The sequence below is a fragment of the Coregonus clupeaformis genome, chromosome 24 (assembly GCF_020615455.1).
Source record: "Coregonus clupeaformis isolate EN_2021a chromosome 24, ASM2061545v1, whole genome shotgun sequence".
NCBI lineage: Eukaryota > Metazoa > Chordata > Actinopteri > Salmoniformes > Salmonidae > Coregonus > Coregonus clupeaformis.
Genome location: NC_059215.1, coordinates 9,963,410 through 10,104,595, shown reverse-complemented (window position 1 = coordinate 10,104,595; position 141,186 = coordinate 9,963,410). Strand labels below are relative to the sequence as shown.

Genomic DNA, 141,186 nt, shown 5'->3' with positions numbered 1-141,186 from the left:
ATGCCGGAAGACGTGAGTAAATAGAGCCTCAGCGGTCTGTAGGGCAGTAGGAAGACCCGGCATGGGAAGGAGACGACAGGCCTTCGAGAACCGATCCACAACGACCAGGATGGTGGTATTCCCTTGTGAGGAGGGGAAGGTCGGTAACAAAATCCACCGAGAGGTGAGACCAGGGTCGCTGTGGAACGGGCAGGGGTTGTAATTTACCCCTGGGCAAGTGTCTGGGCGCCTTACACTGGGCACACACTGAGCAGGAGGAGACATAAACCCTCACATCCCTGGCTAACGTTGGCCACCAGTACTTCGTACTAAGGCAGTGCACTGTCCGGCCAATACCTGGATGTCCAGAGGAGGGTGACGTGTGAGCCCAATAAATCAGCCGATCCCGGACCTCGAGCGGGACGTACGTCCGACCCACCGGACACTGTGGAGGGCTAGGGGTCGGTGCGTAATGCCCGCTCGATCTCGCATCGACTTCCCACACCACCGGTGCCACCAGACAAGACTCCGGTAGTATGGGAATGGGCTCCACGCACCTCTTCTCCGTGTCATACCGCCGGGACAGGGCATCTGCCTTCCCGTTCTGGGACCCAGGGATGTAAGTGATCTTGAACACAAACCGGGCGAAACATAGTCCATCGAGCCTGGCGAGGATTCAGTCTCCTAGCTGCCCGAATGTATTCCAGGTTACGGTGGTCGGTCAGAATGAGGAAAGGGTGTTGAGCCCCCCTCAAGCCAATGCCTCCACACCTTTAGGGCCTGTACTACGGCTAACAGCTCCCTGTCCCCTACGTCATAATTCCGCTCCGCTGGACTGAGCTTCTTAGAATAAAAAGCACAGGGGCGGAGCTTAGGTGGTGTGCCGGACCGTTGTGAAAGAACTGCCCCGATACCGGCCTCAGACGCGTCCACCTCTACTTGGAAGGGTAAGCGGGATCCGGGTGCGCCAGCACCGAAGCCGAGGTAAACAGGTCCTTCAGTCTCCCAAAGGCCCTGTCCGCCTCAGCCGACCACTGCAAGCGCACGGACCCCCCTTCAGAAGAGAGCGTTATGGGAGCTGCCACCTGTCCAAAACCCCGGATAAACCTCCGGTAGTAATTGCAAAAACCCAAGAACCGCTGCACCTCTTTAACTGTAGTTGGGGTTTGCCAATTACGCTACGGCAGACACTCGGTCCACCTCCATTCTCACCCCTAACGCAGACAACTGGTAACCCAAAAAGGAAACTGACTCCTGAAAGAACAGACATTTCTCGGCTTTGACATACAGGTCATGCTCCAACAGTCTCCTCAATACCCTGCGCACCAGGGCTACATGCTCGGCCCGAGTAGAACTGTACACAAGAATATCATCTATGTACACCACTACTCCCTGCGCCTGCATGTCCCGGAAAATCTCATCTACAAACGATTGGAAGACTGATGGAGCATTCATTAACCCATATGGCATGACGAGATACTCGTAATGGCCGGAGGTAGTACTAAATGCTGTCTTCCACTCATCGCCCTCCCTAATGCACACCAAGTTATATGCGCTCCTGAGGTCCAATTTTGTGAAGAACCGTGCCCCGTGTAATGACTCCGTCATGGTCGCAATCAGCGGGAGTGGATAACTATATTTCACAGTCACCTGATTGAGACCGCGGTAATCAATACACGGACGCAAACCTCCATCCTTTTTCTTCACAAAAAAGAAGCTCGAGGGCGGGAGAAGTGGAAGGCCGTATGTATCCCTGTCTCAGAGACTCGGCAATGTAAGTCTCCATTGCCCTTTTCTCCTCCTGTGACAAAGGATACACATGGCTCAGCGGGAGCGCAGCTCCTATCTGGAGGTCTATCGCACAATCCCCCTGTCTATGAGCGGCAACCGTGCCGCTCTGGTCTTACTAAACACGAGTGCCAAATCCTCATACTCAGGCGGAATGTGCAGTGCTGGCATCTGGTTCGGGCTCTCCACCGAGGTCGCCCCTACGGAAACACCCAGACATAGCTCCTCACACTGAGCAGACCACCCTTTAAGAGCCTTCTCTCGCCACGAAATCGTAGGATCATGGGTAATCAACCAGGGAAGCCCCAGTACCACCGGATACGCAGGAGAGTCGATCAGATAGAGTTGAATCGTCTCCTCATGACCCCCTGCGTCATCATCCTAAGTGGCGCTGTGACCTCCCCAATCAACCCAGATCCTAGCGGACGACTATCTAAGGCATGTACAGGGAAGGGCTTATCGACTGGAAGGAGGGGAATCCCTAACTTAACACAGAATTTACGATCTACAAAATTCCCAGCTGCGCCTGAATCGACTAGCGCCTTATGCTGGGAACGAGGTGCAACCTGTGGGAAACAAACAGGTAATGTAATGTGTACGACAGAAAGCTCTGGGTAAGTAGGGCGCCTACTCACCTGGGAGGACTCCCCAATGTGTGACCTGCCATCTCCCTCACCAGGGGACCCTCCCCAGCACCTAGCCGCGGTGTGCCCTCCGCGGCCACAGTTGGTGCAGGAGACTGCCCCCCTCGGGCTCCTTCCTCTCCTCCCTCTAGCGCCAGCACCTCCAAGCTCCATCGGGCTCGCCTCGGGAGGCGCTGGAGGGTGGAATGGGAGGCCCCCACCTGGGACGTCCGCGGGTCGCGAGCAGGGTGTCCAGCCCGAATGGCCATGTCCACCAACTGGTCAAATGTTAGTGTAGTATCCCTGCACGCTAACTCTCTCTGCGGACGTCCTCCCGAAGGCTACATCTAAAGTGGTCTATGAGGGCCCTCTCATTCCACCCTGCATCTGCCGCCAGAGTCCGGAACTCCAGCGCAAACTCTTGGCGCTCCTCATCCCCCTGTCGGAGGTGGAATAGACGCTCCCCCCGCCTTCCCCTCTGGTGGATGGTCGAAGACAGCACGGAAGCGGCGGGAGAACTCTGCATAGGTGACTGTGGCGGCGTCTATTCCCCTCCATTCGGCGTTGGCCCACTCCAACGCCTTGCCGGTGAGACAGGAGATGAGGGCGGAAACGCTCTCGTATCCCGAGGGCGCCGGGTGTATGGTGGAAAAGGTAGAGCTCCACTTGTAATAGGAACCCCTGACACCCGGCAGCGGTGCCGTCGTACGCCCTCGGGAGCGAGAGCCGAATCCCACTGGGTTCCGGTAGTTGGACGGGCGGGCTGTCCGATGGTGATGGTGCGATAGGTGGGGGTGTGGGTGCCCGCTTGTCTCCCATCGATGGAGGGTGTTCATGACGCGGTCCAAGGCGTGCCCGATCTGGTTGATTCGATCCTCTTGACCACGACAGCGCTCCTCCATGACGTCGGTGGGTGCTCCTGCTGATTCCATATGTGGTGTGTAATTCTGTCAAGAGTTGCTGTAGGTAGGTGTGGTGTGGAATCAGGCGCAGGACGCAGAAGTTAAGTCCAAACAAAGTCTTTAGTAGATCAACACAAAATAATCCAAGAACAGCCCGGAGGCGGAAAAGCGAGCACAGGCGTAACCAAACGGCGCACTAAACATGTGCGTAAATCTCTCCCTAAAACAACAAGGAGGCAAACTACTAAATAGCGCACCAAAAATAGGTAGCGCAGCAACACGGCAAGAAAACAATTACACACAACACCTAACTAACAACAAGGAACTAAATAGGGTGCTTAATGAGACATAACACAAAACAGGTGTGACAAACAGACAAAACCAATCAAACAAGAAACATAGAACGGTGGCAGCTAGTACTCCGGAGACGACGACCGCCGAAACCTGCCCGAACAAGGAGGAGGGGCCGCCTCGGCCGAAACCGTGACACGCTGTCTGTGTCTTCCTCTCTCCTCTCTTCCTCTCTCCTGTCTTCCTCTCTCCTGTCTTCCTCTCTCCTCTCTTCCTCTCTTCCTCTCTCCTGTCTTCCTCTCTCCTCTCTTCTTCTCTCCGCTCTTCCTCTCTTCTTCTCTCCGCTCTTCCTCTCTCCTCTCTTCCTCTCTCCTGTCTTCCTGTCTTCCTCTCTCCTCTCTTCCTATCTCCTGTCTTCCTCTCTCCTGTCTTCCTCTCTCCTGTCTTCCTCTCTCCTCTCATCCTCTCTCCTGTCTTCCTCTCTCCTGTCTTCCTCTCTCCCCCTCTCCTATTTTCCTCTCTCCTCTCTTCCTCTCTCCTGTCTTCCTATCTTCCTCTCTCCTCTCTTCCTCTCTCCTGTCTTCCTCTCTTCTGTCTTCCTCTCTCCTGTCTTCCTCTCTCCTCTCTTCCTCTCTCCTGTCTTCATCTTTCCTGTCTTCCTCTCTCCTCTCTTCCTCTCTTCCTCTCTCATATCTTCCTCTCTCCTGTCTTCCTCTCTCCTGTCTTCCTCTCTCCTGTCTTCCTCTCTTCTCTCTTCCTCTCTCCTCTATTCCTCTCTCCTGTCTTTCTCTCTCCTGTCTTCCTCTCTCCTGTCTTCCTCTCTCCTCTCTTCCTCTCTCCTGTCTTCCTGTCTTCCTCTCTCATCTCTTCCTCTCTCCTGTCTTCCTCTCTCCTGTCTTCCTCTCTCCTGTCTTCCTCTCTCCTCTCCTCCTCTCTCCTGTCTTCCTCTCTCCTGTCTTCCTCTCTTCCTCTCTCCTGTCTTCCTCTCTCCTGTCTTCCTCTCTCCTGTCTTCCTCTATCCTCTCTTCCTCTCTCCTGTCTTCCTCTCTCCTGTCTTTCTCTCTCCTGTCTTCCTCTCTCATGTCTTCCTCTCTCCTCTCTTCCTCTCTCCTGTCTTCCTATCTTCCTCTCTCCTCTCTTCCTCTCTCCTCTCTTCCTCTATCCTGTCTTCCTCTCTTCTGTCTTCCTCTCTCCTGTCTTCCTCTCTCCTGTCTTCCTCTCCTGTCTTCCTCTCTCCTCTCTTCCTCTCTTCCTCTCTTCCTCTATCCTCTCTCCTCTCTTCCTCTCTCCTCTCTTACTCTCTCCTCTCTTACTCTCTCCTCTCTTCCTCTCTCCTGTCTTCCTCGCTCCTGTCTTCCTCTCTCCTGTCTTACTCTCTCCTCTCTTCCTCTCTCATCTCTTCCTCTCTTCCTCTCTCATCTCTTCCTCTCTCCTGTCTTCCTCTCTCCTGTCTTCCTCTCTCCTGTCTTCCTCTCCCCTCTCTTCCTATCTCCTGTCTTCCTCTCTCCTGTCTTCCTCTCTCCTCTCTTCCTCTCTCCTGTCTTCCTCTCTTCTCTCTTCCTCTCTCCTGTCTTCCTCTCTCCTGTCTTCCTCTCTCCTCTCTTCCTCTCTCCTGTCTTCCTGTCTTCCTCTCTCATCTCTTCCTCTCTCCTGTCTTCCTCTCTCGCCTTCCTCTCTCCTGTCTTTCTCTCTCCTCTCCTCCTCTCTCCTGTCTTCCTCTCTCATGTCTTCCTCTATCCTCTCTTCCTCTCTCCTGTCTTCCTCTATCCTCTCTTCCTCTCTCATGTCTTCCTCTCTCCCTCTCTCCTGTCTTCCTCTCTCCTCTCTTCCTCTCTCCTGTCTTCCTCTCTCCTGTCTTCCACTCTCCTGTCTTCCTCTCTCCTCTCTTCCTCTCTCCTCTCTTCCTCTCTCCTGTCTTCATCTTTCCTGTCTTCCTCTCTCCTGTCTTCCTCTATCCTCTCTTCCTCTCTCCTGTCTTCCTCTCTCCTGTTTTCCTCTCTCCTGTCTTCCTCTCTCCTCTCTTCTTATCTCCCCTCTTCCTCTCACATGGCTTCCTCTCTCCTGTCTTCCTCTCTCCTGTCTTCCTCTCTCCTCTCTCTTGTATTCCTCTCTCCTCTCTTCCTCTCTCCTGTCTTCCTCTCTCCTCTTTTCTTATCTCCTCTCTTCCTCTCACATGGCTTCCTCTCTCCTGTCTTCCTCTCTCCTGTCTTCCTCTCTCCTCTCTTCCTCTCTCTTGTATTCCTCTCTCATCTCTTCCTCTCTCCTGTCTTCCTCTCTCCTGTCTTCGTCTCTCCACTCTTCCTCTCTCCTGTCTTCCTCTCTTCTCTCTTCCTCTCTCCTGTCTTCTCTCTCCTGTCTTCCTCTCTCCTGTCTTCCTCTCTCCTGTCTTCCTCTCTCCTGTCTTCCTCTCTCCTCTCTTCCTCTCTCCTGTCTTCCTCTCTCCTGTCTTCCTCTCTCCAGTCCTCCTCTCTCCTCTCTTCCTCTCTCCTCTCTTCATTTCTCCTGTCTTCCTCTCTCTTCTCTTCCTCTCTCCTGTTTTCCTCTCTCTCTTTTTGCCCCTCTCTCACCAGAGTGAGTTATTTGACCAACGTCAGCACACTGTCAATATTCAGGACACTCTGTGTTAATCTTACACACAAACACGCACACACACACACACGCACACACACACACCTCAGTACTCTTACTCTTATAAAAATGCATATATCAAAGCACATATTTGTCCATAACAATGCAACACCGTCACAAACCATTGCTCTATACAGACCACACATAGAAATATTCTCAGTGACTGGCTATGTATTTGGTATATGGAGCTATAGACCCTCTCTGTCTGTCTGAGCCAGTTGGAAACAGGATTTCACGCTGTCTGTGTCTTCCTCTCTCCTCTCTTCCTCTCTCCTGTCTTCCTCTCTCCTGTCTTCCTCTCTCCTGTCTTCCTCTCTCCTCTCTTCCTCTCTCCTGTCTTCCTCTCTCCTACCTTCTTCTCTCCGCTCTTCCTCTCTCATCTCTTCCTCTCCCCTGCCTTCCTCTCTCCTGTCTTCCTCTCTCCTCTCTTCCTCTCTCCTCTCTTCCTATCTCATGTCTTCCTCTCTCCTGTCTTCCTCTCTCCTGTCTTCCTCTCTCCTGTCTTCCTCTCTCCTCTCTTCCTCTCTCCTGTCTTCCTGTCTTCCTCTCTCATCTCTTCCTCTCTCCTGTCTTCCTCTCTCCTGTCTTCCTCTCTCCTGTCTTCCTCTCTCCTCTCCTCCTCTCTCCTGTCTTCCTCTCTCATGTCTTCCTCTATCCTCTCTTCCTCTCTCCTGTCTTCCTCTATCCTCTCTTCCTCTCTCCTGTCTTCCTCTCTTCCTCTCTCCTGTCTTCCTCTCTCCTGTCTTCCTCTCTCCTGTCTTCCTCGATCCTGTCTTCCTCTCTCATGTCTTCCTCTCTCCTCTCTTCCTCTCTCCTGTCTTCCTATCTTCCTCTCTCCTCTCTTCCTCTCTCCTCTCTTCCTCTCTCCTGTCTTCCTGTCTTCCTCTCTCCTGTCTTCCTCTCTCCTGTCTTCCTCTCTCCTGTCTTCCTCTCCTGTCTTCATCTCTCCTCTCTTCCTCTCTCCTCTCTTCCTCTCTTCCTCTCTCCTCTCTTCCTCTCTCCTCTCTTCCTCTCTCCTGTCTTCCTCTCTCCTGTCTTCCTCTCTCCTGTCTTCCTCTCTCCTGTCTTCCTCTCTCCTCTCTTCCTCTCTCCTGTCTTCCTGTCTTCCTCTCTCATCTCTTCCTCTCTCCTGTCTTCCTCTCTCCTGTCTTCCTCTCTCCTCTCCTCCTCTCTCCTGTCTTCCTCTCTCATGTCTTCCTCTATCCTCTCTTCCTCTCTCCTGTCTTCCTCTATCCTCTCTTCCTCTCTCCTGTCTTCCTCTCTCCTGTCTTCCTCTCTCCTGTCTTCCTCTCTCCTGTCTTCCTCTATCCTCTCTTCCTCTCTCCTGTCTTCCTCTCTTCCTCTCTCCTGTCTTCCTCTCTCATGTCTTCCTCTCTCCTCTCTTCCTCTCTCCTGTCTTCCTATCTTCCTCTCTCCTCTCTTCCTCTCTCCTCTCTTCCTCTCTCCTGTCTTCCTCTCTTCCTCTCTCCTGTCTTCCTCTCTCCTGTCTTCCTCTCTCCTGTCTTCCTCTCCTGTCTTCATCTCTCCTCTCTTCCTCTCTCCTCTCTTCCTCTCTTCCTCTCTCCTCTCTTCCTCTCTCCTCTCTTACTCTCTCCTCTCTTACTCTCTCCTGTCTTCCTCTCTCCTGTCTTCCTCGCTCCTGTCTTCCTCTCTCCTGTCTTCCTCTCTCCATCTCTTCCTCTCTCCTCTCTTCCTCTCTCCTCTCTTACTCTCTCCTCTCTTACTCTCTCCTCTCTTACTCTCTCCCTCTTCCTATCTCCTGTCTTCCTCTCTCCTGTCTTCCTCTCTCCTGTCTTCCTCTCCCCTCTCTTCCTATCTCCTGTCTTCCTCTCTCCTGTCTTCCTCTCTCCTGTCTTCCTCTCTTCTCTCTTCCTCTCTCTCCTGTCTTCCTCTCTCCTGTCTTCCTCTCTCCTCTCTTCCTCTCTCCTGTCTTCCTGTCTTCCTCTCTCATCTCTTCCTCTCTCCTGTCTTCCTCTCTCGTCTTCCTCTCTCCTGTCTTTCTCTCTCCTCTCCTCCTCTCTCCTGTCTTCCTCTCTCATGTCTTCCTCTATCCTCTCTTCCTCTCTCCTGTCTTCCTCTATCCTCTCTTCCTCTCTCCTGTCTTCCTCTCTCCTGTCTTCCTCTCTCCTGTCTTCCTCTCTCCTGTCTTCCTCTCTCCTCTCTTCCTCTCTCCTGTCTTCCTCTCTCCTGTCTTCCTCTCTCCTGTCTTCCTCTCTCCTCTCTTCCTCTCTCCTCTCTTCCTCTCTCCTGTCTTCATCTTTCCTGTCTTCCTCTCTCCTCTCTTCCTCTCTCCTGTCTTCCTCGCTCATGTCTTCCTATCTCCTCTCTTCCTCTCTCCTGTCTTCCTCTCTCCTCTCTTCATCTCTCCTGTCTTCCTCTCTCCTGTCTTCTTCTCTCTTCTCTTCCTCTCTCCTGTCTTCCTCTCTCTCTTTTTGCCCCTCTCTCACCAGAGTGAGTTATTTGACCAACGTCAGCACACTGTCAATATTCAGGACACTCTGTGTTAATCTTACACACAAACACGCACACACACACACGCACACACACACACCTCAGTACTCTTACTCTTATAAAAATGCATATATCAAAGCACATATTTGTCCATAACAATGCAACACCGTCACAAACCATTGCCCTATACAGACCACACATAGAAATATTCTCATTGACTGGCTATGTATTTGGTATATGGAGCTATAGAACCTCTCTGTCTGTCTGAGCCAGTTTGAAACAGGATTTCATGCTGTCTGTGTCTTCCTCTCTCCTCTCTTCCTCTCTCCTGTCTTCCTCTCTCCTGTCTTCCTCATCCTGTCTTCCTCTCTCCTGTCTTCCTCTCTCCCCCTCTCCTATTTTCCTCTCTCCTCTCTTCCTCTCTCCTGTCTTCCTATCTTCCTCTCTCCTCTCTTCCTCTCTCCTCTCTTCCTCTCTCCTGTCTTCCTCTCCTGTCTTCCTCTCGCATCTCTTCCTCTCTCCTCTCTTCCTCTCTTCCTCTCTCTCTCCTCTCTTCCTCTCTCCTGTCTTCCTCTCTCCTCTCTTTCTCTCTCCTCTCTTCCTCTCTCCTGTCTTCCTCGCTCCTGTCTTCCTCTTTTCTGTCTTCCTCTCTCCTCTCTTCCTCTCTCCTGTCTTCCCTCTCTCCTCTCTTCCTCTCTCCTCTCTTCCTCTCTCTGTCTTCCTCTCTTATCTCTTCCTCTCTCCTCTCTTCCTCTCTCCTGTCTTCCTTTCTCCTGTCTTCCTCTCTCCTCTCTTCCTCTCTCCTGTCTTCCTGTCTTCCTCTCTCATCTCTTCCTCTCTCCTGTCTTCCTCTCTCCTGTCATCCTCTCTCCTGTCTTCCTCTCTCCTGTCTTCCTCTCTCCTCTCCTCCTCTCTCCTGTCTTCCTCTCTAATGTCTTCCTCTATCCTCTCTTCCTCTCTCCTGTCTTCCTCTATCCTCTCTTCCTCTCTCCTGTCTTCCTCTCTCCTATCTTCCTCTCTCCTCTCTTCCTCTCTCCTGTCTTCCTATCTTCCTCTCTCCTCTCTTCCTCTCTTCCTCTCTCCTGTCTTCCTCTCTCCTGTCTTCCTCTCTCCTCTCTTCCTCTCCTCTCTTCCTCTCTCTGTCTTCCTCTCTCTTTCTTTCTCTCTCTCTCTTCTCTCTCCTGTCTTCCTCACTCCTGTCTTCCTCTCTCTGTCTTCCTCTCTCTCTCTTCCTCCCTCCTGTCTTCCTCTCTTCCTCTCTCATCTCTTCCTCTCTCCTCTCTTACTCTCTCCTCTCTTACCTCTCTCCTCTCTTACTCTCTCTCTCTTCCTATCTCCTGTCTTCCCTCTCTCTGTCTTCCTCTCTCCTGTCTTCCTCTCTCCTGTCTTCCTCTCCCCTCTCTTCCTTTCTCCTGTCTTCCTCTCTCCTGTCTTCCTCTCTCTCTCTTCCTCTCTTCTCTCTTCCTCTCTCCTGTCTTCCTCTCTCCTGTCTTCCTCTCTCCTCTCTTCCTCTCTCCTGTCTTCCTGTCTTCCTCTCTCATCTCTTCCTCTCTCCTGTCTTCCTCTCTTGTCTTCCTCTCTCCTGTCTTTCTCTCTCCTCTCCTCCTCTCTCCTGTCTTCCTCTCTCATGTCTTCCTCTATCCTCTCTTCCTCTCTCCTGTCTTCCTCTATCCTCTCTTCCTCTCTCCTGTCTTCCTCTCTCCTGTCTTCCTCTCTCCTGTCTTCCTCTCTCCTGTCTTCCTCTCTCCTCTCTTCCTCTCTCCTCTCTTCCTCTCTCCTGTCTTCCTCTCTCCTCTCTTCCTCTCTCCTGTCTTCATCTTTCCTGTCTTCCTCTCTCCTCTCTCCTGTCTTCCTCGCTCATGTCTTCTTATCTCCTCTCTTCCTCTCTCCTGTCTTCCTCTCTCCTCTCTTCATCTCTCCTGTCTTCCTCTCTCCTGTCTTCCTCTCTCCTCTCTTCCTCTCTCCTGTCTTCCTCTCTTCCTCTCTCCTGTCTTCCTCTCTCCTGTCTTCCTCTCTCCTGTCTTCCTCGATCCTCTCTTCCTCTCTCCTGTCTTCCTCTCTTCCTCTCTCCTGTCTTCCTCTCTCATGTCTTCCTCTCTCCTCTCTTCCTCTCTCCTGTCTTCCTATCTTCCTCTCTCCTCTCTTCCTCTCTCCTCTCTTCCTCTCTCCTGTCTTCCTGTCTTCCTCTCTCCTGTCTTCCTCTCTCCTGTCTTCCTCTCTCCTGTCTTCCTCTCCTGTCTTCATCTCTCCTCTCTTCCTCTCTCCTCTCTTCCTCTCTTCCTCTCTCCCTCTCTTCCTCTCTCCTCTCTTCCTCTCTCCTGTCTTCCTCTCTCCTGTCTTCCTCTCTCCTGTCTTCCTCTCTCCTGTCTTCCTCTCTCCTCTCTTCCTCTCTCCTGTCTTCCTGTCTTCCTCTCTCATCTCTTCCTCTCTCCTGTCTTCCTCTCTCCTGTCTTCCTCTCTCCTGTCTTCCTCTCTCCTCTCCTCCTCTCTCCTGTCTTCCTCTCTCATGTCTTCCTCTATCCTCTCTTCCTCTCTCCTGTCTTCCTCTATCCTCTCTTCCTCTCTCCTGTCTTCCTCTCTTCCTCTCTCCTGTCTTCCTCTCTCCTGTCTTCCTCTCTCCTGTCTTCCTCTCTCCTGTCTTCCTCTCTCCGTCTTCCTCTCTTCCCTCTCTCCTGTCTTCCTCTCTCAGTCTTCCTCTCTCCTCTCTTCCTCTCTCTGTCTTCCTATCTTCCTCTCTCCTCTCTTCCTCTCTCCTCTCTTCCTCTCTCCTGTCTTCTCTCTTCCTCTCTCCTGTCTTCCTCTCTCCTGTCTTCCTCTCTCCTGTCTTCCTCCTTCTTCATCTCTCCTCTCTTCCTCTCTCCTCTCTTCCTCTCTTCCTCTCTCCTCTCTTCCTCTCTCCTCTCTTACTCTCTCCTCTCTTACTCTCTCCTGTCTTCCTCTCTCCTGTCTTCCTCGCTCCTGTCTTCCTCTCTCCTGTCTTCCTCTCTCCATCTCTTCCTCTCTCCTCTCTTACTCTCTCCTCTCTTACTCTCTCCTCTCTTACTCTCTCCTCTCTTACTCTCTCCCTCTTCCTATCTCCTGTCTTCCTCTCTCCTGTCTTCCTCTCTCCTGTCTTCCTCTCCCCTCTCTTCCTATCTCCTGTCTTCCTCTCTCCTGTCTTCCTCTCTCCTGTCTTCCTCTCTTCTCTCTTCCTCTCTCCTCTCTTCCTCTCTCCTGTCTTCCTCTCTCCTTCTTTTCCTCTCTCCTCTCTTCCTCTCTCCTGTCTTCCTGTCTTCCTCTCTCATCTCTTCCTCTCTCCTGTCTTCCTCTCTCGTCTTCCCTCTCTCTGTCTTTCTCTCTCCTCTCCTCCTCTCTCCTGTCTTCCTCTCTCATGTCTTCCTCTATCCTCTCTTCCTCTCTCCTGTCTTCCTCTATCCTCTCTTCCTCTCTCCTGTCTTCCTCTCTCCTGTCTTCCTCTCTCCTGTCTTCCTCTCTCCTCTCTTCCTCTCTCCTGTCTTCCTCTCTCCTGTCTTCCTCTCTCCTGTCTTCCTCTCTCCTCTCTTCCTCTCTCCTCTCTTCCTCTCTCCTGTCTTCATCTTTCCTGTCTTCCTCTCTCCTCTCTCCTGTCTTCCTCGCTCATGTCTTCCTATCTCCTCTCTTCCTCTCTCCTGTCTTCCTCTCTCCTCTCTTCATCTCTCCTGTCTTCCTCTCTCCTGTCTTCCTCTCTCCTCTCTTCCTCTCTCCTGTCTGCATCTCTCCTGTCTTCTTCTCTCTTCTCTTCCTCTCTCCTGTCTTCCTCTCTCTCTTTTTGCCCCTCTCTCACCAGAGTGAGTTATTTGACCAACGTCAGCACACTGTCAATATTCAGGACACTCTGTGTTAATCTTACACACAAACACGCCACACACACACACGCACACACACACCTCAGTACTCTTACTCTTATAAAATGCATATATCAAAGCACATATTTGTCCATAACAATGCAACACCGTCTACAAACCATTTGCCCTATACAGACCACACATAGAAATATTCTCATTGACTGGCTATGTATTTGGTATATGGAGCTATAGAACCTCTCTGTCTGTCTGAGCCAGTTTGAAACAGGATTTCATGCTGTCTGTGTCTTCCTCTCTCCTGTCTTCCTCTCTCCTGTCTTCCTCTCTCCTGTCTTCCTCATCCTGTCTTCCTCTCTCCTGTCTTCCTCTCTCCCCCTCTCCTATTTTCCTCTCTCCTCTCTTCCTCTCTCCTGTCTTCCTATCTTCCTCTCTCCTCTCTTCCTCTCTCCTCTCTTCCTCTCTCCTGTCTTCCTCTCCTGTCTTCCTCTCGCATCTCTTCCTCTCTCCTCTCTTCCTCTCTTCCTCTCTCTCTCCTCTCTTCCTCTCTCCTGTCTTCCTCTCTCCTCTCTTTCTCTCTCCTCTCTTCCTCTCTCCTGTCTTCCTCGCTCCTGTCTTCCTCTTTTCTGTCTTCCTCTCTCCTCTCTTCCTCTCTCCTGTCTTCCTCTCTCCTCTCTTCCTCTCTCCTCTCTTCCTCTCTCCTGTCTTCCTCTCTTATCTCTTCCTCTCTCCTCTCTTCCTCTCTCCTGTCTTCCTTTCTCCTGTCTTCCTCTCTCCTCTCTTCCTCTCTCCTGTCTTCCTGTCTTCCTCTCTCATCTCTTCCTCTCTCCTGTCTTCCTCTCTCCTGTCATCCTCTCTCCTGTCTTCCTCTCTCCTGTCTTCCTCTCTCCTCTCCTCCTCTCTCCTGTCTTCCTCTCTAATGTCTTCCTCTATCCTCTCTTCCTCTCTCCTGTCTTCCTCTATCCTCTCTTCCTCTCTCCTGTCTTCCTCTCTCCTATCTTCCTCTCTCCTCTCTTCCTCTCTCCTGTCTTCCTATCTTCCTCTCTCCTCTCTTCCTCTCTTCCTCTCTCCTGTCTTCCTCTCTCCTGTCTTCCTCTCTCCTCTCTTCCTCTCTCCTCTCTTCCTCTCCTCTCTTCCTCTCTCCTGTCTTCCTCTCTCCTTTCTTTCTCTCTCCTCTCTTCCTCTCTCCTGTCTTCCTCACTCCTGTCTTCCTCTCTCCTGTCTTCCTCTCTCCTCTCTTCCTCCCTCCTGTCTTCCTCTCTTCCTCTCTCATCTCTTCCTCTCTCCTCTCTTACTCTCTCCTCTCTTACTCTCTCCTCTCTTACTCTCTCCTCTCTTCCTATCTCCTGTCTTCCTCTCTCCTGTCTTCCTCTCTCCTGTCTTCCTCTCTCCTGTCTTCCTCTCCCCTCTCTTCCTTTCTCCTGTCTTCCTCTCTCCTGTCTTCCTCTCTCCTGTCTTCCTCTCTTCTCTCTTCCTCTCTCCTCTCTTCCTCTCTCCTGTCTTCCTCTCTCCTGTCTTCCTCTCTCCTCTCTTCCTCTCTCCTGTCTTCCTGTCTTCCTCTCTCATCTCTTCCTCTCTCCTGTCTTCCTCTCTTGTCTTCCTCTCTCCTGTCTTTCTCTCTCCTCTCCTCCTCTCTCCTGTCTTCCTCTCTCATGTCTTCCTCTCTCATCTCTTCCTCTCTCCTGTCTTCTCTATCTCTCTCTTCCTCTCTCCTGTCTTCCTCTCTCCTGTCTTCCTCTCTCCTGTCTTCCTCTCTCCTGTCTTCCTCTCTCCTCTCTTCCTCTCTCCTCTCTTCCTCTCTCCTGTCTTCCTCTCTCCTCTCTTCCTCTCTCCTGTCTTCATCTTTCCTGTCTTCCTCTCTCCTCTCTCCTGTCTTCCTCGCTCATGTCTTCCTATCTCCTCTCTTCCTCTCTCCTGTCTTCCTCTCTCCTCTCTTCATCTCTCCTGTCTTCCTCTCTCCTGTCTTCCTCTCTCCTCTCTTCCTCTCTCCTGTCTGCATCTCTCCTGTCTTCTTCTCTCTTCTCTTCCTCTCTCCTGTCTTCCTCTCTCTCTTTTTGCCCCTCTCTCACCAGAGTGAGTTATTTGACCAACGTCAGCACACTGTCAATATTCAGGACACTCTGTGTTAATCTTACACACAAACACGCACACACACACACGCACACACACACACCTCAGTACTCTTACTCTTATAAAAATGCATATATCAAAGCACATATTTGTCCATAACAATGCAACACCGTCTACAAACCATTTGCCTATACGGACCACACATGAAATATTCTCATTGACTGGCTGTGTATTTGGTATATGGAGCTATAGAACACTCTCTGTCTGTCTGAGCCAGTTTGAAACAGGTTTCATGCTGTCTGTGTCTTCCTCTCTCCTTCTTCCTCTCTCTGTCTTCCTCTCTCCTGTCTTCCTCATCCTGTCTTCCTCTCTCCTGTCTTCCTCTCTCCCCCTCTCATATTTTCCTCTCTCCTCTCTCTTCCTCTCTCCTGTCTTCCTATCTTCCTCTCTCCTCTCTTCCTCTCTCCTCTCTTCCTCTCTCCTGTCTTCCTCTCCTGTCTTCCTCTCCCTCTCTTCCTCTCTCTCTCTTCCTCTCTTCCTCTCTCTCTCCTCTCTTCCTCTCTCCTGTCTTCCTCTCTCCTCTCTTTCTCTCTCCTCTCTTCCTCTCTCCTGTCTTCCTCGCTCCTGTCTTCCTCTTTTCTGTCTTCCTCTCTACTCTCTTCCTCTCTCCTGTCTTCCTCTCTTCCTCTCTCATCTCTTCCTCTCTCCTGTCTTCCTCTCTCCTGTCTTCCTCTCTCCTGTCTTCCTCTCTCCTGTCTTCCTCTCTTATCTCTTCCTCTCTCCTCTCTTCCTCTCTCCTGTCTTCCTTTCTCCTGTCTTCCTCTCTCCTCTCTTCCTCTCTCCTGTCTTCCTGTCTTCGTTTCTCATCTCTTCCTCTCTCCTGTCTTCCTCTCTCCTGTCATTCTCTCTCCTGTCTTCCTCTCTCCTGTCTTCCTCTCTCCTCTCCTCCTCTCTCCTGTCTTCCTCTCTAATGTCTTCCTCTATCCTCTCTTCCTCTCTCTGTCTTCCTCTCTCCCGTCTTCCCTCTCTCCTGTCTTCCTCTCTCCTGTCTTCCTCTCTCCTATCTTCCTCTCTCCTCTCTTCCTCTCTCCTGTCTTCCTATCTTCCTCTCTCCTCTCTTCCTCTCTCCTCTCTTCCTCTCTTCCTCTCTCCTGTCTTCCTCTCTCCTGTCTTCCTCTCTCCTGTCTTCCTCTCTCCTCTCTTCCTCTCCTCTCTTCCTCTCTCCTGTCTTCCTCTCTCCTTTCTTTCTCTCTCCTCTCTTCCTCTCTCCTGTCTTCCTCTCTCCTGTCTTCCTCTCTCCTCTCTTCCTCCCTCCTGTCTTCCTCTCTTCCTCTCTCATCTCTTCCTCTCTCCTGTCTTCCTCTCTTCCTCTCCCCTCTCTTCCGATATCCTGTCTTCCTCTCTCCTGTCTTCCTCTCTCCTCTTTTCCTCTCTCCTGTCTTCCTCTCTCCTCTCTTCCTCTCTTCCTCTCTCCTATCTTCCTCTCTCCTGTCTTCCTCTCTCATGTCTTCCTCTCTCCTCTCTTCCTGTCTCCTGTCTTCCTCTCTCCTGTCTTCCTCTCTCCTGTCTTCCTCTCTCCTGTCTTCCTCTCTCCTCTCTCCTCTCTTCCTCTCTCCTGTCTTCATCTTTCCTGTCTTCCTCTCTCCTCTCTTCCTCTCTCCTGTCTTCCTCTCTCCAGTCTTCCTCTCTCCTCTCTTCCTCTCTCCTGTCTTCATCTCTCCTGTCTTCTTCTCTCTTCTCTTCCTCTCTCCTGTCTTCCTCTCTCTCTTTTTGCCCGTCTCTCACCAGAGTGAGTTATTTGACCAACGTCAGCACACTGTCAATATTCAGGACACTCTGTGTTAATCTTACACACAAACACGCACACACACACACACGCACACACACACACCTCAGTACTCTTACTCTTATAAAAATGCATATATCAAAGCACATATTTGTCCATAACAATGCAACACCGTCACAAACCATTGCCCTATACAGACCACACAGAAATATTCTCATTGACTGGCTATGTATTTGGTATATGGAGCTATAGAACCTCTCTGTCTGTCTGAGCCAGTTTGAAACAGGATTTCACGCTGTCTGTGTCTTCCTCTCTCCTCTCTTCCTCTCTCCTCTCTTCCGCTCTCCTGTCTTCCTCTCTCCTCTCTTCCTCTCTTCCTCTCTTCCTCTCTCCTGTCTTCCTCTCTCCTCTCTTCCTCTCTCCTCTCTTCCTCTCTCCTGTCTTCCTCGCTCCTGTCTTCCTCTCTCCTCTCTTCCTCTCTCCTCTCTTCCTCTCTCCTGTCTTCCTGTCTTCCTCTCTCATGTCTTCCTCTCTCCTGTCTTCCTCTCTCCTGTCTTCCTCTCTCCCCCTCTCCTATTTTCCTCTCTCCTCTCTTCCTCTCTCCTGTCTTCCTATCTTCCTCTCTCCTCTCTTCCTCTCTCCTCTCTTCCTCTCTCCTGTCTTCCTCTCTTCCTCTCTCCTGTATTCCTCTCTCCTGTCTTCCTCTCCTGTCTTCCTCTCTCCCCTCTTCCTCTCTCCTCTCTCCCTCTCTTCCTCTCTCCTCTCTCCCTCTCTTCCTCTCTCTCTCCTCTCTTCCTCTCTCCTGTCTTCCTTTCTTCCTCTCTCATCTCTTCCTCTCTCCTGTCTTCCTCTCTCCTGTCTTCCTCTCTCCTCTCTTCCTCTCTCCTCTCTTCCTATCTCCTGTCTTCCTCTCTCCTGTCTTCCTCTCTCCTCTCTTCCTCTCTCCTGTCTTCCTCTCTCCTGTCTTCCTCTCTCCTCTCTTCCTCTCTCCTGTCTTCATCTTTCCTATCTTCCTCTCTCCTCTCTTCCTCTCTCCTCTCTTCCTCTCTTCTGTCTTCCTCTCTCCTGTCTTCATCTCTCCTCTCTTCCTCTCTCCTGTCTTCATCTTTCCTGTCTTCCTCTCTCCTCTCTTCCTCTCTCCTGTCTTCCTCTCTTCCTCTCTCATCTCTTCCTCTCTCCTGTCTTCCTCTCTCCTGTCTTCCTCTCTCCTCTCTTCCTCTCTCCTCTCTTCCTATCTCATGTCTTCCTCTCTCCTGTCTTCCTCTCTCCTCTCTTCCTCTCTCCTGTCTTCCTCTCTCCTGTCTTCCTCTCCTGTCTTCCTCTCTCCCCTCTTCCTCTCTCCTCTCTCCCTCTCTTCCTCTCTCCTCTCTCCCTCTCTTCCTCTCTCTCTCCTCTCTCCTCTCTCTGTCTTCCTTTCTTCCTCTCTCATCTCTTCCTCTCTCTGTCTTCCTCTCTCCTGTCTTCCTCTCTCCTCTCTTCCTCTCTCCTCTCTTCTATCTCTGTCTTCCTCTCTCCTGTCTTCCTCTCTCCTCTCTTCCTCTCTCCTGTCTTCCTCTCTCCTGTCTTCCTCTCTCCTCTCTTCCTCTCTCCTGTCTTCATCTTTCCTATCTTCCTCTCTCCTCTCTTCCTCTCTCCTCTCTTCCTCTCTTCTGTCTTCCTCTCTCCTGTCTTCATCTCTCCTCTCTTCCTCTCTCCTGTCTTCATCTTTCCTGTCTTCCTCTCTCCTCTCTTCCTCTCTCCTGTCTTCCTCTCTTCCTCTCTCATCTCTTCCTCTCTCCTGTCTTCCTCTCTCCTGTCTTCCTCTTTCCTCTCTTCCTCTCTCCTCTCTTCCTATCTCATGTCTTCCTCTCTCCTGTCTTCCTCTCTCCTCTCTTCCTCTCTCATGTCTTCCTCTCTTCTCTCTTCCTCTCTCCTCTCTTCCTCTCTCCTGTCTTCCTCTCTCCTGTCTTCCTCTCTCCTGTCTTCCTCTCTTCTCTCTTCCTCTCTCCTCTCTTCCTCTCTCCTGTCTTCCTCTCTCCTGTCTTCCTCTTTCCTCTCTTCCTCTCTCCTCTCTTCCTATCTCATGTCTTCCTCTCTCCTGTCTTCCTCTCTCCTCTCTTCCTCTCTCATGTCTTCCTCTCTTCTCTCTTCCTCTCTCCTCTCTTCCTCTCTCCTGTCTTCCTCTCTCCTGTCTTCCTCTCTCCTGTCTTCCTCTCTCCTGTCTTCCTCTCTCCTCTCTTCCTCTCTCCTGTCTTCCTGTCTTCCTCTCTCATCTCTTCCTCTCTCCTGTCTTCCTCTCTCGTCTTCCTCTCTCCTGTCTTTCTCTCTCCTCTCCTCCTCTCTCCTGTCTTCCTCTCTCATGTCTTCCTCTATCCTCTCTTCCTCTCTCCTGTCTTCCTCTATCCTCTCTTCCTCTCTCCTGTCTTCCTCTCTTCCTCTCTCATCTCTTCCTCTCTCCTTTCTTCCTCTCTCCTGTCTTCCTCTCTCCTCTCTTCCTCTCTCCTGTCTTCCTCTCTTATCTCTTCCTCTCTCCCTCTCCTCTCTCTGTCTTCCTCTCTCTGTCTTCCCTCTCTCCTGTCTTCCTCTCTTCCTCTCTCTGTCTTCCTCTCTCCTGTCTTCTCTCTCCTATCTTCCTCTCTCCTCTCTTCCTCTCTCCTGTCTTCCTATCTTCCTCTCTCCTCTCTTCCTCTCTTCCTCTCTCCTGTCTTCCTCTCTCCTGTCTTCCTCTCTCCTCTCTTCCTCTCCTCTCTTCCTCTCTCCTGTCTTCCTCTCTCCTTTCTTTCTCTCTCCTCTCTTCCTCTCTCCTGTCTTCCTCGCTCCTGTCTTCCTCTCTCCTGTCTTCCTCTCTCCTCTCTTCCTCCCTCCTGTCTTCCTCTCTTTCCTCTCTCTATCTCTTCCCTCTCTCCTGTCTTCTCTCTTCCTCTCCCCTCTCTTCCTATATCCTGTCTTCCTCTCTCCTGTCTTCCTCTCTCCTCTCTTCCTCTCTCCTGTCTTCCTCTCTCCTCTCTTCCTCTCTCCTATCTTCCTCTCTCCTGTCTTCCTCTCTCATGTCTTCCTCTCTCCTCTCTTCCTGTCTCCTGTCTTCCTCTCTCCTGTCTTCCTCTCTCCTGTCTTCCTCTCTCCTCTCTCCTCTCTTCCTCTCTCCTGTCTTCATCTTTCCTGTCTTCCTCTCTCCTCTCTTCCTCTCTCCTGTCTTCCTCTCTCCAGTCTTCCTCTCTCCTCTCTTCCTCTCTCCTGTCTTCCTCTCTCATGTCTTCCTATCTCCTCTCTTCCTCTCTCCTGTCTTCCTCTCTCCTCTCTTCCTCTCTCCTCTCTTCTGTCTTCCTCTCTCATGTCTTCCTATCTCCTCTCTTCCTCTCTCCTGTCTTCCTCTCTCCTCTCTTCATCTCTCCTGTCTTCCTCTCTCCTGTCTTCCTCTCTCCTCTCTTCCTCTCTCCTGTCTTCATCTCTCCTGTCTTCTTCTCTCTTCTCTTCCTCTCTCCTGTCTTCCTCTCTCTCTTTTTGCCCGTCTCTCACCAGAGTGAGTTATTTGACCAACGTCAGCACACTGTCAATATTCAGGACACTCTGTGTTAATCTTACACACAAACACGCACACACACACACGCACACACACACCTCAGTACTCTTACTCTTATAAAATGCATATATCAAAGCACATATTTGTCCATAATAATGCAACACCGTTCACAAACCATTGCCCTATACAGACCACACAGAAATATTCTCATTGACTGGCTATGTATTTGGTATATGGAGCTATAGAACCTCTCTGTCTGTCTGAGCCAGTTTGAAACAGGATTTCACGCTGTCTGTGTCTTCCTCTCTCCTCTCTTCCTCTCTCCTCTCTTCCTCTCTCCTCTCTTCCTCTCTTCCTCTCTTCTGTCTTCCTCTCTCCTCTCTTCCTCTCTCCTCTCTTCCTCTCTCTGTCTTCCTCGCTCCTGTCTTCCTCTCTCCTCTTCCTCTCTCTCTCTCTCTCTTCCTCTCTCCTGTCTTCCCTCTCTTCCTCTCTCATGTCTTCCTCTCTCCTGTCTTCCTCTCTCTGTCTTCCTCTCTCTCCCCTCTCCTATTTTCCTCTCTCCTCTCTTCCTCTCTCCTGTCTTCCTATCTTCCTCTCTCCTCTCTTCCTCTCTCCTCTCTCCTGTCTTCCTCTCTTCCTCTCTCCTGTCTTACTCTCTCCTGTCTTCCTCTCTCCTGTCTTCCTCTCCTGTCTTCCTCTCTCCTCTCTTCCTCTCTCCTCTCTCCCTCTCTTCCTCTCTCTCTCCTCTCTTCCTCTCTCCTCTCTCCTGTCTTCCTTTCTTCCTCTCTCATCTCTTCCTCTCTCCTGTCTTCCTCTCTCCTCTCTTCCTCTCTCCTCTCTTCCTCTCTCCTCTCTTCCTATCTCCTGTCTTCCTCTCTCCTGTCTTCCTCTTTCCTCTCTTCCTCTCTCCTGTCTTCCTCTCTCCTGTCTTCCTCTCTCCTCTCTTCCTCTCTCCTGTCTTCATCTTTCCTGTCTTCCTCTCTCCTCTCTTCCTCTCTCCTGTCTTCCTATCTTCCTCTCTCCTCTCTTCCTCTCTCCTCTCTTCCTCTCTTCTGTCTTCATCTCTCCTCTCTTCCTCTCTCCTGTCTTCATATTTCCTGTCTTCCTCTCTCCTCTCTTCCTCTCTCCTGTCTTCCTCTCTTCCTCTCTCATCTCTTCCTCTCTCCTGTCTTCCTCTCTCCTGTCTTCCTCTCTCCTCTCTTCCTCTCTCCTCTCTTCCTATCTCATGTCTTCCTCTCTCCTCTCTTCCTCTCTCCTGTCTTCCTCTCTTCTCTCTTCCTCTCTCCTCTCTTCCTCTCTCCTGTCTTCCTCTCTCCTGTCTTCCTCTCTCCTGTCTTCCTCTCTCCTGTCTTCCTCTCTCCTCTCTTCCTCTCTCCTGTCTTCCTGTCTTCCTCTCTCATCTCTTCCTCTCTCCTGTCTTCCTCTCTCCTGTCTTCCTCTATCCTGTCTTCCTCTCTCCTCTCTTCCTCTCTCCTGTCTTCCTCTCTTCTCTCTTCCTCTCTCCTCTCTTCCTCTCTCATGTCTTCCTCTCTCCTGTCTTCCTCTCTCCTCTCTTCCTCTCTCCTGTCTTCCTCTCTTCTCTCTTCCTCTCTCCTCTCTTCCTCTCTCCTGTCTTCCTCTCTCCTGTCTTCCTCTCTCCTGTCTTCCTCTCTCCTGTCTTCCTCTCTCCTCTCTTCCTCTCTCCTGTCTTCCTGTCTTCCTCTCTCATCTCTTCCTCTCTCTGTCTTCCTCTCTCCTGTCTTCCTCTCTCCCCTCTCCTATTTTCCTCTCTCCTCTCTTCCTCTCTCCTGTCTTCCTATCTTCCTCTCTCCTCTCTTCCTCTCTCCTGTCTTCCTCTCTTCCTCTCTCCTCTTCTCTCTCCTGTCTTCCTCTCTCCTGTCTTCCTCTCCTGTCTTCCTCTCTCCTCTTTCTCTCTCCTCTCTCCCTCTCTTCCTCTCTCTCTCTCCTCTCTTGCCTCTCTCCTCTCTCCTGTCTTCCTCTCTCCTGTCTTCTCTCTTCCTCTCTCCTGTCTTCCTCTCTCTGTCTTCCTCTCTCCTGTCTTCCTCTCTCCTGTCTTCCTCTCTCATCTCTTCCTCTCTCATCTCTTCCTCTCTCCTGTCTTCCTCTCTCCGTCTTCCTCCTCTTCTCTCCTCTCTCTGTCTTCCTCTCTCATGTCTTCCTCTATCCTCTCTTCTCTCTCATGTCTTCCTCTCCTGTCTTCCTCTCTCCTGTCTTCCTCTCTCCTCTCTTCCTCTCTCCTCTCTTCCTCTCTTCCTCTCTCATGTCTTACTCTCTCCTGTCTTCCTCTCTTCCTCTCTCATCTCTTCCTCTCTCCTTTCTTCCTCTCTCCTGTCTTCCTCTCTCCTCTCTTCCTCTCTCCTGTCTTCCTCTCTTATCTCTTCCTCTCTCCTCTCTTCCTCTCTCCTGTCTTCCTCTCTCCTGTCTTCCTCTCTCCTGTCTTCCTCTCTTCCTCTCTCCTGTCTTCCTCTCTCCTGTCTTCCTCTCTCCTATCTTCCTCTCTCCTCTCTTCCTCTCTCCTGTCTTCCTATCTTCCTCTCTCCTCTCTTCCTCTCTTCCTCTCTCCTGTCTTCCTCTCTCCTGTCTTCCTCTCTCCTCTCTTCCTCTCCTCTCTTCCTCTCTCCTGTCTTCCTCTCTCCTTTCTTTCTCTCTCCTCTCTTCCTCTCTCCTGTCTTCCTCGCTCCTGTCTTCCTCTCTCCTGTCTTCCTCTCTCCTCTCTTCCTCCCTCCTGTCTTCCTCTCTTCCTCTCTCATCTCTTCCTCTCTCCTGTCTTCCTCTCTTCCTCTCCCCTCTCTTCCTATATCCTGTCTTCCTCTCTCCTGTCTTCCTCTCTCCTCTCTTCCTCTCTCCTGTCTTCCTCTCTCCTCTCTCCCTCTCTCCTATCTTCCTCTCTCCTGTCTTCCTCTCTCATGTCTTCCTCTCTCCTCTCTTCCTGTCTCCTGTCTTCCTCTCTCCTGTCTTCCTCTCTCCTGTCTTCCTCTCTCCTCTCTCCTCTCTTCCTCTCTCCTGTCTTCATCTTTCCTGTCTTCCTCTCTCCTCTCTTCCTCTCTCCTGTCTTCCTCTCTCCAGTCTTCCTCTCTCCTCTCCTCCTCTCTCTGTCTTCCTCTCTCATGTCTTCCTATCTCCTCTCTTTCCTCTCTCTGTCTTCCTCTCTCCTCTCTTCCTCTCTCCTCTCTTCTGTCTTCCTCTCTCATGTCTTCCTATCTCCTCTCTTCCTCTCTCTGTCTTCCTCTCTCTCTCTCTTCATCTCTCCTGTCTTCCTCTCTCCTGTCTTCCTCTCTCTCTCTCTTCCTCTCTCCTGTCTTCATCTCTCCTGTCTTCTTCTCTCTTCTCTTCCTCTCTCCTGTCTTCCTCTCTCTCTTTTTGCCCGTCTCTCACCAGAGTGAGTTATTTGACCAACGTCAGCACACTGTCAATATTCAGGACACTCTGTGTTAATCTTACACACAAACACGCACACACACACACGCACACACACACCTCAGTACTCTTACTCTTATAAAAATGCATATATCAAAGCACATATTTGTCCATAACAATGCAACACCGTCACAAACCATTGCCCTATACAGACCACACAGAAATATTCTCATTGACTGGCTATGTATTTGGTATATGGAGCTATAGAACCTCTCTGTCTGTCTGAGCCAGTTTGAAACAGGATTTCACGCTGTCTGTGTCTTCCTCTCTCCTCTCTTCCTCTCTCCTCTCTTCCTCTCTCCTCTCTTCCTCTCTTCCTCTCTTCTGTCTTCCTCTCTCCTCTCTTCCTCTCTCCTCTCTTCCTCTCTCCTGTCTTCCTCGCTCCTGTCTTCCTCTCTCCTCTCTTCCTCTCTCCTCTCTTCCTCTCTCCTGTCTTCCTCTCTTCCTCTCTCATGTCTTCCTCTCTCCTGTCTTCCTCTCTCCTGTCTTCCTCTCTCCCCCTCTCCTATTTTCCTCTCTCCTCTCTTCCTCTCTCCTGTCTTCCTATCTTCCTCTCTCCTCTCTTCCTCTCTCCCTCTCTCCTGTCTTCCTCTCTTCCTCTCTCCTGTCTTACTCTCTCCTGTCTTCCTCTCTCCTGTCTTCCTCTCCTGTCTTCCTCTCTCCCCTCTTCCTCTCTCCTCTCTCCCTCTCTTCCTCTCTCTCTCCTCTCTTCCTCTCTCCTCTCTCCTGTCTTCCTTTCTTCCTCTCTCATCTCTTCCTCTCTCCTGTCTTCCTCTCTCCTCTCTTCCTCTCTCCTCTCTTCCTCTCTCCTCTCTTCCTATCTCCTGTCTTCCTCTCTCCTGTCTTCCTCTTTCCTCTCTTCCTCTCTCCTGTCTTCCTCTCTCCTGTCTTCCTCTCTCCTCTCTTCCTCTCTCCTGTCTTCATCTTTCCTGTCTTCCTCTCTCCTCTCTTCCTCTCTCCTGTCTTCCTATCTTCCTCTCTCCTCTCTTCCTCTCTCCTCTCTTCCTCTCTTCTGTCTTCATCTCTCCTCTCTTCCTCTCTCCTGTCTTCATATTTCCTGTCTTCCTCTCTCCTCTCTTCCTCTCTCCTGTCTTCCTCTCTTCCTCTCTCATCTCTTCCTCTCTCCTGTCTTCCTCTCTCCTGTCTTCCTCTCTCCTCTCTTCCTCTCTCCTCTCTTCCTATCTCATGTCTTCCTCTCTCCTCTCTTCCTCTCTCCTGTCTTCCTCTCTTCTCTCTTCCTCTCTCCTCTCTTCCTCTCTCCTGTCTTCCTCTCTCCTGTCTTCCTCTCTCCTGTCTTCCTCTCTCCTGTCTTCCTCTCTCCTCTCTTCCTCTCTCCTGTCTTCCTGTCTTCCTCTCTCATCTCTTCCTCTCTCCTGTCTTCCTCTCTCCTGTCTTCCTCTATCCTGTCTTCCTCTCTCCTCTCTTCCTCTCTCCTGTCTTCCTCTCTTCTCTCTTCCTCTCTCCTCTCTTCCTCTCTCATGTCTTCCTCTCTCCTGTCTTCCTCTCTCCTCTCTTCCTCTCTCCTGTCTTCCTCTCTTCTCTCTTCCTCTCTCCTCTCTTCCTCTCTCCTGTCTTCCTCTCTCCTGTCTTCCTCTCTCCTGTCTTCCTCTCTCCTGTCTTCCTCTCTCCTCTCTTCCTCTCTCCTGTCTTCCTGTCTTCCTCTCTCATCTCTTCCTCTCTCCTGTCTTCCTCTCTCCTGTCTTCCTCTCTCCCCCTCTCCTATTTTCCTCTCTCCTCTCTTCCTCTCTCCTGTCTTCCTATCTTCCTCTCTCCTCTCTTCCTCTCTCCTGTCTTCCTCTCTTCCTCTCTCCTCTTACTCTCTCCTGTCTTCCTCTCTCCTGTCTTCCTCTCCTGTCTTCCTCTCTCCCCTCTTTCTCTCTCCTCTCTCCCTCTCTTCCTCTCTCTCTCCTCTCTTCCTCTCTCCTCTCTCCTGTCTTCCTCTCTCCTGTCTTCTCTCTTCCTCTCTCCTGTCTTCCTCTCTCCTGTCTTCCTCTCTCCTGTCTTCCTCTCTCCTGTCTTCCTCTCTCATCTCTTCCTCTCTCATCTCTTCCTCTCTCCTGTCTTCCTCTCTCCTGTCTTCCTCTCTCCTCTCCTCCTCTCTCCTGTCTTCCTCTCTCATGTCTTCCTCTATCCTCTCTTCCTCTCTCATGTCTTCCTCTCTCCTGTCTTCCTCTCTCCTGTCTTCCTCTCTCCTCTCTTCCTCTCTCCTCTCTTCCTCTCTTCCTCTCTCATGTCTTACTCTCTCCTGTCTTCCTCTCTCCTCTCTTCCTCTCTCCTGTCTTCCTATCTTCTCTCTTCCTCTCTCCTCTCTTCCTCTCTCCTGTCTTCCTCTCTCCTGTCTTCCTCTCTCCTTTCTTCCTCTCTCCTGTCTTCCTCTCTCCTCTCTTCCTCTCTCCTGTCTTCATCTTTCCTGTCTTCATCTTTCCTCTCTTCCTCTCTCCTGTCTTCCTGTCTTCCTCTGTCCTGTCTTCCTCTCTCCTGTCTTCCTCTCTCCTCTCTTCCTCTCTCCTCTCTTCCTATCTCCTGTCTTCCTCTCTCCTGTCTTCCTCTCTCCTCTCTTCCTCTCTCCTCTCTCCTGTCTTCATCTTTCCTGTCTTCCTCTCTCCTCTCTTCCTCTCTCCTGTCTTCCTCTCTCCTGTCTTCCTCTCTCCTGTCTTCATCTTTCCTGTCTTCCTCTCTCCTCTCTTCCTCTCTCCTGTCTTCCTCTCTCCTGTCTTCCTCTCTCCTCTCTTCCTCTCTCCTGTCTTCCTCTCTCATGTCTTCCTATCTCCTCTCTTCCTCTCTCCTGTCTTCCTCTCTCCTGTCTTCCTCTCTCCTCTCTTCCTCTCTCCTGTCTTCCTCTCTCATGTCTTCCTATCTCCTCTCTTCCTCTCTCCTGTCTTCCTCTCTCCTCTCTTCATCTCTCCTGTCTTCCTCTCTCCTGTCTTCCTCTCTCCTCTCTTCCTCTCTCCTGTCTTCATCTCTCCTGTCTTCTTCTCTCTTCTCTTCCTCTCTCCTGTCTTCCTCTCTCTCTTTTTGCCCCTCTCTCACCAGAGTGAGTTATTTGACCAACGTCAGCACACTGTCAATATTCAGGACACTCTGTGTTAATCTTACACACAAACACGCACACACACACACGCACACACACACCTCAGTACTCTTACTCTTATAAAAATGCATATATCAAAGCACATATTTGTCCATAACAATGCAACACCGTCACAAACCATTGCCCTATACAGACCACACATAGAAATATTCTCATTGACTGGCTATGTATTTGGTATATGGAGCTATAGACCCTCTCTGTCTGTCTGAGCCAGTTTGAAACAGGATTTCACGCTGTCTGTGTCTGTCTGACTGACCCAACAGGCTTACAGACAGTTCAGTTCAGCGTGTCTGAGTAAGCTGCAGAGCTCCCCACATTTTACTGAGCACACACACACACACACACACTTACACTCAGACCTCAGTCAGACTTGGTTATCCTCATGCGTCACCCTCTCCAAAATGAGAGGCTGCTGAAGATTTCTATCTTGACAGAAAATGTCAAAATAACAGCAGACAAAAATGTCTAAAATATCAACTGCCTATTCTGCAAAACAGAAAAAATAGAGGGGTTCTATATCATCATAGTGCGTCCTTGGACTTCGATGGTCCCTCGTCTATCTGAAGGGCAGGTGTAGAAAATGGGACCTTGTTTGTTCTGCAGCTCTGACCTCTGTCTGTGGTTCATCTCTTTCTCTATTCTGACTGGATGTATTCATGAATTCAGTTCTTCTGCTCTGGCGATGCTCACACTGTGTTTTTGTTCAGTCTGTATGTCTACAGTTTGTCTGTTGGTACCATATCTGCATTTTGTCAACATTATCTCTGTGTTCTGTATATCTGTCAGCATTCTGTCTACCGGTATGTTATGATCCATATGGGGGCACTTTACCAGTCCTGTATGTGTGTCTGCATTCTATTGCTCTCCAGTGGAGTGCAATTTTAGTGTGGTGTCTCGACATTGCTGTGCATTGTGCCTTACACTCTGCAAATATGCACATAATGAAACCAACTATAATGGAAGCATTTCTGAATTTGTACATGCAGTACTTGTGTACATATACAGACCAAATATAGTGTGTACATACAGACCAGACGTCTCAATGTTGAATAGGTAATATAACACAAATGCTAATATGCATATATCTCAACCTTCTTCTAACACTCTTTAAAAGGGAAATCTTCAGTTGCTACATCCCTTTTTGGACTTATAAACTAATTATATGTACCCATTGTACCTTGAACAATATAACGTATAAATGCCTCATGAGGTTAGTTCAACTGACGTACCCCATCATAACCCAAATTGTACTCTTATTTTACTGAAATGTTTGTAAACAAAATAAATATAAACATACACTGCATAGCCTCAAAACATGGTTAAAACTATAATGTTGATGTCATGGATGGTCAGTCCTTGCTTCCATAGCTCTGTCTATGAATTTGAGAGCGGTTACATTTCTCCAGCCCCATCCCTCAGCTTTTTAACGAAACAGTGTCAGGGAGTATGCTTTGTTATTTTTTCAACTGCGGATTTCCCCTTTAAATTTACACTGACAATATGAGGTTTGTCCTGACTGAAATCCAGAATGAGAATTGTACTCTTGCCCATTACTGTAACGCATTATTGGAGGAAGAAAGGACTAATAAGCTCTTGTCTTTGAAAATGCTAATTGAAATCATTATGTATGCATGAGTGGTAAATGAAAAGCTGAGAGAGAACAGTACTTGAGAGAGATTCAAACAGAGAGAGTTTCTGTGTTGTTGGGTGAGTGAGGGATAAAAGGTCTGAGAAGCATGAATGGGTGGATGTAGTAAAGGAGGAGAGATTAGAGAAGGGGAGGGAGGGAGAGGAATATGTTAAGGAGATTTTTCTACCTTTCTAGTAAAGCCTGCTCTTGCTTTTTTGAGAGGAGCAAAGGAGATGGTTGGGATGTAGAGCGCGATGGAATCCCAGCAGAATTTTAACAATGTTCTCATTACTTATTTACTACTTGGAGGATAGGGCTGCCAGTAAATAATACACTTTACTGGGAACCATGAGGTGTGTGTGTAATAATACAAACTGATTATAGGGACTAAAGGGAATACAAAAAGTAGAGGTCAGATGTTATTGTGTCTCTAAGGATGTGATTGTGTCTAGGTGCAATTTGTGTCTGAGTGTGTTTTTGAGGTGGGCATGTGCGCGTGTGTGTGTGCCAGTGTGTGTGTGTGCGTGCCCGGCCTGTGAGTGCACGTGCCGGTGTGTGCGTCTGTGTCTGCATGTGTGTGGTGTGTGTGAGAAGTGACCTGTCATCTGAGATCCCAGCACAGGAGGCTGCTGAGGGGAGAGCGGCTCATAATAATGGCTGGAACGGTGCAAATGGAATGGCATCAAACACATGGAAACCATGTGTTTGATGTATTTAATACCATTCCACTTATTCCACTCCAGCCATTACCACGAGCCCGTTCTCCCCAATTAAGGAGCCACCAACCTCCTGTGTATCCCAGTCATAGTGTCTAGTTGAGGGGGGTGAGAGTAGCGAGGTGTGCCGGAGCTTCTGTCCCCCTGAAACTGAATCAGTTACATTCTGGGGGAGTCATTTATAGAGAGAGATTTCACAGAGGAAAAAGGAGATGTGGGGCAGAGAGCTCTGTGACAGCCAGGGACAGAAAGAGAGAGGCGGAGAGATAGATCGAGAGAAAGACAGAGAGAGAAAAAGAAAGAGAGGAATGGTGAAGTGAGAGACTCATGAGGAATGGTGATGTGAGAGACTCATGATGAATGGTGAAGTGCAAAGGAGAGGAAATCTACCTTTTAGATGGGGGCCCAGAGTGTATGGGTTTAATCCACCTTGAATAGAGGAAGCTTTGGTCAGAAGATGGGAGGATTCACAGTAATTAATTGGCTAGAAAAAGAGGGAAATAGGATCTATTATTGATTAATAGTTTAAGAGAGAAGAGCAGGCCAAAGCCCCAGTCAGTCAGTAAATATGGGAAGTGGGGAAAGGAGGACAATGTGATATATTCATGCCAGGCAAGGGACACATTTTCAAAAAAGTTTCAGTATGAGAGCAGTGCAAAAATGCTAAGTTATTCAATCGGATTCAGTTCAATGGTTACAGTTTTTACGATGTCATTAATTTCTAAGAGGGCCTAGCAAAGGTCTAAGAACAGCTACTTCCCTGAGACAGAGATAGTGATCTTTTTCAGAGTCACGCTGTTGATATAGAGGGGGAGATGAGAGGGGGAAAGAGGACAGATGATACTATAGAGATAGTGTGTGAGAGAGAGCACAGTAGAGTGGCATCAAACAGAGAGAAATGGGATTATTTGTGTGTATCACTGCAGAATGAAGAGACTGTTGTTTGGGTCATGTAAATGCTTTTGCTCCACTTAATAGCTTTGCATGCCCATCAAGTCAATTGAATTAGTCTGAGAGACAAAACAGAGGGGGAGACTATTCCCTGTTGCCAACACAACACTATCCTCCATTCCTTGTTCATCACTACTCTACCCTATCCCCTATTCCCATCTCATTTGAATAATCGCGTCACAACAGATGTAACATGGTTACAGGACACAGGAGGGAGGAGGGAGGAGGGGGAGGAGGGGGAGGGTAGACAGGAAAAATGAGGGAAGAGGGATGGATGGGCCTTTTACGACTTCATCAAGATTCTGACAGAGAGATAGAAAGAGAGAGATAAAGAGAGTGAGAGAGAGAGAGAGAGAGGTGAGAGAAATATGGTTTTCAGAGTTTTTAAATGAGTAATATCCAATATGTAGTACATATGACTACATTTCCTTGAATTAGAACCCAGCTGCGAACACTGCTGGTGGCATCTTAGCACAGAGAGGAAAAATAACTGTGAGAAGACATGAGAGAGGGGAATTCAGAGAGCGGAGAGAGAGACCATGAGAGAGGGGAAGAGAGGTGGGTGGACAAGAGCTGGGAGAGACGGAAGTAGCGGGGTGAGAGAATGATTGTGGAGGGCAAAGACAGCACAGCATGAAAAAACTAAGAGACGGAGAGAGGAAAGTGGAAAGTAGAAAGTAGGGGGGTGGCAGCTTTAGAGTTGTCCTTCCGGTGGGGATAGAGATTACTAGTAGCAGGCAAAAGGAAGAGGGCTTAAAGAGAATTTACTAATTAATTCAAGTGCTAAAATGGACCACAACATGCAAGAGTCTTTAACTCCTACGCTTGGATTAATCCCTACTCTGACCCCTGTCCACAGTGTCCAGAACCACATAGACCCTAAGAAACAGCCACAGGTACAACCACGTCAGGTTCTATAGACTGTAGAGGCCTGGACCCAATGGGAGGATAGGAGGGGATCATTTTATGAAATGAACTACAGCTATTATCTCGGAGGGGGTACATCCATTTCATTTTACAACAAAGACACAAGACACCTCTATTTAAATTGATAGCTCATTAGATTTCCAAGGGAGACGAATACTAAAACCCTGTGACCCCAGACTCTTCTAAGTGCATAAACATGTCTAAGACTCCAGGAACTCCCCAGACATCTTCTCTTAAAGAGTCTCTCTCTTCATCACGTCTGTAGATTGATGTATTTTTCCAATCTGTTTGTTTCATTTGTATTTCAGCAAAGTGTTCCAGAATCAATACTCTGATGGCAACACCTCTGCTGGTGAATACATTTGCTGTTCTCTCTCTCTCGCTCTCTCGCACGCACGCACGCTCGCACGCACACGTGTACACACACCTCGACACATGAAGAGGGAACCTTGAGAAAACACCATTAATCCCCTCTCCCCCTCCCTCTCTCCCTCTCTCCCTCCTCAGTGATCTCACCTTAATGTGCTCCCCAGAGGCTCTTCCCCTACTAAATGCCTGATCTCCAGCTCTTGCAGGGAGTTGCTCTGATATTAATGATACTGAACACAGATCTGGACCCTGAACTCATTTCAATTCACTGCAACATAGGCCTAGACCAAACACACACGTACTTCATACACAATGTGATCTTCTCAGTCATTTTCAATGAACACATGCCTCAGACAACATTTCACTGTTATTTGAAAAGCTCTACTATCAGCTTGAGCCAAATGCATGGTGGGGGTGGAGACTGAGGAGCTGTCAAACTGAGGGTCCATATTATTAGTATAGATTGCTAGTGTAACATAAGAGCTGGAGCTCTTGACAGCATGACAACAGAACACCAGAGTAATTCAGCTCTCAGTCAAACAGCAGGCTGTTATTAACCCAATGGGTGTTTGAATGTTTGACAGGGTAAAAGGTTTAGCTCTATTATCTTCATACAGGTAACTGCCAAAATAAAGGAAACACCAACATAAAGTGTCTTAATAGGGCGTTGGGCCACCACAAGCCGTCAGAACCGCGTCAATGCACCTTGACATAGATTCTACAAGTGTCTGGAACTCTATTGGAGGGATGTGACAACATTCTTCCACGAGAAATTCCATAATTTGGTGTTTTGTTGATGGTGGTGGAAAACGCTGTTTCAGGCATCGCTCCAGAATCTCCCATAAGTGTTCAATTGGGTTGAGATCTGGTGACTGAGACGCACACAAACACACACACACACACACACACACTCTTTAAACCCTCTATGCTCCTTTGAGACCCCTTTTTCAAAGTCACAGATCTCTTCTTCTAGCCATGGTAACCAAAATAACAGACACCTGGGCATTTTTATACATGACCCAAAGCATGATAATAATAATAATAATATGCCATTTAGCAGACGCTTTTATCCAAAGCGACTTACAGTCATGCGTGCATACATTTTTTGTGTATGGGTGGTCCCGGGGATCGAACCCACTACCTTGGCATTACAAGCGCCGTGCTCTACCAGCTGAGCTACAGAGGACCACATGATGGGATGTTAATTGCAGTGTTGGGGTGTAGTGAACTACATGTACTTCAACTAGTAATTTAACTACATTTTGCAGTAGCTTGGTGGTTGTTGAACTAAATTAAAATCTTTGTAGTGTTTTCAGTAGTTAATTACTTTTTTTCCATGTAGCGGTACAAAAATAAAATAAAATATGGGTGAAGTAGGCAAGAATTTCATTTCATTTTCGGCATCAGACCTGCCTAATTATCACTTGAAATATAGTTTTTTTTTGTTTAATAGGCTAAATGACACATTCTGTTTTTCTTAAGGGTAGCTTTACTTCTCTCTCTCTCTCGATTCAATTCAATTCAATTTAAGGGCTTTATTGGCATGGGAAACATATGTTTATATTGCCAAAGCAAGTGAAAGAGATAATAAACAAAAGTGAAATAAACAATAAAAAATTACAGTAAACATTAAACTCACAAAAGTTCCAAAAGAATAAAGACATTTCAAATGTCATATTATGTGCAAATAGTTAAAGTACAAAAGGAATAAACATCTCTCTCTCTCTCAGCCAGTCCCACAATCAGAGTTATGTGACCCCAGGCTGTGTCAGATCAATATATCATTAGCGCCAGTCTCTGCTTCACCCTTCATTCCTCATTTAGGGGACCACAGATAGCTCAGCAATATCAAACCCCTTCTTTTCCTCGCTCGTTCCTCTCCAAGTCTTTCCTCCCCTCGCAGTTTATGTTTATTCAGGGTCCTTTCTTTCTATTGCCCCCCCTCTCCTTTGATATCCTCTCTATTCCTCTTTGCATGCTCTACCTCTCCTTTCCTCTGTTGGCCTTTGTGCTGCATTAAGTGGATTTCTCTGAACCTACAGTTGACAGGGGGACAGGGTAACAAGAAAGAAAGAGGGAAAATGAGAGACGAGGGAGCAGAGGGGAAGAGGATGAGAGGGCAGAAAGAGAGGGAGAGAATATGGAGAGGATTTCTGTGTGCAGTGGAGGAAGACAGGGGGTGCCAGAGGAGGTAGGGAGGGAGATGGAGGAGAGTGATGGAGAGGTGGAGGGGGAGGGAAGACTGCCTGCCTTTCCTGGGTGAAATTAATTGTAATTGTATTGTAGTGGCTCAACCCTTCAGCACACGGCTGACTGATGGCGTGGCAGACATGGCTGAGGCTGAGCCTGTGGGCTGTGTGGGACTGCCTCTGTAAACACAACAGCCTGTCAACATACCTTAATATAACAAGGTAACAACATATCCAGACTGGATGTCAGATAGGTAATGGGAGAATAAGCACAAAGGTCATTGATGGCTAATAGGCAGAGGTGTAATATAAATTGGGGTCCTTTCGGTCAATGACTGAAAAGAGTAAGGTTGATGTAATTAACCGTAAAGCACAAGAGAGAAGGGAAATATTGACTTAATCAGCCAGGCGAGTGGGGACTGTGGCGGCAATGAGGGAACAATAACATGGAGAGGATGATCGTCCTCCCTCATCTTTACCTTACACATTACCACACACACACACACACACACACACACACACACACACACACACACACACACACACACACACACACACATACACTCCACAAAGCAAGTCCTGCAGGCTCTAGTTTGATCTTATCTTGACTACTGTCCAGTCATATGGTCAAGTGCTGCAAAGATAGACCTAGCTAAGCTGCAGCTGGCCCAGAACAGAGCGGCACGTCTTGCTCTTCATTGTAATCAGAGGGCTAAAATTAATACTATGCATGCTAGTCTGTCTTGAGTGAGTCAATTCTTGTTTTTATACGAAACATGAATGTGTTGGAAATTCCAAATTGTTTGCATAGTCAAATTACACACACACTTACCCCACCAGACATGCCACCAGGGGTCTTTTCACAGTCCCCAGGTCCAGAACAAATTCAAGGAAACATACAGTATTATACAGAGCCGTGAATGCATGGACTCCCTTCCATCTTATATAGCGCAAGTTAACAGCAATCTTGGTTTCAAAAAACAAATAAAGCAACCCCTCACTGCACAATGCCTCTCCCCCATGTGACCTACTTGTTGTGTGTATGTACTGACATGTACAGTACCAGTCAAAAGTTTGGACACACCTACTCATTCAAGGGTTTTTCTTAATTTTTACTTTTTTCTACATTGTAGAATAATAGTGAAGACATCAAAACTATGAAATAACACATTTGGAATCATGTAGTAACCAAAATAGTGTTAAACATATTTTATATTTGAGATTCTTCAAATAGCCACCCTTTGCCTTTATGACAGCTTTGCACACGCTTGGCATTCTCTCAACCAGCTTCACCTGGAATGCTTTTCCAACAGTCTTGAAGGAGTTCCCACATATGCTGAGCACTTGTTGGCTGCTTTTCCTTCCCTCTGCCGTCCGACTCATCCCAAACCATCTCAATTGGTTTGAGGTCGGGGGATTGTGGAGGCCAGGTCATTTGATGCAGCCCTCCTTCACTCTCCTTCTTGGTAAAATAGCCCTTACACAGCCTGGAGGTGTGTTGGGTCATTGTCCTGTTGAAAAACAAATGATAGTCCCACTAAGCCCAAACCAGATGGGATGGCGTATCACTGTAGAATGCTGTGGTAGCCATGCTGGTTAAGTATGCCTTGAATTCTAAATAAATCACAGACAGAGTCACCAGCAAAGCACCCCCACACCATAACACCTCCTCCTCCATGCTTTACGGTGGGTTCTACACATGCGGAGATCATCCGTTCACCCACACCGCGTCTCACAAATCTCCAATTTGGACTCCAGACCAAAGGCCCAAGCAGGTCTCTTCATCTTATTGGTGTCCTTTAGTAGTGTTTTCTTTGCAGCAATTCGACCATGAAGGCCTGATTCACAGGGTCCCCTCTGAACAGTTGATGTTGAGATGTGTCTTGTGACTTGAACTCTGTGAAGCATTTATTTGGCCTGTAATTTCTGAGACTGGTAACTCTAATGAACTTATCCTCTGCAGCAGAGGTAACTCTGGGTCTTCCATTCCTTTGGCGGTCCTCATGAGAGCCAGTTTCATCATAGCGCTGGATGGTTTTTGCAACTACACTAGAAGAAACTTTCAAAGTTCTTGAAATGTTTAATTGACTGACCTTCATGTCTTAACGTAATGATGGACTGTCGTTTCTCTTTGCTTATTTGAGCTGGTCTTGCCATAATATGGACTTGGTCTTTTACCAAATAGGGCTATATTTTGTATACCCCCCCCCTACCTTGTCACAACACAACTGATTTGGCTCAAACGCAAGAAGGAAAGAAATTCCTCAAATTCACTTTTAAGAAGGCACACCTTGTCACGATCGTTTACGGATGAGACGGACCAAGGCGCAGCGTGATAAGCGTACATATTTATTAACGTACTGAACACGAACAAAACAACAAACAAACGATACGTGAAGTCCAAGGTAGACTAATAACATACCTATACGGAACAAGATCCCACAACTAACTTGTGCCAACAGGCTGCCTAAGTATGGCCCCAATCAGAGACAACGAGCTACAGCTGCCTCTGATTGGGAACCACCCTGGCCAACATAGATCTAAACTAACAGACACCCAACACAGAAAATACACACCCTGACTCAACAAATACAAGTCCCTAGAGTCAGGGCGTGACAGTACCCCCAAAGGTGCGGACTCTGACCGCGCCACATAAACCTAACAGGGTAGGGGCCGGGTGGGCATTCCGCCTCGGAGGCGGATCCGGCTCCGGGTGTGACCACCACTTACTCTCCACCTCCCCGTTGCGCCCCTGGTCTGGTCTGGACCTCGGCGCGCTGACTGGAGCTGGACCCGACGACGGTGGATCGAACTGCTCTGGCTCCGGGGTGGAGCCGCTGACCGGAGCTGGATCAGGCACCGGTGGAGCGGACTGCTCTGGCTCCGGAGTGGAGCCGCTGACCGGGGATGGACTGGACCCCGGTGGAGCGGATTGCTCTGGCTCCGGAGTGGAGCAGCTGACCGGTGCTGGACCAGGCACCGGTGGAACAGGCACGGCCGTGCCGGACTGGACACACGCACCACTGGCTTGGTGCGGGGAGCAGGAACGGGCCAGACCTGGCTGATGACGCGCACCCCTGGCTTGGTGCGGGGAGCAGGAACGGGCCGGACTGGGCTGACGACGCGCACCACTGGCTTGGTGCGGGGAGCAGGAACGGGCCGTACCGGACTGGCGACGCGCACCACTGGCCTGGTACGGGGAGCAGGAATGGGCCGGACTGGGCTGACGACGCGCACCACTGGCTTGGTGCACGGGGCAGGAACAGGCCGGGCCGGGCTGGCGACGCGCACCACTGACTTGGTGCGAGGGACAGGAACACGCCGGACCGGGCTGGCGATGCGCACCACTGGCTTGATGCGAGGAGCAGGAACGGGCCGAACCATACTGGGAACACCCACCACTGGCTTTGTGCGGGAATCAGGAACGGGCCGGACCGGACTGGCGACACGCACCACTTGATTGGTGCGAGGAGCAGGACTGGGTTCCTTCATTAACCCCCGCTCCTTCTGCTGCCTAACCAGCTCCTCTCGCCGTGCCTCTACACTTTCCTTCTGTTCCCTCTGAACCAATGACCCCCTTAATCTGGCGGCCTCCTCTGCTAAACGGCTGAACCGCTCTATCGCGGCCTCCTGTTGCCTTGTCGTCCACGGCGTGAGCCCCCCCCTAAAAAATGTTTGGGCTTGTCTCTCCCCCGTGATCATGGCCTCCATCCCTCTTGCCAGACTCTCACTCATCTCCTCCCAAGTCCATCCTCTCTCCTCGTCACGCTGCTTGATCCAGGCTTGGTGGGATCTTCTGTCACGGAACAAGATCCCACAACTAACTTGTGCCAACAGGCTGCCTAAGTATGGTCCCCAATCAGAGACAACGAGCTACAGCTGCCTCTGATTGGGAACCACCCTGGCCAACATAGATCTAAACGATCTAGAAACTAACAGACACCCAACACAGAAAATACACACCCTGACTCAACAAATACAAGTCCCTAGAGTCAGGGCGTGACACACCTGTTAATTGAAATGCATTCCAGGTGACTACCTCATGAAGCTGGTGGAGAGAATGCCAAGAGTGTGCAAAGCTGTCATCAAGGCAAAGGGTGGCAATTTGAAGAATCTCAAATATAAAATATATTTTGATTTATTTAACACTTTTTTGGTTACTACATGATTCCATATGTGTTATTACATAGTTTTGATGTCTTCACTATTATTCTACAATGTGAAAAATATAAAAAATAAAGAAAAACCCTTGAATGCGTAGGTGTGTCCAAACTTTTGACTGGTAGTGTATGTGTAACTGATAGATGCACACACACTACATATTAATGTTTTTAAATGTATGTCAATTGTAAAGTATTTTGTCTGTAATGTTTTTTTGTTATATGTCGGACCCCAGTAAGACTAGCTGTCGCCATTGGCGTCGGCTACTGGGGATCCTAATAAATCAAATCAAATCACACACACCACACCCTTTTCCTATTTTTTCTCATGTTTGCCACTACCTTCACCCCTCCACCCCTAAGCCATCCTTATGGGATGAGGCAAGGAGGGGTGAGGATGAGGGTGATTAAAATGGGGATGCTGGATGGTGAGCAACCTGGACTCACGGGTAGACGTAACATAGTAAATGTAAATTCGAACACTCTAATTAGTATGATATGTTACGTTTCGTATGGTATGTACAGTGGGGGAAAAAAGTATTTAGTCAGCCACCAATTGTGCAAGTTCTCCCACTTAAAAAGATGAGAGAGGCCTGTAATTTTCATCATAGGTACACGTCAACAATGACAGACAAAATGAGAAAATAAAATCCAGAAAATCACATTGTAGGATTTTTTATGAATTTATTTGCAAATTATGGTGGAAAATAAGTATTTGGTCAATAGCAAAAGTTTCTCAATACTTTGTTATATACCCTTTGTTGGCAATGACACAGGTCAAACGTTTTCTGTAAGTCTTCACAAGGTTTTCACACACTGTTGCTGGTATTTTGGCCCATTCCTCCATGCAGATCTCCTCTAGAGCAGTGATGTTTTGGGGCTGTCGCTGGGCAACAAGGACTTTCAACTCCCTCCAAAGATTTTCTATGGGGTTGAGATCTGGAGACTGGCTAGGCCACTCCAGGACCTTGAAATGCTTCTTACGAAGCCACTCCTTCGTTGCCCGGGCGGTGTGTTTGGGATCATTGTCATGCTGAAAGACCCAGCCACGTTTCATCTTCAATGCCCTTGCTGATGGAAGGAGGTTTTCACTCAAAATCTCACGATACATGGCCCCATTCATTCTTTCCTTTACACAGATCAGTCGTCCTGGTCCCTTTGCAGAAAAACAGCCCCAAAGCATGATGTTTCCACCCCCATGCTTCACAGTAGGTATGGTGTTCTTTGGATGCAACTCAGCATTCTTTGTCCTCCAAACACGACAAGTTGAGTTTTTACCAAAAAGTTCTATTTTGGTTTCATCTGACCATATGACATTCTCCCAATCCTCTTCTGGATCATCCAAATGCACTCTAGCAAACTTCAGACGGGCCTGGACATGTACTGGCTTAAGCAGGGGGGACACGTCTGGCACTGCAGGATTTGAGTCCCTGGCGGCGTAGTGTGTTACTGATGGTAGGCTTTGTTACTTTGGTCCCAGCTCTCTGCAGGTCATTCACTAGGTCCCCCTGTGTGGTTCTGGGATTTTTGCTCACCGTTCTTGTGATCATTTTGACCCCACGGGGGTGAGATCTTGCGTGGAGCCCCAGATCGAGGGAGATTATCAGTGGTCTTGTATGTCTTCCATTTCCTAATAATTGCTCCCACAGTTGATTTCTTTAAACCAAGCTGCTTACCTATTGCAGATTCAGTCTTCCCAGCCTGGTGCAGGTCTACAATTTTGTTTCTGGTGTCCTTTGACAGCTCTTTGGTCTTGGCCATAGTGGAGTTTGGAGTGTGACTGTTTGAGGTTGTGGACAGGTGTCTTTTATACTGATAACAAGTTCAAACAGGTGCCATTAATACAGGTAACGAGTGGAGGACAGAGGAGCCTCTTAAAGAAGAAGTTACAGGTCTGTGAGAGCCAGAAATCTTGCTTGTTTGTAGGTGACCAAATACTTATTTTCCACCATAATTTGCAAATAAATTCATTAAAAATCCTACAATGTGTTTTCTGGATTTCTTTTTCTCAATTTGTCTGTCATAGTTGACGTGTACCTATGATGAAAATGACAGGCCTCTCTCATCTTTTTAAGTGGGAGAACTTGCACAATTGGTGGCTGACTAAATACTTTTTTCCCCCACTGTATTTATTTGTGGATGTCCATCATCCATTTTGTATGATATGTTACGAATTGCAATTCGTACAATATGTTACAAATTTGCAAACGTATGATATGTTATGAAATCTAATTTGGGAGTGTGGTGCCAGGAAAATAACCTCTCACTCAATGTCAACAAAACAATGGAGATGTTTGTGGACTTCAGGAAACAGCAGAGGGTGCACCCCCCCTATCCACATCGACAGGACTGCAGTGGAGAAGGTGGAAAGCTTCAAGTTCCTTGGTGTACACATCACTGACAAACTGAAATGGTCCACCCACGCAGACAGTGTGGGGAAGAAGGCGCAACAGAGCCTCTTCTACCTCAGGAGGCTGAAGAAATTTGGCTTGGCACCTAAAACCCTCACAAACTTTTACAGATTTTTTCAATGAGCCACTGAACCAAATTCTGGTTTGGATTGTTATGTAAACACAATTGAATAAATATTTACACACACACACCATACTCTACAAGATGCAGATTATCTATGCATCTCATCAAGTGTCTCCACATCTAACACATTCAATAGATCATATATTACACAGAATGTTACAGTAGTGTAAGATACAGTTTTGTACTAGACTAGTGTCAGTGGGGGTCTGCTGTTTCTCTCAGCATGAGAATGAGAAAAAAATGAAACTGATATTGATTTAACTTTCAGAAGCAGCATGATTACCAACAATGACGAGACCGCCTACAGGGAGGAGGTGAGGGCTCTGGGAGTGTGGTGCCAGGAAAATAACCTCTCACTCAACATCAACAACACAAAGGAGATGATCGTGGACTTCGGGAAACAGCAGAGGGTGCACCCCCCTATCCACCTCGACGGGACCGCAGTGAAGAAGGTGGAAAGCTTCAAGTTCCTTGGCGTACACATCACCGACAAACTGAAATGGTCCACCCATGCAGACAGTGTGGTGAAGAAGGCGCAACAGAGCCTCTTCAACCTCAGGAGGCTAAATAAATGTGGTTTATCACCTAAAACCCTCACAAACTTTTACAGATGCACAATTGAGAGCATCCTGTCGGACTGTATCACCGCCTGGTACGGCAACTGCACCGCCCACAACCGCAGGGCTCTCCAGAGGGTGGTGCGGTCTGCCAAACGCATTACCAGGGGGCAAACTACCCGCCCTCCAAGACACATACAGCACCCGATGTCAAAGGAAGGCCAAAAAGATAATCAAGGACATCAACCACCCGAGCCACTGCCTGTTCACCCCGCTATCATCCAGAAGGCGAGGTCAGTACAGGTGCATCAAAGCTGGGACCGAGAGAATGAAAAACAGCTTCTATCTCAAGGCCATCAGACTGTTAAATAGCCATCACTAGCACATTACAGGCTGCTGCTGCCTATTGAAATCACTGGCCACTTTAAGAAATGGAACACTAGTCACTTTAATAATGTTTACATATCTTGCACTACTCATCTCATATGTATATACTGCATTCTATTCTATAATATTCTTCTGTATCTTAGTCCATGCCGCTCTGTCATTGCTTGTCCATATATGTATATATTCTTAAATCCTATTCCTTACTTTTTTGTATGTATTGGGTATATTTTGTGTAATTGTTAGATATTACTGCACTGTCGGAGCTAGAAGCACAAGCATTTCGCTACACCCGCTATATGTGACAAATACAATTTGATTTGATAGATCAATTTTCACACTTGTGTCTGGAGTGCAGTCTATTAGAAGTCCTAGTAGCATTCACCCAGAACAGTACTGTGAAGCTCACCCAGGGGCATAGGTGCAGAGGGGTGGTGTTAAACTACTCCTATCATTCATCATTGACCTCTCTCCTTCTCACATATAATAGCAATTGGCCACTCAAAAAAATAATGTCTCTCTACATAATGTCACTGTACTGTATCTGTCTCATTCACACACACATGCACACACTCACTCAAGCACACACGCACACACACACACACACACACACACACACACACACACACACACACACACACACACACAAACAAATGTGTGAACAATACTGCCTTCTGATGTTTTCTGTTGTGCAGTCCTGGTTATGACTATACCATCTGAAATACCCAGTGATAGGTTATGTCTATGTTTATATACACTTTATTAGTGCCCACCACTGCTTCCTCTAGGCCTATTTACGTCACTGCTTTATTTGGGTCAGATTAAGCAATTTGTGTAATCCTAAATAGTAGGGAGTATAAATGCATTTCAAGTCTTTTCCCAACCATTGGTATTCTGCAGACAATGTTTGAAGATCTGCATCAAGCACCAACTTGTGAGCGAAAGACTGAAAATGTTAACATTTTGATTAAATTATATTTTCAATTAAATTAGCCTACACACAGATGTAATTTCAGAACATCGCGGTGATAATACTCAAATCCATCATACTTACTTCCGCGCCTGAGCAGAGTTGATGCTCTCAAACACAGCAAAGACAAAGTACACTTTCACGGCCAGGTTGCAGGCTAGCCTGAACAGCCGCTAGTGGTCACTATTTACCTTATTTTTTTATTTTATTTTTATAGTGATCCGTCTAAAAACAGGTAAATAGCGACCACTATCGGCTGTTCAGGCTAGTTGCAGGTGTGTTCATGTGAAAAAAAAAAAAAACGTAAAACCTGTTATATAGATATCATCATATTGTAATTTGTTATATAGATCCACATCGACATTTGTAAAGGCGTATGCATGTACTGTAGCAACTGAACCATTACAGCCATTCACGGGGACCAAAATTGGGTGCTTAAGTTTCTGGGGGAGTGTGTTAGTGATGCACCTAACGTGCATAAAGCGCTCGAGACTGCCATGAAAGTTGCCTAGTTTGCTGTCGTTTGTGCAATTTCATCTGACACCTTTATAGTGTTAAACGTTATTTTCTGTAAGTATTTTTCAATTAACTGCCACCTCTTCGTATAATATTTGTGTATATGAATTGCAGACGTGCAAATATTGATGGTCCAGCAACCCTCTTGAAACATCTGCCTCGTCGCGTGAGCTGCTTGCTAACTAACGATTAGCTAGAACGAGCCAACACGAATGTTATTAGCTATTCTAGCAAGCTAGCTACAACCCACTAATTTCCTTGATAGCTAGTTACAACCAATCGCTGTGTCTTAATGTACTTGGCACGCATTTCAGTTTACAGCATGTTTGTCTTAAGGTACGAAGATGTACTGGGTAGCTAGCTAGCTAGGTGAACAATGGCTTAATACCGTTAGTATAACAAATTGCTAAATATATATCTATATCTATATCTATATATATATATATATATATATATATATATATATATATATATATATATATATATATATATATATATATATATACATACAGTTGAAGTCGGAAGTTTACATACACTTAGGTTGGAGTCATTAAAACTCGTTTTTCAACCACTCCACAAATTTCTTGTTAACAAACTATAGTTTTGGCAAGTCGGTTAGGACAATTTTTCCAACAATTGTTTACAGACAGATTATTTAACCTATAATTCACTGTATCACAATTCCAGTGGGTCAGAAGTTTACATACATTAAGTTGACTGTGCTTTTAAACAGCTTTAGAAGTTTGATAGGCTAATTGACATCATTTGAGTCAATTGGAGGTGTACCTGTGGATGTAATTCAAGGCCTACCTTCAAACGCAGTGCCTCTTTGCTTGACATCATGGGAAAATAAAAAGAAATCAGCCAAGACCTGGTTCATCCTTGGGAGCAATTTCCAAATGCCTGAAGGTACCACGTTCATCTGTACAAACAATAGTACGCAAGTATGAACACCATGGGACCACGCAGCCGTCATACCGCTCAGGAAGGAGACGCGTTCTGTCTCCTAGAGATGAACGTACTTTGGTGCGAAAAGTGCAAATCAATCCCAGAACAACAGCAAAGGACCTTGTGAAGAAGCTGGAGGAAATGGGTACAAAAGTATCTATATCCACAGTAAAACGAGTCCTATATCGACATAACCTGAAAGGCCGCTCAGCAGACTACCGTTTGCAACTGCACATGGGGACAATGATCGTACTTTTTGGAGATATGTCCTCTGGTCTGATGAAACAAAAATAGAACTGTTTGGCCATAATGACCATCGCTATGTTTGGAGGAAAAAGGGGGGACTTGAGGAAGAACACCATCCCAACCGTGAAGCACGGGGGTGGCAGCATTATGCTGTGGGGGTGCTTTGCTGCAGGAGGGACTGGTGCACTTCACAAAATAGATCGCATCATGAGGAAGGAAAATTATGTGGATATATTGAAGCAACATCTCAAGACATCAGTCAGGAAGTTAAAGCTTGGTCGCAAATGGGTCTTCCAAATGGACAATGACCCCAAGCATACTTCCAAAGTTGTGGCAAAATGGCTTAAGGACAACAGTCAAGGTATTGGAGTGGCCATCACAAAGCCCTGACCTCAATCCTATAGAAAATGTGTGGGCAGAACTGAAAAAGCGAGCAAGGAGGCCTACAAACCTGACTCAGTTACACCAGCTCTGTCAGGAGGAATGGGCCAAAATTCACCCAATTTATTGTGTTAAACTTGTGGAAGCCTACCCGAAACGTTTGACCCAAGTTAAACAATTTTACATTTTAGTCATTTAGCAGACGCTCTTATCCAGAGCGACTTACAGTTAGTGAGTGCATACATATTTTTTTTTCCATACTGGTCCCCCGTGGGAAACGAACCCACAACCCTGGCGTTGCAAACGCCATGCTCTACCAACTGAGCTACACAAGATTTTAAAGGCAATGCTACCAAATACTAATTGAGTCTATGTAAACTTCTGACTCACTGGAAATAAATAATTCTCTGTACTATTATTCTGACACTTCACATTCTTAAAATAATGTGGTGATCCTAACTGACCTAAAACAGGGAATTCTTGCTAGGATTAAATGTCAGGAATTGTGAAAAACTGAGTTTAAATGTATTTGGCTAAGGTGTATGTAAACTTCCGACTTCAACTATGTATATATCCTATGGTATGGGCACGTTTCACTGCTAACATCAAGCCAATCAAAACACTTTTTACTGTACTTCAGAGTTTTCTGGCCTTTTACCTCTAATTTATTTTGTCTGACTCATCTTTTTGCCAGGGTGTTGAGTGGAGTAGGTAGACATGGCTGACCAAGAAACTGGGCCCATTGGGTTGGGCAAGAGGGCTGCAGCAGGTGCTGCAGTTTTCAAAGTGCGTGAGGCTGCAATGGCTATTCTTCAAACAGAATCTACTGGTAACCTGAAAGTACAAAAACGGAGTGTCCCATCGACTCCTTTCATCGTACCAGAACCTTCCCTAAGGCCCCCCACTCTGCTATTGCCACCTTCGCACCACGATAACCCAGTTGGAGGTTTTACCTGTGAGGTGTGCGGCCAGAACTTCTTCTCTTTTCCTCAGATGGTGAGACACAAACAGTTCCACGACGAAGAAAGGCCCTTTCCCTGTGGTGTGTGTGGGAAACGTTTCCTGAGCCGCAGCCATTACACTGAGCACCAGCGGGTTCACACTGGGGAGCGCCCCTTTCCCTGCGACCAGTGTGAGCGCTCGTTCACCACACACCACAACCTAAAGCGTCACCACACCATCCATGCCAAAGAGGAGGCATACCGCTGCCGGAAGTGTGGTGTGCTCTTCTGCCAGCGCCACGAGTACCCCAGCGGCATACCTCGACCCGACCTCGAGCCTCGACCTGGGTTCGAGTCCATGTCCATGATGCAACCCACACCTCCTATTCAGGTCACACTCACACCCAAGCAGATTAAGAAGCTTAACAACAACAAGAAGAAGAAAAGCCATGATCTCTCAACCAAACATGATCATTCTAAGAAGAAGAAAAAGAGGAGAGTCAAGCATCCAGGCCCAGCAGAGAAAGTACATTCTGTGCCTCAAGAGGAACTTTGGCCTGTGTTGTTAACTAGAGGAGAAAAATTGCAAAAAGTTGCTTATGACATTGAGGTTATTCTTTGATCCCACATGATGATGAAACAAATGGGATAATCAGTTAGATCATGATAAGAAAGAAAAAAAGATGAATGTTGTTCTGTTTCTTATAATAATAAGTGCGTCTCCACCCATGTGGACGTACTGTTTCATAAAAGGAGTTATACCTCAAAACACTTGTCTTGCATCACATCATGATTTTGGTATTTATTCCTTAATTGAGTTCGAGAAAATAGGAACTTTCTCTCCACCAGTGATAATGATTAGAAAATATTCTGTCAAGCATTTAAAATGGTTAACAGTCCTCTGAAATGTTATGGTTTTACCTTTGAGATCGTGACCATTGTTTTTGTATTACTTTAGTATATATATTTTTCAGTTGTTATGATTGATTAATTCAATTATATTTGATCCATTGCGAAGAAAGGGCTAATTAGACTGTGTCCATACATTATGAAATGACTTGCTGTTAAACCAGCTTACTCTTCTGATGGTACACATTCAAAACTAATTTCCATATCAAATCATGTTCATCCGCTTTTTAGATTACGATCATAGAGGCCTGTAGGGTTTCTTGCTTGGCCTCAACCATTAAATCGTCCAGAAATTGCCCTCACCAATGTATGTACGTGTAAATAATCATGATACATTTTTTTGTTGATTATTAATTACTAAATGTACCTGACATAGGAATATCTGTAGTCTGTGTTAAGGGAATAATGCTGTTAAATTGGGGTAACTAGTAAAGTTCCAGAGTCTGAATGTCAAACTGCTATGAAATGTATATATTGTCTCAGATTGAATTCTGCATAACTACCTCAGGCTGTAGATTGTAAATGTGTATTTTTTTAATTGATAATGGGTACTAACTTCTTGCCTTTGTCTTGACTGTTGACACTTTCCAGATACACTATATATACAAAAGTATGTGGACACCCCTTCAAATTAGTGGATTTGTCTATTTCAGCCACACCGTTGCTGACAGGTGTATAAATTCGAGCACACAGCCATGCAATCTCTATAGATAAACATTGGCAGTAGAATGGCCTTATTGAAGAGCTCATTGACTTCAATGTGGCACCATCATAGGATGCCACCTTTCCAACAAGTCAGTTCGTCAAATTTCTGCCCAGCTAGAGCTTCCCGGTCAACTTTAAGTGTTGTTATTGTGGAATGGAAATGTCTAGGAGCAACAATGGCTCAGCAGTGAAGTGGTAGGCCACACAAACTCACAGAACGGGGCAGCCGCATGCTAAAGCGCATAGCGCGTAAAGATCTTCAGTTGCAACACTTACTACCGAGTTCCAAACTGCCTCTGGAAGCAACGTCAGCACGAGAACTGTTCATTGGGAGCGTCATGAAATTTGTTTCCATGGCCGAGCAGCCGCACACAAGCATAAGATCACCATGCGCAATGCAAAGTGTTGGCTGGAGTGGTGTAAAGCTTGCCGCCATTGGACTCTGGAGCAGTGGAAATGCGTTCTCTGGCGTGATGAATCACGCTTCACCATCTGGCAGTCCGACGGACAAATCTGGGTTTGGCGGATGCCAGGAGAACGCTACCTGCCCCATTGCAAAGTGCCAACTGTAAAGTTTGGTGGAGGAGGAATAATGGTCTGGGACTGTTTTTCATGGTTCGGGCTAAGCCCTTAGTTCCATTGAAGGGAAATCTTAACGCTACAGCATACAATGACATTCTAGACTATTCTGTGCTTCCAACTTTGTGGCAATAGTTTGGGGAAGGTCCTTTCCTGTTTCAGCATGAGAATGCCCCCGTGTACAAAGCGAGTTCCATACAGAAATGGTTTGTTGAGATTGGTGTGGAAGAACTTGACTGGTCTGCACTGAGCCCTGACCTCAACCCCATCGAACACCTTTGGGATGGATTGGAACGCCGACAGCGAGCCAGGCCTAATCGCCCAACATTAGTGCCCGACCTCACTAATGGTCTTGTGGCTGAATGGAAGCATGTCCCCGCAGCAATGTTCCAACATCTAGTGGAAAGCCTTCCCAGAAGAGTGGAGTCTGTTATAGCAGCAAAGGGAGGACCAACTCCCTATTAATGCACATTATTTTGGAATGAGATGTTCGACGAGCAGGTGTCCACATACTTTTGGTCATGTAGTGTATTTATTTTTCATCATGTCACCAGAGACTCCTCTTAAAGTGATTATAGGCATGCATATAAATATATTGGCTCAGCTAACATAAAATACCTGACCTAACTGGTTGTGATGAATACTTTAAAGTACTTTGTATCAGGCTCTGTATTACAGCAAACATGTCTATCACATTTTATCTTCACTATTAAAAAGGGTTAAAGAGGCACCCATCTCTGCTCTATATATATCATGCTTGTCTTGCAACAAGATGTAAACACTCAATTGTGCTTATGTAAAACATAACATTTGATATGCTTCAGCAGTGCTAAAAGTGGGTTATTACCATCACCAACTGTTAGGGATCTCATTCTGGGTCTCTGTTGGAATAACTTTTATAGATAAGATGCTCTACGGGAATGACGGAGTACATCCAAATCATCTTGGCTCCTGGACTCTGTCCACACATTTCAAGACTGCGTTGAGACAATGACTTATCAATGACGCAAGCCTAGCTCGGATACCATTGTGTCACTGAGTTGTAGTAATGCTGCAGAAAATGTACATTATCCCAGGGGCGTTGGCAGTCACAATGTAAATAACCTAATTTATGTCCCTCTAACTCCCCTGAATGCCTCTGTCGATCCTACAGCTATTGTATACAGTAATCATGTGCTTATGAACCAGAGTTATACTGTTAGCACTGAGGTGGTGTGCCCTCGTAGAAAGTCCACTGTGTGCAGCTCACCCTGCACTATCAGCTCAAACATAAATAACATTGTCATGTCTACTTCTGATAAGCTTCCCAGTAAAGCAATAAAAACAATCAAGCATCCCAGAAAAGTGCGAAAAATAGCCTACATTAACAGATGTAGCCTAAGAAACGTGGTTCATGACCTCAATAACTTCCTAGTAACAGATGACATTCATATTCTGACTATCTCTGAAACTCACTTAGATAATACCTTTGAGTGGTAGCAATACATGGCTATAACATCTACAGAAAATACAGAAATGCCAATGGGGGCGGTGTTGCGGCCTATATACAGAGCCACATTTCTGTAAAGCTTAGAGAGGATCTCATGTTAAGTACTGTTGAAGTAATATGGCTACAGGTTCACCTGCCTCACCTAAAGCCCATTCTTGTGGGAAGCTGCTATAGACCACCAAGTGCTAACAGTCAGTATCTGGATAATATGTGTGAAATGCTTGATAATGAATGTGATATCAACAGAGGTATATTTTCTGGGTGACCTTTAATATTGACTGGCTTTCATCAAGGAGCCCACTCATGAAAAAGCTTCTAGCTGTAACCAGTGCCAGCACCAGGGTATTTACAAACAGCACAGGAATGAAATCATCAACGTGTTGATCACATCTTTACTAATGCTGCCGAAATCTGCTTTAAAGCTGTATCCAAATCCATCGGATGTAGTGATCACAATATAGTAGCCTTATCTAGGAAAACCAAAGTTCCAAAGGCTGGGCCTAATATAGTGTATAAGAGGTCATACAATACGTTATGTAGTGATTCCTATGTTGATGATAAGAATATTTGCTGGTCTGTGCTGTGTACTGAGGAGCAACCAGATGCTGCACTTGACACATTTGTGAAATTGCTTTTTCTAGTTACTAATAAGCATGCACCCATTAAGAAAAGGACTGTAAAAACGGTTAAATCCCCGTGGATTGATGAGGAATTAAACAATTGTATGGTTGAGAGGGATGAGGCAAAAGTCTGGCTGCACGTCCGATTGGCAAACGTACTGCAAATTGAAAAATAATGTGACTAAACTGAATAAAAATAAGAAACTATACTATGAAACGAAGATAAATTATATAAAGAATGATCGTAAAAAGCTTTGGAGCACCTTCAATGAAATTTACGGCAAAAAGGCAAACTCAGCTCCATCATTCATTGAATCAGATAGCTAATTCATCACAAAACGCACTGATCCTGCCAACTACTTTAATGATTTTTTTAATAGGCAAGATTAGCAAATTTAGGTATGACATGCCAGCAACAAATGCCGACACTACACATCCAAGTATAACAAACCAAATTATGAAAGATAAGCATTGTAATTTTGATTTCCGAAAAGTGAGTGTGGAAGAGGTGAAACAATTATTGTTGTCTATCAACAATGACAAGCCACCTGGGATGGAAAATTACTGAGGATAATAGCGGACGATATTGCCACTCCTATTTGCCATATCTTCAATCTAAGCCTACAAGAAAGCGTGTGCCCCCAGACCTGGAGGGAAGCAAAAGTCATTCCGCTACCCAAGAATAGTTAAGCCCCCTTTACTGGCTCAAATAGCCGGCCAATCAGCCTTTTATCAACCCTTAGTAAACGTTTGGGAAAAATTGTGTCTGACCAGATACAATGCTATTTTACAGTAAACAAATTGGCAACAGACTTTCAGCCTGGTTATAAGGAAAGACATTCAACATGCACGGCACTTACACACATTTCTGATGATTGGCTGAGAGAAATTGACGATAAAAAGCTGTTTTGTTAGACTTCAGTGCGGCTTTTGACATTATCGATCATAGTTTGCTGCTGGAAAATTTTTTTATGGGTTTACACCCCCTGCTATATTGTGGATAAAGAGTTACCTGTCTAACAGAACACAGAGGGTGTTCTTTAATGGAAGCCTCTCCAACATAATACAGGTAGAATCAGGAATTCCCCAGGGCAGCTGTCCTGGCCCCTTACCTTTTTCAATAGTTACTAATGACCTGTCACTGGCTCTGAGTAAAGCCTGTGTGTCTATGTATGACTCAACACTACACGTCAGCTGCTACAGTGAAATCACTGCAACACTTAACAAAGAGCTGCAGTCAGTTTCAGAATGGCTGGCAAGAAGTAAGTTAGTCCTAAATATTTCAAAAACTAAAAGCATTGTATTCGGGACAAATCATTCACTAAACCCTAAACCTCAACTAAATCTGGTAATGAATGTGGAAATTTAGCAAGTAGCTCAGTTGGTAGAGCATGGCCCTTGCAATGCCAGGGTTGTGGGTTCGTTTCCCACGGGGGACCAGTATGAAAATGTATGCACTCACTAACTGTAAGTCGCTCTGGATAAGAGCGTCTGCTAAATGACTAAAATGTAAATGTAAAAATGTAAACTGCTTGGAGTAACCCTGGATTGTAAACTGTCATGGTCAAAACATGTTCATGCAACAGTAGCTAAGATGGGGAGAAGTCTGTCTATAATAAAGCGCCACTCTGCCTTCTGGTGGGTGTAACAACACTATGAACAATGCAGGTCCTATAGGCCCTAGTTTTATCGCACCTGCACTACTGTCCAGTCGTGTGGTCAGGTGCCACAAAGAGGGACTTACAATTGGCTCAGAACAGGGCAGCACGGCTGGCCCTTAAATGTACACGGAGAGCTAACGTTAATGTAAATCTCTCATGGCTCAAAGTAGATGAGAGATTGACTTCATCACTACTTGTTTTTTTAAGAAGTATTGACATGCTTAATGCACCAAGCTGTCTGTTTAAACTACTAGCACACAGTTCAGACACCCATGCATACCCCACAAGACATGTCACCAGAGGTCTCTTCACAATCCCAAAGTCCAGAACAGACTATGGGAGGCGCACAGTACTACATAGAGCCATGGCTACATGGAACTCTATTCCACATCAGGTAACTGATGCAAGCAGTAGAATCAGATTTTTAAAAACAGATAAAAATACACCTTATGGAACAGCAGGGACTATGAAGAGACACAGGCACAGACACACGCTTACACATACACATACACATACACATGATAAGACGCATTCTACACACACATACACATGGATTTTGTATTGTAGATGTGTGGTAGTAGAGTAGTGGCCTGAGGGCACACACTTAATGTGTTGTTAAAAGTGTAATGAAATGTAATGTCATGTAATATTAGTCCCCTGTAGCTCAGTTGGTAGAGCATGGCGCTTGCAACGCCAGGGTTGTGGGTTCGATTCCCACGGGGGGCCAGTATGAAAAATGTATGCACTCACTAACTGTAAGTCGCTCTGGATAAGAGCGTCTGCTAAATAATAATAAAATAATAATAATATGCCATTTAGCAGACGCTTTTATCCAAAGCGACTTACAGTCATGCGTGCATACATTTTTGTGTATGGGTGGTCCCGGGGATCGAACCCACTACCCTGGCGTTACAAGCGCCGTGCTCTACCAGCTGAGCTACGGAGGACCCCATAATGACAAAGCAAAACCAGGTTTTTAGAAATGTTTTCAAATGTATAAATCCCATTCTTCTCTGCAGATGCTCTCAAGCTCTGTCAGGTTGGATGGGGAGCATCGCTGCACAGCTATTTTCAGGACTCTCTAGAGATGTTCGATCGGGTTCAAGTCCGGGCTCTGGCTGGGCCACTCAAGGACATTCAGAAACTTGTCCCGAAGCCACTCCTGTGTTGTCTTGGCTGTGTGCTTAGGGTTGTTGTCCTGTTGGAAGGTGAATCTCACCCCAGTCTGAGGTCCTGAGCGCTCTGGAGCAGGTTTTCACCAAGGATCTCTCTGTACTTTGCTCCATTCATCTTTGCCTCGATCCTGACTAGGCTCCCAGTCCCTGCCGCTGAAAAACATCCCCACGGCATGATGCTGCCACCACCATGCTTCACCGTAGGGATGGTGCCATGTTTCCTCCAGACGTGACTCTTGGCATTCAGGCCAAAGAGTTCAATCTTGGTTTCATCAGACCAGATAATCTTGTTTCTCATGGTCTGAGTCTTTTAGTTGCCTTTTGGCAAACTCCAAGTGGGCTGTCATGTGCCTTTTACTGAGGAGTGGCTTCTGTCTGATTTGGTGGAGTGCTGCAGAGATGGTTGTCCTTCTGGAAGGTTCTCCCATCTCCACAGAGGACCTCTGGAGCTCTGTCAGAGTGACCATTGGGATCTTGGTCACCTCCCTGACCAAGGCCCTTCTCCCCCGATTGCTCAGTTTGGCCGGGTGGCCAGCTCTAGGAAGTGTCTTGGTGGTTCCAAACTTCTTCCATTTAAGAATGATGGAGGCCACTGTGTTCTTGGGGACCTTCAATGCTGCAGACATTTTTTGGTACCCTTCCCCAGATCTGTGCCTCGACACAATCCTGTCTCGGCGCTCTACGAACAGTTCCTTCGACCTCATGGCTTGGTCTTTGCTCTGACGTGCACTGTCAATTGTGGGACCTTATATAGACATGTGTGTGCCTTTCCAAATAATGTCCAATTAATTGAATTTACCACAGGTGGACTCCAATCAAGTTGTAGAAACATCTCAAGGATGATCAATGGAAACAGGATGCACCTGAGCTCAATTTCGAGTCTCATAGCAAAAGGTCTGAATACTTATGTAAATAAGGTATTTCTGTTTTTTATTTTTAATACATTTGCAAAAAAAATCGAAAAACCTGTTTTCGCTTTGTCATTATGGGGTATTGTACGTAGATTGATGAGGAAAACAATTAATTTAATCAATTTTAGAATAAGGCTGTAAGGTAACAAAATGTGGAAAAAGTCAAGGGGTCTTAATACTTTCCGAATGCACTGTATGTACACATAGACCATAGATATTGTCACTAATTTGATATTCCCTGGTCTACCACAGCCACAGTAGAGTTATTACTTTACTCACAAATGTATCTATTGATGTGGTCTGTAAAGTTTGTCAGAGACAAGGCCCTGCTCCCTGGAACGCATTTGCGAAATCCATGACCAAAAGGATATCGCAGGCGGAGCGTATTTTTCGTTGTATGCGTCCTATTGGTCTCATAATACTGGCACGTTATGTACCCTTTGTGATTGGGCCTACAGTCAACGCCACCTCTGGTTACAGTTGCAGTTGATTTGTTATCTACTTGTATCGGGGCAACTGACTCCAATGATTGGCTAATTCCTCTAAAACTACGCAGTTGATTGGTTAATCCGTTCGTAGAGTAACACTGGCTGTATGAATTGCGAAAGCGACTGCTGCTGCTGCTATGACCTGGAGCTTGGTGTCAGAATAATGCTGTATCAGGACCGACCGTGCATGAAGTCATAACATTTTGTCAAGTGGCTACAGATAGAAGAAACGGACAAGTAAACCCATTTGACGGAACAGCTGACTGAAGGGTTTGGAGGTAAAACACATAATTTCCCTCTCAAAAATGAAAGCAAGTCTGGAATGATGATGAGTCTCGTGAAAAAAGTGTCTGTCACCCGCTGGTGGTGTAGCGGGTTGAGGTCGGCTGACTATCCAGACACCACAGTGTGTAGGTATTTTCTTTTCTGGTCGTGTTTGATGATTAAGGAAAGCATGGTCAGCGAATTTCATTAATAGCAGATAGCTAACGTTATTAAGTGAGCACAATAATGGAAGACTGTACTGCTACGACCTTTGCAAGTAGCATCTGACGTTAGTGTGAAGACAACTGCACTGCGGATTAGGACGAATTTGTATGGCGCCAGCCTGCTAGCTAGCTATTTGTGAGTTGTTCCTTGTAAACCAGCATGCAAATTAATGTTGTGTGTTGTAACTTGGGAAACAACATAAACCTGTCAGTTTGTGGAAGACTATTTGGGCCATCTTTAGATTAATTATACAGTATATTGATTTAGCAGAATAGCTTGCGTGGTAATGTAGTAGTCCATGAATGCACACAACTGCCTGCACCAGGGCCACTGCCCTAGAAAGCTCACACTAGCTACTTATAATTGACTAAAACAATTCACTAGCTACTTATAATTGAATAAAACTGCATATAATGCATTTTGTTGATGCATTGCACAGATCACAGATGCGTCAATCCTGAAGCATGGTGGAGCTTGTAGTTTGCTTCCCACAGTGCCCCCTTCCCCCCAAAAACGGTGCTTGTCTTTTCCTACTAGCACTGACTTTGCTGATAACTACTTACTACGACTGTGATATGTGGTTGTCTCACCTAGTTATCTTATGATGAATGCATTAATTGTAAGTTGCTCTGGATAACAGTGTCTGCTAAATAAAGTACATTTCAAATGTAAATGTAGTTTAGCCAGTGTATCACTGCTTACTTTGTCAGCATGCACAAAGAGTGGTGGTCACAGATGTTATTTCTGTTGGAACTTATACATTTTAAATTGTAATGTTGCCTATTAGAATATCCTTCTTCATGATTATCCCCCCCTCTAAGGTCCTTTGCATGGCATGATGGGGTCCTTCAGCCGACAGGAGTTCTTCCATGAGCTTGCGGAGGGCTGCCTTCTGCCCACCACTGAGCAGGGCCTGGAGCAGGTCTGGCAGCTTCTGGTCATCTGCCTTCTATGCCGACTTCTCTGGATTCTGGGTAAGATTTCACATTCCTTTGTGTGAAATGTGACTTTTGGAATTTAATTGTCACAGAGCTCCCGATAACAACAGAACATGATGAGTATTAGGAGAGTCATTTTGATTATGACATTTCGGGAAAAATTATTATATAGAACTGAAGAACTACATGCATGTTTTACAACTGTCGACTACTACATGTTCTTATTCTCTTCTGTGTTGTTGTTGTTTTGTTGCCCTGGTCAGGCCTCCCATCCTATGTGAAACACCTGAGCACTGTGGCAGGAGGGTTCTACACCCTGTACCTTTTCTTTGAGCTCCACATGGTGTGGGTGGTGCTGCTCAGCCTACTGTGCTACCTCATCCTCTTCCTCTGTCGGCACTCCAGTAACCGGGCCACCTTCCTCTCCATCACCATCCTTATCTACCTGCTCATGGGGTAGGTAGGCCTTGTCTGTTACCAGGCAACAACATACACTTTTTTAAGTAAAGAGAATTGATGATAAACAACTTGACTGAGTCCTTTCAGCTCCTAGTGGAGCAAACAGCCTCTAATTGGTCTACTCTTGTCTTATCCAACCAGAGAGCTGCATATGATGGACACCACCACCTGGCACAAAATGAGAGGTTGGTACATACTTTGTAATAAGTTCTTGCATATATTGTATATACAGTACCAGTCAAAGTTAGGACACACCTACTCATTCCAGGGTTTTTCTTTATTTTTACTATTTTCTACATTGTAGAATGATAGTGAAGACATCAAAACTATGAAATAACACATGGAATCATGTAGTAACCAAAAAAGTGTTAAACAAATCAAAATATATTTTATATTTGAGATTCTTCAAAGTAGCCACCCTTTGCCTTGATGACAGCTTTGCACACTCTTGGCATTCTCTCAACCAGCTTCATGAGGTAGTCACATGGAATGCATTTCAATTAACAGGTGTGCCTTGTTAAAAGTTAATTTGTGGAATTTCTTTCCTTCTTAATGCGTTTGAGCCAATCAGTTGTGTTGTGACAAGGTAGGGTTGGTATACAGAAGATAGCCATATTTGGTAAAGACAAAGTCCATATTATGGCAAGAACAGCTCAAATAAGCAAAGCGAAACAACAGTCCATCATTACTTTAAGACATGAAGGTCAGTCAATATGGAAGATTTCAAGAACTTTGAAAGTTTCTTCAAGTGCAGTTGCAAAAACCATCAAGCGCTATGATGAAACTGTCTCTCATGAGGACCGCCACAGGAATGGAAGACCCAGAGTTACCTCTGCTGCAGAGGATAAGTTCATTAGAGTTACCAGCCTCAGAAATTGCAGCCCAAATAAATGCTTCACAGAGTTCAAGTAACAAACACATCTCAACATCAACTGTTCAGAGGAGACTGCGTGAATCAGGCCTTCATGGTCGAATTGCTGCAAAGAAACCACTACTAAAGGACACCAATAAGAAGAAGAGACTTGCTTGGGCCAAGAAACCCGAGCAATGGACATTAGACCGGTGAAAATGTGTCCTTTGGTCTGGAGTCCAAATTTGAGATTTTTGGTTCCAACCGCTGTGTCTTTGTGAGACGCGGTGTGGGTGAACGGATGATCTCCGCATGTGTATTTCCCACTATAAAGCATGGAGGAGGTGGTGTTATGGTGTGGGGGTGCTTTGCTGGTGACACTGTCTTATATTTATTTAGAATTCAAGGCACACTTAACCAGCATGGCTACCACAGCATTCTGCAGTGATACGCCATCCCATCTGGTTTGGGGTAGTGGGACTATAATTTGTTTTTCAACAGGACAATGACCCAACACATCTCCAGGCTGTGTAAGGGCTATTTTACCAAGAAGGAGAGTGATGGAGTGCTGCATCAGATGACCTGCCCTCCACAATCCCCCGACCTCAACGCAGTTGAGATGGTTTGGGATGAGTCGGACCACAGAGTGAAGGAAAAGCAGCCAACAAGTGCTCAGCATATGTGGGAACTCCTTCAAGACGGTTGGAAAAGCATTCCAAGTGAAGCTGGTTGAGAGAATGCCAAGCGTGTGCAAAGCTGTCATCAAGGCAGAGGGTGGCTATTTGAAGAATCTCAAATATAATTATTATTATTTTTTGATTACTACATGATTCCATATGTGTTATTTCATAGTTTTGATGTCTTCACTATTATTATACAATGTATAAATAAAGAAAAACCCTTGAATGAGTAGGTGTGTCCAAACTTTTGACTGGTACTGTATATATAATTAGTATTGCATGTAGCAGTGGAGGCTCCTCAGAGGTGGAAGGGGAGGACCATCCTCCTCAGTGAATTTCATAAAAATAAAAATAGTGAAACATTTAAAAAATTGTCCTTTTTAGTTAAAACTATACTAAATATATTCACATGTAGCACCATGGTGTAGCCGGAGGACAGCTAGCTTCTGTCCTCCTCTGGGTAAATTGACTTCAATACAAAACCTAGGAGGCTCATGGTTCTCTCACCCCCTTCCATAGACTTACACAGTAATTATGACAACTTCCAGAGGACGTCCTCCAACCTATCAGAGAACCATGCAGCATAAACTGACATATTGTCCACCCAATCAATGATGGATGCGATAAGGAATTATATATACAGTGAGGGAAATAAGTATTTGACCTGTCTGCAAAACATGACTTAGTACTTGGTGGCAACACCCTTGTTGGCAATCACAGAGGTCAGAGGTAGCCACCAGGTTTGCACACATCTCAGGAGGGATTTTGTCCCACTCCTTTTTGCAGATCTTCTCCAAGTCATTAAGGTTTCGAGGCTGACGTTTGGCAACTCGAACCTTCAGCTCCCTCCACAGATTTTCTATGAGATTAAGGTCTGGAGACTGGCTAGGCCACTCCAGGACCTTAATGTGCTTCTTCTTGAGCCACTCCTTTGTTGCCTTGGCCGTGTGTTTTGGGTCATTGTCATGCTGGAATACCCATCCACGACCCATTTTCAATGCCCTGGCTGAGGGAAAGAGGTTCTCACCCAAGATTTGACGGTACATGGCCCCGTCCATCGTCCCTTTGATGCGGTGAAGTTGTCCTGTCCCCTTAGCAGGAAAACACCCCCAAAGCATAATGTTTCCACCTCCATGTTTGACGGTGGGGATGGTGTTCTTGGGGTCATAGGTAACATTCCTCCTTCTCCAAACACGGCGAGTTGAGTTGATGCCAAAGAGCTCAATTTTCCTTCATCTCATCTGACCACAACACTTTCACCCAGTTCTCCTCTGAATCTTTCAGATGTTCATTGGCAAACTTCAGACGGGCATGTATATGTGCTTTCTTGAGCAGGGGGACCTTGCGGGCGCTGCAGGATTTCAGTCCTTCACGGCGTAGTGTGTTACCAATTGTTTTCTTGGTGACTATGGTCCCAGCTGCCTTGAGATCATTGACAAGATCCTCCCGTGTAGTTCTGGGCTGATTCCTCACCGTTCTCATGATCATTGCAACTCCACAAGGTGAGATCTTGTATGGAGCCCCAGGCAGAGGGAGATTGACAGTTCTTTTGTGTTTCTTCCATTTGCGAATAATCGCACCAACTGTTGTCACCTTCTCACCAAGCTGCTTGGCGATGGACTTGTAGCCCATTCCAGCCTTGTGTAGGTCTACAATCTTGTCCCTGACATCATTGGAGAGCTCTTTGGTCTTGGCCATGGTGGAGAGTTTGGAATCTGATTGATTGATTGCTTCTGTGGACAGGTGTCTTTTATATAGGTAACAAACTGAGATTAGGAGCACTCCCTTTAAGGGTGTGCTCCTAATCTCAACTCGTTACCTGTATAAAAGACACCTGGGAGCCAGAAATCTTTCGGATTGAGAGGGGGTCAAATACTTATTTCCCTCATTAAAATGCAAATTAATTTATAACATTTTTGACATGTGTTTTTCTGGATTTTTTTGTTTGTTATTCTGTCTCTCACTGTTCAAATAAACCTACCATTAAAATTATAGACTGATCATTTCTTTGTCAGTCGGCAAACGTACAAAATCAGCAGGGGATCAAATACTTTTTTCCCTCACTGTGTGTGTATATATATATTGTGACGTCACGAGAGGCTACACAGCTTTCAGCGGGATTGCTCAAGTAGTGCAAGGAGACAAGGTTCAAACAAAACAAGGATTTTATTAAAGGTCTTGGGAAATTAACGAAAATATAACCAAATTCTGTTCTCTTGTGGCTCTTTAAGGGTTAACAGTTCAGGGATGTCTCTTCCACATCCAACATCATAACTCTCCCTCGCTCAAATAACTTTTCCCCAGCCTTACTGTATTCCACGTTGCAGCTAGTGGCCAACCCAGCAAAACGTCCTTCCAAATGTCCCACACGTATTTCCACAGGTGCATATATCCAAAGGTGAGTATTTCCCAAAGGTAAGTATCTCCAAATCCTTATATTCCTCATGGAAGTGGACGTGCAGCACTCTTGTCCTCCAGAGAGCCCAGCTTGGAGACCGTGTCTCTTCCCTTCAACAAACCTTCAGCTCACCAGCTCCTGATTGGTTTCAGCTGCGTGGGAAGATTGGCCATAGAGGGTTGGAGTTCCCGACCATACCAGCAGATGGAGCCATAGCTGTCTGGGTTTGCAGCCATCTCAGGGGGATGTAACGTCCCTCCAGGACACAGCCTCTCGTGACATCACAATATATATAGCAGCCACATACAAACACCTTGTTGTGTGTATATATATACACTGCTCAAATAAATAAAGGGAACACTAAAATAACACATCCTAGATCTGAATGAATGAAATAATCTTATTAAATACTTTTTTCTTTACATAGTTGAATGTGCTGACAACAAAATCACACAAATTATCAATGGAAATCAAATGTATCAACCCATGGAGGTCTGGATTTGGTGTCACCCTCAAAATTAAAGTGGAAAACCACACTACAGGCTGATCCAACTTTGATGTAATGTCCTTAAAACAAGTCAAAATGAAGCTCAGTAGTGTGTGTGGCCTCCACGTGCCTGTATGACCTCCCTACAACGCCTGGGCATGCTCCTGATGAGGTGGCGGATGGTCTCCTGAGGGATCTCCTCCCAGACCTGGACTAAAGCATCTGCCAACTCCTGGACTGTCTGTGGTGCAACGTGGCGTTGGTGGATGGAGCGAGACATGATGTCCCAGATGTGCTCAATTGGATTCAGGTCTGGGGAACGGGCGGGCCAGTCCATAGCATCAATGCCTTCCTCTTGCAGGAACTGCTGACACACTCCAGCCACATGAGGTCTAGCATTGTCTTGCATTAGGAGGAACCCAGGGCCAACCGCACCAGCATATGGTCTCACAAGGGGTCTGAGGATCACATCTCGGTACCTAATGGCAGTCAGGCTACCTCTGGCGAGCACATGGAGGGCTGTGCGGCCCCCCAAATAAATGCCACCCCACACCATGACTGAGCCACCGCCAAACCGGTCATGCTGGAGGATGTTGCAGGCAGCAGAACGTACTCTACGTCGTCTCCAGACTCTGTCACGTCTGTCACGTGCTCAGTGTGAACCTGCTTTCATCTGTGAAGAGCACAGGGCGCCAGTGGTGAATTTGCCAATCTTGGTGTTCTCTGGCAAATGCCAAACGTCCTGCACGGTGTTGGGCTGTAAGCACAACCCCCACCTGTGGACGTCGGGCCCTCATACCACCCTCATGGAGTCTGTTTCTGACCGTTTGAGCAGACACATGCACATTTGTGGCCTGCTGGAGGTCATTTTGCAGGGCTCTGGCAGTGCTCCTCCTGCTCCTCCTTGCACAAAGGCGGAGGTAGCAGTCCTGCTGCTGGGTTGTTGCATCTCCTACGGCCTCCTCCACGTCTCCTGATGTACTGGCCTGTCTCCTGGTAGCGCCTCCATGCTCTGGACACTATGCTGACAGACACAGCAAACCTTCTTGCCACAGCTCGCATTGATGTGCCATCCTGAATGAGCTGCACTACCTGAGCCACTTGTGTGGGTTGTAGACTCCGTCTCATGCTACCACTAGAGTGAAGGCACCGCCAGCATTCAAAAGTGACCAAAACATCAGCCAGGAAGCATAGGAACTGAGAAGTGGTCTGTGGTCACCACCTGCAAAACCAGTCCTTTATTGGGGGTGTCTTGCTAATTGCCTATAATTTCCACCTGTTGTCTATTCCATTTGCACAACAGCATGTGACATTTATTGTCAATCAGTGTTGCTTCCTAAGTGGACAGTTTGATTTCACAGAAGTGTGATTGACTTGGAGTTACATTGTGTTGTTTAAGTGTTCCCTTAATTTTTTTGAGCAGTGTGTATATATATATATATATATATATATATATATATATATATATATATATATATATATATATATATATAATTCCTTATCGCATCCATCATTGATTGGGTGGACAACATGTCAGTTTATGCTGCAAGAGCTCTGATAGGTTGGAGGACGTCCTCTGGAAGTTGTCAATAATACTGTGTAAGTCTATGGAAGTGGGTGAGAACCATGAGCCTCCTAGGTTTTGTTTTGAAGTCAATGTACCCAGAGGAGGACAGAAGCTAGCTGTCCTCCGGCTACACTATGGTGCTACATGTGAATATATTTAGTATAGTTTTATCTAAAAAGGACAACTTTTTTTTATGTTTCACTATTTTTATTTTTATGAAATTCACTGAAGAGGATGGTCCTCCCCTTTGCTGGTGACACATATATATATATATACACACAAACACAACGAGCTGTTAGTATGTGACTGCTATGAAAAGTCAACTGTGTTTGAGTGTGGTCAGGGGTGTATTCATTGCACCTATTCTGTTCAAAAAGGTTTTTTAAACGGAAGCGACGCGAACGGAACGGAACGGGGATAAACATACCTGAATTTGTCCAATAGAAGCTCTCGTTTGCAACTGTTGGACTAATGATTACACCCTAGATCAGCTAGATGCAGGCAAGAGTGCGCAAGGCGGTATTGAAAGTGTCACTGTTTGTCACCTTGATTACTCAATTCTCTCGACCTGTACACCTACGTTGTAAACATAGGCTAGGTTGTAGCAACCTCATGATGGGTACAGGGAAAATGTGAGTATCATGTAGTAGCCTAAACCTATCAATGTTAAATTGAGCTGGGTGAATGGAATATGAATGACAGTCATCCAATATGCTGTAATAGAAATGAGGCCATGTTCATAAAAAAATGGCACCAACGCCCTCATCTTAATTGGCACTGATCACCACTGGCATATAGTGCACACAAAGGAACAGCATTCTATGAAGTCACATTTGAATGTTAAGTATGAATACATTGATATGACTAGAGACATACAGTACCAGTCAAAAGTTTGGAGACACCCACTCATTCAAGGGTTTTTCTTTATTTTTACTATTTTTTATATTTTAGAATAATAGTGAAGACATCAAATCTATGTAATAACACATATGGAATCATGTAGTAACCAAAAAAGTGTTAAATAAATCAAAATATATTTTATATTTGAGATTCTTCAAATAGCCACCCTTTGCCTTGATGACAGCTTTGCACACTCTTGGCATTCTCTCAACCAGCTTCATGAGGTAGTCACATGGAATGCATTTCAATTAACAGGTGTGCCTTGTTAAAAGTTAATTTGTGGAATTTCTTCCTTCTTAATGCATTTGAGCCAATCAGTTGTGTTGTGACAAGGTATGGGGGGGGTATACAGAAGATAGCCCTATTTGGTAAAAGACCAAGTCCATATTATGGCAAAAACAGCTGAAATAAGCAAAGAGAAACGACAGTCCATCATTACGTTAAGACATGAAGGTCAGTCAATATGAAACATTTCAAGAACTTTGAAAGTTTCTTCAAGTGTAGTCGCAAAAACCATCCAGCGCTATTATGAAACTGGCTCTCATGAGGACCGCCACAGGAATGGAAGACCCAGCGTTACCTCTGCTGCAGAGGATAAGTTCATTCGAGTTACCAGCCTCAGAAATTACAGGCCAAATAAATGCTTCACAGAGTTCAAGTCACAGACACATCTCAACATCAACTGTTCAGAGGGGACCCTGTGAATCAGGCCTTCATGGTCGAATTGCTGCAAAGAAACCACTACTAAAGGACACCAATAAGAAGAAGAGACCTGCTTGGGCCAAGAAACACGAGCAATGGACATTAGACGGTGTAAATGTGTCCTTTGGTCTGGAGTCCAAATGGGAGCTTTTTGGTTCCAACCACTGTGTCTTTGTGAGACGCGGTGTGGGTGAACGGATGATCTCCGCATGTGTAGTTCCCACTGTAATGCATGCATGGAGGAGGAAGTGTTATGGTGTGGGGGTGTTTTGTTGGTGACACTGTCTGTGATTTATTTAGAATTCAAGACACACTTAACCAGCATGGCTACCACAGCATTCTGCAGCGATACGCCATCCCGTCTGGTTTGGGCTTAGTGGGACTATCATTTGTTTTTCAACAGGACAATGACCCAACACACCTCCAGGCTGTGTAAGGGCTACTTTACCAAGATGGAGAGTGATGGAGTGCTGCATCAGATGACCTGGCCTCCACAATCCCCCGACCTCAACCCAATTTAGATGGTTTGGGATGAGTCGGACGGCAGAGTGAATGAAAAGCAGCCAACAAGTGCTAAGCATATGTGGGAACTCCTTCAAGACTGTTGGAAAAGCATTCCAGGTGAAGCTGGTTGAGAGAATGCCAAGAATGTGCAAAGCTGTCATCAAGGCAAAGGATGGCTATTTGAGGAATCTCAAAAAAATATATATTTTGACACTTTTTTGGTTACTACATGATTCCATATGTGTTATTTCATAGTTTTGATGTCTTCACTATTATTCTACAATATAGAAAAAAGTAAAAAATTAAGAAAAACCCTTGAATGAGTAGGTGTGTTCAAACATTTGACAGGTTCTGTATATCCCCATAAACCCTGTGAAAGATTCATTAACAGTTTACAACTATGTGTTGTACATGCGGTTGTACATGACAACATGAACATTGTGATGAATATTTCAAGATTCACTGAGTTCTGTATCTGCAGGTTCCCAGATGGTGGTTGCCATGAAGGCCATCTCTCTAGCTTTTGACCTGGATCGGGGCGTGGTGGCCAATGTGCCTTCTCCTGTGGAGTTCATGGGCTATATCTACTTTGTGGGGACTGTCATATTTGGGCCCTGGATCAGCTTCAACAGCTACAGAGAGGCTATAAAGGGCCGCAAACTGGTAAGTTCAGTGTTAAGTCCTGTCTTGAGCAGAGGGATACGGAGGGAGATAGGTGAAGGAAATGAAGAGAGAGATGGTATTAATATGTTCTCCTCGTCTTCTTCAGAGTTTCTCCTGGATATGGAAAGTGTGTGTCAGCTGGGTGAAGAGCCAGCTTTGTCTGATCATCTCTAACTGTGTTGCTCCCTACCTCTTCCCTTACTTCATCCCTATCTATGGGGACAAGCTGCTACGCAAGTGAGTGGATGACCTAACCTCTTAGTGCTGTTGTAATGATTTACTGTAGGTCATAGAAAGCATCCACAGACATTTATATTTGTGATCGTTCAAAAACAGGTGCAACGTACATTTTTCAGTAATGTTTTTCTGAATGGTAATGCTCACATTCTTATTTGTTTATTTTTCTCCCTTTCAATAAATGTTCTTACTTTGCCTGGGCTCTATCCCCAGCAAAACAAACCGGAAGATCAGGTAACTATTTATCAGATATTATGACAATACAATATCCTCCACCTGTCTCTGTAATTCATTTTATATTGCATGTCCATTTCTAACTCACCAGCTGTTCCACCTTCCTGACACCTGCACGTCTGTACCCCAATCATTCCCACAACCGAGTCTCTCTGTCCTGCCCACTCATGCCATGAGACTTAAAAGAGTGAGTCTGTATCAGTTAAATGTATTAAATCAAATTAAATGATTAACATTTCCTTCAATTGTTTGCTGCGCAGAGGTTCTGTGGCAAGGTATGTTTAATGCCATTTATATTACAATGGAAATTGTATTATTGTTAAAGGTCCAATGCAGTAGTTTTAATCTCAATATCAAATCATTTCTGGTAACAATTAAGTACCTTACTATGATTGTTTTCAATTAAAATATTCAAAAAGAAAATTAGCAAAGAGCAATTTCTCAAGCAAGAATTTTGCTAGGACTGTCTGGGAGTGGTCTGAGTGGGGAGGGGAAAACTGAAAACTAGCTGTTATTGGCAGAAGGGTTGGGAACACTTTCTTATTTGTCTATTTACTAATTTACCATATCACCAGGCAGGCCAAAACTCCATCCCACCAAAACAGGCTGAAATTTCAGGTGGTCTATTCAAACAGCTCTTACACTAAAAGTGCATTATAAAATATTTAAAACAATTTCACAGTATTATTCCAACCTCATAGTGTGGAAATATATATAACAACACAGGAAAATCACGTTTTTGACTGCACTGGGCCTATAAGTGTGATTTGAGGCTTTTATTTTGACAGGTGTCTTCTAATCTAACCTTCTTCCATTGACCTCTAGGTGGCTCCTGGCCTATGAGAATGCACTCTCATTCCACTTCAGCAACTACTTTGTGGGTTACCTGAGTGAGACCACCACCACTCTGGCTGGAGCAGGCTTTACTGAGGAGAAAGACAACCTCAAATGGTGAGTGCATTAAAGCATCATGTGACTAGGCTTGGCATAGACTTGCCATAAGTTACAGTGCATTCGGAAAGTATTCATACCCCTTGACTTTTACACATTTTGTTACGTTACAGCCTTATTCTAAAATGGATTAAATTGTTTTTACCCCCCTCATTAATCTACACACAATGCCCCATAATGACAAAGCAAAAACTGTTTTTTAGAAATGTTTGCAAATGTGTGTGTATATATAAAAACAAAAAACGGATATAACATTTACATACGTTTTCAGCCCTTTACTCAGTACTTTGTTGAAGCACCTTTGGCAGCGATTACAGCCTCAAGTCTTCTTGGGTAAGACGCTACAAGCTTGGCACACCTATATTTGGGGAGTTTCTCCCTTTCTCTGCAGATCCTCTCAAGCTCTGTCTGGTTGGATGGGGAGCATCGCTGCACAGCTATTTTCAGGTCTCTCCAGAGATGTTTGATCAGGTTCAAGTCCGGGCTATGGCTGGGCCACTCAAGGACATTCAGAGACTTGTCCCGAAGCCACTCCTACGTTGTCTTGGCTGTGTGCTTAGGGTCGTTGTCCTGTTGGAAGGTGAACCTTCGCCCCGGTCTGAGGCCCTGAGCGCTCTGGGGCAGGTTTTCATCAAGGATCTCTCTGTACTTTGCTCCGTTCATCTTTCCCTCGATCCTGACTAGTCTCCCAGTCCCTGCTGCTGAAAAACATCCCCACAGCATGATGATGCTGCCACCACCATGTTTCACTGTAGGGATGGTGCCAGGTTTCCTCCAGACGTGACTCTTGGCATTCAGGCCAAAGAGTTCAATCTTGGTTTCATCAGACCAGATAATCTTGTTTCTCATGGTCTGAGTCTTTTAGGTGCCTTTTGGCAAGCTCCAAGCGGGCTGTCATGTGCCTTTTACTGAGGAGTGGCTTCTGTCTGGCCACTCTACCTTAAAGGCCTCATTGGTGGAGTGCTGCAGAGATGGTTGTACTTCTGGAAGGTTCTCCCATCTCCACAGAGGACCTCTGGAGCTTTGTCAGAGTGACCATCGGGTTCTTGGTCACCTCCCTGACCAAGGCCCTTCTACCCCGATTGCTCAGTTTGGCAGGGCAGCCAGCTCTAGGAAGAGCCTTGGTGGTTACAAACTTCTTCCATTTAAAAATGATTGAGGCCAATGTGTTCTTGGGGACCTTCAATGCTGCAGAAATGTTTTGGTACCCTTCCCCAGATCTGTGCCTCGACACAATCCTGTCTCGGAGCTCTACGGACAATTTATTGGTTTTTGCTCTGACATGCACTGTCAATTGTGGGACCTTATATAGACAAGTGTGAGCCTTCCCAAATCATGTCCAATCAATTTAATTTACCACAGGTGGACTCCAATCAAGTTGTAGAAACATTTCAAGGGTGATCAATGGAAACAAGATGCACCTGAGCTCAGTTTTGAGTCTCATAGCAAAGGGTCTGAATAGTTAAGGTATTTTTAAAAAATTATACATTTGCAAACATTTCTAAAACCTGTTTTTGCTTTGTCATTATGGGGTATTGTGTCTAGATTGATGAGGAAAAAAATGTATTCAATCAATTTTAGAATAAGGCTGTAACGTAACAAAGTGTAAAAAGTCAAGGGGTCTGAATACTTTCCGAATGCGCTGTAAATACTTTGTTTGGCCCCCTCCTGGTTCTCTTTTCCCCTCAAACAGCCCAACTGAAATGCATGTGTTTTATTCTCCAGGGATATGACTGTTGCTAGGCCCCTGCATGTGGAGTTTCCCAGGTCTATGGTGGAGGTGGCCACCTCCTGGAATCTGCCCATGTCCAGATGGCTCAACACCTGTAAGCTTTCTGTGAAATGGGACAAATTTACAGCATTATTACCCTCTGCCTATAAAGACCTTACTTTGAACGAAATACACAAAATTAATACAACTGTTATTTTTTTTTAAACTGTTTTAACAGTTGCCCTTCTACAATTTAAATATAAAGCAGTGAAATTACTCAATTTGAACTGGAATACAAAACTTGATTCCCTAAAAACTGTTTCTGTCTGATCACCCAGATGTTTTTACTAGTGCTCGCAACCTTGGAACCTTTTCAGCCATCCTAGTGACATACACAGCCAGTGCACTTCTACATGTGAGTATGCACAAGCAGGTGTGGGTGTGAGTGCAGGTGTGTAAGAGATATTTTCTTACCATTGTCTCCTTTGACCTTTAGGGTCTCAGCTTCCACCTGGGTGCAGTGCTACTGTCTCTCGGGTTCATCACGTATATTGAGCATGGTAAGTCTATAAAATAGCACTTTTCTAATTTTATTTAAGTTCCACGTTACCTTTCAGTAATAACATTATTTACATCTGGAGAATAACTTTAGGTGACATATAGAGTTTGTTTATTACTAATGAACAATCAATTAACTTCGCTTTGTGGCACAAAGCACAGCAAATGCTGAGTAAGTATGACAAGATGAATCATTGCGAATTATATTTGAGCTGCCTGAGACTAATTTTATCGCATTATCCTCTGTTCCAGTTTTGCGGAAGAGACTGGCAGCCATTTTTAATGCGTGTATTCTGTCAAAGAAATGCCAGCCAAACTGCACTCACAAGAACAATAAGGTATGGTTTAATTATTTTATTTGTGTGATATTTATGCATTATGGAATTTTGCTCCCATGCAAATGGACCAAACAATGTTTCACTATCTCTTATACTTAAAGGAAAAATCCACCCAAATCTACTAATTCCTGTAATTTACAGTGTTAAATAACACTCTGTGAGAACAATATTTTTTGTGAACAAATGTTTCATTTTGGCGTGATAATAAGGTTGGGAGCAACATGGAAAATAGTTGTGGAAATCTGTTGCAGCTCAAGTCGACTACAAAATCCACAATGCAATGCACTCTCTATTGGCTGGCTGGCTAGCTAGCAAACGTAGCTAAACACAATATTACCAAAGACAATATCAGCATGTAACGTAGCTAGTTAGCTGTAAAATCGCCTAAACAAACTGCACTATCAATTTAGGAGTCTACAATGTCAACCTGCAGATCGATGTGCCTCACAGAGTGGAGTCTAATATTCGCAACTTCAGATATACTTTTGAGTAGCTGGGAAACATTGCCCATGCTACGTAAATGGGCCGCGCGGTGCATTCTGGGCGATTCTGGGACAAGGCGCACTCTCCTTCAAGGAGTAAATGGGAGTCTATTGGGCGCTATGTTACGAACCCCGTGGCTTTAAACGTCTAGGGTGGATGGACATGAGACCCGTAACATAATTCATGCAAATTATAAGCGTGACATGGAACAGTGAGAAATAAAACTACACGACAACCATAAACTACCGTCAAACATAAAAGGTTTATTGTTGAACACACGGTAAAGGTTTGGGAAAAAGGGCTGAGCAGGACCCAAGAAATGAAACAAGTGTAAAACACCCCTAAACTGATCTTGCCTGCCTCAAGAACCGCTAAGCTACTGCTAATCATACAAAAATACAGTGGGTGGTCCGCTCAGGTCTAACTAGTGTTTTTAGACAGTTTTCTTCCTACGGGTAATGTACGCCCAAGGGCTACTTGCTTAAACTCCCCTTTTCCCAGAAACACACAGAGTTACCAAACAGAGTAACCAGCAAATGAGTGAGTACACAAAACACAGGACACCACAGTATTCATACTCACATACGAAAAGTAGTCTAACAAAGTTACCAAACAGAGTAACCAGCAACTTAGTGCGTAAACAAAGACACAGGATACCTGTATCCGTAACACTCCCACCCTTAAAAGAGCAAACCAGGATCATTAAACACGAGACAAAGCATCTGCCAACACATTATCCAACCCCTTTTTGTGGCGGATCTCCAAATTATAATTTTGCACGACAAGTGCCCAATGCATAAGGCGTTGGTTCTGGTTGTACATCCGGTGGAGGAAAAACTAAGGGGTTATGGTCAGTATACACTATCACTGGTAATGCACTGGAACCAACATAAACTTCAAAGTACTGCAGAGCTAACAACAAAGCTAGAGCTTCTTGTTCAATGGTGGAATAGTTTGTCTGACATTTGTTAAATTTCCGTGAAAAATAACAGACAGGATGGTCCACTCCACTCTGGTCCTGCTGCAGTAGAACAGCACCAGCACCTCTGGCACTTGCATCTACCTCCAGTTTAAACGGTCGTTCAAAATCTGGCGCAGCAAGAACAGGAGTACTACATAAGAGTGCTTTAGCAGTGTTGAAAGCAGTACGACAATCTTCCAGACCATACACATTTTCTCGCCTGGACTGAGCAAATCCGTTAATGGAGCAACTACCGCAGATAAATTTTTACAGAAACTACGGTAGTAGCCAACCATCCCTAAAAAAGCGCGTAGCTCTCTTCTGGTGGTAGGTGCGGGAAATGCATTTATAGCTGAGACCTTGGCATCTAGAGGGCGCACCTGACCATGGCCGACCTGTTTACCAAGATAAGTAACAGTGGCCTTCCCAAACTCGCACTTTGCTAAGTTCAGGGTTTGAGAAGCGGCTGCTAGACGTTCACACACTACCCTTAGAGTGTTAACATGATCAGACCACTCAGTGGAATAAATTACCAGATCATCAAGGTAAGCACTACAATTAGGAACTCCAGCCAATACTGTGTTAACCAGGCGTTGGAAAGTGGCAGGTGCGTTCCGCATCCCAAATGCCATGACAGCATATTGTAGGAAGTGATCTGGGGTCACAAAGGCAGAGATGTCGGAGACACGTGAGGTTAACGGCACCTGCCAGTAACCTTTTAGAAGATCTAGTTTGGTTACATAAGTAGCAGCACCAACAGTATCAATACAGTCATCCAGTCTGGGTAACGGGAACGAGTCGGGCACTGTGACAGCATTGACCTTCCGATAGTCCGTACATAATCTGGATGTCCCATCAGGTTTAGGAACCAGAATGCACGGAGAACTCCAAGGACTTGAACTTGGCATAGCCAGGTTATTCTCCAGCAAATAACCGACCTCATCCCTCATTATCTTTCTTTTAGAGACGTTGACACGATAAGCATGTTGCTTGATAGGTGCAGCGTTTCCAACATTAATGTCATGTTCTAACACATTGTGTGCACGAGATTGGCGTTTTCTATCAGGAGTCTGTATCACGTAGTCAGTTTCACTTAGTTTCTTTTCAATGACATAAGGACCAGAGAAACGTGCTGACAATGACGCTCCTGGCACAGGCAACAATACAAGAACTTGGTCACCTGGCTGCAGTGAACGAGAAACAGCCTGTGTGTCATAGTGTCGTTTCATCCGTTTCTGTGAGGAAGACAGCGCTTCCTTTGCTAGAGCACAGGCACCATGTAGGCGCTCACGAAAGCAACTAACGTAGTCCAACACATTTTCTTTCACACACAACTCTTGTGATAAAAACTGATCCTTAAGGACTTTCATAGGTCCTCTCATGGTGTGTCCAAACACCAGTTCAGCTGGGCTGAACCCTAAGGATTCCTGTACTGTCTCACGGACAGCAAACAAAACTAGAGGAACTCCTCATCCCAATCCTTCTCAGATTCCAAGCAATATTTACGGAGCATAGACTTCAGTGTCTGATGCCAACGTTCAAGCGCACCCTGAGACTCTGGGTGATATGCGCTTGACACACGGTGTGTAACTGACAAGGATTTTAACACTTGTTTGAAAAGTTTAGAAAGGAAATTCGTACCCTGATCAGTTTGTATCACCTTCGGTAACCCAAAAGTTGAGAAGAATTTGATCAACGCTTTACTCACCACCGGAGCAGTAATCCTTCGTAGAGGAATGGCCTCTGGGTACCTGGTGGCCACACACATAATCGTCAACATAAACTGGTTACCAGATTTTGTATTTGGTAATGGTGCAACACAATCAACCATCACATGTTCGAATGGTTCACCTATGGCCGGTATGGGACAAAGAGGCGCGGGGTAAATAACCTGGTTCGGTTTCCCAGTTACTTGACAGGTGTGGCAAGTCCGACAGAACTTAGCCACATCTTGTTTTAAACCAGGCCAAAAGAAATGTCGCAAAACTCGATCATAAGTCTTGGTGACTCCCAGATGTCCGGACCACTGGTGATCATGAGCGAGGGATAAAACATTTTGTCGAAAGGCTGTAGGAATCACTATTTGGTAAACAGCATTCCAACCTCCGCCAGCGTCAACATGGGATTTCCATTTACGCATGAGGAGATTACCATCAATGAAGTATGCCATGTTTTTCTTCTTTAGCTCCTCCTCTGAGACAACACTAGAAAAACATTTAGCCAGGCTAATGTCAACCTTTTGGTTAGCGATCAGCTGCTCACGAGTAACTGGTAACTGTATTGCCTCAGCAACAAGTTCCACATCCTTCTTCCTTTCTCTGGACTGTTGGTCAGACTGCACCAGCTTACCAGAGGTAGCACCCGAACTATCCTCTGGGTCACACTCTCTGAATAGAATCGTGTTCGACAAATCTATCACTTCACCCACTTGTCGTGCTTGAGCACGTGTGACAGCACAAGCGGGAACACATCTGGATAACCCCTGTGCCAGCTCCTCGGAGAGAGACTGGTCACTTTTATCCAATACCTCCAATACGGGTATCACCTTTCCTCCGGCAATATCGTTGCCCATTATGAATGTCACACCTTTTACTGGCAACATAGGACGTACGCCAACTCTGAACACTCCACTGACTAACTCAGAGTGTACGTTCACAAAGTGCAATGGCACTGGGACGAATCCCATTTCAATTCCTTGTACTAACACACTGGAACCACTATGTATTATTGGACAAGGGCAACACATCAGATAGTATGAACGACTGCGCCGCACCAGTATCTCTGAGGATTCTAACTGGACGCTGAGACGCTTCGTCATCTGATATAGAAACAAACCCCTCAAAAATGAACGGTTCATAACTGTGATCTGGGACAGGGACTTTCAAACCACATTCACTATGAGGCCTCTGTCTTGATTCCGGCCCTACAACCGTACGAATCAGCCCAACACCCGTTGGCGGCCTGGCGTGCTGAGGCATCCCCTGTTTGCGTTTAAGCAGAAAGCAATCATTACCCATATGTCCCACCTTATGACAATAGAAACAGTGACGCACATCTTTTGGGCGTGCTGGATGTACTGCTGGTCGACTAGGACTAAAAGTTAGCAACTCTGCGGCCCTGCTCTCCGTACGAGCTGAAAACACGCTCTTATGCGTCAACACAAACTCGTCTGCCAATACAGACGCTTCCGACAGTGAGGATACTTTCTGTTCGTTCAGATAAACTACAATGCGTTCGGGTAAGCCATTTTTAAACTCTTCTAACAAGATTAACTCCCGTAGAGAGTTAAAATCAGTTACCTTACTAGCACTGTGCCATTTGTCAAACAGATTTCCTTTGTCTCTAGCAAACTCCACATAAGTCTGAGTAGAAGCCTTTTTATGAGACCTAAATCTCTGTCGATATGCCTCAGGAACAAGCTCATAAGCACGAAGAACAGTAGCTTTGACCACGTCATAATTCAAGCTGTCTTCAAGAGGTAGCGCTGACAGAACCTCTTGGGCTTTACCTGTTAATTTACACTGAAGTAATAGGCACCATACCTCTTCGGGCCATTTCAATGCTACTGCTATACGTTCAAAAACACTGAAATAGGAATCAACCTCTGACTCCCTAAACACAGGTACCAAGGTGATCTGTCTACTAATATCAAAAGTAGCAGACGACACAGCTGGTGAGGAAGGCTCACTAGAAGACATAGTATGAGCAGAGACTAACCTCGCTGTTTCTGCCTCTAGTTCCATTTTATGCATCTCCAGTTCCATCTTACGCGTCTCCTGTTCTGCCTCTAGTTCCATCTTACGCGTCTCCTGTTCTTGATCAAGCCTACGCGTCTCCAGTTCCATCTTACGCGTCTCCAGCTTGTCTTGCCTGATCTGTGCTCGCTCTTCCGCCTCCATTTGGAGCCGTGTCGAGCGGACATCCATCCTGGCATCACTGTCAGTCAGTGGGGAGAGTGGGTCAAAACGGGGCAATGTGGCTGGAGCCTTAGCCTCGTCCTCAGACACCGATGGGCTTACAGGAGCAGCAACCACATCCCCTACAGGAGCAGCAGGGTCAAGCGTCGGTAATTCAAGCACTCGCTCGTTCAATAATATCTCTAACACTGCTTTCCTAACTTCTGCTTTCACTAAAACCCTTGATATGGGTACAGAAAAGTGGTCAGCCAAAGCCTGTAGATCCACTCTACGGCAATTCTCAAAAACCTCCCACATAGGGTTTTCCAAAAATGCATCCAACTCAAAAGTAGCCATCCTAAACTAGCAACACGAGCCGTCGAATACTGAACACAAAAAAAACAGGTAGTTACAGCTGCCAAGCTCAACACTGAACCAGACACTAACTAATTTGCATGAGTATCAATGAGATATATCCCAGACGAGCCCCCACATTATGTTACGAACCCCGTGGCTTTAAACGTCTAGGGTGGATGGACATGAGACCCGTAACATAATTCATGCAAATTATAAGCGTGACATGGAACAGTGAGAAATAAAACTACACGACAATCATAAACTACCGTCAAACATAAAAGGTTTATTGTTGAACACACGGTAAAGGTTTGGGAAAAAGGGCTGAGCAGGACCCAAGAAATGAAACAATAGTGTAAAACACACCTAAACTGATCTTGCCTGCCTCAAGAACCGCTAAGCTACTGCTAATCATACAAAAATACAGTGGGTGGTCCGCTCAGGTCTAACTAGTGTTTTTAGACAGTTTTCTTCCTACGGGTAATGTACGCCCAAGGGCTACTTGCTTAAACTCCCCTTTTCCCAGAAACACACAGAGTTACCAAACAGAGTAACCAGCAAATGAGTGAGTACACAAAACACAGGACACCACAGTATTCATACTCACATACGAAAAGTAGTCTAACAAAGTTACCAAACAGAGTAACCAGCAACTTAGTGCGTAAACAAAACACAGGACACCACAGTATCCATACTCACATACGGAAATAGTCTCTCACAAAAAACACAACTGACCGGCTTTTAAACAATGGGATGTGTGATGGAAAAACCAGCTACAGGTGGTGCAATGCAGAGGAATGTTCACTGATTGGTCCACCTTAGCAATCAGCAGACACCTCAACGACCACCAATCAGGAACATACAGGACACCTGTGATTAGGGCAGAAGGAGAGGAAAAACACAAAAAGACACAGGATACCTGTATCCGTAACACGCTAGTTCAAAACCCCAACATTAGCACGAATTTCGTCAACAAGAAGTAACACATTACAAATCTTTTCCGAGATGTGAGATAATTAACTTGCTATCCGTAGTATCGTATAGCTTTGGAATCGTGACATTATGTGCTTTCGAGAAAAATCTGCACGTTTCTCGACATATACACTGACTTTGAGAAGGGATTGCGTGACGCTTAGCAACCGCGTGACGCGGAATGACAACGTGAACGCGATTGGTCGACAGTCTGCTGGGTAGGGTGTTATACATTCCTTCATTCAATGGATTCTTATCTCCTTTCTATAATATCTCTGGCAACGGCACCATGCAATACTGTCTGGACTAAATAGGAAATAGTTAAAATGTGCTAGACCCTCCATTAAATTACACATTTGTCGAGGTAGGAATATCGCAAAAATATGATCAATGGCTCATTCGAGAGAAGACATCCTCCCGAGCTCTGCTCCTATTGGTTTACCCACTGCCCTAAGGCAGCATCAGCCTGAGACAAAATTATGCACACACCTACAGCCAATAGGAGTACAGGTGTCCCTATAAGAGGGGCTGCCTCCCCTCAATCAGCCTCCCTTTATCTTCAGCGACTGGACTAGACTGAAGAAGCCAAGAAGAGACGAAGAGAAGACTCAGGACGAAGAAAACGCTGTCGATTTTCCAGATCATCGACGTCGTCCTACAATGAGCACACCAAGCTTATCCGTAGGGTAAGTATTAAACAAAAGCTATTTTCAGAGCTCTATGTCGCTGTTCCCCTTGGCGGCTGTCGACCCCCACCGACTTATGTTTCGTGGGTTGACGGACACGGCATGCCAGGGACGGCCTCATTAATCCCCCACTATGCGCCAGCTGCGCCCTCCTTTTTTGAAGGAGAGGAAGCAGCGTTGGGCATTTTAAGGGAGGATATTCCTCTTGAGGATGTGCTATCAGTGTTAGCCTTAGCTTCTGAGGCATCATCTGAAGGCGCTGACTCAGGAGATGACAGGGCTATTGGGGAAGAAATGAATATTCTATTGAAACAATTCATTACACTAACCCAGATGTTTAACACCCCTTTTCCCTCAGGAAAGTGTGAGGTCATTTACATCCCTGGATGATGACGCCACAGCCTCTCTGTGCTCTGAATTTTCAGGTCTCATTGAGTGGGCTGCTAAACAGCTGGAGATTAAGCTGCCCCCCATTCCCTCCAACCCGGAAGTGGACATGGAGGGCGGCCGTTACTCTCGCTACAGCTCGGCGTCAGAAGGTGGCCTCCAGCAGCAAGGGAGCGGGCCTCGCCCCCCTGCAGCGCCAGAGGTGCCGACCATTCCGCCGGCGAGAGAGGTCATTAAAGCGTCATCCTGGCATCACCCGAAGGGCGGCCAGAAGAGACGCTGTTTATGACATGGCGAGGGGGAGAGAACGGAAGACGACGCAGCGCCTGGTGTGACTGAGCCCACTGTTCCCCCCCACCCTACCGTTGAGGGTATGGAGGAGAATGTTTTTTGTTGATGTGTGTAATAAAGAGTTGGCTCTACCTGACTTTGTCAAAAAAAAGAGCCCCTTTTCCATAATACATCCGAGAGCGTTCCACCTTCCTCACTCTCGCTCTCTCTCTTACCACTCGAGTGCAGCTCAGCCCACCACGGTGCGTTGCTGAGCGCACACATAAGGTAGGTATAAAAAGGATATTAAGTTTAAGATGTTACCTTATGAAGACCTCACTTTACAGACTCCTAGGAGTGCTGTAGTGAGTGTCTCACATAGCAGGCTGCAGTCTCAGCCGGATGATGACGCGACCGCTATTCGGGACGGCGCTCTGTCTCAGGCTAACGCCTCAGTCAGTGCAGTTCAGACCCGTGTTGCGTTCACGGAGGGCCGGAATGCTATGGTTACGAGTTTAACCAAAGTATCGGCGCCCCCGTTTCTCTCAGAACGCGCTGATGCTCACCACACTGAGTGTAGCTCAGCCCACCAGGGGTGCAGAGCTGGGCACACGCAGGAGGTGAATGTTAAAAAGGGTATCAAGGCGCCGCCTTGTGTTACCTCATAGAGACCTCACATTACAGACTCCTAGGAGTGCTGTAGTGAGTGTCTCACATAGCAGGCTGCAGTCTCAGTCAGACACTGACATGATGACACAGCCGCTATTTGGGGATGGCGCACTATCGCAGACTAAGGTCTCTGTTAGTGCGATTCAGACCCATGCTGCGTTCACGGAGGGCCCGATTACCACGGTCACGAAAGTAACCAACGTATCGGCGCCCCCACCTCTCTTAGAACGCGCCAATGCTCACCACACTGAGTGTAATTCAGCCCACCAAAGGTGCAGAGCTGAGCACACACAGGAGGTGAAAGGGAAAAAGATACCAAGGCACCGTCTTAGGTTATCTCAAAGAGACCTCACATTACAGACTCCAAGGAGTACTGTAGTGAGTGTCTCTCATAGCAGGTTGCAGTCTCAGTCAGGAGACAGGATGACGCAACCGTTGTTTGGGGGATGGTGCATTATCGCAGACTAAGGTCTCTGTTAATGCGATTCAGACCCATGCTGCGTTCACGGAGGGCCTGATTACTATGGTTACGGGTATAACCAATGTATCGGTGCCCCCGCTTCTCACAGAACGCGCTGATGCTCACCACGCTGAGTGTGGCTCAACCCACCAGAGGTGCAGAGTTGAACACACACAGAAGGTGAAGGTTAAGAAGGTATCAAGGCGCCGCCTTGTGTTACCTCATAGAGACCTCATATTACAGACTCCTAGGAGTATTGTAGTGAGGGGCTCTAATAGCGAATTGCAGTCATCTGGGATGATGACGCAATCGCTTGCTGGGGATGGTGCCCTGTCGCAGGCTGTAGCCTCGGTCAGTGCAATTCAGACCCGCGCTGCGTTCACGGAGGGCAGGAATACGACGGTTACGGGTTTAACTGACGTCTCTGCCCCTCCTTCTCTCTCAGAGCGCACTAATGTTTCCTCTCCCTTTCATGGGAGGCCCGCCTTGGGCTGTTCCACCACCTCAGTGTTGGAGAACAGCAGCGGCAAGGGCCATAGAGGAATACAGGTCCTTCCTACTGAATGTACCACAGCTTCGCGCTCGCCCGCTTTCTCTGCATTGCTGGCAGTGGCAGCGAAGCTGCACCCTCTCACGCTAGCTAGAACAGACGTTGCAGAAGGGTTATGCCCTCCAATTCCATCGGACCCCACCCCCATTCAGAGGAGACGGTGATGAAAACGCCCGAAAAAGTGGCCGCTCTGGTTTCAGAGATTACGGAACTTTTGGCGAAGGAGGTGGTCACAGTAGTTCCCCAGGAGCAAAGGAACAAAGGGCTATATTCGCCCTACTTCCTGGTGCCCAAAAAGACGGGGGGAATGAGGCCGATATTGGATTTACGCATTCTCAACGAGAGCGTAACGAACCGGCCCTTGCGAATGCTAACGACAAAACGTCTGCTGGAATGTGTCCAGAAAGGAGACTTTTGTACGAGCATAGACCTAAAGGACGCGTACTTTCATGTGCCGGTACAGCCGCGTCACAGGAAGTTTCTGCGATTCGCCTTTCAAGGGGTGGCGTACGAATACACGAGGATGCCATTTGGGTACGCCCTGGCACCTCGCACGTTTTCCAAGTGTGTGGAGGCGGCATTGGAACCGTTCCGTCGTCTGGCGATCACTCACACGACACAGTGATTCATCTCACACGTCTGGGGTTCGCTGTGAATTGGAAAAAGAGCGCGCCCTGGCCCAGTCATCAGATTTTCTACCTGGGGATACAGCTAGACACTGTAATGATGAGGGCTCGAATTTCGGACCCCCGAAGGGTAGCCTTGTTGCTAGCCCTGAGGAAGTGTCGTCCGAATCACACGGTGACGGCGCTGTCGATCATGTCACTTTTGGGTCTCATGTCGTCAGCCCACTCTGTGGTTCCGCTGGGACTCCGGCACATGCGCAGGATGCAGCGATGGTTCGCCCAACTAAGACTAGACCCATTGCGTCAACGTCATCGGTTGGTGGTGGTTCCCCTCTCGCTCAGTGCAGATCTGAACTATTGGAGAACCCTGCGCGTTGTCACGCACGGAGTCCCGATAGGCAAAGTGTCCTCTTACATCCCAGTGTTCACAGATGCGTCTCTGACTGGATGGGGAGGGACATGTCAGACCCAAGCGATAGGAGGTGTGTGGCCTCTTTCGAGTCGCCACATCAACCTCTTGGAGTTGGAAACGGTTCGACTGGTTTTGACCCACTTCGCGTCTACCCTTCGGGGTCGCGATGTTCTGGTCTGGTCATACAACCGGACCACAGTAGCCCACATAAATCGCCAGGGAGGAGTCAGGTCTCCTGCTCTCCATCGGGCGGCAGAGGAATTGTGGCTGTGGGCTCACGAGCACCTTCGCTCTACTTGAACGTAGGAGCAGACCTCATGTCAAGAGGGGGTACCTCGAGACGACGAGTGGTGTCTGCATCCGGACATTGTTCTCCAAATTTGGGAACAGCTCGGGAGAGCCGAGGTGGATCTATTCGCGTCACGCGTGAACGCGCAATGTCCCCTATGGTTCTCTCTGAGGGAACAGGACGAACCGCCACTGGGAAGAGACGCTTTTGCGCACCACCCGTGGCCGAGAGTTCTTCTGTATGCATTCCCTCCTGTCCTGCATTCTCCCTCTTTTAGCCAGGGTGAGGTCAGGAGGGCTGTCAGTGATATTGATAGCCCCCGATCGCCCAGGGGCTCCTTGGTTTGCGGAGATGTGTCAGATGTTGATTGCGCCACCTTGGCCAATTCCACATCGACGGGACGCGTTGTCTCAGGCGGGGGGCACGATAGGGCAGTTGCCCATAATCGGCCAACCACTGAAGGCCTGGCTGCTGAGAGGGACAGGCTAGAGCGCCGTGGGTTATCTGATGCAGTGATCAGGACCATACAGGGTTCACGTGCCAGTTCCACTTCCAGGATGTATGCCAGTAGATGGAACGTGTTTTCACGATGGTGTGTCACACAAGGTGTAGACCCCATGAGCTGTCAGGTTGAGAGTATTCTCTCTTTCCTACAGCTTATGTTTGATAAGCAGCGATCACCCTCCATCATTAAGGTGTTTGCAGCAGCGATTTCAGCTTGTCACGAGGGGTTTGGCAGAGACAATGTCTTCAGCCACCCTCTAGTGAAACGTTTCCTATTAGGAACGCGGCGGCTTAGGCCAACACCTAGAGCCACGCTTCCTCAGTGGGATTTGGCTTTGGTACTCGAAGCGCTATGTAAGTCGCCGTTCGAGCCATTGAATCAAATACCCCTCAAGATGCTGTCTATGAAGACTGCACTGTTGCTCGCTTTGACTACTGCTAAGCGTGTCAGTGATTTGTGTGCTCTTTCGACGAGACCCGACTGCCTGGCCATTAATGGCGATCTGAGCAGAGCGGTGTTACGTCCTAACCCGGCATTGGTGCCGAAGGTTATTAGGAGTTCATATAGATCATAGACCGTGGAGCTGTGGGCTTTTTCTCCCCCTCATAGGGAGAGGAGTGAGGAAAGGCTCCATCGCCTGTGCCCAGTACGCGCCTTGGCGTGTTACGTCGAGCGCACAGCAGCGATTAGGTCATCGCCTCAGCTGTTTGTGTGTCACGGTGCGGCTGCACTAGGTAGACCACTTTCGAAACAGCGTCTGTCTCATTGGCTTTGTGAGGGCATTGAGACAGCTTATGAGCTAGCGGGGCGACAATTGCCTCAGGGTATCAGAGCTCACTCCACTCGTGGAGTAGCAGCTTCTACTGCCCTTTTCAGAGGAACAGGGGTAGAGGATATATGTAGAGCGGCGTCATGGTCAACACCGTCTCCATTTATCCGTTTCTATCTCTTGGATGTGTCTTCTAACTCTTTGGCTCAGTCTGTACTCAGCGTAGCTGAAGGGAGAACTTGAGCTAGGAGGAGAGGAATGCAGGACTGAGGAGACAGGGTCTCCATCAGGTCCGCTTCTGATAGAAGGACATATTTTTGGCATGACTCCTGACTGACAGGTTCAGTACAGTAGAGGGCATGTATTGATCTGCCCACCAGTGATTCAATGTAGTGGGGCGGAATGATGGGGGATAATAGTAGTAACTTGGTTACGATACTATTAGACCGGTCATGACAATTTGACGGAATGTGACGTCATCTATCTGCTTGTTCAGATTAGTATGAATCATGTTCTGGGATCTGCCCACTAATCTCTGGGGTTCCATTGATTGAGTGAGGCGGCCTACCGTGTACACAATGTAGAGTGACACTTTGTGTTATTCCATTAGTGGTCGGTAGTATTGTAACAGGATATTGAGGTACCATCTATCTGCTAGTACAGATTAGTATGGCCTGTATTCTGGTGATCTGCCCACTAGTCACTGGTGTTGCCATTGGACTAGGTGGGGCGGGTTTTTAACCGATGACGCAGTATATTGTGACACTTGTATGGTTACAGTGGTTGCAGTACTGCGGGAATTGGTTGCAGCCATTGCTAGGCCTGACCTTTTCATTTTGATGGGAAGTGTTGGGCTCGGCAGGGAGTACATTTTGGAGCGCTACGCTCCGCCTTAAACCAATAGGAGCAGAGCTCCCATATGGGGCGGAGCTCCACGATATAGAACGATTAGTTACCGGAGTGTAACTCCAGTTCTATGAGTGGAGCGGAGCCCCATAGGACTTAAGGCCCTGCCGACCCTCTCTAGTCTCGCTGAAGATAAATATCTCGGGAGGCTGATTGAGGGGAGGCATCCCCTCTTATAGGGACACCTGTACTCCTATTGGCTGTAGGTGTGTGCATAATTTTGTCTCAGGCTGATGCTGCCTTAGGGCAGTGGGTAAACCAATGGAGCAGAGCTCCCCTATGGGGCTCCGCTCCACTCATAGAACTGGAGTTACACTCCGGTAACTAATCGTTATGACATCTGCCAGTATTGAAATCTGACATGAACCGTATGATAGACATTTCTGCGATATAAAAGTCGTATTCCTATTAACTTCCAGCTTGTGGAAGGCTACCTGAGAGCGACTTTATCACGGTGCTATGTCAAACCGGCCGGATTTCTGCCTGCTTGAACGCCAATGACTCAGATACACATGAAAACATGAAATGACCAAGGGAATCGATAAAACATCTTTCAAAGATGCTCAAAAACAATATAACATTCAAAATGGGTGAACCTTTCCTTTAACCGATGCCAAAAAATCCCCAATAAGAATGTTTGCAATCTCTTCTGCTCCTCCCATCAACACAGGTCCTGTGGGTGTACATCATTAACGTAGCCTTCAGTACCCTGGCAGTCTTCCACCTGGCATACCTGGGCTCTCTGTTCAACTCCAGTGTTGACTACATGGATGATGAGGAGGAGGTAACTATTTACTGAAGGGTGTCAGGCTCTAAGATGGCCAAATACAGTTGACGTCGGAAGTTTACATACACTAAGGTTGCAGTCATTAAAAGTAGTTTTTAAACCACTCCACAAATTTCTTGTTAACAAACTATAGTTTTGGCAAGTCGGTTAGGACATCTACTTTGTGCATGACACAAGTAATTTTTCCATCAATTGTTCACAGATTATTTCACTTATAATTCACTGTATCACAATTCCAGTGGGTCTGAAGTTTACATACACTAAGTTGACTGCCTTTAAACAGCTTGGAAAATTCCAGAAAATGATGTCATGGCTTTAGAAGCTTCTGATAGGCTAATTGACATCATTTGAGTCAATTGGAGTTGTATACAAGGGGGTGTGAAAAATAAAAAGATAATGTATGCACTCACTAACAGTAAGTTGCTCTGGATAAGAGCGTCTGCTAAATGACTAAAATGTAAATGTAATGTACCTGTGGATGTATTTCAAGGCCTACCTTCAAACTCAGTGCGTCTTTGCTTGACATCATGGAAAAATCAAAAGAAATCAGCCAAGACCTCAGAAAATAAATTGTAGACCTCCACAAGTCTGGTTCATCCTTGGGAGCAATTTCCAAACGCCTGAAGGTACCACGTTCATTTGTACAAACAATAGTACGCAAGTATAAACACCATGGGACCACTCAGCCGTCATACCGCTCAGGAAGGAGACGCGTTCTGTCTCCTAGAGATGAACCTACTTTGGAGCGGAACGTGCAAATCAATCCCAGAACAACAGCAAAGGACCTTGTGAAGATGCTGGAGGAAACAGGTACAAAAGTATCTATATCCACTTTAAAACGAGTCCTATATTGACATAACCTGAAAGGCCGCTCAGCAAGGAAGAAGCCACTGCTCCAAAACCACCATAAAAAAGCCAGATTACGGTTTGCAACTGCACATGGGGACAAAGATCTTACTTTTTGGAGAAATGTCCTCTGGTCTGATGAAACAAAAATAGAACTGTTTGGCCATAATGACAATCGTTATGTTTGGAGGGAAAAAAGTGTGGCTTGCAAGCCGAAGAACACCATCCCAACCGTGAAGCACGGGGGTGGCAGAATCATGCTGTGGGGGTGCTTTGCTGCAAGAGGGACTGGTGCACTTCACAAAATAGATGGCATCATGAAGAAGGAAAATTATGTGGATATATTGAAGCAACATCTCAAGACATCAGTCAGGAAGTTAAAGCTTGGTCACAAATGGGTCTTCCAAATGGACAATGACCCCAAGCATACTTCCAAAGTTGTGGCAAAATAGGGGCGGCAGGTTGCTTAGTGGTTAAGAGCGTTGTGCCAGTAACCAAAAGGTCTCTGGTTCTAATCCCCGAGCCGACTAGGTGAAAAATCTGTCTGTGCCCTTGAGCAAGGCACTTAACCCTAATTGCTCCTGTAAGTCGCTCTGGATAAGAGCGTCTGCTAAATGACTAAAATGTAAAATGTAAATGTAAAAATGGCTTAAGGACAACAAAGTCAAGGTATTGGAGTGGCCATCACAAAGCCCTGACCTCAGTCCTATAGAAAATGTGTGGGCAGAACTGAAAAAGCGTGTGCGAGCAAGGAGGCCTACAAACCTGACTCAGTTACACCAGCTCTGTCAGGAGGAATGGGCCAAAATTCACCCAACTTATTGTGGGAAGCTTGTGGAAGGCTACCTGAAACATTTGACCCAAGTTAAACAATTTAAAGGCAATGCTACCAAATACTAATTGAGTGTATGTAAACTTCTGACCCACTGGGAATGTGATGAAAGAAATAAAAGCTGAAATAAATAATTCTCTCTACAATGATTCTGACATTTCACATTCTTAAAATAAAGTGGTGATCCTAATTGACCTAAAACAGGGAATTTTTACTAGGATTAAATGTCAGGAATTGTGAAAAACTGAGTTTAAATGTATTTGGCTAAGGTGTATGTAAACTTCCGACTTCAACTGTACATACATGACTCTGATGATACGATATCACGTAGCATCGTCAGATCTTTTAGAACGAAGCATTATGGTTGAGTTAGGCATTCCAAACCCATGTCTACGTTCTCTCCCTCTACAGAGTGACGTGGCCAACCACACCATTCAGAAGTGGTCGGAGCTGAGCTGGGCCAGTCACTGGGTGACGTTTGGCTGCTGGGTGCTCTACCGTATCATCCTCTAGATGTGTGTCTGTGTGAGAGAGCGAGAGAGGGCTGGGGACAAAGACGGCGAGAGAAGGGAAGCAATAACGAGTGAATGAATGTGAGCCTGTTGTGTGAAGTCCTCTTGTATTGGACTGAAGAGTACACACAACCACCCCTATGTACAGTATATCAACTATTTTACTCAAGACCAACATGCAGTGCTCAGGACACCGCCTAAGAGATTGGGCTATCTACCTACTGTAACCTGCTGGTGACAAACTATTTTTGATACTCTTGAAATAATGCCCCACTCTTCCTTAATCACATCCTTTTGTTTGAGCTGCTGCATTCGTCCCTTGTGGAAAGACAGACAGCAGATACGGATCAGACATCTCACTGTGATTCTCAATCAATACCCATCCTGTCAGCATGGCAGTGGTCAATCATTCACTCTCTTTTATGGACAGCTAAGAACCCATTCCTTAGATGTCAGAAGTGATTCTGGAATATGCCATTGAAGTATTGTTTTCCTGTTCCTCCATATTAGAATGCTACATTTTGTTATTACAACCTAATTAGTTAATACATCTGTAGAGCATGTAAAACCCAGATTTGAGATGAGGAAAGTGTCCATTTCTGTTTGTATGACAGCACAAACCAGAATTATAAGGCAGCAACTTTCCTTTGTGGATTTTAGTAGAAATAATAGAAGTTTGTATTTGTTCATGTTTTTTTTTAATTTATGGAAATAATCATGTCAGTTGGTGTTTGTGTATTTTATACTATGTTCTTCTCCCATCCTGTAATTTGAGCAAATTTTTCCATTGTCCTGTTAATAACTATGTAACTGTGATATATTTTCCAAATTATTGTAGTTCAGTCAAAAAAGAACACAAGTCTTTACTTGGTCAGTCAGAGTTCTTCATGTTGCTATAAAGCGGATTATGAAAATACATAACTTCCTGTTTTAGATGCAAAATTAAGATGACATTTGAAGTTGCACCAGTAACTAAAGGCTTTTGTCATTTTCTATATCCTGCTCTTTTTTTTAACATGCTTTTATGGAAATGAATAATTCATGATGGAACGCTTACTGCTCCTGAACATACTGCACATAAACTGAATCATACTGCTCATTTGGTTAATTTGAAGATGGCCAGTCCAGAAACAACCCTTATTGGCTTTTGTTACCTTTTTGTTTCTGTTACACAACTGTGACTGGGACTCTTACACTGGCATATGTAAAACATACTATAATCTTGGTTAACCCAGAACTAAAGTCTTGCGTAATTGGTCAGCTGCTCGGTTACGTTCTGGGTCCGTACATTTAAAGAGAAGGGATTAAGAGACGCTAGAACGAGGAGCTCCTTTCTTTTTGTAAATTACCTGGCAAGTCTATCGGCTGCATGCCCCCTCCCCTTCCGAAATTCGAAAGATGTTAACGCCTGCGAAATCGTGATTTGTCCACAAAAACAAAAAACCCAAACACCGGAACTACAGCTGCTCGTTATCCCACGCATCCCATTCCTTACCGACAGATTCTACGGTACCAGTTATGTTTATGTAGATCTGTCCACGAGAGATTACATATACTGTAATTTAGTAGGCTTTCCGTTAGAGAACAATGTTCCGATCATTTTCCATGCAATGCACAAGCAAAGATTTTTATAACTAAACCAAGATAGACCACAGCCTGTTGTTTCCAATGGGAACAAATTAGTCATAGTGGGCAGAACAAGCAAGGAGGTGGGCAGAGCCAAGCATGAGCTAGCGAGATCCTATTGGCCCGTTCTAGCATTCATCTGCACATTTCCGTTAGGGAACGCCTACTCTGAAGTGTGCGTGTGCAGTAACTCAATTCGCCTTTGCAAGCCTAAACAAAGCGTATTTTTAAAACTTTGACAAAGGGTAAAGTCTACAAAACTTAGTCCACTCTGTTCATAACAGATTATAGTTTTGGGAACAGAAAACTGTATTGAAATCAAATGTTTAATTTGCAGAATGTCGGCCAAAATCCATCTTCTTCCCCATATTTGGTAGTGAGTGGAAACGCCAAGCGGATGCTTCACATTTATACATCTGGTGAAATATCTGTGTCATTGTTCTATCTGTGGCACAAGTGCACAGCCTTAGCACATCACCTTTCACCACTGACCTAGTGAAATATTGACCCCAATTGTTTGTTTTGTAAAACTTTTACCTACAGTATATGTGTGAAGCTACTGTGATACTTTTTAATAAATTTTGTATCAAACCTGAATCACTGTCTATGGTTCAAGTTTATGTGAAGTACTATTCACTGTTAAAGGAAGCTGCCTTAAGTAAACCATTTCTGCCAAGCAGACATGTTCTCACGTGGCATTCAAAAACATATATTGTGTGAACATGTAACAACAAGAAACTGTTGGACTGTTTTAGGAAATAATAGTTTATTTGCTTATTTACAAGAATGGTTTGGACCGTTAGACAGTTGATCAAAATAAGGAACTTTAGATAGGAAGAGAGTGAAAGATTGGGTAGATGAAGGTTTCGGTTTCTGGGGAAGCTCAGAGCATTGGCTTGGTTTGACCTCGTGACCATCCATTTCCAAGCGTCCTACAATCCAGAGCAGACAATGAGGGAGGGGAAACAGGGTGGGAAGAAAGGGCACACAGTGGATCACTGATGGATGGAAATCTGGGACACTTTCTGCCCTTGTGAGAACAGGTGAGCGCAGTTGTGTAGCGATGACCTGTCTGCAGGTCCAAGGAGGTGGGGAGAGGATGGGAGGCTGCTCTTCAGCCTTGCCTACCCCGAGGATCCCCATTCTTGTGATGGCAGGATCCCAGCAGAGTCTCCAGAGCCATCTTCACAAATGTCTGGAAATTATTGCTTCTCTCCCTTTGGCTGTCCTGCGAGGGGACAGAACACAGAAAGATACCTTCAATGCAGACACACAGCATGCAAAGTAGACAGAGACCCTGCTTCTCACATATCATTGGGTGGGAAGAAATAGCCAACTGCAATTGACTTGGTCTCAATCATTTGGAGAGCAAGGACTAGATTGAGTTGATTTAAACTTAGAAAATGACAACTCATGTACATGAGGCTGTTTAAGACCATCATCCTCCTACCCTCAATCCTAGATTAGTCTAATGCTTACCTCCTTGCTTTTTGTTATCATCTCCTTTCTGATCAGCTTTCTTCGGTTGCTCCTTAGGACTCTGAGGTTGCTGAGGAGATTAATTGGGGGGAAATACAATTTAGACAAACACAAACTTGAATGTTTTCATTTACAATGAATGAGAATTTGGTTTATTGTTCTTACCTTGGTAGCTGATTTCTTGTCAGATTTGTTACCTACAAATGATGAAAGAATGTTGATTTACTTTAAAAAATAACTCCCCATGATCCAGGAAAAGTGATGGTGCATTTTATTTTCCGTTCTACAGGAGGTTGGTGGCACCTTAATTGGGGAGGATGGGCTCGTGGTAATGGCTGGTGTGGAATAGGTGGAATGGTATCAAATAAAACAAACACATGGTTTCCATGTGTTTGATGCCATTCCATTCGGTCCGTTCCAGCCATTATTGTGAGCCGTCCTCCCCTCAGCAGCCTCCACTGTAATGTTCATATAGTCAATGTATGACTGTAGAGGAGACTGGGAGAAAATAACACTTGAACTAGATGGATAGTCCCAAATTCAGCTTTTAGCTGAATAGAATAAAACACTCATACAGTTTAGCATAGGCATAAATTCACTACATTATACACTACTTAGAGAAAAGCATTATATTATATTATATTATATATATATATATAAGGCTATAATAAAAAACATATAGGCTAACCAAATCATAAAAGTTAACTTTACAAATAATACCTTTGGTTCCTGGCATTTTGGCTGCGCTCCAAAGTCTGTGTCTTTTACAAAACTCAGTGTTTATGTGGCGTCCAACACGCTCATTTATGGCTCCGGCTCCTGAATGCTCCCGTCACCGGGGCCCCTTCGGGAAAGAGCGCGGCGAACAAGCAAAAAGCCCCGTCAGCTGGGCGAGAGGGACACGGTCCTGCGGGCCATTGCTGAGCTCAGGCGAAACGTCTGAGCGTGCGACCCAAACTCATAATCCCATCATTGTATGGAGAATGCGCTGTAGTGTCTCATTGTTCTCAAGTTCAACAACAAGAAAGAGTTTTCATCATTGACGTGTGTGTGTGTGTGTGTGTGTGTGTGTACCTGCGTGCATGTGCGTGTGCGTGCGTGGTGAGTTGTGTAAGGGATGAGTTGGCATAATCTCTCTCTTGCCTATCTTGCAATAAGTTTTCAAAGCTGATGATTGCCTAATATTTTCTTTTATTTCCAAATGTGATTTCTAAAATTTTCAAAATTGTGCAATTACATTCAAACCAGGCAGTTGATGTCCTCAATCATGTTTCATGAAATTATTAATATGAGTGAACATTGACTCGGTTGTTTCCAACAGAGCGTCATTACATTGCAACATTTTATTGTCGTTGTTTATCATTATCAGGGACAGTGTATTTCTTTGGGAACACGCCTAGTTGCCATAGTTTCCTGGCTCATTAAAGACTGTACAAACTCTGCGTACATTTTTGGTGTACGTACATATTATTTGATTTATAAATCATATTGATTAGGTTTGCACATTACACTGCGTCAACCATGTGTTGTACAAGTCAGCGTAGCTGCGCACGTGGGCAGGATCAATGGTGTCACATGATTTGACAGTCCGACCATTGACAACGATGGCGGAAAGCTAAGGAAGGAAGGTGAGCTGTTGCTGAGGTTTTCTTCAACGTCATTATTTACACACGTAATGGAAAAGGACGTGGTTTGAATTGCATTTGGAGAACTAAACAAAATCCGTTTGCTAAGTAACATTTGAGGGCTGGGCGTCCAGTTATCAGACATGGCTAGCAAGGTAGCTAGCTTGCTAGCTAACGCCGTTTGCTTTCTCACTGTCAAAGCTAGCAGGCTCCATCTCGGATGATGGCGTCTGTTGCTAGCCGACAATGACGGAGTAACTAGTTACCCTCTGAACACATTACACTGCCCAATGCAGGCTTTTTTAGCCACTGGCTTTCTTTGCCACATTAATCACGTGATTAATGTCGATCTAGCTGGCAGTGTTCTGTACCAGCCAATAACACGACTGTCTGGACTCTATAGGCTAAATTGAATTAGCCATCATGTAGCCTACTCCCCTACCATTATATAGTTATGTTGTTTATATGTTTATAGAGATCTGACATCTGCCCTGGCCGTGGCATCCTCTCTACCTTGACTGTTTGTGGAATGGCTGCAGTTTGGCAGCAGGTGTTGGCAGTGGACGCAAGGTAAGTCTCATTCAATAAACTGGTGGCATGGCATTGCCTGATGGCCTCACAGTACTGATACAAATAAGTTTACTGATACACATCTTACATTGATTGCGGTCTATGGCTAGCCTGGATAAACCAGACTGACCACTGCTGAAACAATGGTGAGTGCAGAAGTGAGTCTGGTTAAACCAGGCTAGCCAAGCACCTTGATTGTAATGAAACTGCTGTCAGCATGTTTGTATTAGTGAAAAGTGATACTTGGATAATGAATGACTCCATGTTATATTGAGTTTATACAGCAGTCCGCAGTGTAAGCAAAACAATATAAGGAACTGTTTGTCTCTCTCTCTCTCTATCACTTCCCCTCGATCCCTTCCACAGGTACAATGCATACCGCACGCCTACGTTCCCACAGTTCCGCACGCAATACATCCGCCGGCGCAGCCAGCTACTCAGGGAGAACGCCAAGTGTGGCTTTGAGCCGGGGCTGCGCAGGCATTACCTGAGGCTGCGCAGCCAGCTGCTGGCCCTGCGCTACGGGCCCCTGTCTGAGCAGAGCAGCTTCAGGGCCAGCAGTGTGCGCAGCTCCCGCACCACATTGGACCGCATGGAGGTTAGACTCAGAGACTGAGGGGAAGGTTAGACTCCGAGACTGAGTGGAAGGAGCAGAGGGAAAGGGAGAGACATATAGACAGACAAAGAGAATAGGCTACTGTCAATACACAGGTCAATTGAGATGGTTGGAGGCAGACAGATGGTATTACTGACACTAATAAGGATGCGTAGTAGGCACACTAAACTGAGCACTTTAGTTGGGAGGAATATATTGATTTCAAAGAGGTGGTGAGTTCATATACAGTGGCTTGCGAAAGTATTCACCCCCCTTGGCATTTTTCCTATTTTGTTGCCTTACAACCTGGAATTAAAATTGATTTTTGGGGGGTTTGTATTATTTGATTTACACAACATGCCTACCACTTTGAAGATGCAAAATATTTTTTGTGTGCGAAACAAACAAGAAATAAGACAAAAAAACTGAACTTGAGCGTGCATAACTATTCACCCCCCCAAAGTCAATACTTTGTAGAGCCACCTTTTGCAGCCATTACAGTTGCAAGTCTCTTGGGGTATGTCTCTATAAGCTTGGCACATCTACTCACTGGGATTTTTGCCCATTCTTCAAGGCAAAACTTGCAGCTCCTTCAAGTTGGATGTGTTCCACTGGTGTACAGCAATCTTTAAGTCACACCACAGATTCTCAATTGGATTGAGGTCTGGGCTTTGACTAGGCCATTACAAGACATTTAAATGTTTCCCCTTAAACCACTCGAGTGTTGCTATAACAGTATGCTTAGGGTCATTGTCCTGCTGGAAGGTGAACCTCCGTCCCAGTCTCAGATCTCTGGAAGTCTGAAACAGGTTTCCCTCAAGAATTTCCCTGTATTTAGCGCTATCCATCATTCCTTCAATTCTGACCAGTTTCCCAGTCCCTGCCGATGAAAAACATCCCCACAGCATGATGCTACCACCACCATGCTTCACTGTGGGGATGGTGTTCTCAGGGTAATGAGAGGTGTTGGGTTTGCACCAGACATATCGTTTTCCTTGATGGCCAAAAAGCTCAATTTTAGTCTCATCTGACCAGAGTGCCTTCTTCCATATGTTTGGGGAGTCTCCCACATGCCTTTTGGCGAACACCAAAGACTTGCTTATTTTTTTCTGTAAGTAATGGCTTTTTTCTGGCCACCGTTCCGTAAAGCCCAGCTCTGTGGAGTGTACGGCTTAAAGTGGTCTTATGGACAGATACTCCAATCTCCGCTGTGGAGCTTTGCAGCTCCTTCAGGGTCATCTTTGGTCTGTTTGTTGCCTCTCTGATTAATGCCCTCCTTTAGCAGGTTTGTTGCGGTACCATATTCTTTAAATTTTTTAATAATGGATTTAATGGTGCTCCGTGGGATGTTCAATGTTTCTGATATTTTTTTATAACCCAACCCTGACCTGTTTGGAGAGCTCCTTGGTGTTCATGGTGCCGCTTGCTTGGTGGTGCCCCTTGCTTAGTGGTGTTGCAGACTCTGGGGCCTTTCAGAACAGGTGTATATATACTGAGATCAAGTGACAGATCATGTGATACTTATATTGCACACAGGTGGACTTTATTTAACTAATTATGTGACTTCTGAAGGTAATATGTTGCACCAAATCTTATTTAGGGGCTTCATAGCAAAAGGGGTGAATACATATGCACTTACCACTTTTCCGTTATTTATTTTTTAGAATTTTTAGAAAAAAGTAAATTTTTTCATTTCACTTCACCAATTTGGACTATTTTGTGTATGTCCCTTACATGAAATCCAAATAAAAATCAATTTAAATTACAGGTTGTAATGCAACAAAATTGGAAAAACGCCAAGGGGGATGAATACTTTTGCAAGGCACTGTAGGCCTACTTTTGTCTCTGGCTAAGATTATTTGTTTTTATATGGACTGCAAGTCCCTCACTTGCACTCACTACTTATGGTTTTCTATCTCCCTATTTCTCCTTCCCTCTTTCTGGACAGGATTTTGAGGAGGACCCCCGTGCTCTGGGGGCTCGTGGGCACCGTCGATCTGTGAGCAGAGGCTCCTACCAGCTACAGGCCCAGATGAACAGGGCAGTCTATGATGAGAGGTAACCCAAGAAACCCCTCACTCAACCCTACTGACCTCATTCATCTTTTAGTCTCTGCTTTTGAAACACTGCATTGTTTGATCTTTTTATTAGCACAGAATTTCCAATTTGTAATAAATGATTCTCCCTGATTAGAAATGTGGGTTTGTTTGTGCCTACAGGCCCCCAGGTGCCTTGGTGCCAACCTCTGTGGCAGAAGCTAGCCGTGCCATGGCCGGGGACACCACTCTGAGCGAGAACTATGCTTTTGCTGGCATGCACCACATATTCGACCAACATGTGGACTCTGCAGGTGAGTGGAAAGTACAGTATGTGATGGAAAGATCAGTGCAAGGAGTGAGTATTTCTGTGTCTTCTCATGTTTTGTCGGGTTCCCTCCTCTCTAGTTCCACGGCTGCAGTTTGCTAACGATGACAAGCACCTCCTAGCCTGCTGCTCATTGGACGGCACCCTGTCCATCATGATCCTGTCCCCGTCCCCGCCCAGCGTGAAGGTTGTACTGAAGGGTCATGCAGGTCCCGTCACCGACTTTGCTTGGTCCCTTAGCAATGACGTCATCGTGTCGACATCAAAGGACGGAACGCTGCGTATTTGGAACACGGAGGATGGGAGGTGTATCCGTGAGGTCAGAGACCCGGAGTCAAGCGAACTGCTTTGTTGCACCTTCCAGCCCATGAACAACAACCTGACAGTGGTGAGTCATAGTAGAATCTCAGACAAAGTTACTAACTCATACCCATACAATATCCACACTAGCATATCACTTATAATGCATGGCCAGGGCCAATACATCGCTTTATTCTAAGTGGTATGCTAGCTGTCCCTACAATGACCAAACTCTCTTCCTTACAGCTTTCCTGACCTTTACCAATGTTCACCCTGACCCCCTGACCTCTGTTCTGTCCTGCCCTGCAGGTAGGGAACAGTAAGCACCTCCTGCAGGTGGTGAACATCTCCACTGGGAAGAAGGTGAAGGGGGGTTCCAGTAAGCTGACGGGACGGGTACTGTCTATGTCCTTTGATGCCCCTGGGAGGATCCTGTGGGCCGGGGATGACAGGGGCAGCATCTTCTCCTTCCTGTTTGACATGGCCACAGGTACACTGAGAAAAAACATCCCTACTTCTTATGAATAATTCATAATAATTAATTGTATTAATGAAGTGCTTTATCACAATCCCAAAGTGCTAGGCCACAAGTATGGGACAGACAAGTGTTGTGTGTGACAACTCTGAATTTCAACCCACAGGGAAGCTGACCAAAGCCAAGCGGCTTGTTGTGAGTGAGGGCAGCCCGATCTGCAGCATATCTGCCCGCTCCTGGATCAGCAGAGAGGCTCGAGACCCCTCCCTGTTGATCAATGCCTGTGTCAACAAACTGCTACTCTACAGGTACGCGTCGGAGAGAGCAAGAGAGCGACTGCTGCTCCATAAAGCTCAAAATGCTTATACATATACTGAACAAAAATATAAACGCCACATCCAACAATTTCAACCATTTTACTGAGTAACAGTTCATATAAGGAAATCAGTCAATTGAAATAAATAAATTAGGTCCCTATCTATGGATTTCACATGCCTGGGCAGGGGCACAGCCATGGGTAGGCCTGGGAGGGCATAGGCCCACCCACTGGGGAGCCAGGCCCAGCCAATCAGAATACGTTTTCCCCCACAAAATGGCTTTATTACAGACAGAAATACTCCTCAGTTTCATCAGCAGTCCGGGTGGCTGGTCAGACGATCCCGCAGGTGAAGAAGCCGGATGTGGAGGTCCTGGGAAGGCTTGGTTACATGTGGTCTGCGGTTGTGAGGCCGGTCGGATGTATTGCCAAATTCTCTAAAACGACGTTGGAGGCGGCTTATGGTAGAGAAATGAACATTACATTCTCTGGCAACAAGTCTTTTGGACATTCCTGCAGTCAGCATGCCAATTCCACGCTCCCTCAACTTGAGACTTCTGTGGCATTGTGTTTGTATGACAAAACTGCACATTTTAGTGGCCTTTTATTGTCCCTAGCACAAGGGGCACCTGTGTAATGATCATGCTGTTTAATCAGCTTCTTGCTATGCCACACCTGTCAGGTGGATGGATTATCTTGGCAAAGGAGAAATGCTCACTAACAGGGATGTAAACAAATCTCTTCACAATTTGAGAGTAATAAGCTTTTTGTGCGCATGGAATTTTATTTCAGCTCATGAAACATGAGACCAACAATTTACATGTTGCGTTTATATTTTTGTTCAGTATATCTTGATTAACTACTGTGTCGTGCACTGGAATTTGTGTATTTTATATCAGTCTTGTACTGTGTGCTGTTGATTGAACAAGGAAGGCATGATCCACTCTGCACACTGCATGCTGAGTTGAGTTTGACTGGGTCTCTGTTCCTCTCGTCTTTATAGAGTGGTGGATAATGAAGGCACTCTGCAGCTGAAGAGGAGCTTCCCCATCAAGCACGGCTCCCAGCCCCTCCACAGCATCTTCTGCCCTCTCATGTCCTTCAGACAGGGCGCCTGTATTGGTATGAGCCTCACAGCCTTACTCTGACTTTCACTATATCTGCTATAGATGTTATAAACAAAAGTGCACCACACTTAGGAACCTTGATTGTGTACTGGTTGCCAGTACATCAACTCACTGAAGTCATAGAGTAGTTACTGTATATAACCATCTTCACTAAGTTATAGCAGGTCAATGCAATCAGTTATAACCAATGTTCCCTCTAATTATTTTCGGCACTTAGAACATTTCAGGTCTGCTGAGCGCAAACTTGAACGTTGTAAAAACTTCCAGCATGCGTTTACTGTGACCACTGAGGCTGTACCGGCTTTAAGTTACAGTTTTAAGTGGTAGGTGTAGGTTACTGTGGCTATTTGATCATAATGTACACCTACCAGAGTGGCCTACCATCCAAAACAATGGAGAAAATGCATCCCATAACATTTTAACATGGAAATAGCTGTTCTATCATTCAGACTACAGTAGCAGCCAATGTGTGGTGTTCAATGTAGGCCTACATTCCATGAGACTTTTGAAAAAAAACATGCAGGGCTTGACATTATCCTGTTTATCCACTTGTCCTTCAGACAAGGAGGTGACTGAAAATGTTGTTGTGTTTGATGCAAGAAAGCACTTTACAAAATAAAATGCATTATTATTCCCATACCATTATTACAGAGAATCAGACAAATTATGCTACCCTCTGCCTATTGGCTACTTAGCTTATTCAAGCCTGTCTCAAAATACAACACTGCCCCTTTAAGACAAAAAAAAGCTCTTTACCTGACTCGCTTTTCAAAGATGCCTAGAAATGTACACGTTTTGTGCTCTTGAAGCAATCACTATCTATAACTGGGCTAATAATTCACTAACTAGCAAAGGATATTAACAAAATGTGAACACGTGGCTACATGTAGCTCTTGCGTTGATCTCAAAACAAGCACATCTACTCATGACGGCTCATGCTGTTTTATTTTAATTTTATTTCACCTTTATTTAACCAGGTAAGCCAGTTGAGAACAAGTTCTCATTTACAACTGCGACCTGTGAACACAGTCCAGTTCAAAGTAAATGGCACAGAGCCATATATGTCAATGGTCTATTTGCATATAGGCCTATTGCAGCTCTGATTGTTTATGCCGCACCAGTCTGTGTAGAGTACGGGCTGCGTAGTGCGTGTTAATGCAATAGAATCCTACTCCGATGCATTCTGCCTACAACAAAATGTCTTGCATAGTTCGTTTTGTTTTGGTATGTTGCATTGAAAGTGGCTAATGCATTGTTGTTCGGGACGTTTTTATTTTTAAATTTAAGGTAGTCTATATGATCACAACGGTAATACATTTAGATCCGTTGTTGTATTACTTGTGAGGCACAGCTGAACGAGCATACATTTAAATAATTTGCTTTTTATTTGTATTTTACTGGGCTGGTGGTGCTTGCATCTGATGGTCAGTCTCAGCAGAGGGAGAGAGCAGCAGACTGAGGGTCCACCTCTCAACATCCCTCTGCTCTCCCTTTCCTCTACTGACACTGACCAAAAAGGGACACCGTCTTCCAGCTGATGAGGAAATTCGAGTTACACCGCATTATTTCTGCCTCATGCACAAATTCATGTTGTTACTCCCATGAACAGAGAAAGTGAACTATTCCTCAATATTAAAAAAGACCCAAGCCGCTAATAATAACAACAACGCAAGCCTATAGATACATTTTCCTACTCATTCATTACTGCTGCACTGCTTGTTGTAGCGCTGAATGGAAATAGGTAGAACGCGCATTTTATGGCTTATAGAAGTGTTGAATACAAAGTGTTGACAGTGCTGAGTAAGAACTTAAACATGAACTCACACATAAAAACAGCAGCTCTTTGCTGTATTTGTTGACCGTCTCTCTAGTCATGGTTTTTAACGTTTTGAAATCTCACAGTATCAACTTTGCTGTAGCTTTCTTTTATGCCTGCTACGGTACTGCAGACACAATAATCTGAGCCATCCGATTGGCCAGCGGTAGGCCTATAGTGCACTTTATTTGCTCTCTGGGCCCGCCTGGAAGGCAGAGTTTGTACCTTCAGACACATGAAATGGTTCAAAATGGCAACAGTTCGCCTACCCGGCGCGCAGTTTAGAGGGAACATTGGTTATAACAGGTCGGTTCTCACAAGTATTCTCTCTTGTCCCTCTTCCCTGTTTTTCTCCTCCTTTTCCACCCCTTTTCTCCACTCTATATCCCAGTGACTGGCAGTGAGGATGCCTGTGTCTACTTCTTCGATGTGGAGCGCAACACTAAGGCCATAGTCAACAAACTGCAGGGTCACGGTGGCCCAGTGCTGGACGTCAGCTTCAACTGTGACGAGAGCTTACTGGCTTCTGCAGACTCCACTGGTATGGTCATCATCTGGAGGCGGGAGCAGAAGTGACCAACCAATCAAAAGCTTCCTTCCATGCACTACAAAAAATAAGCAACTACCACTTTGAACCATAGAATGCTAAATACAAGGGGCAGGGAAGGGGTATCTGTGTTTTTAAGGCTGGGATTTAGTTGTTACCGTGAGTGCGGTTTCCGCGAACGCGGGAACATTGCCATTAAATATAGCCGACAAAGTGCGATCTAATTGAATCCCTGCCTAGGTTTTCAACGTAAAGGGAGCACTGCTCCTCACTGAGGGTCCTGAGAGGCTTGCATGTGTCAAGATTAGGACCTGTAATAGAGCTAACTACTTATTGTAAAGCAGTAATACATCAAAACTGAATATACAGTAGTATTAAATGACAGCCTTGTTCCTCTGGAGTTGCCCATTTTCCTTCATGTGCATAGCATTGTATCAAGAACCCATCATAGAAATCAGTACTGACATATTGGAATAACTCCTGTATAAAAATGTTTAAGACTTGATGGGACCTCAAAGAAAACATTGTGTGTTTGTGAGTTTTTGTGTGTTTGTATGTGCCTGTGTGTGTCATTGAACATCATGGTTGCAAATAACTTTAATATATTTATGATATGCACATACTGAATAAAGTAGCCAAATAGAGTTGATTGTTTTGTTTGATTGCCAGTGTTACAATAGAGCTAGCAGGCTTGTAGTCCTAAAAAAAAAGAGGAAATTAGTTACCTCTGGATCGTTCAGCCATTACAATGGGGAAAATGAATCGGGAAAGAATAGGGTTTTGGGCTGAACGCCGAAAATAAGATGTGAGGTTAACACAGGTTTAGGAGATCTTATAAGTTGTGTTCTATTAGATAATATCAGTTAACATGACCTTGATGAATCATGACGCCTTTGTGCTTTTTCTGATTACATAAATGCTTCAAAATTCACAAAAAAATGAGGTTCGCTGATTAAAGATGATCTCATAGAACAAAACGTATATGCTCTAAGCCTGTGTTTACCACAGACCTTATTTTCCGCGTTTATCCTAAAAGCCTACAAAAACTAAATTTTCCTATAGGCTTTGTCCAACGAACCATGGCAGAGTTTGTACCTACAAAAAGACGCCATTAGTATTGCTCTCTGTAGCAAAGTGTAAATGTTTTTGTTTTTCCACACGTGAGCTAGAAGTCTATTGGTCATTTGGGCAGTCTGTCATTCTAAAATCGGATCCAACCATTGGCTAGCGAGACTTCCTGGGATTTTGGCGGTGGAGTAAACATGGCGGAATATTTAAAAGGTAAGGTAACTAATTCTAGAGAAAAAGTTGGATTTTGTTACTTTCCTTAGGTAACAACAGCGGTTCTATAATAATAACGTTTTTAAAAAATACCATATATCCTGGAGTTGATTAGCGAAATGTTGATGCAACACAGCTTATGAGATATTTGTCGAATTTAGCCAGCTAGCTATTTCGCAATCAATGGTCGTAGCTATGGCATGCTGATTGTTTGATTTTCATTGATAAACAATAGTGAATAAATCTACTATCACATTTAAATAGCTAGTTATAAGCTAGCTAGTTAATGTTATGCACATACCGAATGAAAACATGTTGATAACTAAATTAAGTCATGATAGTTGTTGATCGAAGCAACCACTGTTGTGTTCTTTGTGTAACATTAGCTTACTGGCTTGTCACTCACAGCAGGGTGCCAAGTTGTATGTAAAGTGACAACGAGCCAGTTGCAGACACTCTGTCGTCATGAAGGGATTGTGTGCTTGGATCTGGGGGTCAACAGGAGACAAATGCACGACTTCGAAGTGGAGTACCTATGTGACTACAAGAGGACACTTGTTCCTGGTAGGAAGACAACCAATGCCACAGGAGTACCAAAGGTTAGAACAAGTTCTAGCTAAACTTTGGATAGATTTTTGGTAGCTAGATATTAAATTGATCCAGCATTGATTGATCTAACTTGCAGTGCTGTACTCTGACTGACATCACAGGCAACATGAACTTGTTCTTTTCAGTTCTTAACTGATGTGGTGCTGTTACTGAAAGCATCCATCTGTACTTGAGAGAGAGAGAGAGAGAGAACTGCTCCCCTGCTCCAACCTCCAACCTGTATGTGTATGTGTGTCTTTCAGAGGGGTTGGGATAAAGCAGAAGTCACATTTCCGTTGGACCTTGTGTACAATTGGACGAATAAAGTGATCTTAGGCGATGTCTACCTTGCCATAGGGGCGCCAGAGTTCAGTATGACTCCATTCAACTGCTGTTTTTCTTCCTAGGAGCAAGAGTTCTACCTGGTTAAATGGAAGGGTTACCCAGATCACATGAACACCTGGGAACCGAGGAAAAACCTGCGGTGTGTGGAGCTCCTACGTCAGTTCTGGGACGATGTCTTCCTGGAACTGCAGAGACAGAAAAAGACTGTAGTCCCCAACCGGTTTGAAACAGAGCTGTCCTCTTACCTGGAGCAGAGGGCCAGGCATAGGCAGAGCCTGCAGAGGTGGGAGGCCCAGATCAACAGTGTCGGAGGCCTCAACAAACGCATCCTGGTCCGCAACCGTGTGGACCTGGAGGGCCCTCCGAAGAACTTTACCTACATCAACAACTACAAGGTGTGCAAGGGCTTGTATATCACCAGTACTTTGTATCAATGACATGTTTCAACTGTAGTGATGTCACCCTCTTTATCCCTGCAGTATTATGCATCAGCAATACAGTACAAATATAAATATGTATATTTAAATCAAAGCTTTTCTCTCCTAGGTGGGTGAGGGCATTTCGATGACGACGATGGCAGTGGGGTGCGAGTGCACCAACTGTTTGGAGAACCCTGTGGGTGGTTGCTGCTCAGGAATATCGGGACATGGCTTTGCCTACAACGAGTGTGGGCAGGTGAAGGTTAAGCCTGGGGAGCCCATCTATGAATGCAACAATAAGTGTCGCTGTGGACCAGACTGCCCCAACAGAGTGGTACAGAGAGGGATCCAGCATACCCTCTGCATCTTCAAAACAGACAACGGGCGGGGGTGGGGAGTACGCACCTCTGAGCGTATCAGAAGGCATTCCTTCGTCATGGAGTATGTCGGAGAGGTAAGAAAGACACAACTTTGATTATAGGGACCACATATTTGGTGCTTCGTTTCTATTATCACCAGCAACTATCACATTTGACAAGTGAACATCAACATATTAACTAGTGGATTTAATATCATGCAGGACTTGGTGTATCCTGGCTGTGTTATATTGTATGGTTGTTCTCTGTTGTGATTGGCTGTGCTGTGTTCCATCCAGATCATCACTACAGAGGAGGCAGAGAGGCGGGGTCAGGTCTATGACAGACAGGGTGCAACGTACCTGTTTGACCTGGACTATGTGGAGGATGAGTACACCGTTGATGCTGCTCACTATGGAAATGTCTCCCACTTCGTCAACCACAGTGTGAGTAGTTCAAGTTCCATTTATTGCCATTTGTAGGTACAAGTACATAGGCTACATTGGAATTTCTCTGCGATTTATTTTTATTTATTTGAGGACACTCAAACATTAGACATAGCATTCTCTTCTCCTTTCCTACCTCTATCCCACAGTGCAACCCTAACCTGCAGGTGTATAACGTATTCATTGACAACCTGGATGAGCGACTGCCACGCCTGGCTTTCTTCTCAAACCGTGGTATCAGCGCTGGGGAGGAGCTCACCTTCGACTACAATATGCAGAGTAGGTTGCATCTGATATACATTTGAAGTCGGAAGTTTACATACACTTAGGTTGGAGTCATTAAAACTCATTTTTCAACTACTCCACAAATGTCTTGTTAACAAACTATTGTTTTGGCAAGTCGGTTAGGACATCTACTTTGTGCATGACACAAGTAATTTTTCCAACAATTGTTTACAGACAGATTATTTCACTTATAATTCACTGTATCACAATTCCAGTGGGTCAGAAGTTTACATACACTTAGTTGACTGTGCCTTTAAACAGTTTGGAAAATTCCAGAAAATGATGTCATGGCTTTAGAAGCTTCTGATAGTCTAATTGACATAATTTGAGTCAATTGGAGGTGTACCTGTGGATGTATTTCAAGGCCTACCTTCAAACTCAGTGCCTCTTTGCTTGAAATCAAAAGAAATCAGCCAAGACCTCAGAAAACAAATTGTAGACCTCCACAAGTCTGGTTCATCCTTGGGAGCAATTTCCAAACGCCTGAAGGTACCACGTTCATCTGTACAAACAATAGTATGCAAGTATAAACACCATGGGACCACGCAGCCATCATACCGCTCAGGAAGGAGACGCGTTCTGTCTCTTAGAGATGAACGTACTTTGGTGCGAAAAGTGCAAATCAATCCCAGAACAACAGCAAAGGACCTTGTGAAGATGCTGGAGGAAACAGGTACAAAAGTATCTATATCCACAGTAAAACGAGTCCTATATCGACATAACCTGAAAGGCCGCTCAGCAAGGAAGAAGCCACTGCTCCAAAACCGCCATAAAAAAAGCCAAAAAGGAAAATTATATGGATATATTGAAGCAACATCTCAAGACATCAGTCAGGAAGTTAAAGCTTGGTCGCAAATGGGTCTTCCAAATGGACAATGACCCCAAGCATACTTCCAAAGTTGTGCCAAAATGGCTTAGTCAAGGTATTGGAGTGGCCATCACAAAGCCCTGACCTCAATCCTATAGAACATTTGTGGGCAGAACTGAAAAAGCATGTGCGAGCAAGGAGGCCTTCAAAACTGACTCAGTTACACCAGGTCTGTCAGGAGGAATGGGCCAAAATTCACCCACCTTATTGTGGGAAACTTGTGGAAGGCTACCCAAAATGTTTGACCCAAGTTAAACAATTTTAAAGGCAATGCTACCAAATACTAATTGAGTGTATGTAAACCTCTGACCCACTGGGAATGTGATGAAATATATAAAAGCTTAAATAAATCATTCTCTCTACTATTATTCTGACATCTCACATTCTTAAAATAGTGGTGATCCTAACTGACCTAAGACAGGGAATTTTTACTAGGATTAAATGTCAGTAATTGTGAAAAACTGAGTTTAAATGTATTTGGCTAAGGTGTATGTAAACTTCCGACTTCAACTGTATCATATATCCACAGATCATGAGATCACTGAAATGAAAGATATGGAAATACTGTAAATAATTGCATTTTCGAGAGTGTACAAAATGGAGTATGAGTTCATATGCCTGATATAGAGCAGATGGAAAGGACTCGGGATAAGACTCCGGACCACCCATTTAGGTCATAGAACAACCCGTTTCAAGATATCACAGAATCTATAATTTGGTCTGTTTTCCATTCTCTTTCTAGTTGATCCAATAGATGAGGAGAGTACAAAGATGGACTCCAATTTCAGCATGACTGGATCACCCAAAAAGGTTCACATGATTGGATCACCCAAAAAGGCTCCTCTCATGATTGGATCACCCAAAAAGGCTCCTCTCATGATTGGATCACCCAAAAAGGCTCCTCTCGTGATTGGATCACCCAAAAAGGCTCCTCTCGTGATTGGATCACCCAAAAAGGCTCCTCTCATGATTGGATCACCCAAAAAGGCTCCTCTCATGATTGGATCACCCAAAAAGGCTCCTCTCGTGATTGGATCACCCAAAAAGGCTCCTCTCATGATTGGATCACCCAAAAAGGCTCCTCTCGTGATTGGATCACCCAAAAAGGCTCCTCTCATGATTGGATCACCCAAAAAGGCTCCTCTCATGATTGGATCACCCAAAAAGCGAGCGCGCATGGAGTGCAAGTGTGGGACAGACAATTGCAGGGGGTACTTGTTTTAGGGGTTCGGCAAGGACAAATTATACATTTTGCTTTGTTCCAGAATTGCCATCATGACAATTCAACTTTATTTCTGGCATTTTAAATGTATGCTATGGTGTCTGTGAATATTTTGCCCTATTTCATCATAAACTAGTGTTTGGGGCATCATGTTGTTGTATTTTACCCCCTTTTTTGATCTTGTCTCATCGCTGCAACTCCCCAACGGTCTCGGGAGGCGAAGGTTGAGTCATGCTTTCTGCTTAACACTCGCCCGCTTAACCCGGAAGCCAGCCGCACCAATGTGTCAGAGGAAACACTGTTAAACTGACAACCGAGGTCAGCCTGCAAGCGCCCGGCCCGCCACAAGGAGTTGCTAGAGCGCGATGAGCCAAGTAAAGCCCCCCCGGCCAAACCCTCCCCTAACCTGGACGACGCTGGGTTAATTGTGCGCTGCCCTATGATACTAGAGTTTGGAAAGTGCTTTGTTGTGACTGGGTTGCAATAGGCTGGTAAGGCATCAATTACAAGCTGTAGGCCCGTCACTCACTGTATGAGGCCTCAGTCATTGGTGGATGGCGCTGCTGTCCCTCATTGAGGTTGCAATATGTTACAAAGGCTGCATTCTAATTCTCTACCCTTCTCCTGAAGTGTACACTAGTACGCTCCCCCTCATGGTGTCAGTAATATGGAGGAAACTCCCTCCAGCCATGCTTCCACCAATCCAATGTTTTTAAATGCAAGAGGGGGAGTGAATGAGTGCACACTTCTGGATAAGTGTAGAGAATCAGAATACAGCCATAGACTGATGGAATTGTAGGAACTCTTCCCATTGTGAGTTCCAATCATGTAATTTGACCAGACGTTCCGTAAAGCATGTCATTGTTGCCAAAGCTACACTGTATATTGAGCATGCTACTCATCTTGGTCCAGATCTTTCTGTAAATAAATTGGTTCTTTTTTTTTTTTTTACGAGTGTAAAACTGGCAAAATGATTTTTATTATACCCTCTGAATGTTGAGCTCAAGTTGTTTTTCTTTCTTTAATTGCTAAGGATATGGGTCCCATTGAAACTTGAAGTCAGCACTCAGAATCCAGATCAATGTGCATCAAAAGTAGACTTTATTGGTGAGTGGAAAAACAACTGCCACTTCAAATGCTGTGCAAGAGAATATATTAGAAAAGAATGCTAGGCCCCCAATCTTCAAACCCAGTTCACTTCTCAGTTTGTTATTTAATGTCCAAACATGATTTGCTAACTTCAGTCTGGGAACCATGAAAAATGACACTCTTGATGTTGGAATGTGTGATTATTTTGTTCTCTGCATTTAGAAAAGTTGTCTCCTTGAACATGGGAATGTTCAGACATATTTAAGTCAGAAATAATTAATACTAAATTTCAAACATTCCCTAATGGAAAAGAAACTACAAAATCATATGGATCCTGTTACAATGCACATGAGATTATTTCCAATCTGGACTGCAGTTGATCATAACCTACACTGAGTGTACAAAACATTAGGAACACCTGCTCTTTCCATGATATAGACTGACCAGGTGAAAGCTATGATCCCTTATGGATGTCACTTGTTATATCCACTTCAATCAGTGTAGATGAAGGGGAGGAGACAGGTTAAAGAAGGATTTTAAAGCCTTGATTGTGTATGTGTGCCATTTAGAGGGTGACAAAAGATTGAAGTGCCTTTGAACGGGGTATGGTAGTAAGTGCCAGGCGCACCGGTTTGTGTGTGTCAAGAACTGCAACGCTGCTTTTTCATGGTCAACAGATTCCCGTGTGTATCAAGAATGGTCCACCACCCAAAGGACAGCCAACCAACTTGACACAACTGTGGGATAGCATTGGAGTCAACATGGGCCAGCATCCCTGTGGAACACTTTCGACACCTTGTAGAGTCCATGCCCCGATGAATTGAGGCTGCTCTGAGGGCAAAAGGGGGTGCAACTCAATATTAGGAAGGTGTTCCTAATGTTTTGTACACAGTGTATATCTTGCTATTTTAGTGACCGTTGCAATCCCCTCCATTGAACTAAAGAAAATCTGTTTTAACATAATTTTCGGGCCATTTAAATGAGATAATCTACTGAGAATGTTCATTACCAAGTATTACTACAAACCTGCTTCTCATACTGCATGTGTCCACACACATAATATGTACATTACATATGAAACAGTCATAATTCATTTGCAAGAATAGTAGCAACTGATAAACATTCTCTTTACAAAAAAGGTAAGATAGGCATTTCTGTATAATACAAACAAAACACCCCAATCCCACCCCCATCACACCATACAGTAGTGCATCATGTGATGGTGAACACCAACAGCTCATGGCGGTGCAGCTGTTGGTGTTGTCTAGTCCTGCTGTAGGTGGGCAGGTGGGCCCTCAGCACTTTCCTCAAGTCCTCATTGAGCAGGAGGCAGAAGATAGGGTTGACCCCTGCCTGGGCAAAGCTCATCCACACTGTGATGGAGAGGTACCTGTGAGGGATGGAGCAGGACTTGACAAAGACCCTCCAGAAACAGGCCACTATGTAGGGAGCCCAGAGCACCAGGAAGAGCAGGGTGATGATGTAGAACATCCTGCCTAGCCTCCTCTCTGATCTGACCTCCTCCATGCCCAGCAGGCACCGGTGCTGCTGGTTCTGCAAAGTCTGCCTGATGCCCAGCAGGGTGGGGGGCATTGGGCCCTGGCCAAAGCCTGCGATCCAGTTGGCCGCTGCCTGACCTGTGGCCCCCGGGCCGTGGAAGGTCCAGTTCTGGCTGATGGCTGGCGCTAGCTGGACAGGCTTCATCTTGCGGTGCTTGTATTCAAATAGCAGGAGTTTGGTGTAGAAACCGTGGGTGGCCAGGACCACGACGGCCAGCATGAGCATGAAGCCCAGAGTGTCATTTGTGTTAAGGTAGCGGTGCTCGAAAATGCACTGGTCCTCGTCTTGAATGAACTTGTACGTCCCCACGTCAAAGACGGGTGGAGACGCCATGGCAATGGCCAAAGTCCAGACCATGCAGATGATGGCAGCGCAGGTCCAGACCGTCATGCGTTTGGCGTAGAAGCGGTGGTGGGCGATGGCCAGGTAGCGGGTCACAGCCACACAGAACAGCATGAAGGCAGCGTGAAAACAGAAGAGCACAGCTAGGAAGGCCACCAGTTTGCAGCTGAAGGCGCTGTAGGTCCACGCCGAGCTGTTGTGGACAGACACCAGGACGAAGGGGAAGCAGGCAGCAGACCGGACGACATCAGCTAGGCAAAGGTCCAGCAGGAAGAAGTAGGGGGCCTTGTGGAGGGCCCGGTCTCGGAGGACCAGCAGAGACACCAGCAGGTTGCCTGCTAGGCTGACACAGAGGATCAGGCCCAGGAACACCAACTTGACGTAGGCGGACACGGCCGCAGCCGAGATTCCTTCACTGCTGGTGCCGCTGATGCTGCTGGCCCTCTGTGAGGCCAACACTGCCAGCAGGCTCCCTGGGCCATCAATGCCAAAGATCTGGGTCTGGTTAGACATGCCTTCAACTCTATGATTCTAGGGGTAGGGATGCTAGGGTGATTCTACCCCCTCTCTTGCTCCGACCGACGCCACTCTTCCGCCTCTGGCACGGCAGCCCTCCTATCGTCCCTCCTGAGGTTTTCCTCCCTCTGTCCTGCCTCTTACTGGGAGATGTGAGGATCCATTCTACATAACAGGCTCATTTGTCTCCATTACATTTAACACCTGTGAACAAAGAAACAGAAGACAGTGTGTTGACACTCACTCCAGGAGGACATAGCTAGCATATTTATCCATTTACCAGAGAACAACCATCTGCAAAACAGGCAGCCTTGGCTCATACCTTTGTCAGATCGATTTGGATCCATAAAAACAACAAAGAAAACAAAAACATGGCTTCCAGAAACATGTTGGGCAACAGTGACGATATCTCCACCTTCCTGTCTTTCTATTGCTGGGATCAGATCAGCAGTTCTCCAGCATGCCAGCTCCTTGGCGCTCTCAATAATTACCTTGCCCGTTGCTAAGATACAACAGCTGACATACTTTGTGAAGGAGTGTGGGTGTTTGAGTGCGTGCTTGGGGGTGTATATGGGATGAAGCAGAGCACAACCAATCAGATAAATTAAGACATTCTAAATGTCAAAATAGTGTTTGTACTAAAAATGGATCGCGGAACAAAGGAGTTGGGAGGCAGATGTGTGTCTATGAGTATATATGAGAGTGATTGATTCACCTGTTGACTTCATATAATATTAATAATTCCCTAATTTTTGAATACACAGGCCATGCCTCAGTGAATAATGTAGGCCTAAACGTAGCAAGGAAATGTCTACATCTCATGCAGGGCATTGAAGAGGAAACTATATCATTTGCATCTGCACATTAGAATACCACAACCCAAACATGTTGTAACTTCATTGTAGAAGCCGCAGATACAATAAAGAAATCTAACTAAATAGCCTTCGGGAATGCATTGGCAAACATTCAGCACCATGGACAGCGCCACACCAGCGCGAACTAAAACAAAGGACTGTTTGCAGATTTATCAGCACCACTGCCACTGAACAGCGCCGCGCCCAGGCAACTCATATAATGATAAGAACGCACCTGTTGTTGGAGCTGAGACTGCAGGGAGGCCTAAATAAATGGAAGATTATTGCAATACTGCTTTCATCCCAAATAAGACTGTGGATTTATGCAATCTTAATCATAGGCCTTGCTACTAATGACTAGCTTTGATAAGAAACATATTTCTGCATGAACTCAAATCACTTCATCAATGCATTGACTTTTTATCTGTTTTAAGTAATGTCCTATGAGCATCCAGCATGGTAAACATATATAAACAGGTGCATCATCATGTTCCATTTGGTAATTTGGTTCATATACAGAAATAACTTACCTTCGATTTCTGGGATATGTAAAGATGCGGGAAACCTCAGTCAGAGAGGCGGCACTGACACTGATATTAACACATTCTCCAGTCAATATTGAAACCACCACACTCAAGATAGGCTATGTCTGTCCTCTGAGCGATGACACAATTCGGCCACAGGTAGCCTAATGTTCACTGAGCATCTTAAACATAAGTTTCATACAGACAGAGGATGCTTCCAATTTTCGTGTCCTTCATTTCATGTAATTTGCACGATCCTCGGATGTATTGTCATGTCGGAGGTAAATAGAGAGTCTAAAGACAATTTAGGAGAGGTTACATCACGTAGGCGGCTAGCTTCTATATAGCCTGCAATACGATCTATCTTCCTCTATATCGTCAGATCCAAATCTAAGATTTTCATAGCGGTGAAATATCGAGTTTCCTTTGACGAACGTCTCGACGATCCTTGTTGACGCATATCCATCCACCCGTCTTCAAAATAACCTCGATTAATCTCTATTTTCATTATTTAGAAGTAAACGCTGTGCATTTATTAACCCAGTCATTTGCAGCCAGTCTGTTTTTGTTGTCAGGTGAAGGTCCACATTGCATTTGTCTGCCTAATTCTAGCGGACCGCATTTGATTTGGCATATTGAAAATGATAATTATTGGAATTTCTATCGCATTACGGTCAAACAAAAAAAGGCTGAGTGTTTAAATTAATTATTTTAAAGTAATCTCAATTAAATGGCTGCTTGTGTGGATGCTGCGCGCCTATTCGCGGAGTTCGTCGGTTCTATTCGTAGAAGAGAGCTAGAGAGATAGAGAGAGAGAACTGATTATATTAAATACAAAGCGATAAATTCAACATCATATAAATAAACACCTGAAAAATGTGATGAATACATGTTTGGTATTTCTTGGATGGGGGGGGGGCTAATCCCTATCAAATCATGATTTTCCCTTATATGTGTGAAAGATCAAACGTCATGACTTCGGAGTGGAATTGCATTGTGGCCATAATCAATACTGAACTATATGGTTCTAATCCCCGAGCTGACTAGGTGAAAAATCTGTCGATGTGTCCTTGAACAAGGCACTTAACCCTAATTGCTCCTGTAAATCGCTCTGGATAAGAGCGTCTGCTAAATGACAAAAAAAAAAAATAATAATAATATTACAATTCAAATAACTTAAAGATGAGATCATTTATAGCTGCACAAAAATACTGTATGTTTACAAGCCAAAAAGGGACAAGTCTGCCATCACTTTTGTCTGTGTAGTCAACAACAACATTCGCTGAGGGGCTTCCCTGGCGAATTATCGGCCTTTAAACACTGATCTCAGTTTACAATGGCGGCTCTGGCCTCTGTAGCTTGACACCGTGACTTCACTGCAATGCATGACCTTTTCAGTAATATCAGCAGCACATGTTGCCTGGGGATATTTCCATTTGATCCAGGCCTGAGACACTGTGTGACCACCCTCTGTTCTAGCTGGCCAATCAGCTAGAGCAGGGTTCCCCAACTGGCAGCCCGTGGACCGAATTTGTCCCGCTGGTGGGGTTTTATTTTGCTCCCCAAGTATTCTGAGCAATTTTTTAAAATTAATATTAAAAACGTTTCTTGTGAATTTTCATTGTTGGACACAAAACACTAAAAACACCAGGAAATCAGCGCCTTGAAGAGGCTGATAAAACGTACTATTGTTATACTATAGTCTTATACTATATCAAAAAGTATCTTTAACATTTGTCACATAACTTTATGTGTGGTAGATTTTTAGCAGTAAAGTAATTTGTCTTGTGACTGTGGATGAAAGAGGCTTACCTCAAAATGAGTACAGCTGTGATTTTGCGTGTCAGTATTTAGAATCACATGAATTAGAACAGAAAGAAAGAAAGAGAGAGAGAGATGAAAGAAAGAAAGACCAGCACATCGTTTATTAATCAGACTTTATGGGCACCATAACACACCACACCCAGACATACACACATTACAAACACATAAATCACTTCAAATATTCTTTCAGGTATCATCACAGTGAACAGTTGTTAAAACTCAGTCAGTCAAATTTCTGTCGATTTAGCTAGCTAAATGGTGAAACTGTGTAGGCTTTAACTTGCATGAACTACCATTTGATAGCAACAACAGTATTCTACTGTAAAAGGATTACCACAGCACACCACTATTCTACAATGTGAGGACTGGCAATTCTCAGAGCACAAATGACAACATTTTGCATTAGGCAGTCATATGAACATACTTTATCTAGTAGCTACTGTCCTTACCCAAGGAACCTGTGTTTACCTTACAACCTTACTGCTTCACCAGTTTCAGTCTCCCAGCCCAATCTAGAACATATATACATTCCGATTCCAAACAGCCAACAGTCACACTTCTCAACAATTCTTTGGATTTCCATGTTTTATACACAAAATCTTACTCGAACCCTTTAAGAACAAAATTAGGCCTATGTATTGCATGGTTATGTTTTAACAAACTTAAACAGTTTTTTGACTATCTAACTCTTGGCATGAAACACTGCAAATTCAATGAACTTCTCGCTACTTTTAACGAACAAGATCCCTTCTCTTTTGTGATAACATACAGACATATACACACTTCCACAGGCACACATTTAAAAATAAAACACCAGGAACCAATTGTGCTCATAATACAAGTTTGTTTGGAAACATGAAAAGGCACTTAAAAAGGGGTTAAGTCACTTCACACGAAAGGAGGAACCCCTCAGAAACAGAGGGAGACAAAGAATAGTCCCATGAAGAGGAAGGTGCTGGGTTCGTGAAGCCCGACGACGAGGCCAATGGCCACACTCAGGAACACGATGGATGGGATCAGAGTCCTGTCCAGGGTCGGTTCAGCCTGGGGGGTTAGGGGCTTGGTGATCTGAGCCTCTGATGATCTGCTTGGTAGACCTGTTTCTGAGGAAACCCGGAAAGACTCCTCCTCTTCGTCCGCCATAATAGTGTCTTCCTCATTTGAACTGCTAGTACCATCTTGGGTGATGGTCATGGATGACTCTGAGATGTTCTCTGTGACTGCTAAATAAACGGTTTTGCGCTGAACTCCCAGAGGTGACTGGCTCTCCAACCCAGGAGAGGTGTGTGCACTAGCAGTGATGTCATCCTGCTGCTTAGAGCCGCCTGAGTCCTCAGAGAGCACAGCTGCCAGCTCGCTCAGTCCGGCTGCCACCCCTCGCTTGAAGCGCTGGTGAGATGCAAGGGGGGACATCTGTGAGACGTCATTGGGCGGCTCAGCAGTGTGGCTGGTCATTCTGTCCTCTCCTGTGGGTCCAAGGTGTGTCACGGTCACCATGGGAGGGTGCCACGGACAGGTGGCTACTACACCTACACCTACTTCACCACCTGCCTGGGAGCTCTCTAGCTTGGGCCCTACAGCCTCTATCATCAGGACTCCATCTTCTCTGGCCATGCCGTCATCCATTAATGTCAGCTGATTATCATCAGACTCTTCAGGGAGAGATGGGGAGGCCTTAGCGGAAACCTTTATCTGGGATTTGGTACCGTCCTCAGCTCTGCTGAGCTCACAGTGGGTGGGGTCTGAGGGATGTTCTAGGCAACTTGAGGAGCTGGTGCTTGGCTCCTGAATTCTGAAGGACTTCTCGTTTTCCTCCTCAGCATCTTTCTCTGCTTCCTGCCTTGGATCCACCTCCACCTTTGACCCCTGCTCCGGCACCTCCTTCTCCACCTCCTTTTCCTCTACATTCTCCTCCTCCTCCTCCACCAACTCCCCCACCACTACATCCGGTGTTGCGGAAAGCACACTCTGATATAAAACATCTTCCAGTGAAGAAGGCACGTTGGCTTGGATCTCCGTGTGAGGTGGGTCAAGTTCGGTGTGTGGTTGTGTGTGTTTCAGAGTGAAGGTTCCTCCCTCCTCCTCCTCCTCTTTTTCCTCCTCATCAACATCTGAGGCTTCAGTCATGCTGCTGTGGAGAAGTGTTGGAGACGAGCTCAGAGGTGTGGAGGAACTACTATCTTTGGGCTCCTCCTGGAAGGTTCCTCCCTTTTCCTCATTCTCGTCATTTGATGCTTCAGCAATGCTGACATGAGGTGGTGTTAGAATGTGCAGGTGTGTAGAGGGACTACTATCCTCCTCCTTCTCTTTCTCACCATCTGAGACTTCATCCATATTGCTGGGGAGAGGTGAAGGAACATGCAGAGGTGTGGGTGGACTACTATCTTTGGGCTCCTCCTGGAAGGTTCCTCCCTTTTCCTCCTCCTCCTTGTCATCTGATGCTTCAGCAATGCTGATGTTGAGTGGTGTTGGAACATGTTCTTTTAATTCAAAGTCCAGTTTCGATATTTCACAATCCAGTTTTAGTAATTCACAGTCCAGTTCCCGTGAAGGCTCTGGTTCAGTTGTCAGTTGGTTGGCTTCGGATGCTACAGGTATGGATAACACTTCATTGGCTTGTGTTGTGGATGTGGAAGACACATGAGGTGATTGTTTACCCATGGATACAGTGGCACTGGACAGTGTTCCATCTGCTAATGGAAGGTCTAGGTTGGCTGGGAGAGGAGAACTGGTTATGTCATCGGCAGTCTGTATGAATAACACAAAAATAAAGAAATTACAGTGACGGCCATGGGAGCTCCCAGATCTGTTTGTGCTGTGCAGCCAACTCCTAAGGTCGTTGTTTGACATGACAAAGAACCTAGGAGTTAGATATACAGCACAAATACTGTAGATCTGGTACCAGGCTAGCTTTGAGGCACAGGGACTAGTCACGAATTGTGTTGCACACTAATATCACCACAGAGAAAAAGCAACTCAATGCATACTGAAAGTTTGGAATCTATGCTGATGTTATAAAACATTGTGGAGGACATATCATAAAAGGTCAGATTTATGTTTACATGACCCATGCATTTATGTAGGAGACAAAATATACTGACAGCAATCAACATCCAAAATAATTATCTATCAATCTAAAATCCAACATAATTATGTGTTATTCTGAAATCCAAAGCAAATAAGTCCATCCAAAATAAATAATATCTGTTCACCCAAAATAAATGGCACAAAATTATCAATTACACTTACCCTCAATGGAAGACTGAGCAACTCTCTCCCCCTTCCCCCTTCCCCCTCCCCCCAAACACTATTAATGATCTTCAAGACATTAAAATATGGCAATTGTTCATTAGGAGGACAGTGGATGACAAGGATGAAACATTAAATAAATGGCTTCTAAAGAAACACGCACACACATATACAGACGGTATAGATAAAACCATATGTTTTAGATTAAGTAAACGCTCACATGACACTCATTGAAACATCCATACCAAGTAGATGGATAATTTGTTAATTCAAATTACTAAGGCATGATACCCTTAGATTTATATTCTTTAGAAGAATATCAGTAAATGTATTGTATGTAGGCTACAGTGGAGGCTGCTGAGGGCTGGAACGGAGTGTTCTGGCTGGAATGGAGTGAATGGAATGGTATCAAACACATGAAAACTGTGTTTGATACCATTCCATCAACTCTATTCCAGCCATTATTATCAGCCGTCCTTCCCTCAGCAGCCTCCACTGGTAGGCTACTGTTATACTACAATAGAATGGCTACTGCTACAGGAAGATCGTCTGTCATGACTGAGACATTTGTGTTATTTTAAAACTACAGTCTTGAGAAATAGGTGGTTAATGATGAAACGCTCAAACTCCGATGCAAAATCATGCACACATGGTGAATAAGAACTAGGGTTGAATATTTTCCCGGTATTTTACAAATGTTCCATCCCGAGAATAAATCACTTTTCTCCCAGGTAACCCAGTATTTCCCGCCAAATCCGGAAGTGTAATTAAAAGCATTTTAAAGCATATAAATATGTCTGGATTTGATTAGAGCTTTGACCAGCATGAAAATTCAAACCTGATGCTACCTGACCCTGATGAGCCATATATTAAATACATTTTATGAGCCCTATATTAACAACCTTTAATGAGCCCAAGCCCAAAAATGCCCAAATGATTGTGCCATTATTCAATACATACTGTATATGATATAGGCTACTGCACATTACGCACAACAGAAAAACCCATAGATATAGCTAGCTATATGCTCTCTTGGGTAAATAAAGAAACTAGCTCCAGTAGGCTAGTCTTTTTGAGTGTGAACTGTATTACTGTACTGTATTATACTGTATTATATGGACTGGAATTACGCACATTGTTCAAACCATGATAAAGCAGAAAAGAACATGCGATTCTGGTGCAGCACATGCGGCATACAAAGTTACAAGTATAGACTAGCGAATTTGATTTTAATTTTGAAATATAATAGGGCCTATTTGTATAATTAGTAGGCTGACACATACAGTGGGGAGAACAAGTATTTGATACACTGCCGATTTTGCAGGTTTTCCTACTTGTAGAGGTCTGTAATTTTTATCATAGGTACACTTCAACTGTGAGAGACAGAATCTAAAACAAAAATCCAGAAAATCACATTGTATGATTTTTAAGTAATTAATTTGCATTTTATTGCATGACATAAGTATTTGATCATCTACCAACCAGTAAGAATTCCGGCTCTTACAGACCTGTTAGTTTGTCTTTAAGAAGCCCTCCTGTTCTCCACTCATTACCTGTATTAACTGCACCTGTTTGAACTCGTTACCTGTATAAAAGACCTGTCCACACACTCAATCAAACAGACTCCAACCTCTCCACAATGGCCAAGACCAGAGAGCTGTGTAAGGACATCAGGGATACAATTGTAGACCTGCACAAGGCTGGGATGGGCTACAGGTCAATAGGCAAGCAGCTTGGTGAGAAGGCAACAACTGTTGGCACAATTATTAGAAAATGGAAGAAGTTCAAGATGACGGTCAATCACCCTCGGTCTGGGGCTCCATGCAAGATCTCACCTCGTGGGGCATCAATGATCATGAGGAAGGTGAGGGATCAGCCCAGAACTACACGGCAGGACCTGGTCAATGACCTGAAGAGAGCTGGGACCACAGTCTCAAAGAAAACCATTAGTAACACACTACGCCGTCATGGATTAAAATCCTGCAGCGCACGCAAGGTCCCTCTACTCAAGCCAGCGCATGTCCAGGCCCGTCTGAAGTTTGCCAATGACCATCTGGATGATCCAGAGGAGGAATGGGAGAAGGTCATGTGGTCTGATGAGACAAAAATAGAGCTTTGTGGTCTAAACTCCACTCGCCGTGTTTGGAGGAAGAAGAAGGATGAGTACAACCCCAAGAACACCATCCCAACCGTGAAGCATGGAGGTGGAAACCTCATTCTTTGGGGATGCTTTTCTGCAAAGGGGACAGGACACGACTGCACCGTATTGAGGGGAGGATGGATGGGGTCATGTATCACGAGATCTTGGCCAACAACCTCTTTCCCTCAGTAAGAGCATTGAAGATGGGTCGTGGCTGGGTCTTCCAGCATGACAACAACCCGAAACACACAGCCAGGGCAACTAAGGAGTGGCTCCGTAAGAAGCATCTCAAAGTCCTGGAGTGGCCTAGCCAGTCTCCAGACCTGAACCCAATACAAAATCTTTGGAGGGAGCTGAAAGTCCGTATTGCCCAGCGACAGCCCCGAAACCTGAAGGATCTGGAGAAGGTCTGTATGGAGGAGTGGGCCAAAATCCCTGCTGCAGTGTGTGCAAACCTGGTCAAGACCTACAGGAAACGTATGATCTCTGTAATTGCAAACAAAGGTTTCTGTTCCAAATATTAAGTTCTGCTTTTCTGATGTATCAAATACTTATGTCATGCAATAAAATGCAAATTAATTACTTAAAGATAATTACTTAAAGATCAACAATGTGATTTTCTGGATTTTTGTTTTAGATTCCGTCTCTCACAGTTGAAGTGTACCTATGATAACAATGACAGACCTCTACATGCTTTGTAAGTAGGAAAACCTGCAAAATCGTCAGTGTATCAAATACTTGTTCTCCCCACTGTAATTTAACAGTTCCATTTCACGCTATGCTGTTCCTATAAATACTTTCTTATAATTTACCGGTTTCTCACAGTTATTTATCCCAGTTATTTATCCTGCAAAAAGGGAGTGGTTTTGAGTGGTAAATTCCGGTAAATCTCGGTAACCGGGTTCCCACCATTCAACCCTAATAAGAACTGAAAGACAAATGATACAAGTAGCGAAAACAGCTCATGCAGTTTGTGGCCATCAGCGTGCACATTACCTAAGTTGTGGCTGAAGCTTCAATGAGCTGTGAAATTAATTGTCATTGGAGAAAAAAATATATTAGAGTTTGAAATGAACTTTTTTAGTCAATTCGCCCATATTTAGTAACAGAACATATTTTCCACTACTTGTTGTCGCATGCAAAATTAAGAACTATTCGAATATAATAATGTTATGCCCTAATGAATGATAAATCCAATATTGGCTGAAACCTAAGATCTAATGAACTTGCACTTTCATGCATTGATGTCAATGGGAGATTTATGTGAAAGTTTTAGTTGGAAGTACAGCTCTCAAGTTAGGATTCAGCCATCATTTTATAAAATAACATAGGCCTAGTTATTTAACCTGGAACTTTCAACTGTAACATGAACCAACACACTCCAGGATAGCTAAACATGCATGAGATTATATGCATGAAAATTGCAGTGAAGTTTATGATTTCATTTCTGCTGAGGGGAAGGCATTAACTATATATTCATACATCTATGGCTCTGCTAGCTATGTGCCACATTCATTCATACCCATATTGCCATTCCATTCAATTAGCTGATGAAATAGGCATGCACATGTTTATGACCATTCTTACAAATCATTTCTGCAGTTCCGTTATACTGTATCTACCGGTTTACACTTCATATTAAGTTGCTGTAACTGTACGGTAACCCTGTTATTATACTAGTAGCAACATTGTACTAACGTTATCACAACAATGCCTTTGATGGTGTGTGCCCCACTATATCCTCATCCTCACGATGACAAACTGTTCCAAACACGTAGGAGGCCTAAGATGTGCATATCCAATGGCATTCCTTTAACTGTACACAAAGTGCTCCTCTACACTTTTACAACGAGAGTGTGTCATCCCTAAATGGATCAGGATGAAATGTACAACATAGAGAATGTAGTATAAATATATACAAGTTCAAAGATAACTGGTAAGAAATACTGATGAGTTATTCCACCCTTACCTCTAAGTCAAGCTCTGGTTGAAGAATGACTGGGCACTCAGGACTGGGCTTCACCATATCTGGCACTGGCTTAGTCACCGGTTCATCTTCAAAAACAAAGGTCAAAAGTCAATCACACCGACCCATTATTCTAAATATACACTTACTGTGTTTCATGTAAAACTCTATTAACTCTAAAAAAACTCTATTAACATACATTGGATGTATTGGACTGGCCTGAGAGGTCGCCTGGTATGATTGAAAAAGTGAATATAAGGATCTAAAAATGTCTCCTTACTCGCTTTTATGTTTCATCCTTTTACAACTTTGTAATAACTCTGTGTGATACTCATATGCAGCAGTCCTGCTTTACCTTCACCCTTCTCTGGGAACTGTGCAAAGTAGTCAGAATCCTCCATACTGAAAGCAAAGATATAACATGACTGTTAACCAATGGCACTGCAATGAAGACACTCATGATCTTATTGTAAAGATAAATGTAAATATACATTTGATCAGCATGATCTTATGTTAGTGTTTTGTAGAACACAAGACATACAGTGCATTCAGAAAGTATTCAGACCCCTTCCCTTTTTCTACATTTTGTTACGTTACAGCCTTATTCTAAAATGGATTAAATTATTTATTTTTTCTCATCAATCTACACACAATACCCCATAAACAGGTTTTTAGACATTTTTACAAATGTATTAAAAATAAAAAACAGAAATACCTTATTTACATAAGTATTCAGACACTTTGCTATGAGACTCGAAATTGAGAAGTATTGTTCTACTCCGTTATCACCGTCACCAGCTGGGTGTTCTGTGTGCAAGGAGTTTTAAATATTAGTTTAAAACTAAACTTATCATCCTTGAGATGTTTCTACAACTTGATTGGAGTCCACCTGTGGTACATTCAATTGATTGGACATGATTTGGAAAGGCAGACACCTGTCTATATAAGGTCTCACAGTTGACAGTGCATGTCAGAGCAAAAACCAAGCCATGAGGTCAAAGGAATTATCCGTAGAGCGCCGAGACAGGATTGTATTGAGGCACATATCTGGGGAAGTGTACGAAAAAATGTCTGCAGCATTGAAGGTCCCCAAGAACACAGTGGCCTCCATCATTCTTAAATGGAAGAAGATTGGAATCACCAAGACTCTACCTAGAGCTGGCTGCCCGGCCAAATTGAGCAATCGGGGGAGAAGGGCCTTGGTCAGGGAGGTGACCAAGAACCCGATGGTCACTCTGACAGCGCTCCAGAGTTCCTCTGTGGAGATGGGAGAACCTTCCAGAAGGACAACCATCTCTGCAGCACTCCACCAATCAGGCCTTTATGGTAGAGTGGCTAGACGGAAGCCACTCCTCAGTAAAAGGCACATGACAGCCTGCTTGGAGTTTGCCAAAAGGCACTTAAAGGACTCTCAATCCATGAGAAACAAGATTCTCTGGTCTGATGAAACCAAGATTGAACTCTCTGGCCTGAATGGCAAGCGTCACGTCTGGAGGAAACCTGGCACCATCCCTACGGTGAAGCATGGTGGTGGCAGCATCATGCTGTGGGGATGTTTTTCAGCAGCAGGGACTGGGAGACTAGTCAGGATCGAGGGAAAGATGAACGGAGCAAAGTACAGAGAGATCCTTGATGAAAACCTGCTCCAGAGTGCTCAGGACCTCAGACTGGGTCGAAGGTTCACCTTCCAACAGGACAACGACCCTAAGCACACAGCCAAGACAATGCAGGAGTGGCTTTGGGACAAGTCTCTCAATGTCCTTGAGTGGCCCAGCCAGAGCCCGGACTTGAACCCGATCGAACATCTCTGGAGAGACCTGAAAATAGCTGTGCAGCGACGCTCCCCATCCAACCAGACAGAGCTTGAGAGGATCTGCAGAGAAGAATGGGAGAAAATCCCCAAATACAGGTGTGCCAAGTTTGTAACGTCATACCCAAGAAGACTCGAGGCTGTAATCGCTGCCAAAGGTGCTTCAACAAAGTACTGAGTAAAAGGTCTGAATACTTATGTAAATGTGATATTTCCGTTTTTTATTTTTAATAAATTAGCAAAAATGTCTAAAAACCTGTTTTTGCTTTGTCATTATGGGGTATTGTGTGTAGATTGATGAGGAAAACATAACAAAATGTGGAAAAAGTCAAGGGGTCTGAATACTTTCCGAATGCACTATAGGCCTACACAAAGCATGACTCACAGAGCCTTACTGTCACATCTCACACGTTGGTGGAGTGTTGGTCACTGTGTTGAGTAATAGCCTACAAGATGGAAGCCACGATAATCTTATACTATAGCACAAGACATAAACCTCATGATCACTCTTGGAAATGCAAGTGGATACGCCTTCCTCCTGATCTTTGCGTTTTCCCTTTACCTTCCATTCACTCGTCATTTCTCTGAAGAGTTAGAGCAGGGGTGTTACACCTAGACAACCAGGTGAGGGGAGTTCCTTACTAATTAGTGACCTTAATTGATCAATCAAGTACGAAGGTGGAGCAAAAACTCGCAGACACTCGGCCCTCCGTGGAATGAGTTTGACATGAGTTAGAGGGTCGTGGCTAGAAGGGATGCAGTTAATGTCAAAGTGACATCAAAAGTTGCTTGTTCAAGTCGCTTCTGGGAGAATTTTAGCATTTTAGTTAACCCTAACTCTTTTCTTAACCTTAGCCTAATTCTCCAAACCTGCTGCGTAAGTTCTCCTAACCTGCTACGAAAAGTCACTTCTGACATTAGCTGCATCCCATCTAGTCAAAATCAAGTTAGAGCCATTGGCAGAGAACCTGAGATTGGCAAGGGTTTCCAGTGTCAGGGGGTAGTGATATAAGATACCACATCTAACAGTGGAAAATAACAGCCACAAGTGTATCGGTAGCTGATGCCGTGGCCTAATGAGTTTGATAAAGCAAGCTCTTTTGGAGATTCTCTTTACGACTAGGGTGTACTTGTACATCAAGCAGCCTAAAGCTACAGAAATAGGAGATATAATCCTGCCCTATATAGCTCAGACAAGGCTACTTACTTACTTCCCTAACATCCCACATAGGATGGCAGCTTTCACTCAAAAGGTTTCAGAGTTCAGTTAACTACAGAACCCATTTATTAATAGGGGTTTTTCCATGCCCCCCACCACCCCACTTCTTTATCCCAGCTTTTCTCCTCTCAGGGCTGCATACAGTAGTGTAATGAAGACCCACGTGACTGGATCGATCTATATCCTATATCCCAGGAGTCCAGTCTTTTTAAGGGTTTTCAGGGGGAGGTGACCCCCAAACCCCCTGACTACTCACACGCAGGATCACAAGTTTCATCATGTGTTCCACGCTTGTGAGTGTGAGATGCCCAACAATAACTCAGTAGCCTATGTTCCCATCCTTCTCAATTGTTATAATCTCCACCCGACACAGCCAGAAGGGGACTGGCCACCCCTCAGAGCCTGGATCCTCTCTAGGTTTCTTCCTATGTTTCTGCCTTTCTAGGGAGTTTTTCCTAGCCACCGTGCTTCTACATCTGCATTGCTTGCTGTTTGGGGTTTTAGGCTGGGTTTCTGTATAGCACTTTGTGACATCTGCTGATGTGAAAAGGGCTTTATAAATACATTTGATTGATTGATTGAATTGCGAACCGCCATTGCAGACAGATGCCAAGTGTTGAGAGGCAGTGGAAAACTACAGAAATCTAGATACACTGAGGTTTTTATATAATGCCTTGGGGTATAATGATGGTGTGATGGTTTCCATTGATCACAAGGTGGCAGTTGATGCATACACTGTGATGCACAATTTACTGCCAAATACGAGGGCAGCAACCATCATTTTAAGAATAGAGGTGTGAATTAGACAATTGGTCATTTATGAGAGAAGGACACTTCCTATCTATCCATCTAGCCTATCTGTCAGCCTACACTGAAATTCGATGGTTTAAATAACATATATTTTGCAATATTATCCTGTCAATGAAAAGGAGAGCCCTGCAGACGATCAGATTGATTTTAGAGGAATAAGGCCAAAAAGAGCAATAAGGGGAGGAGTCAGGTGGAGCCTCAGATATGACCTATTTCATTGAAACCAGATTGGGCTGATGTCAACTGTGGTTTTCCATTGAAAGGTCAGGGGTAAGTGTCCGAGAACGGCGGGGCTGAAAGTGACACCTGCCTTGTACACGCTATTTCGATCCCCCTCACAGCTCACACACCCCTGGATTGCTGGCATTCTGAGAGGGTGTGTGTGCATGTGTCTGCCATCTCATCTCCGCCCCCCTTCAATGTACTGGAGACTGGGTCACAAGATATAACCTGGCTGAAATATTATGAGATTGTCCCACATAAACCACTGATGCAAACCAAATCTGATTTTGCGTAACTACAATGGGTGGGTAGGCCTATTATATAGCAACGTGAGGCACTGTCTGCAACCAACCACACTGTTAAAATTAAGTGCTTTGTAACACCAAAACTAGTGGCAACTGAGCAGCCACTTACTCAAAGGAGACCAAACCTTAAAGGGATAATTCAGGATTTTGGCAATGAAGCCCTTTATCTACTTCCCCACAGTCAGATGAGCTTGTGGATACCATTTTTGTCTCTGCGTGCAGTTTGAAATAAGTTGCTAACTAGCGTTAGCGCAATTGCTACCTAGTATTAGCACAATGACTGGAAGTCTATGGTAACTGCTAGCATGCTAGTAGATACCATAGACTTCCAGTCAATGCGTCTACTACTAGTTAGCATTGGCTCGCAAACTACCTCTAACTTCCTTCATACTGGATACAGAGACATAAAAATGGTATCCATGAGTTCATCTAACTCTGGGGAAGTACTGTAGATGAAGGGCTTCATTGTCAAAATCCAGAAGTATCCCTTTAACTTTGCAGATATATTGAAACACATCATCAAGTGTTGTGCAACACCTTGCCAGGGACTGGGAGTGCTACCAGAAAATGTTGAAAACACTATGTTGGTATTTCAATTTCTGTTTAGTGCAGAATTAGATCCCTTCTCTTTTGGTGTCGATTCCTCTCTCTAAAGCGTCAAAACACTATTATGGTGTTTCGAATCCTGTCTAGTGCAGAATTAGATACATACATCAATTAAAATACTCCCGAAGAAGGTATCTGATCATTTGCCAGTTTAACCCATTTTGACAGGCATTGTTGATCACAGTGCTCAATTCACCAGCAGTAGCTGGAGGTTTTAAAACAAGCATTGCAGGATACTGTATTTTACTTTACCATCAGAAATTGGAAATGTGGGAATGGGCCATCTCATTATTGATCGTCATTTTGCCTAATGGTTTTGATTTCCGTTAATCATCCATTACACCTCATGACACAACAAGCTGCTTAATACTAATATAGAAGTATACTTTTCTTTCTTAAAACGTGCATACAACATTGTGTAAAAATGTGAATTACCCACAATCCTCTAAAAACAGAGGCACTTGGCAAGATAGGAAGTGCAAGGAGATAAAAACCAGACTTCTAATTATTTAAATCACTAAATGTTCTCTATCTTTGTTTATCCTCATAAATAAATATACTTACATTTTGAGAAAGATATTAAGTTATTTATTTATTTTAATTGGTAAAATTATATTAACAAATCATTTAAATGACTTGAATTAATTATTAGTAAATATTTTTTCAACCTCCCGCTTTGGGCTGGATGTGTCAATGTGTAGTTCATACATGCATAATCTATGAGCAGAATCACTGTCTTACCTCAATTAGCCATGAAATCCCTAGTTTGAAAGTGACGGTTTTTTTGGAAGCTGTTCTGCGCCATTTTCCCTATATTTTCCCTCACGTGCGCCAGCCCCCTAGCAATTGTAGTTGTAGCCAATGAGCTTCAGCCGCTCGCCATTTCAGTGACGGCTAGCAAGATACATACACAGCAGAGTGAGCGAGAGAGCAATGATGTGGTGCACATACAGTTGAAGTCTGAAGTTTATATACACCTTAGCCAAATACATTTAAACTCAGTTTTATTCCCTGTTTTAGGTCAGTTAGGATCACCACTTTATTTTAAGAATGTGAAATGTCAGAATAATAGTAGAGAGAATGATTTCTTTCAGCTTTTATTTATTTTATCACATTCCCAGTGGGTCAGAAGTTTACATACACTCAATTAGTATTTGGTAGCATTGCCTTTAAATTGTTTAACTTGGGTCAAATGTTTTGGGTAGCCTTCCACAACAATAAGTTGGGTGAATTTTGGCCCATTCCTCCTGACAGAGCTGGTGTAACTGAGTCAGGTTTGTAGGCCTCCTTGCTCGCACACGCTTTTTCAGTCCTTCCCACAAATGTTCTATAGGATGGAGGTCAGGGCTTTGTGATGGCCACTCCAATACCTTGACTTTGTTGTCCTTAAGCCATTTTGCCACAACTTTGGAAGTATGCTTGGGGTCATTGTCCATTTGGAAAACCCATTTCCGACCAAGCTTTAACTTCCTGACTGATGTCTTGAGATATTGCTTCAATATATCCACATAATTTTCCTTCCTCATGATGCCATCTATTTTGTGAAGTGCACCAGTCCCTCCTGCAGCAAAACACCCCCACAGCATGATGCTGCCATCCCTGTGCTTCACGGTTGGGATGGTGTTCTTCGGCTTGCAAGCCGACCCCCTTTTTCCTCCAAACATAACGATGGTCATTATGGCCAAACAGTTCTATTTTTGTTTCATCTGACCAGAGGACATTTCTCCAAAAAGTAAGATATTTGTCCCCATGTGCAGTTGCAAACCATAGTCTGGCTTTTTTTATGGCTGTTTTGGAGCAGTGGCTTCTTCCTTGCTGAGTGGCCTTTCGGGTTATGTCGATATAGGACTCGTTTTACTGTGGATATAGATACTTTTGTACCTGTTTCCTCCAGCATCTTCACAAAGTCCTTTGCTGTTGTTCTGGGATTGATTTGCACTTTTTGCACCAAAGTACGTTCATCTCTAGGAGACAGAACGCGTCTCCTTCCTGAGCGGTATGATGGCTGCGTGGTCCCATGGTGTTTATACTTGCGTACTATTGTTTGTACAGATGAATGTGGTACCTTCAGGCATTTGGAAATTGCTCCCAAGGATGAACGAGACTTGTGGAGGTCTACAACTTTTTTTCTGAGGTCTTGGCTGATTTCTTTTGATTTTCCCATGATGTCAAGCAAAGAGGCACTGGGTTTGAAGGTAGGCCTTGAAATACATCCACAGGTACACCTCCAATTGACTCAAATGATGTAAATTAGCCTATCAGAAGCTTCTAAAGCCATTACATAATTTTCTGGAATTTTCCAAGCTGTTTAAAGGCACAGTCAACTTAGTGTATGTAAACTTCTGACCCACTGGAATTGTGATACAGTGAATTATAAGTGAAATAATCTGTCTGTAAACAATTGTTGGAAAAATGCACAAAGTAGATGTCCTAACCGACTTGCCAAAACTATAGTTTGTTAACAAGAAATGTGTGGAGTGGTTGAAAAACGAGTTTTAATGACTCCAACCTAAGTGTATGTAAACTTTCGACTTCAACTGTATCTGCACATATGTGACATGGTATGCAATTTTCGGGGACCACTTTTGGCTCGTGAGCACTACTTTCAGACCTACTGGCTAAAAAGTATACAAAAGTACCGGAGAATCTCTTTAAGTACATGTTGGTGGGTTTACATTCAAACACCCTCCAAACAACAGCTCTCAGGTTAGATGCACTACTTTTCATGGTTTCATTACACAATCATGGTGTTTTGAGTCTTTCTAATTTTACAGTGCACTAGAACAAGTGTTCCTAGAAGTGGTCCTGAGACCTTTCACCCTGACTTCCTCACAACCCCTTAGACAACTTTCATCACTGTAGTAGCACCACAGTAGTCCCTCAAAACTATTGTCAAATGTGATTCATGTGAAAGTGTAATAGCAGATTGTATTATCATATTATTATAGGCTTGCTATTATTTTGTATACCTATATCTTATTCCGCAATTATTTTATATTCTATTCATTTCCATGTTTGCTATAGGCCTACTGTACATAGCCTACAGTAAGTAGGCCTAGGTCTATTTTGTTTGACTTCATCAGATTGATAGGATGTTTGGATGATGATCAAGGGAATTTACCTGTAACTGCTTTCACTTTTCAGGATACTTGTAAGGTCTGGCATATCAAACGGGCTATCTTGTGCTACATCGTCTTCGTAGGACACGAGAAGAGTTACCGCGTAATTCATGTGCGAGTTGTTCGCCCAGTAATCGCCATCTGGAGTTTCGTAACGGACAACAAACTCAATGCGAGCCCCATGGTGAAGATACGGTGGACAGAAGGAGAGCTTGAAGGAAAATTTATCAGTCTCACCGTCGCCCTGGACATAATCTGCTGGACAATCAAAGTAGGTGCTCCAGCTGTCCATAGTTGATCGAATGCACACAGTTTTGATAAATGAAATATTAAGGACTCGAATAAACCCGGTAAACGCCAGGGGCTCGTCTTCAATGGGTGACACACTCTCCACCTCTACTTTATTAATGTGCACTGCTTTAGTAAGGGCAGCCGCAGTGGGCATGGTCCACTCCGGGTTTACGCGGTAGGTCGGTTCACGGATTTTCGCTCGGTATTTTGCCTCCTCTTCTTCCCACCTGGCATTATCCTCATCATCCGAATCAAATTGGATGAATTCCTTCACGTCGGTTAGGTCTCTACCTGTTGTATCCGCAAACGACACTCTCCTGCTGGAAATTGCATCTTTGATTTTCAGATACTCTGCGGTCTCATCATAGATGGACCGTCCGCGTTTCCTTGGGATAGGAGAGCACCTGGGGATGAGACGCACGTTTGTCTCCTCGCTGTCTTCGTATTCTTCATCCGAATTACACTGTCCTTCATCATAACACCGTCCTTCTCCGGATGACCCCTCTTTCTTCACCTTGGTGAAAAGCCCCTCCTGGGATGGTATGGTTAAAAAAGACATTTTCTCGCCTGTGAGTAGCACTAGTCAGAGGATAGAATCCAATAGAATCCAGTGGTACGGGTTTGTACAGCGATTACCCAGCGTTACGAACAGAACTGCCACTTTTGAGTTTCAGAACGTGTTGTACAGCATGACGCCAATGGAGAACTGAGGAGCAAGTGCGAGTCTCTATAATACCAACTTTTGTGGCTCGTATAGGGTAGTCCTCCTTGTTTAGCTGGAACTTTAGTTAGGTCTTATTCCCAGAAGAATAACCGTCTAATTTTAGCTGTGTATTGCCTGCCACAAATGTGCTATTGAAGTTGGTACAACCCTGGACTGGCGACCCCACCCTCTGTTTTGGTTTGCCCAGACAGTACACGCCCACCTCCAAAACTACACTATAGACGAATCTCTGTTTGGAAACGTGCTTTTTATTCCTAAATATTATTAGACGGAAATAAAGCACGCCTAATACAGTGCAAAAAGCTATTATGGTCAGTCCTATATATATATATATATATATATATATTTGTATTATTCTTATTATTGGGCTATGTAATATGCCATAACAAATTACAACAGTTTTGTACATCAATGTTAAATTTGTTTTTAAGTTCCTTTACATTACCTGAAGGGTTTCCCTTCTGATCGAACCACAGGATGTTTTTTTGTTGTATGATGATATTTCAGTCCTTTACTTTCTGTGAATGGAATCTTCCCATGATGTCACATCATGTTCTTTTTTACTATGTAACGTCATATTGTGTCACAATGGGCTACAGTGTATTTAAAGGGCTCTTGGAATGCTTATCAGAATGTGATGCTTCATCAAATCGCCATATTTGCCATTACATCGTTTTATTTAAATATTGGGCAATAAGCACATAGCCTACTGTAGGGTATAAGTTACAATATAATATGTAGGACATATATACAGGAATCTTAATTCGATCAATCTTTTGTTGCTGAGAATCTTCCTGAAATGCAGATGAGCTTTGTGATTAACTTAAATTCACTGAAAACCCATACTAACACATGGTTATAACAGTATTGCAATTTTCATGTAGCCTACTTTTGGCCAGCTAATAGCCTAACCACCGATCAAGCGACATTATGGATAAACGTTCAAATCCTGTTGCAGCAGGATTATTTTGCTGTGACAATATAGGGCCAATTAAGATCCTACACATATAGGACATACACTTAAAGGCCAGTTTATTAGGTACACCCATCTAGTTCTGAGTTGGACCCCTCTTTGCCTCCAGAACAGCCTGAATTCTTCAGGGCATTCCTCAATTGGTATCAAGGGACCTAACGTGTGCCATTCCCCACACCATTACACCACCAGCCTGTACCGTTAACACCAGGCAGGATGGGTCCATGGACTCATGCTGCTTACGCCAAATCCTGACTCTGCCATCAGCATGATCCAACAGGAACCGAGATTTGTCCAGTGGTCATCGCGTTCCCACTGTAGCCGCTTCTTCTGGTCGTCTTCTGCAATAGCCCATCCATGACAAGGATCGATGAGTTGTGCATTCCAAGATGCCGTTCTGCACACCACTGTTGTACTGTGCCGTTATTTGTCTGTTTGTGGCCCATCTGTTAGCTTGCATGATTCTTGCCATTCTCCTTCGACCTCTTTCATCAACAAGCTGTTTTCGCCCACAGGACTTCCGCTGACTGGATGTTTTTTGTTTGTCAAACAATTCTCAGTAAACCCTCGACACTGTCGTGTGTGAAAATCCCCGGAGGGCTGCCATTTCTGAGATACTGGATCCGGCGCACCTGGTACCGACGATCATACCACGCTCAAAGTCGCATAGGTCACTCGTTTTACTCATTCTAACATTCAATTGAACAGTAACTGAATGCCTCGATGCCTGTCTGCCTGCTTTATAGAGCAAGCCATGGCCACATGACTCACTGTTTGTAGGAGCTAACCATTTTCATGAATGGGGTGGTGTACTTAATTAAAGGGCTGGTGAGTGTAGGTTGTATGACATGTTTAATCTAAATAAACATAGCTAGGCTTGTATGGATAATCGAGCTATATGGATAATCGAGCATATTGTAGACCTATACCTTACTTGTAAAAAATAATATGCTGTCTTGTGTTCTGTTATTGATGGTAAATTAATGGTGGGTTCTCATTCACAGACTCCATAGATTGGTAGTCCCTCGTTTTGGATCATTACTCCATCTGATCCACTAGGTGGCATAAGTAACGCTGCCATTCACCTCTCTGTCTCTGTCGTGATCCAATAATAGTTGCCTGGCTACCCATCCACATTGCTCCGGCAAACTGAGCAACTGAATTCAATTCAGGGTGAGTCGTCAGGCAACAATAATAGGCCTGTGGGAGTTTTATACACTGCTCAAAAAAATAAAGGGAACACAAAAAGAACACATCCTAGATCTGAATGAATGAAATAATCTTATTAAATACTTTTTTCTTTACATAGTTGAATGTGCTGACAACAAAATCACACAAAAATTATCAATGGAAATCAAATTTATCAACCCATGGAGGTCTGGATTTGGAGTCACCCTCAAAATTAAAGTGGAAAACCACACTACAGGCTGATCCAATGATGACAACGCCTGGGCATGCTCCTGATGAGGTGGCGGATGGTCTCCTGAGGGATCTCCTCCCAGACCTGGACTAAAGCATCTGCCAACTCCTGGACAGTCTGTGGTGCAACGTGGCGTTGGTGGATGGAGCGAGACATGATGTCCCAGATGTGCTCAATTGGATTCAGGTCTGGGGAACGGGCGGGCCAGTCCATAGCATCAATGCCTTCCTCTTGCAGGAACTGCTGACACACTCCAGCCACATGAGGTCTAGCATTATCTTGCATTAGGAGGAACCCAGGGCCAACCGCACCAGCATATGGTCTCACAAGGGGTCTGAGGATCTCATCTCGGTACCTAATGGCAGTCAGGCTACCTCTGGCGAGCACATGGAGGGCTGTGCGGCCCCCCAAAGAAATGCCACCCCACACCATGACTGACCCACCGCCAAACCGGTCATGCTGGAGGATGTTGCAGGCAGCATAACGTTCTCCACGGCGTCTCTAGACTCTGTCACGTCTGTCACATGTGCTCAGTGTGAACCTGCTTTCATCTGTGAAGAGCACAGGGTGCCAGTGGCGAATTTGCCAATCTTGGTGTTCTCTGACAAATGCCAAACGTCCTGCACGGTGTTGGGCTGTAAGCACAACCCCCACCTGTGGACGTCGGGCCCTCATACCACCCTCATGGAGTCTGTTTCTGACCGTTTGAGCAGACACATGCACATTTGTGGCCTGCTGGTGTTATGATTTAACTGGATAAGAACCCAAATGCAGACAAGTACACCAAGCCAGAGAAGTTTTAACAGGTTTATTTACAATGTACAAAGTCCAGGTTTCCAAATATATGGGAAGAGCAAGTCCAGGTACAGGGAGGGTAACAGATCCAGATCAGGGCAGGTGTGGTACCGTAATGTCCTAGTGTCCGTGGTGAGTCCAAAAGAGAGGTCCGGTAATGGAGAGCAGGATGGTGGTGGCAGGAGTGAAGCGGAGGCAGGAGTCAGGTTCCAAATATCTGTGGCACAGGAGAAAAAGTAAATAGAACAGACCAAAAACACAAAGAGCAAAAATAACCAGGTTGAGTCGGCAGCGAGACTAACATGGTCGTCTTGACTATGATCTGACGATGAGTGGTAAGTTTGACCGGGTCTTAAAGGCTGAGGTGATATGGTGAATGAGCTGCAGCTGGAACCCTGACTCCCGCACACCAGACTTCACTCCTGCAATCAAGGACAGACAGAGGGGAGGGAGAGAGCAGAGAGAGCTACCTATCAGCAGTAGGCCTAACAGCTGGAGGTCATTTTGCAGGGCTCTGGCAGTGCTCCTCCTTGCACAAAGGCGGAGGTAGCAGTCCTGCTGCTGGGTTGTTGTCCTCCTATGGCCTCCTCCATGTCTCCTGATGTACTGGCCTGTCTCCTGGTAGCGCCTCCATGCTCTGGACACTACGCTGACAGACACAGCGAACCTTCTTGCCACAGCTCGCATTGATGTGCCATCCTGGATGAGCTGCACTACCTGAGCCACTTGTGTGGGTTGTAGACTCCGTCTCATGCTACCACTAGAGTGAAAGCACTGCCAGCATTCAAAAGTGACCAAAACATCAGCCAGGAAGCATAGGAACTGAGAAGTGGTCTGTGGTCACCACCTGCAAAACCAGTCCTTTATTGGGGGTGTCTTGCTAATTGCCTATAATTTCCACCTGTTGTCTATTCCATTTGCACAACAGCATGTGAAATTTATTGTCAATCAGTGTTGCTTCCTAAGTGGACAGTTTGATTTCACAGAAGTGTGATTGACTTGGAGTTACATTGTGTTGTTTAAGTGTTCCCTTTATTTTTTTGAGCAGTGTATTTTGAGTGCTGACTACATGCATGGAATGCTCAGTAGGTTGGCTATGCAATAATGTAATTAAAGAGAGCGGAACATGATTGGTACAAGACAATCAACTTGGTCATATTCAACATCATAAGAGTCCATAACTTGGACTGGAACAAAAACAGGGCCAAGTTGCTCTATACCTGTTTATTATAACACTTAAATTACTACAGTAATAACATTGTTGTCATGACATTAATGTAACTATAGTCCCTGGTCAGTTGTCATGTGCAAGCATTTTGCATGATAAGGTATTCTAAATTGATGTTGAAATTGATGTTGTTTTCTTTTCTCTGTCTGCAAAAATCAGTCTCTCATCCATCGAGCAGGCACCACAGAAGTCCAGCCATGAAATCCATTCAACTGGAAATTGTTTCTCCATATACTATATTTTAATAATGGGGCGGCAGGTAGCTTAGTGGTTAAGAGTGTTGTGCCAGTAACTGAAAGGTTGCTGGTTCTAATCCCCGAGCCGACTAGGTGAAAAATCTGTCTATGTGCCCTTGAGCAAGGCACTTTTAAGCCTAATTGCTCCAGTAAATCGCTCTGGATAAGAGCGTCTGCTAAATGACTAAAAAATTATAATAATAATAATAATCGGTGATAGTCAGCAAGTCTCAATTGCTGGTAGGTCTACAATGAAGTACATAATTATTCCTAACCCAAAGTATTTTGCAATTCACATATCAAGGTAAGGCTACATTGTAGGACAAACGTCATCCCCCAAAAAATCTTATCAAAATAGATCAAGTGTCAGGCTACTGCGTAGTCACTGAAAATATTGTACTGTACGTGCGCGCCCCCTAGTACTGAAAATATGCAGCGCAGGGAGCGCAGCTTCTGTTGGTAAAGCTGACTCACTTAAACATACCCCCTTTGTATGATTGGTGGATATATTTCAGCGCGGCGTTCTGTAACCAATCAGCGGATTGTTTTCCTATCTCGTAATGTAATAAACATCGCGGCCGGAGAAATAGTGAGGGAAAGGAGAAATGTAAACAATTTCAGGACTCTGTGTAATTATAAACCATGACTTTATTCAATATAAAAAATGTTTTTATAATGCACAACTAGAGCTAAATTGATATATAGCTTTTAAGAGAACGGGACCGAGTTGTAAGACGAAGAACACACGCAAGGTAAGCTAGCTAGCCAGCTAGTTCGCGCTACAGTACTGTAGGCCTCTAGCAAAATTTACGCGGAAAAGGAACTTGCTAACTGTTTATAGGAAATACGAGCTAGTAGCTAGCTAGTAATTTGTGAAACGAACAAGTTAGCTAGTTACATCTAGCTAAGTAAACAATTCCACTAACGTTATCCCCTAGGCTAGCTAACTAATTTGTAGGCTATTGCGTTAGCTAGCACTGCAGACTAATTGGCAAAAATGAGCGATAAAACGAGGTACAGCAAAAAGTCTGCAGACTCTGCCCCGAAGAAACGATGTTCGTCCGACGAGCAGGCTGGCGAGTCCCCTCTTCCTAGTAAGTTAGCCAAAGTGGACGGCGTGGTGTCCAGTGAATTACCATCGAATTCTCATGGAAACAAAAATGGGGAAGATGGCGATAAAGTACCAGCTAGTATGGAAGAGAAGAATGGTGGAAATGAGGAGAGTGGACTAGATTTGAAAAAGGGACCGGGGGGGGGGATTTGTGCAGCTGTCACTGCCAATAACCCATCCAGCGCTGATGCACATGTCAGCGCCGCCAACAGTGCGCCCTCGTCGGGTGCACCCGTCTCTAGCGATGCAAATGAATTAAAAACCAAGGGAAGTGCTGGTGCTGGAGATTGCCGACCCTCAACTTCACTGGACCAGTCTGATTCGGCCGCTATAGCAGCCGCCGAGGCACTTGCTAGTCTCACAGGAGCAGCTGCGGGTGACGAGGCTAAACAAACGCCCTGCTCCTCCAAAAAAGTTGGACATTATGAGAGAATGGGACACAAAGGTAAGCGTGGTGACCATGAGTCCTCAAAGGAACGGTCAAAACCTGAAAGGGGTCTTCACACACAGGCAGCAGCGGCAGACAGCTCTACCTCACTGCGTGGAGTTGACAGGAAGGATGCCGAAGACATGCCCGATGCGGATGAGGAAGACGACTCAATACCTGGATCTTCCTCCACACAGAGTTCCTCTTTCCCATCAGATGATGATGATGATGATGATGACGGGGAGTGCGCTATAGTGTCAGTGAAGATGGCCCCGGAGATCCGACAGTCAGTGGCCCTTCTGGCGCAGGTACAGATGAGGCTGGACGCTTTGGAGAAGAAAGGTGCGCGGCTCCACCAGCGGCTAGAGCAGAAAATGAGCCGCCAGCGCCATCCACATGTGGACCAGCGCAGCTCCATCATACAGGCCATCCCCGGCTTCTGGGTCACGGCAGTATCCTTTTGAATACTCCTACACACACGGACGCACACACACCAACAAACAGTGACCAATACACACACTTTTCCAGATGGCAACAAATTACTTCATGATTCCAATTCATGTACCCGTGAATTATGTGCAAAGAGCCTGTTTGTGTTGTTGATTGTGAGTGTGTTGGTATGTCACATTTATTTTTCCCTTGGCTCAAAGCTCAACAGTTGTTGAACCACCCTCATCTCTCTGCTCACATCGACAAAACAGATGAAGGCGCTCTCAGTTACATGACCAACCTTGAAGTAAGTAAATAATCACAGCGAAAATGTAATGATTCTTTAAAGTCTTCCGAATAAATGTGCTATTGCTGCCCTGAAATTAAAATGTATTCTTGTCTCCTTCTTAGATTGAATCCTTCAAGACCAACAAGCTTGGTTACAGAATTGGGTTCCACTTCAAACGGAACCCTTACTTCCAGAACAACATCATAGTGAAGGAGCTCCACCTTGGAATGGCAGGTGAGTGACAGATCCAGTTGTCATATCTATCTTGCTAGGATGCCACATTTGACATCTTTGACAGGTATAGATGGAGAGGTGTAATCAGGTATCGTGTTTAAATGAGGCCAATAATGACGATATCCTTCCCCTCTCACAGGATCTCCAGTGTCTTTCTCCAACCCCATCCTGTGGCACCGGGGTCAGGACCTGACGCTCCACAGTGAGCCCAGGAGGTCGGGACGCGGCATCTACCAGACCTTCTTCAGCTGGTTCAGCGACCACACCAGTCCTGGCCGAGACGACATAGCACAGGTAACGGCATGCTCACTGCCTGGCACAGTCTGACATGCATCAAGTAATCCAGCAAAGACACGTTGCACAGATCCACTGGTGATCACACGACTGACTTTATTTTAGGCTCTGTATATAACACTCACGGTTACTGCACTATTCCAACACACTCGTCTTCTCTCTTTGTTCTGCGTGAATCTATAGATACTGAAGGATGACCTTTTCAGAAACCCTCTCAGATACTATCTGACTCCACTGTGGGAACCCAGGCAGAATGGCAGGTAAGCTGCCCAACAAAACCTATTGTCGTAGAACTTAGACTTTCCATCTTCATGATACTATTACCATGTTATTACCACTTTATTATGTGCTGTAATCTAGCCTAAAACACTACCAAACACTTTTATTAGAAAGCATTTTGTGTAAAAAAAAAAAGAAAGAAAGGAAAGGTCTCTTGGTTGTTCTAACTGTGACAACATGCGGTTCCAACAGCACCAGTGGGCCCAAGCCAGCTGACAACAGCAACAGGGAGGATTGTGTGGTGATCTCTGACTCGGATGATGATGAAGAAGAGCAGGCTAAGTCTGGACGAGGTCTTAGCAGGGAAGAGGAGGATGAGGACGAGGAGCGTGGGGACCGAGATGCAGGTTAGTCAATACTGTAATAGAGCTTTAGAAGACCATGATTCCAGTCCTTTAGGGCCACACTGTCTGCTGGTTTACAGAAAATGCAATGTGATGAGTCAGGTTTTATGCTCCAACACAGATGTGCATAACATATGCTCTGACTCCAGTCCTCAAGGGCCACAGTGTCTGCTGGTTTACCTCTACCTCCTGAGAAATGTCTGTACTTGTGTAGTAAGATGTCCCTTACTGAGTAATCCAGGTGAAACTGAATAGATAGCGAATATGTCCTCAGAATCAGATGAAAGCCCAGAGGAGGAGGATGACGGAGAGGTGGCAATAGACGGTAAGACATTGTCCTCGAGCAGAAATGTTATTCTGGAGGGTTGTTGGATCTGCTGGTCGGCTTTGCAGCTCAGTTTAGAATATGAAGTCATTGTTTGGATGAAAATCTATTTATTTGAATGGTTCTGGAAGACTGTTATTTTGAAATGCAAACTCAGCAGCTTATTCACACTGATCTGCCAATTTTCTGCAGAAACCAGTAGACCCAAGGAACGTTTATACTTTAAATGCAAGAGGCGTTTTGTACAATCATTGGAAGTAATATTTTGGAAGTTTATTGGGTTAAGGGGTGCTTTGTGTCTATTTGTGTATCCATTTTGGTTACCTGATACTTCAATCCACTACTCACTGTTTTCACCATTCACACAATCCAGTATTAAACCCCCCTGTTTATATCCCATACTAATCACCCCATTGGCTCAGAGTGGGAAACCCATTATAAAAGGTCTGATCATCTCCATTCCCTAGGCTCTGATGACAGCGACCAGGACGCCAGAGAGGATGAGGACTCATCGTACGGCGAGAAGGATGAAGAGGTGGACGTGGAAGACGTGGATGAATCACGAGGTCGCGAGGTCAGAGACCAAGATGAAGAGGAGGATGTTGAGGTGGACGAAGAAGCGGACGAGAGCTAAGATTGTTTGTTCTTCCCAATTTCCTTTTTTTCTTATTATGCACATAAGCTCAATTATTGTTAATAAATTCTAAATGCTTGACTGCATTTTAAAATCAGGGTAAATTAAAAAAGCCAGGGCACCATGGTTTGACTGTATATTTGACTGTAGTCTTTGTTGGATTTTTAAAATAGTTTTTTTGGTAAAGATTCTTTATTACTGGGGTTTCAAATTCAAAGGATTCTAACTTAATCCTGCGTTAGATCTTGACTCATTCATTCAGTTTACTCTTATTGATAGGGCTACTCAACACAAAATGAAAATAATACCAATACAATAATATTCTACGAGGTTTGAGACCCCTGATTTAATTTTGTTAATACTGCCAAGATTTGGCAGAATCTCTTGTTGCAAATGGTCCAATAAAAAATACTAGATCTTTTACTGACAGGTATCAGTGATCACGTCTTCAACTCAATTTATCTTGGACTTTTCCTATTGTAAATCTGATCTTTGACGAGGTAAAAAGGAGATTTTCTGAGAGGTTGTAATGTTATTCCCAACCCATCTTGGATGCACTTCCTATTGAACCAAATCTTGTTCTCAGGGATGACATAGTCGTGAGTGTTTTCATGGAAGGAAACTGATTGATTTTGTAGACCATATACTATATAATTTTGTCTTACACTCCTGCCATTGTTTGGGTGTATCTGTGTAAAATAAGTTTACTCTACAGTAGTTTGTGTTATTTTAATAAGATAAATATAGGTAATGTCTCCTGTGTTTTCACACCTTTCCTATCATAAACTTAGTGTGTAGCTGTGCACCCATATTAATTCATATTCACACGTGTTCTAGTCAGTTTATGTATTTCAATTCTTTAAGTATATTTTAACATTCATTTAGTTATTTGTGTGGAATCCCACATTTTGTAACATGAATTGTAATATTTTGACCTTGTTGCATTCAAAAATTTTTTTTCTGTTTGTGTAACTTTTAGAAACTGGTATCATCACATTTTAGTGTTTTAAAAAATAAATAAATAAGTGTCTATCAAAGTAAGTTAAGTCAGAATGATGACATTTAACAGTTTTTGCAGTGACCGTTGCCTCAAAGGCATTGACGAGTGTGATTGACGAGTGTGGTCCGACAAAGTAACAGAACTGTAGCCCAGGGCAGCTCTTAAACTACTGGAACAATGCTAGCTAGTGTTTTTATGTTGTTTCTTTTCCACACAGACTGATGGCATTGGCATGTACATATTTAAAGTTAACTTTGTGTGCAGAGTTCGGATATGTTATGTTTAAATCCTTACCTGTAGCCATCTGGAATTTGACAAATAGGGTACATTAACAAAAAGTTATATTTTGTGTGCTGAATTATTTTATAGTATGCAGTAGTTTTGGAAAAAAGTAACGTTTTGTTTTTTAAGATAAAATAATGTCCTCATTTTGAATCAGACTTAATTAAATAGCAAGTTATTTATTTTTGCTTACTGGTTTTTATTGTCTGAGTTTTAGTAGTTATGTAAATACAACCTTCTGGACTGAATATATTGCCAAACCAGAAGATGGCAGTATGCAACAGCAAGGATACATGGTATCACAACTCTGAACCGCTTTTGTAACCCAAATGATGTACAGTTAAGAAAATAACAAATCGTATTTTGAATCAGGAATATAGGCCCAATGTCAGTCAGTTAGTATGTATAATACTTTGGGTCTCAGTATGAAAGAGCTTGATACCCAAGATGAGATGCTCAAGATGACAACTGACTTTGACATTATGACAGCAAAGACATACTGTTGTTTGTAAAATATGTTTATGTTGGCCTATTCTTATAGGAACAGACAAAGGGCGTTGAAGACACCAACAATATCAGTGTATAATTATGGAAGATGTCAACCTGTATCACAGCATTGACATGACACAGGTCAGAATGTGATATCACTTTTTAGGCTGCGTTTATACAGGTAGCCCAATTCTGTTATTGTTTTCACTAATTGGTCTTTTGATCAATCAGATCAGCTCTGAAAAAGATAAGATGTGAAAAGATCTGATGTGATCGGTCAAAATACCAATGAGTGGAAAAAAATATCAGTATTGGGCTGCCTCTGTAAACGCAGTATTCGGATTCACATGTTAGCTCTTGGCTCTGCAAATAGCCTCAGGCGGGGCATTTTTGGACAGGCCCGGACAAAGGAACAGCGGCAAAGTTGCGATGGTACACTTAAACCCTTGATTCCAGTTTTAATGCACAGCTATAAATATTCCACTAGCAAAAACCTATCCTTCTGTTAGCTCCAGAACACACTGAGGCATGCAGTCTAGGAGGGGCACTTATTATTTATAAAAGCAATGGGAAAAAACACAGCGTACATACGCCATCAAATGATCACACAACGACAAACACTATCTCTCTGCCTCATCTTGTTTAATCTCTCAGCCCACTTGTATTCAGCCCAGTGGATTACTGTAGCACCTCATGGGCTTTAGTACAAAACCACAAATGCTTTAATGTGTATGAATTAATTGAGGTGGTTTCCACAATATCGATCAATGCAAACAGACACATAGATTACAAAGAAAACAAGGTAATCCAGAGACTGCTTGAGCTTGTTTGTGGTTGGAGCAGCATATGTTAAGGCTTTGTTTTTTAATGGGTGGCAGATAGAAGACAAACCTGTTAGATTCCCACTCGTGTGGCGTGTGTGTTTTCACCACCCGTCATAGTATGTACTATAATTAATTTGTGGTAAGATAAGTTATGGGAAGTTCAACTGAGCAAAAGAAAGTGTGGACAGAGGAAGAGCGAGGGAGTGAGATTGGAGAGCAAGAAGGTGCGTGGGAGACGCTGAGTGGAGGGAGATAGATGATTGGAGTGATTAGCCTCAGCCTGACCTCCCAGGCCCTGACAGATATGCACAGCAGATGGATGACTGTTATCTGAGAGATCACAGAAAGCATGATGACGGCTCTGCTCTGCCCAGTCACAGAGAGGTGCATGATCTCACACGCTTGCACACGCTCTTTCTCTCACACACACAGACACATTTGCGCACACACTTGCACACGCATGCATGTACACACACATAGGCTTAACACAAGCTTAACACACTCCTACAGTACATGATGCTGTGCACTCCACAGGCTGTTGTATACAGAGAGAAGCATCCTCTGTCTCCATTAGTTTGCCCTCACTGATTTCTGTTAGAAGACAATGAGTTTACAGACAGGGTGAGCGGACAGAAATGACAATGCAGGCACTATTGTCTCCCCATAACAAAGAAACGCTTGGAGAGAGACACAACGAAAGAAAGAGAGCGAGAGAGATGCCAAGAGAGAGAGATGTTACCAGGAAAAATGTGGTTGATTTTCCTTTTGATCGAAGTAGATGAAAAGAGAGCTGATTGAAATTGAATATGCCTATGTGTACCTACTGATCAATATTCCTTGTCACTAGTGTGAACAACATTTGAGAGAGAGTGTTTGAGAGTGGCTCAGTGCATGCAGTGAGTGCATGCAGTGAGTGCTATTCTCACTTCAACATCTTGACTTCTCAAAGTGGATCTCCGTAAGGTAGAAGACAAAGGTAAATATGGGAGGGGATTATGGAAGTGGAGGTCTTAATGCATGTTGAAAAATAACAGTCCCCTTTGGACCCTTATTGCCCCAAAATCCTGCCATAGAGAATCCATATTTAATGAGCCTTGGGAGCATTAGCATGCTTATCCATTCGGCTCCCACCAAAGTGACAGATTTATCTCCCAAGACAGATGCACTGTACTTTTACTCATCCCTGGAGCCTTTTTCACTATCCTTAATTTTTTGACCCCCTTGTTTTTTTTCTTTTTAAATTTTTTTTAAAGGAATTATTCTTAAACAGCTGTCTATTCACCCAGCTGCATTTTATAGAGAGGGAGAGTGCCAATCTTGTCTTCTGTGCAGATGGTGACTGGATAGCTGGCTTCGTGAACATGTGGCATACCACCGGCCATACATATGCAGACAGACAGAGCTTCAGAGGGAAGGTGCCGCCTTCCTTCACTGTAAAAACCTGCAATAACCTGGCTTCCAGTTCCAATACTGTACAAGTACTGACTGGAATGTATGAATGCCACGTATGCACTGTTTCTGTCAAATGTGTTTTCGTAACTTAATTTAAGCATGAAGCTTATGTATGTCACTTACATCACCTCTTCCACTATCTTCTATTATCATTTTACTTTCTTTTTTTCTAAGCAAAAGCTCCTGTTGGTGTGAGGACAGTCCTGAATTATAAAATGTGAATAAAATATTGTCCTTCAGAAAATAAATCAGATCTACAGTTGAAGTCGGAAGTTTACATACACTTAGGTTGGAGTCATTAAAACTCGTTTTTCAACCACTCCACAAATTTCTTGTTAACAAACTATAGTTTTGGCAAGTCGGTTAGGACATCTACTTTGTGCATGACACAAGTAATTTTTCCAACAATTGTTTACAGACAGATTATTTCACTTATAATTCACTGTATCACAATTCCGGTGGGTCAGAAGTTTGACTGTGCCTTTAAACAGCTTGGAAAATTCCAGAAAATGATGTCATGGCTTTAGAAGCTTCTGATAGGTTAATTGACATAATTTGAGTCAATTGGAGGTGTACCTGTGGATGTATTTCAAGGCCTACCTTCAAATTCAGTGCCTCTTTGCTTGACAATAAAAAAAAAATCAGCCAAGGCCTCAGAAAAAGAAATTGTAGACCTCCACAAGTCTGGTTCATCCTTGGGAGCAATTTCTTAATGCCTGAAGGTACCACGTTCATCTGTACAAACAATAGTAAGCAAGTATAAACACCATGGGACCACGCAGCCGTCATACCGCTCAGGAAGGAGACGTGTTCTATCTCCGAGAGATTAATGTACTTTGGTGGAGAAAAGTGCACATCAATCCCAGAACAACAGCAAAGGACCTTGTGAAGATGCTGGAGGAAACAGGTACAAAAGTATCTATATCCACAGTAAAATTAGTCTTATATCGACATAACCTGAAAGGAAGGAAGAAGCCACTGCTCCAAAACCGCCATAAAAAAGCCTGACTACGGTTTGCAACTGCACATTGGGACAAAGATCATACTTTTTGGAGAAATGTCCTCTGGTCTGATGAAACAAAAATAGAACTGTTTGGCCATAATTACCATCGTTATGTTTGGAGGATAAAGGGGGTTGCTTGCAAGCCGAAGAACACCATCCCAACCGTGAAGCACGGGGGTGGCAGCATCATGCTGTGGGAGTGCTTTGCTGCAGTAGGGACTGGTGCACTTCACAAAATAGATGGCATCATGAGGAAGGAAAATTATGTGGATATATTGAAGCAACATCTCAAGACATCAGTCAGTAAGTTAAAGCTTGGTCGCAAATGGGTCTTCCAAATGGACAATGACCCCAAGCATACTTCCAAAGTTGTGGCAAAATGGCTTAAGGACAACAAAGTCAAGGTATTGGAGTGGCCATCACAAAGCCCTGACCTCAATCCTATAGAAAATATGTGGGCAGAACTGAAAAAGCGTGTGCGAGCAAGGAGGCCTACAAACCTGACTCAGTTACACCAGCTCTGTCAGAAGGAATGGGCCAAAATTCACCCAACTTATTGTGGGAAGCTTGTGGAAGGCTTCCTGAAACGTTTGACCCAAGTTAAACAATTTAAAGGCAATGCTACCAAATACTAATTGAGTGTATGTAAACTTCTGACCCACTGGGAATGTGATGAAATAAATAAATGCTGAAAAAAATCATTCTCTCTACTATTATTCTGACTTTTCACATTCCTAAAATAAAGTGGTGATCCTAACTGACCTAAGAAAGGGCATTTTTACTAGGATTAAATGTCAGGAATTGTGGAAAAACTGAGTTTAAATGTATTTGGCTAAGGTGTATGTAAACTTCCGACTTCAACTGTATTTCCAGACCATCCATCAGTATAATAATAGGTTTTATTTTCTCTTAGGTCCTTGGTTTTGTCATTGGACGTGTTGTTTTGATTGATGTGTCTCTCCCTCCTCTCAGGGTCAGAGGTGCTGTTTGAGGCTCTATGGGCTCTCTGTCTTACAAGGTTTTAAATTCCACAGTAATCACATGGCACATTACCTGAGGGTCAGATGGCGAGGGCCAGAGACATAGACGGACTACAGGCGTCCATGTCCGTTGTATGTGTTATGTCTGCAGGTGTATTCTTCCTTTTGAAGTAGACCGTC

At 45.0% G+C, this 141,186-nt stretch overlaps 7 protein-coding genes and 1 long non-coding RNA gene across 15 annotated transcripts; 5 read left to right on the top strand and 3 right to left on the bottom strand.

Moving 5' to 3' along the window:
* Nucleotides 1–42,194: 42,194 nt before the first annotated feature.
* On the top strand, nucleotides 42,195–46,335 carry LOC121537537 (zinc finger protein 260). Its single transcript, XM_041845145.2, has 2 exons — nucleotides 42,195–42,301; nucleotides 44,517–46,335. The coding sequence occupies exon 2, from the start codon at nucleotides 44,540–44,542 to the stop codon at nucleotides 45,383–45,385; it is 846 nt and encodes a 281-aa protein (XP_041701079.2). The 5' UTR covers nucleotides 42,195–42,301; nucleotides 44,517–44,539; the 3' UTR covers nucleotides 45,386–46,335.
* A 7,035-nt stretch (nucleotides 46,336–53,370) lies between these two features.
* Nucleotides 53,371–86,078, top strand: LOC121538520 (protein-serine O-palmitoleoyltransferase porcupine). Of its 3 annotated transcripts, none has more exons than XM_041846634.2 (15): nucleotides 53,371–53,578; nucleotides 54,611–54,763; nucleotides 54,991–55,183; nucleotides 55,328–55,371; nucleotides 63,756–63,937; nucleotides 64,044–64,174; nucleotides 64,388–64,408; nucleotides 64,669–64,683; nucleotides 65,234–65,359; nucleotides 67,085–67,185; nucleotides 67,409–67,485; nucleotides 67,567–67,630; nucleotides 67,881–67,966; nucleotides 81,832–81,945; nucleotides 84,038–86,078. In XM_041846634.2, exons 2-15 carry the CDS (start codon nucleotides 54,625–54,627, stop codon nucleotides 84,137–84,139), a joined length of 1,395 nt encoding a protein of 464 aa, XP_041702568.1. In that variant the 5' UTR covers nucleotides 53,371–53,578; nucleotides 54,611–54,624; the 3' UTR covers nucleotides 84,140–86,078. The 3 variants fall into 3 exon arrangements, with proteins under 3 accessions (XP_041702568.1, XP_041702565.1, XP_041702566.1); XM_041846631.2 differs by lacking the exon at nucleotides 53,371–53,578 and adding an exon at nucleotides 53,594–53,710; XM_041846632.2 differs by lacking the exons at nucleotides 53,371–53,578; nucleotides 64,669–64,683 and adding an exon at nucleotides 53,594–53,710.
* Nucleotides 86,079–86,508: 430 nt separating this feature from the next.
* Nucleotides 86,509–88,042, bottom strand: LOC121537536. Its single transcript, XR_005995097.1, has 4 exons — nucleotides 87,964–88,042; nucleotides 87,409–87,440; nucleotides 87,244–87,313; nucleotides 86,509–86,992 (listed from the first exon to the last, which is right to left on the bottom strand). It is a non-coding gene; the product is annotated as an uncharacterized LOC121537536 (long non-coding RNA).
* A 745-nt stretch (nucleotides 88,043–88,787) lies between these two features.
* On the top strand, nucleotides 88,788–97,622 carry LOC121538519 (WD repeat-containing protein 13). The gene is made up of 10 exons (XM_041846630.1): nucleotides 88,788–88,871; nucleotides 89,344–89,438; nucleotides 89,805–90,036; nucleotides 91,982–92,091; nucleotides 92,253–92,383; nucleotides 92,478–92,785; nucleotides 93,007–93,187; nucleotides 93,339–93,480; nucleotides 94,492–94,610; nucleotides 96,823–97,622. The coding sequence occupies exons 2-10, from the start codon at nucleotides 89,398–89,400 to the stop codon at nucleotides 97,005–97,007; spliced, it is 1,449 nt and encodes a 482-aa protein (XP_041702564.1). The 5' UTR covers nucleotides 88,788–88,871; nucleotides 89,344–89,397; the 3' UTR covers nucleotides 97,008–97,622.
* Nucleotides 97,623–98,187: 565 nt separating this feature from the next.
* Nucleotides 98,188–103,012, top strand: LOC121538517 (histone-lysine N-methyltransferase SUV39H1-like). Of its 4 annotated transcripts, XM_045206845.1 has the most exons (8): nucleotides 98,188–98,259; nucleotides 98,668–98,858; nucleotides 99,255–99,587; nucleotides 99,739–100,065; nucleotides 100,267–100,413; nucleotides 100,563–100,692; nucleotides 102,309–102,643; nucleotides 102,704–103,012. In XM_045206845.1, exons 1-8 carry the CDS (start codon nucleotides 98,241–98,243, stop codon nucleotides 102,788–102,790), a joined length of 1,569 nt encoding a protein of 522 aa, XP_045062780.1. In that variant the 5' UTR covers nucleotides 98,188–98,240; the 3' UTR covers nucleotides 102,791–103,012. The 4 variants fall into 4 exon arrangements, with proteins under 4 accessions (XP_045062780.1, XP_041702561.2, XP_041702562.2 ...); XM_041846627.2 differs by having other exon boundaries at nucleotides 102,309–103,012; XM_041846628.2 differs by lacking the exon at nucleotides 98,188–98,259 and adding an exon at nucleotides 98,994–99,093 and having other exon boundaries at nucleotides 98,767–98,858; nucleotides 102,309–103,012.
* Nucleotides 103,013–104,704: 1,692 nt separating this feature from the next.
* On the bottom strand, nucleotides 104,705–108,581 carry LOC121538516 (probable G-protein coupled receptor 173). 2 transcript variants are annotated; one of them, XM_041846625.1, is made up of 2 exons: nucleotides 107,680–108,581; nucleotides 104,705–106,499 (listed from the first exon to the last, which is right to left on the bottom strand). In XM_041846625.1, exon 2 carries the CDS (start codon nucleotides 106,290–106,292, stop codon nucleotides 105,090–105,092), a length of 1,203 nt encoding a protein of 400 aa, XP_041702559.1. In that variant the 5' UTR covers nucleotides 106,293–106,499; nucleotides 107,680–108,581; the 3' UTR covers nucleotides 104,705–105,089. The 2 variants fall into 2 exon arrangements, with proteins under 2 accessions (XP_041702559.1, XP_041702560.1); XM_041846626.1 differs by lacking the exon at nucleotides 107,680–108,581 and adding an exon at nucleotides 106,618–107,664.
* A 994-nt stretch (nucleotides 108,582–109,575) lies between these two features.
* LOC121538515 lies at nucleotides 109,576–126,099 on the bottom strand. The gene is made up of 4 exons (XM_041846624.2): nucleotides 124,946–126,099; nucleotides 117,208–117,254; nucleotides 116,856–116,941; nucleotides 109,576–112,245 (listed from the first exon to the last, which is right to left on the bottom strand). The coding sequence occupies exons 1-4, from the start codon at nucleotides 125,791–125,793 to the stop codon at nucleotides 110,407–110,409; spliced, it is 2,820 nt and encodes a 939-aa protein (XP_041702558.1). The 5' UTR covers nucleotides 125,794–126,099; the 3' UTR covers nucleotides 109,576–110,406.
* Nucleotides 126,100–131,138: 5,039 nt separating this feature from the next.
* Nucleotides 131,139–136,440, top strand: LOC121538514 (testis-specific Y-encoded-like protein 4). 2 transcript variants are annotated; one of them, XM_041846622.2, is made up of 8 exons: nucleotides 131,139–132,600; nucleotides 132,807–132,884; nucleotides 132,989–133,100; nucleotides 133,240–133,394; nucleotides 133,578–133,654; nucleotides 133,866–134,020; nucleotides 134,292–134,342; nucleotides 134,810–136,440. In XM_041846622.2, exons 1-8 carry the CDS (start codon nucleotides 131,608–131,610, stop codon nucleotides 134,974–134,976), a joined length of 1,788 nt encoding a protein of 595 aa, XP_041702556.2. In that variant the 5' UTR covers nucleotides 131,139–131,607; the 3' UTR covers nucleotides 134,977–136,440. The 2 variants fall into 2 exon arrangements, with proteins under 2 accessions (XP_041702556.2, XP_041702557.2); XM_041846623.2 differs by lacking the exon at nucleotides 134,292–134,342.
* The last annotated feature ends 4,746 nt before the right edge of the window (nucleotides 136,441–141,186 follow it).

Excerpts from the sequence above, each read along its gene's own strand:
- LOC121537537 (XM_041845145.2), top strand. The coding sequence starts at position 44,540 with ATGGCTGACCAAGAAACTGGGCCCATTGGGTTGGGCAAGAGGGCTGCA.
- LOC121538520 (XM_041846631.2), top strand. The coding sequence starts at position 53,623 with ATGATGATGAGTCTCGTGAAAAAAGTGTCTGTCACCCGCTGGTGGTGT. Across the intron at positions 65,360-67,084 it reads GAGAAAGACAACCTCAAATG|GGATATGACTGTTGCTAGGC; the intron begins GTGAGTGCATTA and ends TTTATTCTCCAG. Across the intron at positions 81,946-84,037 it reads ACATGGATGATGAGGAGGAG|AGTGACGTGGCCAACCACAC; the intron begins GTAACTATTTAC and ends CTCCCTCTACAG.
- LOC121538516 (XM_041846625.1), bottom strand. The coding sequence starts at position 106,292 with ATGTCTAACCAGACCCAGATCTTTGGCATTGATGGCCCAGGGAGCCTG.
- LOC121538514 (XM_041846622.2), top strand. The coding sequence starts at position 131,608 with ATGAGCGATAAAACGAGGTACAGCAAAAAGTCTGCAGACTCTGCCCCG. Across the intron at positions 133,655-133,865 it reads GAACCCAGGCAGAATGGCAG|CACCAGTGGGCCCAAGCCAG; the intron begins GTAAGCTGCCCA and ends CGGTTCCAACAG. Across the intron at positions 134,343-134,809 it reads CGGAGAGGTGGCAATAGACG|GCTCTGATGACAGCGACCAG; the intron begins GTAAGACATTGT and ends TCCATTCCCTAG.
- LOC121538517 (XM_041846627.2), top strand. Across the intron at positions 100,414-100,562 it reads CCCACTTCGTCAACCACAGT|TGCAACCCTAACCTGCAGGT; the intron begins GTGAGTAGTTCA and ends TCTATCCCACAG. Across the intron at positions 100,693-102,308 it reads CTTCGACTACAATATGCAGA|TTGATCCAATAGATGAGGAG; the intron begins GTAGGTTGCATC and ends TTCTCTTTCTAG.
- LOC121538519 (XM_041846630.1), top strand. The coding sequence starts at position 89,398 with ATGGCTGCAGTTTGGCAGCAGGTGTTGGCAGTGGACGCAAG. Across the intron at positions 89,439-89,804 it reads GTGTTGGCAGTGGACGCAAG|GTACAATGCATACCGCACGC; the intron begins GTAAGTCTCATT and ends TCCCTTCCACAG. Across the intron at positions 90,037-91,981 it reads CCACATTGGACCGCATGGAG|GATTTTGAGGAGGACCCCCG; the intron begins GTTAGACTCAGA and ends CTTTCTGGACAG.
- LOC121538515 (XM_041846624.2), bottom strand. The coding sequence starts at position 125,793 with ATGTCTTTTTTAACCATACCATCCCAGGAGGGGCTTTTCACCAAGGTG. Across the intron at positions 117,255-124,945 it reads AAAAGTGAAAGCAGTTACAG|TATGGAGGATTCTGACTACT; the intron begins GTAAATTCCCTT and ends CTTTGCTTTCAG. Across the intron at positions 112,246-116,855 it reads AACCAGAGCTTGACTTAGAG|ACTGCCGATGACATAACCAG; the intron begins GTAAGGGTGGAA and ends TTATTCATACAG.